Below are 144,179 nucleotides of genomic sequence, written 5' to 3' on the forward strand. Positions count from 1 at the left end.
GTAATTGCATATCCATATATAGCTATGCTAGTATGAATGAGAATCTGGGCTCTGTACTGTTTGTTACGTGATGTGTGTGTGAAATCAAATCTTGTTACGTGATGACGGTCAGACGCTTCGTATGGTTCTCTAGCACGTAAAATGATACTGCTGACTAGACCGTCGGCACTGAGCCTTCGTCCAAGTATGTTGTTGTTGTTGCTGTGGTCTTCAGTCCTGAGACTGGTTTGATGCAGCTCTCCATGCTACTCTATCCTGTCCAAGCTTCTTCATCTCCCAGTACCTACTGCGTCCTACATCCTTCTGAATCTGCTTAGTGTATTCATCTCTTGGTCTCCCTCTACGATTTTTACCCTCCACGCTGCCCTCCAGTACTAAAATGGTGATCCCTTGATGCCTCAGAACATGTGCTACCAACCGATCCGCTCTTGTAGTCAAGTTGTGCCACAAACTCCTCTTCTCCCCAATTCTATCCAATACCTCCTCATTAGTTATGTGATCTACCCATCAAATCTTCAGCATTCTTCTGTAGCACCACATTTCGAAAGCTTCTATTCTCTTCTTGTCCAAACTATTTACCGTCCATGTTTCACTTCCATACATGGCTACACTCCACACAAATGCTTTTAGAAACGACTTCCTGACACTTAAATCTATACTCGATGTTAACAAATTCGTCTTCTACAGAAACGCTTTCCTTGCCATAACAGTTTAAATTTTATATCCTCTCTACTTCAACCATCATCAGTTATTTTGCTCCCAAATAGCAAAACTCCTTCACTTCTTTAAGTGCCTCATTTCCTAATCTAATTCCCTCAGCATCACCCGACTTAATTCAACTAAATTCCATTATCATCGTTTTGCTTTTGTTGATGTTCATCTTAAAAAAGGGGTTCAAAGGGCTCTGAGCACTATGGGACTCAACTGCTGTGGTCATCAGTCCCCTAGAACTACTTAAACCTAACTAACCTAAGGACATCACACACATCCATGCCCGAGGCAGGATTCGAACCTGCGACCGTAGCAGTAGCACGGTTCCGGACTGCGCGCCTAGAACCGCGAGACCACCGCGGCCGGCGATGTTCATCTTATATCCTCCTTTCAAGACACTGTCCATTCCATTCAACTGCTCTTTCAAGTCCTTTGCTGTCTCTGACAGAATTACAACGTCATCGGCGAATCTTAAAGTTTTTATTTCTTCTCCGTGGATTTTAATACCTACTCCGAATTTTTCTTTTGTTTCCTTTACTGCTTGCTCAATATACAGATTGAATAACATCGGGGAGAGGCTACAACCCTGTCTCACTCCCTTCCCAACCACTGCTTCCCTTTCATGCCCCTCGACTCTTATAACTGCCATCTGGTTTCTGTACTAATTGTAAATAGCCTTTCACTCCCTGTATTTTCGTCCAAGTATAGCGCTTTAAAAACTGGTGATTTTCGGCTTGGCACCACTGAGCCGCCTTTCCATTCCTCTTTTGTATCTTGGGAGGGAGGAAACGCATTTTCCTCGAAGTTCTTGTACCTGATAGTGTAGGTAACGCAAAAACTGGACTACACATTACAGGGCAAAACATTTTGATCTACAAGATGACGATTTCGGTGTATCGTCCAATGAGGTTGGCAGTGTGGAAGGTATGAGAGAATTGCCGGACAGGTACAGTCATCACGTTAGCACCACAAGAAGTAGACACATAAATGGAGATTCTCCTGTCCAGCCAGCATCCGCGCATGCACACAGGCAAGGATACAAGGATACAGGCAAGGATACATCTGTATTATCATATCGTGTGGTCTGAATGAGGAAAATAATGCCTGTGAGGTTGCTTAGGGATAGGAACTGCTCTCATGAAACCGTAAAGACGCTGTTTTGGAGGAATTCATTTTATTACAGTGTAATATTGTTGCACATGGAAGGAACGTACAAGTGTAACAGCAGAGAATAGTAAAGTGGGTGCAGGAGTGCAGACGCGGCCGCGTCCCGGGCTGAGCAGCAGGTGTGCCCCCGCCGCTCAGCGCCCTCCGCCGGCTGTGACGTCAGCGGCCGTCGTGGCCGTGCCCGTCGCCGTCGCTGTGGCCCTTGCCGTGGTCGTGGCCGCCCCCGCCGCCCCCGCTCTTCTCGTGGTTGCCGTACGCCATTTGAGTGAGGCAGGCCGCCATCACCAGGGCCACGAGCAGAAACACCTGCAACACGCGCGGCGTCGCTGTAGCCACCTGATGATGTGCCTGCGACGGCACAAACGCGCGGTGACGCGCTGACATTCGAACAGAGCAGCGCGAAGAGCATTATATAAGGCTGACAAGTACGTAGCGGCAAAAGGAATCTGGGAATTACACACTGCTGTCCTAGACAGCACTGTGATGGAGATGTTTCATCATTTCTCCAAGTAGTTATAAAGTTCCCGGTGTGTACCTGCATCGTCTGGTTGATGGTGATGGGTACTTATGTAGTATAGCATTCTCTTAATAATGTTAAGGATGAGACACGATAGTGATGCCTAGTGCTGAGTCATAGCAGCTTGCACGAGGAGGCCTCTGGGCTGCCGTCCATCCCCATTCGATCCATCTTCATCTGTAGTGCACATGGCTTCTCCTGTGGCCTTCTCCGCCAGTCATCACGGCGCCTAGAGTATCAGCAACCAATGACAGCCTGCAGCCGCGGGTTGCCCGCTTCGCAGGCACACCGAAGCACTACACAACCGACAGGCAATATTGATGAATGGCCACAACAACAACAACAACAACAACAACACAGCAAAGACACCAGCGGCCACCAGGGACCACTACCGGCCCATATAAACATAAGTAAGAGGTCGCTGCAGATTCCGGAACTCTTTTCACACGTCAAACCACATGATGGAAAATCCGCCGAAGCGCTATAAAGGCAGTTCATCGACCACCAGCAGACGTGGATAGCTGCCAGCCTGGCTTGGATCTTCTCGCTGATCTCTGGATTAGGCTTGGTATATCGGAGAAGTCTCTGGCGGAGACTAGTAGGAAATTGTTTCAGTTGTTTTCTATATTATTCTTGCATGTAGTGTAAATCGAAGACGGATCACCGTTTTGTGTTGGTGTTATACTTGGAGAATTTGTTTTGAATAATCGAACAGTCCAATAAATTGTTTTCGGACTTTGATCGTTAGTTTCTTCTCCTTACGCAGACTTATCAGCTTCGATCCGTGAGGCACTGTGGCAATGTTTGAATGTTTGGGACATTAATCCGGAACTTCACGTCAGTACACCTCCCCTCATCGTAGGCTAGACTCTCGTGACAATTCTCTCACTGCCAGAACTGAAATAAACTCTGAGGCAAACATCATCAGTCTGTACCGCGCTGGCAGCCTCAGCAGTGGAGGTGGGTTTACTGTAAATGGCCGATCTAACAGGTAGTGGCGGATTCTACACGTGAAGAAATGACACCGACTGCAATCGAGATGGAACTCGATTAGCAATTAGACGAGGATCTCGAAGAAGTCTGTCACGGTCATTTCAGCCTATCCGAACAGTAGCATTGGCAACCCTCTCCCTCCCTCCTCGTAAATCAAAAGTAATGGAAGCTGATTCTCCTCTGTACGACCGTAAGACAACTTAGGGCGAATTTGAATTTTGATGCCAGAGGATTGAGCACGTGACTGTACTCAAGAAGGACATGTTGCCAGCCATTCTCTCCTTTCAAGTGGTCGTAACGGGATCAAAAGTACCATCACCCTCCTTCGAATACACTACCACCCCATTTCAGTAGTAAGATTCAGCCCGTTTTATCGAGGTGGTAAATCTGACAAGAAACAACAGAAAAAGAAGACTGCTAACGAGGAGAACACGGGAAGTGCCGTAACTTGATTTCCCAGAAATCTCGAACAGTGTAAGAGGAGCTAAAATAAGGGGACACGTGTCTCGGCTTATCCCTAGATACTCGATCGTTTCTGAAAAAAAGACGGCCAACGTTATCGAGGTAATTTGCAGGTAGTGTACATGCCTTTTACCGCGTGTTATTGCTAGGCGAAATGGTGATAGAGTAGCTAGCGTCGCGGATTGTCAATTTTGCGTCCCCTTTTTAAAACCCGGTTATTACTTTTATTTTTGTTTTTCATTTATATACCCATGAATGTTTTACAGTGTATATTAATATGACGTTGTCCTTATACGTCTACCAATTGTATGTAACGTGAATGAATTTAAAAACTAGAGAACATTATTTGAAATTATTTTGGGCCAAATTATTGTAGAGCACCTTCATTCAAAATCAATCCAGGCGCTAGTTTTCGGAAAAGCGAATTTACTGCCAACGCACGAAATCTTCAGCAATGTTAACGACGTTTCTTTCCCGAGCGAAGAAATGTCACTGTGGCAGACCTGCTTTCGCGCAATGCTCGTCGAGTTCGAAATAACCGTGTTTCGGCTGAAAATCCCTGGCAGATTAAAATTGTGTGACGGACCGAGACTCGAACTCGAGACCTTTGCCTTTCGCGGGCAAGTGCTCTAAATTTTTTTAAAAATTATTTTTTTGAGGGGTACCTAACAAAGAGAAATAAAACAAGATCGTAGCCATCCCTACGGGGCACCGCCACTTGTGTCCCTGTCAAACAAAAATGAAGTCTTACCTCTTCAGGCGTTGCCATCCTTACTACGGGACTAACGTGTGTGCGCCAACCCATAAAACACGATGAAAGGAAGTGGGGGAAGGGTTTTTCTAGTAGGGTGCGGGAAGGTTTTTTCTATCGTTATGTACAGTATGGACATATAAATAACAATGTGCGAACAGTCATGGATAGTCAACCCCGGAAAACTAAAACGAAATGAAGACACCATCGAAGACAGTAAACCTAAATAACAGGAATATAAAGCTACCACTTCGTAGTCAGGCTTCCCAGCAACTGCGCCAACTGATAAACATTGTATGATCGTCTGCACTTCGTTCTGACCTCATCTACCACTGCCTGGAACGTTCCATCTACACGGCGGGCTGTGAAAAGCGCACTGCTTGAGGGTAAGGTGACTCACCGTGGTCAGCCTCATGTCGTCACTTTGATCTGCTCCTGCGTTGCCGGCTGCTGTCTGTCGTTGCTCCGCTCTTCGACTCTTCTGCTGCGGTAGCTCGGTGTCACCTGTCGCACTGCCACGTCGGCCGTCCCTTATATACTGTGCAGTGCGCCAGTCCTGCCTACTGTACGGACGCTGCGACCTTCTCCGCCCTGTCGAGATTATTCACGGCCAGCCGCCGGTGCGGCAGATCAGGGCCCACGGCGCGGGCGAGAAAACACCGTCATTGTCACACCGACAGCCTTGGCAAGCAGAGCGGAACAGTTCCTGGAGCACACTCCGCGGACGTGTAATCAATTGCCTCCACTCAAGGCGACCGTCGAACGTTTTGTGCCTCATCCCGTGTTGACCTCATTCAACAAACTTACAAGGGGACCGCTCCTACTTCGTCTTGATTCGTGATATATGCAGGGCTTGGCGAGAAATGAAACTGACAGAAAATGGGAGCTCCAGATAGCACAGCGTTTAGGTCACAATAATAATAATAATAACAACATTTTTGGCAAGGATCGGGCGAGGCACGACGAATTAACGTTAATATAACTTCCGGGCAGCGGGTTACGCAGCGGAAATAGTACTGAACTGTAATCCAACGGTCGTGCGACCGAGTCACTACGCGGACAATATTTTTTTTATTTTAAATTTTTACGGCACTTACGCTGCAGGAAAAGGAAATAGTGCTCAGTACATTCTATTTATCAATATTTTCATAAAAGGCGCGAAGAAGAAAAGCAAAAAGAAAATTTGTTTTCCAAGAAAGGATTTACTTGTAATGTCCACAAAGACTCTGTGAATAGCTTTCCAAGAAGGGGTTGCAATGACAGCGTAAACTACTTCGTATCGCCTTAGTTGCATTTTACCTTCCATCAGCCCGTGGCAGTCGCACGTGAACAGTAGGATCCCGGTGCTCTCTTGGACCGAGAATTCAAAAAACGACTTACGACTTATCGGCACGCAGAAAAACGTAAAAATATCTTCATTACTTCATCAAAATCTGAGAAACTTACAACAATATATAGGGTGGTCCATTGATCGCGACCGGTCCATATATCTCACGAAATAAACGTCAAACGAAAAAACTACAAAGAACGACTCGTGTAGCCCGAAGAGGGAAACCAGATGGCGCTATGGTTAGCCCCCTAGATGGCGCACCCATAGGTCAAACGAATGCCAACTGCGTTTTTTAAAATAGAAACCCCGATTTTTATTACATATTCGTGTAGTACGTAGAGAAATATGAATGTTTTAGTTGGACCACTTTTTTCGCTTTGTGATATATGGCGTTGTAATAGTCACAAACGTATAAGTACGTGGTATCACGTAACATTCCGCCAGTGCAGACGGTATTTGCTTCGTGATACATTACCCATGTTAAAATGGACCGTTTACCATTTGCGGAAAAGGTCGATATCGTGTTGATGTACGGCTACTGTGATCAAAATGCCCAAGGGCGTGTGCTATGTATGCTGCTCGGCATCCTGGGCGACATCATCCAAGTGTCCGGACCGTTCGCCGGATAGTTACGTTATTTAAGGAAACAGGAAGTGTTCAGCCACATGTGAAACGTCAGCTACGACCTGCAACAAATGATGATGCCCAAGTAGGTGTTTTAGCTGCTGTCGCGGTTAATTCGCACATCAGTATGCGCGAGAATCGAATCTCAAAACCGTCGGTGTTGAGAATGCTACATCAACAGCGATTGCATCCGTACCATATTTCTATGCACCAGGAATTGCACGGCGACGACTTTGAACGTATTGTACATTTCTGCCACTGGGCATAAGAGAAATTACGGGACGATGACAGATTTTTTGCACGCGTTCTATTTAGCGATGAAGCCTCATTCACCAACAGCGGTAACGTAAACAGGCATAATATGCACTATTGGGCAACGGAAAATCCACGATGGCTGCGACAAGTGGAACATCAGCGACCTTGGCGGGTTAAAGTAGGGTGCGGCATTATGGGAGGAAGGATAATTGGCCCCCATTTTATCGATGTCAATCTAAATGGTGCAATGTATGCTGATTTCCTACGTAATGTTCTACCGATGTTAATACAAGATGTTTCACTGCATGACAGAATGATACTTGCTATCGCGATCCACCAACAACGTCTGACAACATGCGTCAGCGCATTGTCAATGCATGTGCGAACATTACGGAAGGCGAACTACTTGCTGTTGAGAGGAATGTCGTTACACGTGTTGCCAAATGCATTGAGGTTGATGGACATCATATTGAGCATTAATGTGGTATTTACAGGTAATCACGCTGTAACAGGATGCGTTCTCAGAAATAATAAGTTCACAAAGTTACATGTATCACATTGGAACAACCGAAATAAAATGTTCAAACGTACCTACGATCTGTATTTTAATTTGAAAAACCTACCTGTTACCAAATGTTCGTCTAAAATTGTGAGCCATAGGTTTGTGACTATTACAGCGCCATCTATCACAAAGCGAAAAAAGTGGTCCAACTAAAACATTCATATTTCTTTACGTACTACACGAATATGTAATAAAAATGGGAGTTTCTATTTTAGAAAAACGCAGATGATATCCGTTTGACCTATGGCAGGGCCATCTAGCGGCAAACCATAGCGCCATCTGGCTTCCCCCTTAAAGTATATGATGAATCTCCTCGCGCAGCAACACAAATTTCTCGTGGGCATGACAAAAAAAGTCCAAACTTACACTACGAGATTTTTCAAGATGAAGAAGAATCACCATAGTCCAGTATTAATGTAATTCTTCCAAAACTCACTCCGTTATTGCAATCTTGTGATGTCTACATTTAACTGATTTGATGGGAAAGCTTCAAAACTACTCTTATCTCATCGAGAGGCAAAAAGAAATAACATTTCGAGAAAACTACATCAAAATACAATGCACTATACATCACAAGCTACCTCGCCAATATTTGGCGAAATGGTAGGTTACATGTGATTTGCTGCCAAACTGTGGGATGAAGGGAGAACCTTCTATTACTGAAAACCAAGATTTTTTTCAATGTAAACTTTAAAACTGCCACGTGATTCCAAAAACGAGGCGTTTAAAATCTGAGCAAGAAGCTCAGGAAACTGTTGCCTCCCTTTCTTCCCTTTTCATACCTTCCTCGAAAAAATTAATAAACAGAATGCGCTGACCACTATTTCGGTTTAATTTCGGTGTAAGTAACGTAAGAACTGAAAACAAAAACAAAGACCCTCTGATTACGATTCTGTACTCATTCCACTATACGAAACGCTGCCTGCCTCTGCCGACCCCGCCAAAAATGCTATTTTTTTTCAAACGCTTAGCCATCTGGAGGACCCACTTCCGTCCTTTTCATTTCTGGCCAGGCCCTGCATACACCGTAAATCTGGACGAAATCGGTGATATGGAGTAGGCGCGGTCCCACTGATAGTCACATGAAGAAATTCCGTTGTTTAAAAATGCCATTTACTTTTCATAAAGGCAAGAAAGTACGTACGTTTGTTGATATTGCCTACCTACTGCTTAATTCGACTCCCTCACTGCACAACAAAGTGTAAAAACGTCTGAATTTCAGAATTTTACTGACACCTGTGCAGTCTGCCATGTGGAGTCTGGTCACCTCTTCGTTGCAACATCTTTCGTCCAACACGACAGAGAATGATCAGACCAAACGTAAGTACCCAGGAAAGACTCCTGTTGGACGCGCTTGATTAACAATGGGGTTTTTGTCGGGCGTCTAAACTTGTGCATTGACGATATAGAAACTTCAATTACTAATTTGCCAACTGACTACGTGAAACCACTAAGTACGTCTCATCTTATTTTAGGAGCTTGTAATGGTTCGCCAGCCGCTGGTGGCAGAGCGGTTATAGGCGCTTCAGTCTGGAACCGCGCGACTGCTGCGGTCGCAGGTTCGAATCCTGCCTCGGGCATGGATGTGTGTGATGTCCTTAGGTTAGTTAGGTTTAAGTAGTTCTAAGTTCTAGGGGACTGATGACCTCAGATGTTAAGTCCCATAGTGCTCAGAGCCATTTGAACCATTTTTTGTAATGGTTCTTTATTTACGTGATCATTACGGCACTCCAACCACAGTTCTCTATACCAGTAAGATCATACTACTTTTCTGCGAAGTAACAGACATATTTTTGTGACAATATTCACATTTGGTTTTATTAATGTATAGGTATTCCGATGTATCGATATATTACAGTGATATGGTTCTTGTGTGTATTCATTTCTGTGAGACTGTCATAATCTTTGACTTACTTGTAACCGTTTTGGCGCGAATGCGCACAGAGCAGTCTTTGTCTGACTTTGCAGAAGTTAAGTTGTTATTTCGCTTTGTAAAAGAACAGTCAAGTCTTCTGTTTGGTTAAAGTGGAAATTAAATATATGAAGATTGATACAAAACTGTTTTCTTGATGATGTGACAATTAAGAAGAAGTATATGTGAATTCACAAGAAGTTTAATAAAAATGTGGATCGTGAACACCAAGTCAAAATTTATTTCTACCGTACCATCGTTCTGATCTGGGATGTTTGATTATTAAGAATTTCCTGAAAAACGCATTTGTTAAGTCTTCAAATATTGCTAAAATACAGATCTGGACCTTCTAGCAGTCAAAGTGGAATCACCCTAGAATCAACAAAATGAGCTATAACAACTTCGACAGAATCTACGTGGGAATCCATTCAAGATAAGTGCCAAAATTAATGACTTTTTTACAATGACTTCATTATTTCCATTCTGACGATACCATCCACAGTCAATAACTTTGTTGTTGCCCGATAAAGCGAACATATGCTGCGTGAGCAACATTATTTATCTGATTTCTAACCTACTTTGCAAGTGGTGGTATTGTTAGAAGCTGAGAACACGGTTACTCCTCGTCAGTAAACTAAGCCGTCGCTGCTGACGAATGTGCTCCAGTGTCTTCATTTTGGCAAAGGGAAATGACGTCTCATACTTTGTTCGTCTTCCTAAGCCCCTGATGGTAATTTTCGATCCAAGTTGTCGTCAGAAGTCGAGTCTGGCAAGAAAGCTGTCACAGTTTGTCTGGAGAGGTGGCAAAGCTGCCGCCCATACGTCGCTGCACGCTCTGACAGACGGGGGGCGGCTTCCGATCGTGTGGACCTGAAGCACGTCACGAGGTCGGAGGGAAATACGGACCCCACAACGGACCTGAGACGTCAGACATGTCGCCTTGCCCGACACTCATCGCGAACGCTCGACAACGTCCGGGGCTGGGAGGGAAATCAGTATGTCAGTGAACAGGTATGCAGAGTCCTTAATTTTCTCATACATTATCGAGACCGCCAGTGTATCGAAACACACAGGCACTAAGTGTAGTATTAAATTGTTCTTAACTAGATACTCGCTCCCCATTGGAGACGGTCGCTGCAACTCATAAGACCTGCAATGTCACGTGCTGTTACGCAACACTACGTGGCCCGCATAACTCGTTGGCACTGGTACGCCATTTGTGACGTCATGGATTGACGGCAGTATCGGCGCAACGCATCACATCTACACGCAGATAAGAAGACTGTTGTTATTAGTATTAGATTCATGCACTTTTTTATTAATATTTTATTTAATGGTGCAGGCAAGCGACGTTAGTACTGCAGAGCCAAATATGTATGTTTTACATATGTACAATGAATATACTTTGGGCTTTACTGTGCACTTCTCTGTAGTCGTCATTCATTTTCCTTGTTTCATAGCTATGAAATTGGTTGTTTAATGTCAGAAATGAGTTGCGATATTACATTCATCTTTCTTAGCTCGCTCTCAAATCTTGGTTGAAATAAATCACATTTGCTTCAGGAGAGAGAACTAGTCTGTGTTGCTCCGGTTTCTCTTTGCTGGTCTGGTAGTGTTTTCTCCCAAGCTGATATATGACTTTTGATAAAGCTAAGAAGTGCTGAGATCCACAATTGGCTCCCCACGTGATACTTCAGTCTTGATCTTCTGCTTTTTATCTTGGCTGAGTAATGATCCAATTAATTAAATATTGTTGCTACAATGAGTATCTTTCTCGTGTATATAAGTGAATATATCTATGTGAATAATGTGTGTTCGGAATTCTCAATTTATACTGCTTAAAGAATCCTAAAGGATTTTCTCCAGAGCCATTACGAACAGTTTCTGCGTATTTAACTACTACTGTATAGTTTACTTATGAGACCACTCTTGCGTTAAAGGGTGCTGCTATAATTACCTCTTGGTAGTTTTTAATTTTGTTGAGTGGGTGACTAATGTCTGATAGATATTATCTTCCGTTTGCTGTGGCATATCATCATTCAGTGCATATATTCCAATTACAACCGTTGAAATTTCATACAACTTGATAGTAACAGTACCAACTGTTTCGCATAAAAATACATAATCCTTGATGTAAGTACTCAAGACTTTGTTAACTAGAATGGAAACACCTGTTTTGTCCGTTTATGCCTAAACATTTCCAGATATGAGAATATTAAACAAATCATCAGGAGATTTGCTCTCGGAATGACAGTAAGAGTGTAACGAACAGGATCGTCCGTGGATGTGACTTTGAGAACTTGATTTGTGAAAAGAAGAATGCATACAAAAAGATTTTATTAACTAAATCATCTCAAGATAGACAAAATTACCAGGCATTAAATCAGGAACTAAGGAATAGAAATACGTCATAAAAGAACAAGATGGAGCATAAGTGCACTCAGATTGAGAGTTCAATAAGTGAGTCACAAACTACAGAACTGTTGAGGGTAATTATTGGTAGGACAAAAACACGAACATCTGTATCTATATCTACATGGCCGCGCAGCAAATAAAACTTAAGTGCCTGGCAGAAGGTTCATCGAACGATCTTCACACTAATTCTCTGTTGTTTCACTCTCGAACACCGAGCGGAAAAAATAAACACCTGTACCTTTCTGTGCGAGCTATGATTTCCCTTATTTTATTACGATGATCTTTTCTCCCTATATAGTTCGGTGTTAACAAAATATTTTCGTATTCGGATGAGAAAGTTGGGTATTGAAATTTCGTGAGAAGATCCCACTGCAACGAGAAACGCCTTTGTTTTAATGATTGCCATCCCGACTCCTGTGTCATGTCGTGACACTCTCTCCTCTATTTCTCAATACCACAAAATGTGCTGCCCTTCTTTGAACGTTCTCGATGTACTCCGCTAATCCTATCTGGTAAGGATTCCACACCGCGCAGCAGTACTCCATTAGAGGCGTAGGCAGTCTCTTTAGCAGATCTGAAGCATTTTCTAAGTGTTTTGCCAATAACACGCTGTCTTCGGTTCGCCTTCCCCACAACATTTTATGTGTTCTTTCCAATTTAAAATGTTCGTAACTGTTTTCAGTTGAATTTACGGCGTTTGGATTTGATTGATTTATCCTGCAACCGAATTTTAACGCATTCCTTTTAGCACTCATGTGGATGACCTCACACTTTTCATTATTTAGGGCTAACTGCTAATTTTCGCATCAGAAGACATCTTACCTAAATTGCCTTGCAATTATTTACGATCTTCTGATAACTTTACTAGACTATGTACGACAGCATTGTCTGCAAACAACTTAAGACGGCTGCTCAGATTGTCTCCTAAATCGTATGTATAAACAAGGAACAGCAGAGGGCCTATAATACCTTGGGGAAGGCCAGAGATCACTTCCGTTTTATTGGATGACTCTCGTGAATTACTACGCACTGTGACCTCTCTGACAGGAAATCACGAATGCAGTCGCATAACTCAGACGGTATTCCATAAGCACGCAGTTTGATTACAACCCGATTCTGCGGTGCGTTGTGAAAAGCCTTCTGGAAATCTACTGCCCATTAAAATTGCTACACCACGAAGATGACGTGCTACAGACGCGAAATTTAACCGACAGGAAGAAGACGCTTTTCGGAGCATTCACATAAAGTTGGCGCTGGTGGCGACACCTACAACATGCTGACATGAGGAAAGTTTCCAACCGATTTATCATACACAAACAGCAGTTGACTGGCGTTGCCTGGTGAAACGTTATTGTGATGCCTCGTGTAAGGAGGATAAATGCGTACCATCACGTTTCCGACTTTGATAAAGGTCGGATTGTAGCCTATCGTGATTGAGGTTTATCGTATCACGACATTGCTGCTCGCGTTGGTCGAGATCCAATGACTGTTAGCAGAATATGGAATCGGTGGGTTCAGGAGGGTAATACGGAACTCCGTGCTGAATCCCAACGGCCTCGTATCACTAGCAGTCGAGATGACAGGCATCTTATCCGCATGGCTGTAACGGATCGTGCAGCCACGTCTCGATCCCTGAGTCAACAGATGGGGACAGCAACCATCTGCACGAACAGTTTGACGACGTTTGCAGCAGGATGGACTATCAGCCCGGACACCATGGCTGCGGTTATCCTTGATGCTGCATCACAGACAGGAGCGCCCGCGAGGGTGTACTCAACGACGAACCTGGGTGCGCGAATGGCACAACGTCGTTTTTTCGGATGAATCCAGGTTCTGTTTACAGCATCAATATGGTCGCATCCGTGTTTGGCGACATCGCGGTGAACGCACATTGGAAGCGTGTATTCGTCATCGCCATGATGGCGTGTCAAGGGGAGTGATGGTACTGGGTTACATTAGTTACACGTCTCGGTCACCTCTTGTATGCATTGACGGCGCTTTGAACAGTGGACGTTACATTTCAGATGTGTTACGACCCGTGGCTCTACGCTTCATTCGATCCCTGCGAAACCCTATATTTCAGCAGGATAATGCACGACCTCATGTTGCAAGTCCTGTACGGGCCTTTCTGGATACAGAAAATGTTCGACTGCTGCCCTGGCCAGTACATTCTCCAGATCTCCCACCAATTGAAAACATCTGCTCAATGGTGGCCGAGCAACTGGCTCGTCACAATACGGCAGTCACTACTCTTGATGAACTGTGGTATTGTGTTGAAGCTGCATGGGCAGCTGTACCTGTACACGCCATCCAAGCTCTGTTTGACTCAATGCCAAGGCCGTTATTACAGCCTGGGTACTGATTTCTCAGGATTTATGCACCCAAATTGCGTGAAAATGTAATCTCATCTCAGTTATAGTATAATATATTTGTCCAATGAATACCCATTTATCATCTCCATTTCTTCTTGGTGTGTAGCAATTTTAATGGCCAGTAGTGTATTTTAAAACAAATTTGGCTGTTTCTCATATATTACATGTCTATGAGAGATTTTTGCACGTGGGAATGCACTGTTAATTGAATTTTTTTTACTGTTCCATGATGACACCAAACAGAGATGGAAAACATTTGTGAGAAGAATATTGACTGAAATACAAATGCATTTTTGTGGTAAAATGAGTATTTCAATTAACAATGTACTACCAATCCATAACGATTTCTTCCCTTTTTTAACATTTTTAGCACTTATAAATTAATTTTCTTGCCATGGATTAGGCTAATGCTGTGAAAAGTATATAATTTTGTTGTACTTTATGACTATCGCTTAATATAGCTATTGTCTTATGTGAATTTTTGTATTACGTAATTATTAGTGCACCAACATCCCTTTTGCCACTGACTTCTTATTGACATTTTATGATGACACTGGCATCTTCCATTTTTGTGATGGCATACTTTACTTTAGTTGCTGCAATGTTTTTATGATGGATCTTTTTGTGTATGATTCGTCCTAGCTTAAGAATGTGTACTTCATTTTGTTTACTGGTTTACCAAAACGACTGTTTGCTGCATATGCATAAGACAAGATACTTTGCTGCACTGCCTTTCTGATAAAATGTTTTGAATATGTATATGTCGTGGCGCCTATAGTTTTATGAAAGCTCACTTAGGATAAACATTTACTAATAGTGGTTTTAAACATGTTAAGTGACATGGCTAATAAGAGAAATATGGAGGATGGGTACAGGAAGACAGTAAATCAAGAATGTAGCAGCGAGGAACTGAAGTTGTAAAATGTGTGAGCAGTCAGATCGAATAAATTTGCATATATGCTTTGGTTGAGGAATGACATGGTTAGCAATACGGAAATGTAAATGAGTATAGGGAGCTGATATTATGTGGTTATACTGATGTGATTACGTAATATGATATTTTTGGCAGGTAAACTTAAACAATGTCTTTGGCAGGCAAATTGAGGTAAAGGATATTATGAGAAAAGTATGAGGGTTTAGCAGAAAACTAATCAGTACATTAGAGTAGTATAATACACTAGGATAAGATATCACAAAGACTGACTAAGACTTTCACTTTGAAGTGCACTCAATTCCTTTTCCTTTTCCTTTACGTGAACCACGTTACATTTGTTTGTTATTTCTTTATTTCTTGTCTATACGCCTTCTTGCTCTTATGTTCTGTGTATGTTTATCGTGTATGTATTTTTATTACCACTGTTCCTATGTTTTACATGTTAGTCGTTAGTTCTGTTCAACCAGACATTTTCTGAGAGATTAGGTAACGTAAGATCGTTTATCTTATGCACACTATATTTTTTTGTACATTTTCATGGCAGTTTGTCACAATTAGAAGATATTAATGTTTTGTCAGTTGCTCCATTCGTTATACTTTACTTTTGTATCTTTCACAGAATATTCAATTCTTATTTGTCTATACAGATGTTTTCTGAGCACATTGATTGTTGAAATCTACAAATATTCAAGCTTTGTGTATAAGGTTCATCTTATATTTTCATCCAGTGCTCTTGCCAGGAATAAGGTCATATTTTCACTTTATATGAAAGCTTCATGTCACATAGATATTCATTGGTCATTTCTTAGAGAGATAATACTGCATCTGCAGTTCAAACTTCTGTAATATACTGTTAGAAAAAAAGCAGCTGAGTGAAGTTGCCAGGAATGTAATTTTTGCTCACACTTAAAGGATATAGGAGTACTGAGTGCGAAAATACCTACCTACAAGACTTCAAATGGAAAATTACTTCCCTGAGTCTGCTTATATTTGGTTCTACATTTACTACCAACCTCCAGAGTGTTCTTAGTGATGGACATCAGTTGCCTTACTGAGTCTGCCTCTGACATAACTTCGTCAGTGCTTCAAGAAATGTGTCAATATTGTGCTAGGTGCATGCCATTTCTTAGCCGCAGGATTCGTGACAAGAGGCGTTAAACGCTATCATCGTTGGTGCTAAGTGTTGCTACTTTTTTCCGTCAGTTGTATTCCCATACTAGCGTCAGCATTAATGATATGAGACATTAAAACAAGTGATTCAATATTTACCTTCAATATACAAAACTCAGCCAGTAGTGTGTGTGCACCTTCCCTGTGCAAAGACAATCTTCATATGTAAAACACAAATCAGAGCCTTTTCTTGTACCTTTTGTAACGTAAAGTCCTAACACATAATGTTATTTATAAGAAATCGTTCTTCTTGCCTTACCGCAGCTACGACAGCTCGTGGGGAATCTTTTTATTTGATTTTATTTTTGGGGAGGGGGGGGGGGGGAGGGTAAGCAAATGTAAGGTTTTCATATGTTTTCTGCCATTGTAAATATTTCACCTGTAGTGTACTGCGACAAAAATGCATGAGCGCAGTGCACTAGTTGTGGATAAGATCCTTGACTCTGTTGAATGTGATCTGTGGTGCACCTGATCGCCAGTCAGTTGTGCAGCGCCGGGGCATTCTTTTTTGAGGCACAGTGCCGAGCAGTTGAGTTTTTAGAGGAGGTTTGGTACTTGTGACTCTGAGAGAAATCGTCTAGAGTACTTCATTATGAACGTGAAAACCTGTTTGTAAACCTATGTTATTGATTCCATTGATGGAGAAAATTTTTTTGGAGGAATTTTTCAAGGTATCTGATGCATGTGCAATTATGAAATGTTTGTTTGTCAGAACTATTAAATGAAGGAAGTCTTTGTCCTTCAGGTACCTAATAACATTCACAGTTAGGGTTAATTTGATCACTTTGCTTTCATTATGTCACAAATAACGTACTTGTTTGAAATGTCTGTAACTTTTGTATTTCGTAACTGTTAGGGTCTTCTATGTTGTACAGTCTTTCTTGACTAAAATCAACTTTAATTTTTCAGGAACAACTTTCGTTAAGGTAAAACGCTTCTCCATCATTTTAATAACATTTTTAATGTTTTGTAGTTGTGATCTTTACCTTGCGCCACATGAAGACACAGGTTGTTTCTGACAAGCAAAAACAAATTTGGTAGTGAGTAGCTTATTTTTTCTTTAGTTGTTGCATGTGCTGATTTCTTTTTTGCTTTCGAGAACGCTAGTACACTAGACACGAAAAAACGTGCTGAGCATGAGGTTAGTTACTTTTATTTCATGATAGGTCTCACTTTGCATTCTTATGAGGAAAGAGTTCGCAGTCAGAATTTCGGCTCTTGTGCTAAACAAGCAGATTAATTTACAGTGAACGATGTAGGTAATTTCAAATCGTTTTTTTTTCTTTTGACTAGAGTAGTATTTTATATTTGTCGACATTTCAAGTCAGGAACTACACTTCATATCACGTAACTTCCATATGAACCTCTGTATAGAGTTTCAGTTAAATAGTTTTCACTGAGTACACAATTAGTTACATTTTTCATTTAATTAGATTAGTTCTCATTACTACCAATTCAGTATTTCACGAAGTTTAAATTTTTTTTTCAAGGCACTGTTCATATGGGCAACACAGGGGAGACCAACAGTCAGCGTTGCTCAGCGGATGAGTACGGTATCTAAAGCACACGTTATACGAGGAGAAAGTTTTCGATAAAAGGAATATTCTGCATCTTCATTTATAGATAAATTTTTGTAGAAAGCTTACGGCCTCGGATACAACAGTAATCAAGGGATGAACAAAAGCCAAGGACGTGGAAAAACTAACGAGAAATTATCGAGAACGATCTACGCTTCGATTCAAAAAGAGGAGATCCGGATAAACAGATAGATAAAAGAACTGTACGAACAGACAAGGACGATTACAAACAACACCAGGAAAAGAAGGACAAAGTTCTACGGACACCTACACAGGATGAACGAAAATAGACTGAGGAAGAAGATTTTTAACATAGTGACAATTAATGCAGTGAGAACTAACTAGGAAAAAGAAAGGTCTCAAGAAACTGAACATCTCTACAGAAGACATGACAGTTGTAAAACTTCGAAATAAAGTTCAGAAAACAGAAATCTCAGCAAACATCCAAGGAGAAGAGAACGGGAAAGAAGTGGACAGAATAGAGAAAGAAGAAACAAGTGAATTAATGAAAAGTTTTTGTGAAGGAAAAAGCGACGAAACAAAATTTCATGAAAGTGGATTGTGTTTTAGCGGTCTCCTTAAGGCAGTATGAACGATGATAACAATAATGATGATACGGTTTTAATAATGATAACGATACTAATAATAACAATAACAACAATAATAAGAGAGTCATACCGAAAATAGAGTGAACTAACTGTGGAAACCAGTCAGTATTATACGTACGAGTCGAAAAGTGACCAAGAAAAGACGAATGTATGAAGTAGGAGTCCAAAGACACTTACTTCTATAATCCTCCGCAGAAAGTGTAGTTAGTAATGGTTAACACAAAATGCAGTCTGGAGCACAAAAGACCTAATTTTAAACAAGCATACAGAGATTTAACCAAAGAAGGATGGAATATTAACTTTTCGTTGGGACAAAAACTGAACTTCTTTTATGACGAGTATTTGTCGGTAGCAGCAGTTTCGTACGGTGACTATGACGAAGGAAATTGTCACCTTGACTCCACTTTGTTTCAGAAGTTAGGGGCATGAACAAATAATCTGTGTCGACGTTGTACTGTCAAAGTGATGCGTTACGTCATCTGGACTGGATGTACTTAGGTTAACGGCTAAGTGCAACTTGGACAAAATGTAGGCAACGGAAGTAGTGTTAGAGATTTCCGACATCCATAAGTATGTATTAATTAAGGGTTTGGCCTTCATGGTACTGAATAGTGTTGGACGATTCGTCATCCGTTCTGTGGAGTCATTACTTTACACACTAGATTAACTTTCAAAGAACTCGTTCGTTTTCACTACGCCCTATACGCTGTATTTCTTTGTCCAACGTTTCCTTTTATTCTTCACCGCCAGGCTGTACCAAACCTATTTTGTTTCCTTATGGTGCATCTTTTCTAAATTCATTAAAATTACCAATATGTGCCAATACATTGTAAATTATTGTAGGAACAAATAAAACGAAAAGCGTACCAAGAGCGTAGTTGAAGCAAGGAACTTAATAGCATAAATATATAAAGAAAGAATCTGGTTAAAATTCCACAGGGGCAGAACATAGAGGCTGTGATATAAAAACGGTAGTGCAGGTGCCACTGTCACGGAAATGAAATTACTCGTCATGGAAGCCAGCTCCGACACAAAGTTAGGCGTGATTTTTTTAACAAGTGCGGAAATATGCTTTAGGTCTAATTAATATTAAGATACACAAAACTACGACAGTCCATGGTATTTACCAAGGATAGTAGAATGCAACACATGCAGGAGGTCGGTAGGTGTGCGCCCAGTAGGAAACTACGACGTCGCCATCGCCACAGCCGAGCCGGGAACCGCTCAGTACCTCACGAGTGCCGCGTAAGGTATTGTGTTATCACTGTGTTTCTGAGTGAGTACGGAGTTGTGTAATCGATCATACTGCTAGATATGGCTCTTTGCAATTGTGCGATTACGCAATAATGTGTCTTTATGCTCTTTATAAGCGATGTACACTGAAGAGCCAAAGAAATTGATGTACCTGCCTAATATCGTGTAGGGCCCCCGAGAGCACGCAGAGGTGCCGCCGCACGACGTGGCATGGCCCCGACTAAGGTCTGAAGCAGTGCTGGAGGGAACTGACACTATGAATCCTGCAGGGCTGTCAATAAATCCGTAAGGGTACGAGAGCATACATGTCTCTTCTGAATAGCACGTTGAAGGCATCCCAGATATGCTCAGTAATGTTCATGTCTGGGGAGTTTGGTGGCCAGCGGAAGCGTTTAAACTCAGAAGAGTGGGTTTGGAGCCACTCTGTAGCAATTCTGGACGTGTGGGGTGTCGCATTCTCCTGTTGGAATTGCCCAAGTCCGTCAGAATGCACAACGGATATGAATGGATTCAGGTGATCAATAGGATGCTTACGTACGTGTCACCTGCCAGAGTCGTACCTAAAGGTATTAGGGGTCGCATATCACTCCAACTGCACACGCCCCACACCATTACAAAGCCCCCATCACCTTGAACAGTCCCCTGCCGACGTGCAGGCTCCATGGATTCATGAGGTTGTCTCCATACCAGTACACGTCCATTCGCTCGATACAATTTGAAAGGAGACTAGTCCGACCAGGCAACATTTTTCCAGTCGTCAACAGTCGAATGTCGGTGTTGACGGGCCTAGTGGAGGCATAAAGCTTTGTGTCGTGAAGCTATCAACGGTACACGAGTGGGCCTTATCTCCGAAAGTCCATATCGATGATGTTTCGTTGAATGGTTCGCACGCTGATACTTGGTCATGCCCCAGCATTGAAATCAGCAGAAATATGCGGAAGGGTTGCACTTCTCTCACGTTGAACGATTCTCTTCAGTCGTCGTTGGTCCAGTTGTTGTAGGATCTTTTTTCCGGCCTCAGCGATGCCGGAGATTTGATGTTTTACCGGGTTCCTTGTGAAATGGTCGTACGGGAAAAACCCCACTTCATCGCTACCTCGGACATGCTATTGCGGCTTCTATAGCCCCTGTTCAGACTCACTTAAATCTTGATAACCTGCCATTGTAGCAGCAATAACCGATCTAACAACCGCGACAGACACTTGTCTTTCAGAGACGTTGTTGACTGCAGCGCCGTATTCTGCCTGTTTACATGTATCTGTATTTGAATTCGCATGCCTTTCTTTGGCGCTTCAGTGTATTACATTTCCTTATGTTGAAAGTCAATTGCACAAAGCGCCATTCCTCCACAGTTCTTCCTACATTTGTCTGAAATTTTATAGGCTTGTTACTTCATACATCACTGACGATTAAGTGCAGAGTTACGGTTCACCTATCAGTGTATTGACGGATTCTGAGAGTGTATCTTGAGTTGTTTTCAGTGAAAAATAATGGTTTGTTTTGCAATTGCAAATTGTTCTAACCACTTCATACAGCTAAAATAGTTGAGAATTATATTTCATAAATTTCCTAAAAATAATGAGACGAAACACGAATGGGTAAAATATTGTAAACAAGACGATTCGTTTCAATTGTTAATGCTTCTAAGTGCACAATACATTTTGCTGTTCGGATTATGAAAAGGATTTGAAACAAGACCTTTGAATCTTCCTTTAAAATGTGAGTTGAAGCCTGATGCTATTCCAACTCTACAACTCCTATTCTCCATAGCTGATTAAGGGGCTAGTTATCAGGATGAAATGAGAGAAAAATTCGGTCAGAAATACTAAGTTACTGTATAGAAGCAGAAAGGGTTTTACAGGTAAGAAACCAACTACTGAAGAAACTACCAGCAGAATAAACGTCAACTATGAAAATAAACACCGCTGTTAATGCTACAATGCAGATTTGTGCTAACAGTAAGAACAGTAAAGGATCGTCAGTGCAATTGTAATGCTGACATACTTACAATAAAACATTTTTTTTAAATGGTCGATGTTTTTTTTTCAATGTCAGTAAAAGCTAGTTAAATGTGAGATTAAGCATTATTTTGAAGATCATTGTGTAACCTGATACCGAGCCCATGCATCACGGGAAATTGTGTGGTATATTGAAGGTCACTATGTAAAATGATACTTGTCACATGTCAAGATGACCTTCTGCTCACGCTTCTGAGGCAATTGTCCTACTAAAAATTGAAAGTCATCCATCCACTATGTGCATTCAAGCGCCAAATTCAATGTCGCCCACCCACTGTGCCGGTTGTGTCTCACATAAACGTCCAAGACGAGTTCACGCTCTCACCATTCATTTAGGTCAATTGAATGACTTAACAATGGCTCCCCTACATTGATGAAAGCTAATAGAGTGACATAAAATGGCGAGGCGTAAGAAAGCCCCTCTTCCCATAAGAATATGCAGAAATTTATCCAAGACGGGACAAATTTCTAAAATTGCCATATAAATGATTTGATGAGTTTCAGACCGCGATGTATGCTAAGAACTAAATGTGGCAGGACTTTCACAACATTTATTTTATCTCAGTTTCTCAAGGTGGTTTACTGTGGTACATAAATTGTATCCACATTTCATTGATTCAGTTATCTGTGGTTATATCCTCACGACGAATCCCTATAATGTTATGTTAACATTGAAAATTAGCAGTCTGAAACACGGGAGAGGAGGACATGCAGCACTCACGCTCTGAGCGCTGTGTACGAACTTACTTGTGTGTAGACAGTTCATCTGTCCTGGGAGTCGAGGCTCTAGACGATTTTTGCCTGTTCGATACGGGCAAGATATCAGTCCTGGGGATTCCAACACTTCCGAGAATGTTCTAATATCCAGTCTTAAGTTTAGATGTTTCGTATAATTTTGCATGATATTGTAATTCCAGAGACAAAGGGGTTTTTACAGACGTACAGACTGACAGTCGGATAAAAAAATTACAAACAAATATTTTTTCAGTGATACAATTACAAATTAATAATTTTATGACTTTTCCCTTAGTTGAACTGTGAAACGTGGCTTCTTACCACATTTCGCAATTCTAAGTTGACGGGAAGCACCCTATAGGTTTTGACGAGTGAATTTGCGAATATCAAAGCACACGAAGTAATTGGGAGTATTTCTTCATTCCATTGACATAGAACCTTAACTGTTTTACGCCGCTAAGGGACCTCAGACCTTAGTATGGGATGTAAATTTCGACTGGGTGCATCTGCGTGTTCCCGAGAAAAAAGAGGCTTAACCGTCGAATAGACAGCACAGACGGACAGGGCAGAGGGGCGACAGAGCGATACTGTAGGGGTCCCGGTTTTATCGATTGTAAAAAAAAAAAAAAAATTAAGCATCAACTATCTTTAAAGCGGATAAACAGGAAAAAACTACAAAAACCACTTACGGTATTCGACTTTTATGTCATCCATAACAATTCTGCGTTTACTGAACTCCACGTGTGGTCGTCTAAAAGGCTTTATTACATTATTTTCGTGCTTTCTGCTATTTAATGTTTGCTAGCACGATTCAAGGTAAACAATATGTGTTTGTCAAAGCTACATTTTATTGATTACTCTACTAGATAATTGTTGAAAACTTTCCAAACCTGCCGTGAAATTGGCCGCTGCAATCGACTTTACTGAAGATATCTGTCTGGAGTGAAGTCCGCCTTATACAAGAGTGAAAAGGGGACGTTTAGCAGTGCAGACGAATAGCGAGTAGAAGCTTTTGAAACGTGGTGTTACAGAGAAATACTGTAGATTCGATGGGTAGATCGAATAATTAGTGAGTAGGTACTGAACAGAACTGAGGAAAACGGTAAGTTATGGCACAGTTTGCCTAAAACAAGGGGTCAGCTGATAGGACACATGCTGAGGCATCAAGGAATAGTGAATTTAGTACTGGAGGGAAGCACGGAAGGTAAAAATTTCAGGTGGCCAAACGATGAACACAGTAAGCAGGTTCAAATGGATGTTTGGTGCAGCAGTTGAAGAAGCTCGCACAGAATAGACTAGCGTGCGGAGCTGGCTCGCAACAGTCTTCGGACTGACGACCTCAACAATCGACCTTTAACGGCTTAGGACTGAACGAAAGCTACCCTAGACTCCACGGTCTATCGTACAGCCACGCCAACCGTATTGCATCTCACAGAGTTCGAGAGTCCTAGTTCCTGGACAGAACATCTTTTCTGCCTTGCAATTTCATAACTTTTTCTTCTCTTCCCGATCTATCCATTCGAATGCATACTTGGACACACCTACAATATAGCATGGTGACGTTCTTAGTGGTCTGCTTCAAGATCTACACCACATGACAGAGCGAACTTAGGAGCGGTCACGGGCCTGTCAACAGACGAATGGTAAACTATTGTCGTGAACACGATGTGCAGGAAGAGAAGGGTTCGTCTTTGTGGAAGTTGCGCAGGTTGTCGCCAGGGTATACTGCAGTCATGTTTCAGATGTCTGGGAATTAGCGCCGAATCCATGCGCCAATGTGTTGAACCGTTCCCTTTCTACAAACTGATCGGGGCTGTGCGTGGAAGCGACAGAGAAAAGATTCGGAACTTTATTTCGGCTCGCTTCTCTAATGGTTCGCATTCAGCTTAACTGTAGCACAGCACCGAAACCACCGCTGCAGCAAGGAAACATCTTAATATGCCGTGAACTGCGTGACAATCAGACAAATCTAAATTGCATAGCAACCGCTAGTCACATTATTTCCCATTGCTCCCAGCAGTTCAGAATCTCCACTTCAGTAACGCTCCAGAAAATCATTGCTAGAATTGCACGAGAATTTTTTGATGAAGGAAAGGTCTATTACTCAGATGCCATGAGGGATGGAGTGCCCCCTCTCTCCCTCCCTGTGCCACCTCACCCCTTTCCTCCCCAGACCAATTGCATGTCGGGATAGCAAGTTCCCCATCCCGCGTTTCACTACTACTACAATGTGTGACTTTCGTCATGCAAGGTCTGTACACCGTAGTGCGAGGATCATCACCAAGCGCCAGCAGCAGTTTTATCATACTTAAAAAATGGTATTGATCTATCACGTAAGACAGTTTGACATCACAGGATGCGACTAAAAAGTGCGGGAAATCTGAAGAGGTGTGCTGCCCTATTGACTAAATTACTATAATTTAATTACATCATTGCATTTTCCGCAAGCACGGCCATTGCTATTTTCAATTTTAGGGAAGTTTGTTGCAATATCACAGATTTTCTCCCTCTCTCCAAGATCGGCAAACAGAGATGCAAATAATTCTGAGACTTTAAATGTTCAGCAATTACCACAGTGCATTATTTAAACAAATAAACTGCAAGCATGTACCAAACCAACAAGGATCTTGTCCCTGCATTATTAACGTGTGATGTCATAGAGTGTTCAAAACAATGACATATTCTGTAAGCTCAAACGTATGACGACCTTGGATTGCTATTTACATTTTTGGGGTAATTTTTGCAATGAAACAGATTTTTTTCCTTTCTTCAAGATCGTCATCCCAAGAGATGCGTAAATATGAGACTTTACACGTGAAACAATTCGCACGGTGATATTTTAAGCAACTACTCTCATATGCCATATTGAACAATTAGCACAGCGTCATATTTTAACAAATACACAGATCTTCCATGTTAAGAAAATTACACACTGCAAAAAATACCCTCTTGTTTCTTTCCAAGTCCATGAGGAACTTATACCTGCATTTTTGGTGGGGTACAAACGATCATATCACTAATAAGGCGTCGAACACTATAAGATCAAAGTAGACTTGTAAATAACGAAACGGAATCCGAATGAGTACCTTTCCACAGACAAGTATTTTACATTAAAAAACACTAAATTGCACTGTAAACAATTAATACATCTGGGCTGTTACCGCCACAACTGGCGTTCGGTAGGCAAGATAAAGACAATGCACTTTATTTAAAAGGAACAAAAAGTATCTTCCATTATTTGCATCGTACAGCGCCACTGGGATCGCGAATCCTTCCGCTACAGTGCTAGTTACGTGTGAACTAGCGGGGGAGTGTCCACTGGCAGAGGCGTCCCACGCGCCTGGCAGACGAGAATGAGTGAGACATAGAATGGATTGTGGGGTGATCTCTGTCACACAATGGCAACAGTCATAAAGCACCCCACAGTCTTGAAATAAGACTGGCAGGTTGCAGTTCGCAGTTAGCTGAAGTCACGCGTGTTCCTTGTCAGTATCAGGTGCTACTGCTGCCTGACCACACACACCACACTGCAGCGCCGCTGTCGGGGCGCCAGACGCTTCTGAGGCTCCCGTCAGCAGTGTCTGCGTGCCTCAGAGCGCAACACACCTCTGTGGGTAGACGTACAGATAATAGAGTCATTGTGCTACTTTATTATGCAGTAAGCACTCCTCAGAGTGTACCTTGGCTATTAGTCGTTGAGGATATTTCCTAAAAAGTGAAGTGTTATTAATATTCAGTAACTGGAGCCCCATGCACTCTCTGATCTAAAGCGACTGAACACCCGCCAATATCTTACTGATCACAGGTACAGCGTGTCCGTCATAAAACGTGTTTCGGTATATATTCTGAATTCGTAACTGGAATAAACCGAAACAAGTGCTTCTGATCAAGCCTGTAATGCAACAAAAAGTGTTGCGCTCTTTCATGGAATGAGGAAAATTATTTTGTAATATGCAACGTTTATCTGGTCTTTCGATAACTGGTCCCAAACTGGCCTAGTTTGCTATTCGTTTAGCCAGTATATATTAAGAGGGACGTTAATTAACGTGAACATTAGCCAGTACTTCTTTACACAGCACCCTCCTACATGCATTCCTCGTTTACAAACTTCGAATTTCTTATTACAAGACCTCACAATGCTCCACTTTTATAAATACATCACTTGCTTGCAATTACAAGGATGTTATGGTTGATGGCATGCTGTGTGGGGATCTGAGGTATAAGGTACCCTCCACTATCTAAAAAATGGGTGCACTGTTCGGCGATCGCCAGTTCGTGATGTAAGTGCTATACAAATACTAGCACTGTATGTTTCGAAGCTCATAGTTTTTTGTTGTTGCTGTTGATGCCAAGAATATATGGGGATACAGATTAAGAGTTCAGCATATCGAATATCAAATAGGCTCAGCGAAGCACCTTTAATTATACATTGCTTAGTTCCTTCTTACTGTCGTATGTTGTCCTTCCCATGCAGGAGAAATACTATTTTTACCGACAACTGCTTCATAGAGACGAGTAAAACAATTGTACTAAACTCTAAGAACTGATGCTCTACAACAGGGGTGCCACGTCGTCATCTGAAAGACACATATTGACTTGCGCATATAGGCTTTTCTCTTTCGGAGTATGTTCGCTGTCCTTATGTTTACTTAGTATAGGTTTAATAATATCCAACTTAATTTTTCACTTATAATTTCATTCTACACCGAAATCATCTAATTCTCTTCTCCAATCACTAAGCTGACAAAGAGTTATGTTATTGGATTCTAATACTACCTAATTTTTTTCTTGTAAAATATCTCTTTTATGGCATTAACAGTTATTACTTTCTTCTTCGAATGCTTCAAGCTCAGAGCATTCTCGAATTTTAATTTTGCATTTTACTGCCTCCATTTCACTACTGTTATAACGTGTTATATCGTCTCACACCTTTCTGGGTGAATGATGGCAGTAGTTCCATGTTATTATGGAATTTCCATATAAAACTTTAAGTTTAGAACTTTTCCAAACGATTGTCCGTTAGAAGTAGTTATTCCATTTGTTATTAACTCTGCAAAAGACAGTTGTGTTGCACAACATTCACTCCTCAAGATTTACATACAACGTAACCATCCTTCTTAAGCTAATTGAAATGCAACTTGATTTTTATACAGAAACTATTCACTTATCCTTTAATACAATTACCGTCCGTTGATCCAAAGGTTTCTGCGAGCATCTCAAAGAATGATCGCTCTCCATTGGTATTGACAGTAAATGCATATATTTTGTTTATCCCACTCGTATTCAGATTTTTCTATCACTGTGTTTAAAGTATTTTGTGACCCTCGCCTGCAGATCTGCAAAAGATCCTTCTTTGTCCAGTAACAATATCAATTCGTCCTTCACAACAAGTCTTTTGCGTGTACACTCCAACTTACATTTTTTACTTAATTCGACCTCTTGCAAAACCTGTTTTCATTTTTAATACACATAATACTAACTATACTTAGGGGAGGAATTTTGGAATAACGTAATATGTAGGGATCAATCGTCACTCAGCAATGTCTATATCTGGCAGTTTTGCGGTGAACAGTGTCATGGACTGAGAAAAGTGTTTTTCTCCAGCTTCAGTATAACGCACATGTATCACATGTATATCATTTTCTTTAACTATGTTCTCCCAGTTGACTGGTAGAGCATAAAAAATTTAGGCAGAGAGAACATGGTTTATAACCTTTTCTCCGTCTTGATTGTCAGGAAAGTGCATTTCATTGGATGCATTTTCTCTCAATAGTGTTTTGAGAGAAATACGTCTTCTTTCCTCGAGCTTTTGCTGGTGTCAGAAGGCGCGGAAGTTGAATGCGTGCCCGAGGATGTGGACCTGGATACCCAACAGGGGTCTCCGTGCTCTGGCGCGCGCCTGCGCCGCGAGCCTCGCCGTGCGAGTTCGCCACTCTCCGTACCACGTGAAGTTCGCTGCCAGATATTTAGGTAACCCCGGCATTCGAGGGTTGGATCCCATCAGTTCCACGTCGAGAACTTAAATTGCCTGGGCTACACTCAGTGTCTCGCTTTGGAAGAGCCCCCTCTCATTTCCGTCTGCCAACCGCTGTCGTCCTTTCATCCATCTGCACGCTGTCGCTGCTGCCCGCCACCCAGTGCTCGACGCTGCCGCCTCCGCCGCCGCTGCCCCTTGTTTTAGTTCCTTTCGCACTTCCACTACTCCTGTCGCCAGTGGACGTCGCCTTCAATCATGTACACCCCGGCTACCAACATCATCTACACTTCCTCTTCACCCGCCCCCACTGTAACCTCGTGGAGTGCTTCCTCTGGGCTTAACCCATCTCATCCACCTCCACTACTTACAGTCTCCTCCCCTTCTGTCTCTTCATCCCTGTATCCCCAACTGTATGTTGCTCCTTCCCCTGCTCCTTCCCCTGCTCCTTCTGTTGCTCCTTCTCCTGCTCCTGTCATTGTCGCCCACCGAGACGACTTTCTCTCCCATCCTCACCCACCAAACTACAACTACTTCTGCTTCCCCGGCCTGGGTAACCGCCCGCCGCACCACAGTCGCCACCACCGAGCGCCCCATCCCCATACCCAGTGCCGCCACCTCACAAGAGGTGCCTGCCTCCCACCACATCCCCAGCCATCCAGTCCCTCATCCCTCCTCCCAGGCCACACCCACCAAAAAACCTTCCAAGCGCCCAAGCGGCGACCTCACATCCCCTCCTCTAAAAAACCACCGTCTGCCCCGCTTCCCTCTGATCCCACCATGGATACCATCGCTCCTCCCACCTCCCCAGCCCCCACCCCTAAAATCCGGAAATACATCCCCAGTGAACCCATTACCCAAATTAACCCTCTCAGAGACTCTGTTCTCATCATGTCCTCCTCTGCCTCTTTCCACACTGATCTCCTCTGGCGCCTTCCCTGCATCACTTTTGGCCCCTATCCATCACTTACCCCTTTCATTACTTCCTCCTTTCCTCATCAGTCCCAACCCCCTCATCATATGCCCTCACCACAGTGGTCACAAAACTCAGCCTTGTGGCCACGGATGCAGAGGTGTTGGCAGAACTGAACGCCCATCCCACCCTGGAGGTCTGCTCAGCCCATTGTATTTACAACTCCTCTGACCCTACCTTCCTCATGTGTATCTTTACTAAGTCCACCTCCTCCATCGATCACCTAATGCAGAAAGCCCTGATTTCCAATCATGGCCACCCCATTGACCTATCCCTTTCCCCTCCTCAATCCTACTGCTGCCAGTGCTGAATACTGTACAATGATCACCTGACTCCAAGAACCCCCTCACCTTCCCCCATTGTAAAGCCTCCCATTTCCTTAAACAGTGTCCTAACCTAGACTCTCACCCTTCCTGCGAACACCTCCAATGAACCCTACCCCACCTAATCCTCCAAATGCAAAACAAAACCCCCTCACACCAACGCTGAGATCAGTGTCCCCATTCGCTCCATCGACCCATTCATCCAGCCTCCCGCTACAGCAGAAGACATCATCCGGTTCCTACCCATCGTCCTGCAAAACATCCACCTGTCCCAGCGCCCCCACACACTCCAGCAGATTTCCCTCACCACCCACTCTATTTCCCTTTTAAGTACTTATGCCACCTACTCCCACAACCAGGCCCACTTTACCTTCACCCACCTAGACACCCTCGTTTAAGCCCTTCACTCCTCAACCCACTTCCTTCCCTCCTCCAGCCTCCTGGTGCATCACCAGTATCATCTCCTCTACCTCAACATTCGCTCCCTCCCTGCCAGCAAATACCTCTTCATGCATACCCTATCCCAGCTCCAGCTTGACTCCATCATCCTTAATGAAACCTTCCTCCAACCTCACCATGTTGTCCATACCTCTCCCTATCTCCTTCACTGCACTGATGACCTCCTTGCCCTCGCCCAAGGCAGGGTCGCTATTGAGCACCTCAAGCATCTCTGTCCGGCCATAACCGCTCCTCAGTGACCCAACTGAACAGCTTCACCTCAGCATCTTTTTTCCCTCCCTCACCATCACCTGTGATACTATCTATATCCACCTCGCAGCTCCTCTCCCCTATGGCTTCATTTCCCATGATGACTGTACCTTCTCCACCTATATGATATTGCCGGCCTGGGTGGCCGAGCGGTTCTAGCTGCTACAGTCTGGAACCACGCTACTGCTACGGTCGCAGGTTCGAATCCTGTCTCGGGCATGGATGTGTGTGATGTCCTTAGGTTAGTTAGGTTTAAGTAGTTCTAAGTTCTAGGGGACTGATGACCTCAGCAGTTAAGTCCCATAGTGCTCAGAGCCATTTGAACCTATAGGATTGCTGCTGACCTCAACATCCACAGCCACCCTTCGGCAGTGGCATCAGTTCCTTGCCACCCTTCATGGTGACCTTGTTCTTCTCCCATAACACACCCAATGTTATCCTATCTTCCCCCAGCCTCCTTGATCGTATTGCTGTGGACATCCTTGATCCTGGTGGTAATGACCACCTCCCCATCTCACCACCTCCTCTGCCTGTGGCCACCATGCAGCCCCCTGCCCAGCTGCCCCTGCAAAGTCTGTACACAACTACTGCCGTGACAACTGGGATGCCTACTGGGAATCCATTGCCTCACGAGCCACCCTCTCACCTTTCACCATCTCGCTGACATCACCCATGTCTTTTTCTTCCTGTGGAGGCCCATGTCCCTACCAAACTCATCCACTCTCACCACACTACACTTCCTCCATAGGCCATCCTTTGTGAATCGCGCAAGCTCTACCTCCCCTTCCTCTGCACCCATGACCAGGATACAATCATCCACCACTGGCAATTACAGCAACACATCCAGAACCTTCTTACAGCAAAGAAATGTCGGGACTAGCGCCAGACATGCACATGCCCCAACTCCACCCTCCCTGTCAACTCCTCCAAGTACAGGTCAGCATTCCAGTGCCTTACTGGTAGCCATCCCACCCCACATTACCCTATCCCCCATGACGATCACCCCTTCCCTGACAATCTCAGTAAGGCTAACCATTTTGCTTCCCACCTCTCCGAGGTCTTCTCCTTTCCTGATGGTCCCCATTTTGATTATTCCCTCTCCCCACCATCCATGGCTGCACTGATACCTCTGTCCCTCCACTTGCCCCTATCTTCCAGTACTTGGTTCAGTTACCCCCCTCAGACATCAGCACTTTCAGCACTACACATGGAATCACACTTGTCCTCCACTCCAAATGCAACACTGCCCCTGGTCATGATGGCATCGCCAACCGCCACCTCAAGGAATCCCCTCTGTCCTTCCTGGCTGTCCTTGCTACCCTGTACAATGTCCTCCTTCCAACTGGCTTTTACCACGACCTGTGGAAGACTTTCCCAAATCCAACAAACCCCCCTCTGACACCTCTTCCTATCGTCCCATCTGCCTCACCTCCATGTTCAGTAAGGTCTTTGAGAACATCCTCTCCTGACTTATTCACCTCCATCTTAACCAGCACCACCTCTTTCTGCTTACCCAGTGTGGCTTCCAGCATTCCTTCTCAGTCGATGACCAACTCCTTAACCTTATCAGTTTTCTTTTCTTCCAAATTAACTCCAATCACTCCACTATCTTTGTTTCCCTTGACCTCCAGAGCACTTACGACTGTGTCTGGCATCCAAGGCTCCTATTCAAGCTCCAGACCTATGCTCTCCCTATCAATTTCGCCCATCTCGTTGCTTCCTTCCTCTCCCGTTGGTCCCTCCTATGTCAATATCCACAATTCCAACTTCTGTACCTTCTATCCCTATGCTGTCATGCCCCAAGGCTCCGTCCTATCCCCTCTCCTCTATCTCCTGTACATTGCTGATATGCCCATACCTCTCCCGCCTGTTCATCTCCTCAAATTTGCTGATGAAACCTCCTTCCTGGCCCTTTATCCTACCCCTGAACGGCCCCAAAGTACTCTCCAAACCCACCTTGACCAGTTCACCACTTGGTGCAACCAGTGTTTCCTTCCTGTCAACCCCCCAAGACCCAGGCAATCATCATAGGCCGCATCACCTACTCCTGCTGTCTTCATGATTTCTACCTAACCATTTATGGCCATCCTATCCACCTACCCTCAAATATCTTGGCCTCACCTTCGACCGCCACCTCACCTGGACTCCTCATCTCCTTACAATCCAACACAAAGCCCACAACAGGCTCCTTGAAACTCCTGTCTGACCGGACATGGGGACTGCATCCTTCCACCATGATTCACACCTACAAATCCTTGATTCGCCCCATCCTTTGTTATGCCAGCATTGCTTGGATTTCCGCCCCTCCCAGGTTATAAACGCCCTCTAAATCCTCAAGTGCCAAGCACTTCGCCTCACCTTCTGTATCTGCCTTCCATGCCCCATGCACATCCTCTATGATCTCATCCCCTTCCCCCACCTTCTCCTTGTCTTTGAACACATCCATACCCTACATATTGCCCACTAACTCGACCCCACCAACCCAATGGTGTCCCCTTTTCTCTTCACCCCCAGCCTGTTGCCGCACCTTGACCGTTGTATCCCCCCCTCTCCATCTCCACACTCTCCACATCCTTTCCCAACGCAATTTCCAGCACCTACCGCTCCTGTATGATGAACTTCGCCCTGACACCTACCCATCCTATGAATTCTAATCGCACCTTCCTCCTGCCTCTGGCCTCCTCCTCAGGTCTCCCTCTCCTCCCCCTCTCATCTCCTGAGTGGCTTTCCCCCTCCTACCCCTCTCCTGTGCTCCCCTTCAATGTCTCTGCACTCCCTTGTCTTTCCTCTTCATCTCCCACCTCACCATTGTCCTGTCTTTTGGTACACCCCCTAACTACCCTATTCCTTTCATCCCACCTCCTCCCCCACTGAACCTTGCTCTCTCCTCTTTTTCCATCCCCTCAAGCCTCTTCCTTGGCAGGTCCCCCTGAGCCATGCGTGGCTCATGTTCATGTCATCTATTATGTTTTTTGTTTTTACTGTACAGCCATCCCGTCATTACATTTCAATTACTGGTGATACTGAATTACTGTCTTGCCTGCCTGTGAGTGGCAGCAGCAGCACACATTGATATTTGCCCTGCCATATTATCTTTGCTGGTCAGCTATTACTTCCTGGTCTTTGTGTGTCGTAGGAAGAGACCGGACCTGGAGAGGCTGGATTTGGAATGCAGCAGAAGTGCAGTCGGGACGTAGCAACAGCTGGGGATGGAGCACTAGGGAGGTGTGGACAGCTAGTACTCGCCGACCGCTCGCGACCCGTGATGAACTGTCCGACGGATGGAGATGGCAGTGGGATCGACCATTGGTCGTTTGGTCAGTTGGTCGCCTCTTTGGGCGACGTGTGTTTGGTCTTTTGACAGCTTCTGGGCCTCATCACTGGGTCATCTTGCTGGACGTGGCTCGGTTCCTTCTTGTGCGGAGACGTCATGGCCAATGGGCGTGCCTGATTGGGTCTGAGCCAGTGTGCCCAGATCGCCATGTCTCCCAGTTCCCGACGGTCAGAGGACGCTCATGGTTTGAGTGCCAACGACTTTGGTTGGTCAGTTGTCTGGTCAGACGACGTGTGTTTCATCACCGACCATCCTTCGAGATTGTGTGTGTGTATGCCAGTGATTTGTCCTAGTTGTTCATCAGTGATTCATTTTACGGGTGTTCGAGTTTCTTGTGGCAGTGTTTCGTGCAGCACTGTGTGCCCTGTGTCAGTTCTACTGAGCAATGCTTTAAATGCTGTGATGCTGTCTGCGTACTGCAGTAGGCAGTTGGTCAGCTGCCACAGAGCAGCGAGTGCGTGTTTTCTTACCGTGTTGATGCTGTCCTTCACGGCGTGTAGTTCCACAGCCGTTGCGATGTTCATGTATGTCAGTAGTTATTGTGCCCTGGCTTATTAAAAAGCCAATATTTGAAGACGAGTGTTACTGGTCTCTTCGCCTCGCTGGCATTTTGGTTGTAGTGTTTTTGGTCTGGTGACCAAAATCAGGTAGTTGGTTGGTTTGTCGGCTGTCTGTTGGTTGGGTTGCCTTCCGATTTAGAGATTATTGATCAGGCTGCCTGTCTCGCCTAAACGGGCGTTAGTGTTACAATTCCAGGCCGACCATTGGAAACTTCTGAGCGCCGTTCCGTGTCTGTTACAGTCTTAGTTATTTGGTTGATGCGTGGCCTTCAGTCGAGTTTTTATATATCCTGAATTAATGTTCCTGTCTTGCGCTTTTGACATAAGATTCTTATTACTTATATGGGGGTTTCAGCCGAATTTTACATCAAATCTTTTAAGACCTTTAGCCGTTAAATTATTGCATTGATGTGTGACCTTAAGCCAAGTATTAATATCTCTTAAATTGATGTCCTTCTCTTGCATGAGATTGTTATTCTTTATTTTATATGGTATGTTTTAAGGTAAGGCCTTATGCCTTTTGATTGAAACTCCTCTTGTTGCTTAATATGCGACCTCCAGTCTAGTTCCATTAAAATTAAATTGCCAAGGCCTTCAGCCAATTAGATTGAAAATTTAGAAAATATTCTTGGGTGAAACCTCCAGAAGAATGTTGTATTTCTATTTTGCTTAGGCCTTGTGTCTTGGATTTTGAATGTGGCCTTCAGCCGATCTAAAGTTAATCAAAGGAGGTCGATTAAAGTTTTTGAGTGCAACTGACAGGAACTCATTTTGGCCCATTTCCACAATCTAATCCGCACTGTCCTGCTAGCTCAGGCATTTCGCCCCCCTGGCAGGTTTTATTTTTTTGTTGTGTGTGCTTCATCTCTTAAAATGATTTTAAGGTGTCTTTCTTGTGGAGTGTCTTAATACTATGGCGAATTTTAACCTTTTCGTGTGGCTTCAGTGTCTTTTTTTGTGCTCTACGAACCGCCAACTGTGTTTTTTGACTTCATGTAGAATTTTTTTGACTGTCGACCCATGACCGTATCTGTGTCAGTGTATATTTTCCCTCCATTGTCTCCCCTTACTCTGTTTTCATGTCCCCCTTTATATGTATAATTTTCTCCTTTTATTAGCTGTCATGTCACTTGGCTGAAGAGCGGCGGATTGTGCCGCTGCCAGCCCTCCCCTGCCCATATGGGGCAGGGGAATGAAATCACTATAAAGGGAAAAAGAAGCTACCCCGGCAGTTTGGTACTCACCACAGTTCGTGTGTGCGTTCCAGTTCCATGTGCCGAAATACATACTGTTGTTGTTGTCTCACAGTGGTTATCACCTCAGTTCTTGCTCGTTTGCCTCGTGTTGTGTCCTGGTCTGTCGTAGTGTCTGTTGTCACCCACTTGTTCGTCTCTCCTGTCTGTTCATTGCTAGTGATAACTCCAGCAGCTTCCCTGCCCAGTGGCGTCGCGTCTCCATTCTCTGCCATGCACTGCTCGGTGGTCGCACGTAGCTATAGTGATGAGGTAAAAGGTTCAGTAGCATGGAGGCTAAGTTTGTCTTCTGGAGCAAGAGCAGCAGCTCATGCAGCAGCAGTAGCAGCAGCGCCACTTACATGTCTTGCAGCAATCCTTGCAGTTGTTGACAGACAAAGTCACAGCACGGGACGGCCTTCTGCACCAGCTCATGGGTGTCCCTGATTCCGACGCTTCCCCACGTCCACCGTCGTTTCCCCCCTTCGACGGCGCTAAGGAAAACTGGGAAACATACTGGAATCATCTGAAACAATATTTCACAGTGTTTCAGGTCACGGATAACTCCCTACAGTGATCGTCATTCTTGTACTGGGCGTCACCAGACAACATTCTTTCTGCTCCGAAAGTTGGCACCATTGTCAGACCCCATGGCTCTGTTCTTTAACGAGATATGTGTGCTGCTGACTAACTACTATTCCCAGCATTACCATGTCATGCCGTCTTGGCTTGAGTTCCACCAGTACCATCAACAGCCCAGTCAGTCATACCGATTTTGCGTCACAGTCTCGCAGGGTGTCAGCTGCAAATGTAAAACTTCACTTGCACTAATTAGCATTACAAGTCATCGTATTCAAACTCCTTGATTCGTGATGTCGTTCATCTGGCACCTAATACAGAGGTCTGCACGGCTGCGTTGGAACTCGATAACCCCTCGCTGGAATACATTCTGCACATAGCCCACTCTTTTGAAATTGCACAAGCAGCGAAAGAGGGTCTCATAGCGAGGCAGACCACAGGTGGCTGCAGTAGAGTCCTCCCTGCACGCGCCTCCCTCGCACCGTCTGCGTGGTACAGCTCACAAGGAGCAATGTCTCCTCCATGACTGACGTCTCTATAGCTTTGGATCTGACGGTCGCCCCTTGGTGATGGTCATGTGGGTTACTTCCGTCTTGCCACCTGTGCTTTTCGGCCCACACTCAAGCAGACTGTCCCCTTGGCAGGAAGACGTGCACACTGTCAGAAAGATGGCCATCTCCGATCTATCTGTCGCAGTCGCTCAACCTGCTCCCTCTCCCTCACCCATGGGGCATCAGGATACTGTGCATAAGCTGCAATCAGTCGTCCCACTGGATGCCCCATTAACATGGAAGTTGTTCCTCACGCTCAGCATTTTTAACGTGGACGTTCGTTTCTAGCTCAATATGGAGCCACTGTCTCCTTGATCAATCTGGCGACGTATACACACCTGGGTTCCTCAGAGCTGTCTTCCGCCTCTCAGCGCCTGGTGGTGTACAGTGGCCATTCTATCTCCCTCTGTGGGCAGTTTTGGGTTCTGGCCACCTATAAACGTCTTCCCCAGCTCCTGACACTACTGCTGGTTGACCATCCCCCAGCTTGAAACATTTTTGGACTCAATGCTTTCTCATTGTTTGGATTTTTGATTTCTTAAGATTTTAAGGCCGTTTCCACTGCTGTTTCATTCCAGGGCCTGAACGATCTGTGCTCGGCTTATGACTATCTGTTTCAGTCTGACTTAGAGTGTGCTTCGGACTTAAGACGCACACTGCTCTCCAGCCAGATGCTCAGCTGCAGTTGCTCCGGGCTCGACCCATTCTGGTGACCTTATGTCCTGTAGTCAAGCAAGAGCTCGATCGACTGCAGACTGCTGGCGTCATCGATCCCATGAAAGCGAGGGCTTGGGCGACCCTATTAGTGGTGATCTGGAAACCCAATGGCTCCCTTCGCCTATATGGGGATTTCGGAGTTACAATCAATGCACAGTCCCTGATTGAAATAGATCCCATTTCCCATCAGGAAGACCTTTTCACCAAACTGGCACATGGCGAGTACTTCTCCAAGATCGACCTGGTGGAGGTATACCACCAATTACCGCTAGATGAGGAATCACAGAACCTCACTGTCATCAACACGCCTTTCAGATTATATAAATACAAGAACCTACCATTTGGTATTTCCTTGGAGCCAGCCATTTTCCATAGGTACCTGGAGCAGCTCACACAGCCCATTCCAGCTTGTGTCAATTATCTCGATGACATCTTGGTCAACAGCCGTACACGCCACGAGCATTTGCAAAACCACAGTATCTTATTTCAAGCCATGCAGCTCGCAGGCTTAGCTCTAGGCTGGAAAAGCGTAGTTTACTTGGACCAAATGTCGAATACCTGGGGCACTGGCTCGGTAAAGACGGCATTTGTCTGTCAGATCGCAACATTGTGGCAATCAATTCCCTTCCCACCCCGAAGGATTTATTTGACCGCAAGGTTTTTTGAACACTTAAAGATTTTCACCAGGCCACTGATGTTTCACAGACCCTCAATCGCATTTGTCGCATAGGGATGCCTTTCAACTGGACTCCTGCCTGTGATCAAGCCTTTTCTCTACTTGAAAACTATGCTCAAAACCGCCCCTTGGCTGACTTCCTTATCTCTGGACCACCCCTTGATTGTGGCAACCGATGCTTTGGCATATGGTATTAGGGCAGTCCTGGCTCACAGGAATGAGGATGGCTCATTGCGTATGTGTCCAAGACACTATCTCAAGCACAGACGAACTATTCTCAGATCGAGAAAGAGGCTCTGGCGATTGTGTTTCCCATTCAAAAGTTTTACGTCTACCTGTTTGGGACGAAGTTCTCTCTCCTCAGTAATCTCATGGCCTTTGTTACCCTATTCAGACCACCCATACACTTCCCAGAGGAAACTGCTCAGTGTCAATTACATTTAGGTTATCTGATATAAGCCCACCTCTCAACACTCCAACGCAGATGCCTTGTCATGTCTCCCCTCAGATCCTGATCCCTAGTTCGACCATCAGGAAGTCCTCTAGTTTCACATTGATATGGCCCACCAAAATTCACTGGGCTGATTTCTGATCATGGCTGTACAGATCGCCTCTGCCACTCGATGGGATCCCATTCTGCAGCAGGTTCTCTGCTACATGACCCATGGTTGGCCCAAAGATCTGACTCGCCTGTTTGAATTCAGCCCCTGGTGGCACCTCTCACACAGGCTCTTGGTTGTGGTAGGTATCCTTCTGTTGGTTGCAGAGGCTATCACCCATTGGGTGATCATCCCATCTAATTTGTGCCACCATATCCTATGCTTGCTACATCAGGGACACAATGGGATGTCCTGTATGAAGGTGTTGGCTGTGTGTTGGCCCAGCATCGATAGTGATATCAAACGCTTGGTCTGTGGATGCACAGTATCTGCCCATCACAATCATTTGCGCCCTGGCACATGGCTTACCCGCCCTGGGACCGTATTCATCTCTATTTTGTGGGCCCATACTTGGGATCAATGTGGTTAATCATTGTGCATGTATACTTCAAATACCTGTACGTGGTGTGCATTGCGTCCACCACGACTGATGCCACACTCATGGCCTTGGCTCAGGTTCTCACCATCGAAGGCCTGCCTGGTACCTTGGTCCCCAATAATGGCTCCCAATTCATGGCATCGTCCTTCCATGCATTCTGTGAGGCCAACGGTATCAAATACATCGAATGGCACAGCAGAACGACTAGTCAGGACGTTTAAACAACAGCTGACAAAAGCGGTGGAATCCTCTGCCACCACAAGCGCTTATCCCACCACGCCAATTGATGGTCATAGTCCAGCTGAACTCCGCCATGGGCGGCAACCACGGATCCTGCTCCATCTGCTGACGCCATCGCCTTCTGAGCCCTGCTCAGCGCTACACCCTGGGCATGACCGTATGCGGTCGCTCCTATGGGGGCAAGGATGCTTGGACTCCACGACAGCAGTCACAACCCATGAGCAGCGTGTGACGTCAGTAAAGACACAGAAGGGGTTCGAGCCTCTGCGCCGCCACCATAACCATCTCCGCCCTTGTACCCCTTAGTGACACCTCATGTTACCCAACCCCCTGCCTCCTGTAGAGTCGGCCCCACTACTGATGGCCGCTGGTTCCCTGCAAGCACGCCGGTACTCATTGCTATATACATAAGGATTGGAGGCAATGTGCAATGCCCTGCTCTCAGGTGACGTTTTGATGGATTCCATGGACTGCCCTCTCAACCCACTGCTGGCGGTCCACGACACAGGGTCTCCTTCCATCCACCCACCACGGCGCCGTATGGGGCGTTTCCGCCCCTCTGCACAGGTTTCGGGTGGCAGTAATTTGCTGTCGGAAGGTGCAGAAGTCGAATGTGCGTCAAAGGGTATAGGCCTGTATACCCACAAGGAGTCTCCGTGCTGTGGCGTGCGCCTCCGCTGAGAGCCTCGCTGTGCGAGTGCGCCGCTCTCCATACCTCGTGAAGTCCGCAGCCAATCGCATTGCGCGCGGTCATGAATTTAGGCGGCCCCGCAGTTCTACACCGGCAGTCTGGTACCCGCCGTAGTTCGTGTGTGCATCTCGGCCGTACCGCGTTCAAGTTCGATGTGTTGAGATACATACTGTTGCTGTTTGGAGTGTGCTGCATTGTTCTTGTCTCGCTGTGTTTATCGTCTCAGTTCTTACTTCCCTGACTTGTGTTGTGTCCTCGCCGGTCGTAGTGTCTGTCTGTTCTTTGCTAGAGATAATTCCAGCGAGTCTCACGCCTGGCGGCTTGTCGTCTCCTTTCTCCGCCGTGCACCGTTCGTCGGTCGCTAGTGGATATAATACTTTTCTGTTACGTATTCGTGTGCTACAGTAACATTTATATTAAATCCTTCAACAGTATAGCGATGCCTCCAGCCAAGCTCCATGTATCTAACATTTTTTGATGATTGTGATTCCCATTGTCATATGGTATCTCTTCCAAACGCATTGGGGGCGTGTTAAGACCCAAAGAAATTGGTACACCTGCCTAATATCGTGCCGCGGATGGACTCGACTAATGTCCGAAGTGGTGTTGGAGGGAATTGACACCATGAATCTTGCAGGGCTCTCTACAAATGCGTAAGAGTACGAGGGGGTGGAGATCTCTTCGAACAGCGCGTTGCAAACGATCCCAGAGTTTGGTGTACTGCGGAAGTGATTAAACTCAGAAGAGTGTTCCTGGAGCCACTCTGTACCAATTCTGAACGTGTGGGGTGTCGCATTGTCCTGCTGGAATTGCGCAAGTCCGTCGGAATGCACAATAGACATGAATGGATGCAGGTGATCAGACAGGATGCTTACGTACGTGTCACCTGTCAGAGTCGTACCTAGACGTATCACTCCAACTACACACGCCACACACCATTACACTGCCTCCACCAGCTTGAACAGTCCCCTGTTCGCATGCAGGATCCATGGATTCATGAGGTTGTCTCTATACTCGTAAACGTCCATTCGCTCGATAAAATTTCAAAAGAGACTCGTCTGACTAGGCAACATGTTTCCAGTTATCAACAGCTCAATATCAGTCATGACGAAACCAGACAAGTGTAAATGGTTGTGTCGTGCAATCATCAAGGGTACACGAGTGGGCCTTCGGCTCCGAAAGCCCATATCAATTATGTTTCGTTGAATGGTTCACGCGCTGACACTTGTTAATGGTCCAGTATTAAAGTCTGCAGCAGTTTGCGGAAGGTTTCCACTTCTGTCACGTTGAACGATTCTCATCAGTCGTCGTTGGTCTCGTTCTTGCAGTATCTTTTTCCGGCGGCATTGATGTCGGACGTTTGATGTTTTACCGAATTCCTGATATTCACGGTACACTCGTGATATGATCGTACGGGAAAATCCCCACTTCATCGCTACTTCGGAGAGGCTGTGTACCATCACTCGTGCGCCGACTATAACACCAAGTTCAAACTCACTTAAATCTTGTTAAACTGCCATCATAACAGCAGTAACCGATCTAACAACTACGACAGACACTTGTTGTCTTATACATGCGTTGCCGATCGCAGCGCTGTATTCTGCCTGTTTACATATGTCTGCACTTGAATACGCTACTACCTCCGATGCCACAATGCCTAAGTGATCAGGAAGAGGAAACGAAAAACTCCAAAATACCAGTATTATTGCCTGCACTTATGTAGGGTATTGCTATGTGGTATGGGATCGTTACCATATATGTTGCTTAGAGAAGGGCTCATTGATAACATGTGTTTATGCTTTCTCTGTATTAAACATTCCAGACTGCATTATTGTGTTCGAGTAGACCAACTGTGTAGATACTAGTTGATACTATGTAGAGATAAAAAACATATCTTCTTGGGTGCATGACAATACTCTCAACTTAAGTGTGGAGTGGCTTAAGTCTACTCAACACATTAGCTATTTTATGTATTATCCATCTGGATACAGAATTTCATTGCCTGTTCCAGATCACATAAGAAACAGATCGCCTTTCCTTATGGCGAAACGGGCAACAGCGTAAATATTTTTTCGTATCGGACGACAGGTATCACAGCGACGGTACAATGCTCGTTGATGTCCTACACATTGCACGGAAGTGGCAATGCTGTTTCTTCGGTGAGGTGTCGTTGCCCGGGGGACGGGACGTTTGTTGCGTTTCAGATCAGCGGTTTCCAATTTTTCTGATACTGTGTGGGGCCAGATATTAACCATTCCATTCCCCAACATCATAAACATTAGCGCCTAACGTAACTTTACAACGAGAAAGTGTTTTCCTTGAACACTTGTATTTTTAAAATGACGAAGGATATATGATACTTAGTTAATGTTGCTGTTTTGTTACAACATCAGTGGTTCAAATGGCTATGAGCACTATGGGACTTAACTTCTGAGATCATCAGTCCCCTAGAAAGTAGAACTACTTAAACCTAACTAACCTAAGTACATCACACATCCATGCCTGAGGCAGGATTCGAACCTGCGACCGTAGCGGTCACGCGGTTCCAGACTGAAGCGCCTTTAACACATGTGAACGCGATTCCTCTGTGGTGTAAACGGTGAGAAAGAGAGAGCGAAAGCGAGAGAACATTCGGCTCTGTTCTCTCGTGTTCAGCTGGTTGTCGATCTCTTCAGATCGTTCGAATCGTAAAAAACAGCGGTGAACACGCATTGAAAGACGTCGTCATTAACTGTAGTCAGGCAATGAAATGCGTTCATATTGCGGGCCAACAGTACCACCACCACTTACCAGTTGCAATCAATGACTTAATGCTTTTGTTGGACTCTTGATGTGAACACAACAACATCTCAGCTTTAAGGTGACAACGAAAATACTTATCAGAATGAAGTTAAAAAGTTAATCATGAGTGACCTATTTTGTGAACCATAGTCTCAGAAGATAATGATAATAAAGAAGGAAAATTGCCAATTCCATTAGTATAACTTTAATCATACCACCCTGGTTTTCAATTGTACAGCACTATGACAGTATCTGCTGTAAAACTGCAAATCACAGGCATCTGGCAATTTTTCTTCTTTATTACCGTCATCTTGCGAGGTTATGGGTTACAACCTGGCTCTCTCATGAAGTTTTTAATTTCGTTCTGTCAGTCTTGTTGGTCCACAATAGAAACGCATTTCGTTGCCTGACTACAGTTAATGGTGATGTTTACAATTCTAATTCTCTTTCCTTTCATGCCCCTCAACTCCTGTAACTGCTATTTGGTTTCTATACGAATGGTAAATAGCCTTTCGCTCCCTGTATTTTACACCTGCCACCTTCAGAATTTGAAAGAGTATTCCAGTCATCATTGTCAAAAGCTTTATCTAAGTCTACAAATGCTAGAAACGTAGGTTTGCCTTTCCTTAATCTAGCTTCTAAGATAAGCCGTAGGGTCAATATTGCCTCACGTGTTCCAATATTTCTACGGAATCCAAACTGATCTTCCCCCAGGTCGGCTTCTACCAGTTTTTCCATTCGTCTCTAAAGATTTCGCGTTAGTATTTTCCAGCCGTGACTTACGAAACTGATAGTTCGGTAATTTTCCCATCTGACAACACCTACTTTCGTTGGTATTGGAATTATTACATTCTTCTTGAAGTCTGAGGGTATTGCGCCTGTCTCATACATCTTGCTCACCAGATGGTAGAGTTTTGTCAGGACTGGCTCTCCCAAGGCCGTCAGTAATTCTAATGGAATGTTGTCTACTCCCGGGGCCTTGTTTCGACTCAGGTCTTTCAGTGCTCTGTCAAACTCTTCACGCAGTATCATATCTCCCATTTCATCTTCATCTACATCCTCTTCCATTTCCCTAATATTGTCCTCAAGTACATCGCCCTTGTATAGCCCCTCTATATACTCCTTCCACCTTTCTGCTTTCCATTCTTTGCTTAGAACTGGGTTTCCATCTGAGCTCTTGATATTCATACAAGTGGTTCTCTTTTCTCCAAAGGTCTCTTTAATTTTCCTGTAGGCAGTATCTATCTTACCCCTAGTGAGATAAGCCTCTACATCCTTACATTTATCCTCTAGCCATCCCTGCTTAGCCATTTTGCATTTACTGTCGATCTCATTTTTGAGACGTTTGTATTCCTTTTTGCCTGCTTCATTTCCTGCTTTTTTTTATATTTTCTCTTTTCATCAGTTAAATTCAATATTTCTTCTGTTACCCAAGGATTTCTACCAGCCCTCGTCTTTTTACCTACTTGATCCTCTGCTCCCTTCACTACTTCATCCCTCAAAGCTACCCATTCTTCTTCTACTGTATTTCGTTCCCCCATTCCGCCATTTGTTCCTTTACTCTCTCCCTGAAACTCTGTGCAACCTCTGGTTTAGTCAGTTTATCCAGGTCCCATCTCCTTGAATTCCCACCTTTTTGCAGTTTCTTCAGTTTTAATCTACAGTTCATAACCAATAGATTGTGGTCAGAGTCCACATCTGCCCCTGGAAATGTCTTGCAGTTTTAAACCTCGTTCCTAAATCTCTGTCTTACCATTATATAATCTATCTGAAACCTGTCAGTATCTCCAGGCTTCTTGCATGTATACAACCTTCTTTTATGATTCTTGAACCAAGTGTGCTCTGTGCAAAATTCTACCAGACGGCTTCCTCTTTCATTTCTCTCCCCCAATCCATATTCAGCTACTATGTTTCCTTCTCTCCCTTTTCCTACTCTCGAATTTCAGTCACCCATGACTATTAAATTTTCGTCTCCCTTCACTACCTGAATAATTTCTTTTATCTCATCATACATTTCTTCAATTTCATCATCATCTGCAGAGCTAGTTGGCATATAAACTTGTACTACTGTAGTAGGCGTGGGCTTCATGCGTTCGCTATGCTGTTTATAGTAGCTTACCCGCACTCCTATTTTTTTATTCATTATTAAACCTACTCCTGCATTACCCCTATTTGACTTTGTATTTATAACCCTGTATTCCCCCTGACCAAAAGTCTTGTTCCTCCTGCCACCGAACTTCACTAATTCTCACTAAATCTAACTTTAACCCATCCATTTCCCTTTTTAAATTTTCTAACCTACCTGCCCGATTAAGGGATCTGACATTCCACGCTCCGATACGTAGAACGTCAGTTTTCTTTCTCCTGATAACGACGTCCTCTTGAGTAGTCCCCGCCCGGAGGTCCGAATGGGGGACTATTTTACTTCCGGAATATTTTACCCAAGAGGACGCCGTCATCATTAACCATACAGTAAAGCTGCATGCCCTCGGGAAAAATTACGGCTGTAGTTTCCCCTTGCTTTCAACCGTTCGCAGTACCAGCACAGCAAGGCCGTTTTGGTTAATGTTACAAGGCCAGATCAGTCAATCATCCAGACTGTTGCCCCTGCAACTGCTGAAAAGGCTGCTGCCCCTCTTCAGGACACCACATATGTATGCTTTAATAGTGGAAATATGGGAGTTTCTAGAGACATGGTGTCAAAACAAACTGCCATATCCTCCTCACATTTGCAATACTATCTTACCAACAGGCACAGTGGAAAAAGAAATTAGCTGAGAATCACTGGAAACAATTTCGAAGAAAGTACATCTTTTCTTTACCACAGCTACGACTAGAGTAGAAAGAAGACACAGCTTTGGCACCTCCAAAACTTGCAAAGCTTACCCAACTCTGCGCGCCTGTGCACCTCAGTGTCTTTAAGCCGCTCACACCGAAAAAGCTTCTGCAGATACGCTACCGTAGCTGGTTCCGTGGTGGAAGTGGAACAGTGCGTTCAGAGATCAGAAAAAAAGATGCTCACGGATAATGGGCATGGAACGAACAGAAACTATGGAAATTGGCAAATATGCAGATATAACACACAACTTTCACACTTGCCAATATCTCCTTCCAACAATACTTGATTTATAGTGGGTTTTCTTTGCGCTTCCATGGTTCCTACAATTTTAATTCACCAACTAGTGATTCAGGAGTATACAGAGTGAGGCAGAAAAAGACATCCAGAAAGAATAAACATACTGAGGTGCGGTTTTTGCCAAGTTATAGCTGAGAGTATGGCGAATTTCTTGACGTTCGCCGCATTACGGCACCGACTTTGTTTATTCTAATGGAACTGTACACTTTTACTGTGCCGTTTGAAAGAAGCTTCTAGAAGGACTTCAACGATCTAACATGTATGGGACGCTATGAGATTGTATCATGAAAATAGCATCACAAAATACTGTCTCGATGTCAGGAGATGTTCCACTAGCGTCTGCCGTATTATGCCACATGTAAGCAAACACTTAATCCAAGTATGGTTTTCTTGTTTACCTGTCCGCTTGAAGCCCATCAATATGTGGTCTGCTATTATAGCAGCAGTCAAATAAGATGCTCGTAAAGCTGCTAAGACATTCACACCATAGGCTTGTTAGACAGTCGAAAAAGCGATTATCGTTTATCGCGAATGTCACCAAACACAGATATTTTAAGATGTGCTTAATTTTAATTGATTTTGGTGTTTTTAACAGCTTACATTAGTGGCAGAAGGGTAAATAACATAGCTGCTATTGGTTTAGAGGCTGTGAGAGGAGTAATGTTTCCTTGTCTCTCTTCCAGTACTGTCAAATCAGGGGCGTGCTCACCCCATACCGGTCAGATGCTACGGTATAAGTTTTGACACAGAAGTAACATGGATTTGTGAACAAACACGCATCACAGAGACGGCGATCTTCAAATGTATTTATTTTTAGCAAGGAACATTAAAATAATTAAGTCTGTTCAAATACAATGCAGTGAATAGATGGAAAAATTCATTTAAATCCTTATGAAACTTTTGTAATGGTGTGTTATATCGATTAGCGCCACAAAAATATATGCAAATACTATTATTAATCAAAGCATTTTGCACACCTAGCAGAACCAACAACTTTTCATCAAGCAACTATAATGTCAAGTGTTAGATCACTGAAGTTGGCAGCAATGTGTAACAGGGAACAGCTGACACGAAGTGTTACAATTGATGCCGATTTTTAACGATGACTACTTGAGGGCTGGCTGCCAACTTCTCGCAGACTTACTATAGCTAGTCCACTGGGGGATTACCGATTAATAGTAACGACGGTGCATATGTGGTCCCAGACGTCGCCCCACAGTGTCATTATTGCCTCTTGAGCAAAAATGCTCCAGGAATACTAGGTCAAACTATGAAGTGAAATTAATGAGGTAGACGTAGAGGAATCATTGGTATGAATGGATGACGTGACTGTTTGTAGTCCGTAACGCGGCCATTTTGGTCAAAACTGCCGTATACCATAATTCCAACAAATTAATAAGTCGAACCAATCTAAATTTACCCTAATTTAGAAACAAAGTACAAGTGCAAGTAAGGTTAACGTCAGTGAGTACCGCATGCAGTTAATATATTTGATAATAAATTCTTCTGGAGTCCTTATTGAGTACAGGTTAAGCAGAGGCCAGCTGAGCAGGGGAGATAGGTAGTGTCCAATCATTAAGAGGGGCTGCTGGGCTTTTCATCAGGTAGACACTGCTAATAGAAGGAGGAAAGACAGGTAAAAAATTTGGGATTGTCTACTGCATGTGGAATGAACTCTGCCAAGGAGGCACAATCTGTGCTTTGTTCTAAATGACAGAAAGCCATTGTATGATGTTTTTAATGAAGGCAGTCTGCTGGTTCTGAGAGACGTGCCACAAGCAGATGATGGGAGAGCACAGTTCTGCGGTGCTCTGCCCTGAACGGGAAGTCAGTATTCTGGGAAACACTTGACCCAAAGTAAATCAAATCTCTGAAGTGGAGTGAGGCGGAGGGCACCAGGTCCCTTTGTGTCTAGGAACACGGGACCAACAGCAACCAGGCTGGCACCACGTTAGCCGCCTCATTGTTATGAAACAATAAGAGCTGGACAAGAGTAGGAGAAGTGTAACAGCCACCGCTGGAGAAGAGCTGGTTGGCTAAGATGTGAAACAGGACAGATGGTGTGAGTCTGGAGCTGCTTGTTTCTGAACTCGAGTACTAAATGCTCACACGATTAGTTAATTATGTTTAAATTGAGTATGGCAGAGAGACTGTTGCAATAGTAGAACTGACCTGACTGGACACCACTCGGTATAAACGTTATTGGCATTGCTAAACAAAATGATGAACAACTTCTGCTCCATGCTAGAAGTGCTCTGTGCATCTTACTTATATCTGATACTCGTTAGGCCACACTTCAGCCGAGAGAGGGAATTCGGTTCTGGCCTCTGAGGGAGAGCATCCTTTGGTGAATACCGAATGACTTAGAATTTTAAGCCATCATAGCAGCCATTCAGGGGCACTGGCTATGTCACGCATGGTGAACTTGTGTAGCATTTCTGAACCACGTGATAAAGTGTACTCGGAATTTTCAAACTGACACTACGCCTTTTTCGTTTCTGATTTGTTATGTCCGCACTATAACACAACAAATATTCCGTGATAACCAAATTTGTTTGACCTTCTGTCACTCAAAACAAAACTTAAGTTCGACTACACAACACTTCGCTGGCTGTAGCGCCAAGGAGAAATCAGAGTCACTAGTAAAGAATACAAGTCCAAACCACTGCCAACCAGTCGATACCGACGCGTCGCAAGTTTCCAGCCAGGGAGGCCACAGTACGGTTGGGTCGTCGTGAATCCAGCAGCCGGATAGTAACACAATCATCGGCGAAGATCGAACTGGTTAAAGGGGCTCAGGGAGTTCGCTTAAATCCGCAGGTCCGGCCAATCAGAGTGCTGGCAGATGGCGCCCTTATACGGTTGCTCAGTCTGGTGGCAAGGGCAGCGCCGCCAAGGTAATCCGTATCGATAGTGGTGTGTACGCTGCTGCTAACCCCGCGGCGACGCGTTCACTTGCGCCAGTTGTGGACATTGTGTGCGGCGCCAGCGGTACTCGCTGTGTGCCGCGCGTGTTGTAGCACGCCGCGCCGAGTTGACGGCTCCTGTGCGGCAGCCGATACGACATGATTCATATAGATTTCTTATCAATCACGAACTCAACAAGGTCTCAATCAAGACAGTGGGTTCGTTCATGATAGTTTCTATTGTTCTTTAGTTCCTCCCTAATTAACATTTGAACCGCTGTGCCGTTTCTGTGACGACCTAAGGTTAAAACTTATTTATTTAGCAAAACATTGTAAAATAAAAGATTAAAACTTACCTTTCATTATGACATACACTGAAGAGCCAAACAAACTGGTACATCTGCCTAATATCATGCAGGGCTCCCGAGAGCAATCAGGAGTGCCACAACACGACATGGCATGGACTTGACTAATGTCTGAAGCACTGCTGGAGAGAACTGACACTATGAATCCTGCAGAGCTGTCCAGGAATCCGTGAGAGCGCGAGGCGGTGCAGATCACTTCTGAAATGCACGTTGCAAGGCATCCCAGATATGCTCACTAATGTTCATGTCTGGGGAGGTTGGTGGCCAGCAGAAGTTTTTAAACTCAGAAGGGTGTTCCTGGAGCTACTCTGCAGAAATTCTGAACGTGTGGGATGTCGCATTGTCCTGATGGAATTGTCCAAGTCCGTCGGAATGCACAATGGACATGAATGGATGCTGGTGATCAGACAGGACGCTTACATACGCGTCACCTGTCAGAGTCGTACCTAGACGTATCAGGGGTCCAATATCACTCCAACTGCAGACGCCCCACACCATTACAGAGCCTCCACCAGCTTGAACAGTCCCATACAGGATCCATGGATTCATGAGGTTGTCTCCATACCCGTAAACGTCCATTCGCTCGATAAAATTTCAAACGAGACTCATCCGACTAGGCGACATGTTTCCAGTCATCAACAGCCCAATAACAGTAATGACGAGACCAGGCAAGTGTAAAGGGTTGTGTCGTGGAATCATCAAGGGTACACCAGTGGGCCTTCGGCTCCGAAAGCCCATATCAGTTATGTTTTGTTGAATGGTTCACGCGCTGACACTTGTTAACGGTCCAGCATTAAAGTCTGCAGCAATTTGAGGAAGGATTCCACTTCTGTCACGTTGAACGATTCTCTTCAGTTGTCGTTGGTCCCGTTCTTGCAGTATCTTTTTCTGGCCGTAATGGTGTCGGACATTTGATGTTTCACCGAATCCCTGATATTCGCGGTACACCTGTGATATGATCGTACGGGAAAATCCTCACTTCATCGCTACTTCGGAGAGGCTGTGTCCCATCGCTCGTGCGCCGACTATAACACCACTTTCAAACACATCTAAATCTTGATAACCTGCCATTGTAGCAGCAGTAACCGATCTAACAACTGCGCCAGACACTTGTTGTCTTATAAATGCGTTGCCGGTCGCAGCGCCATATTCTGCCTGTTTACATATCTACGAATTTGAATACGTATACCTATAACACAAACCAACAGGATTACTGAGGTGTTTAAAAACAATATCTGTGAGGTATAGAAAACGCAATTCGTTACTTTAGACATTCTTGGAATGGCGAAGATAGTGATTTAATCTGATCTTCATGAAACAGTCGCACTATAAACACACACTACTCGATTTGGTCGCTCATAGTTTTCTGTATATCCACACCATGGTCTGTAGTATTTTCCTCAATGTTCCGAAAGCATCTCGCTAAGTGATAGCTCCCTCAGGGGCCCAGCATTGGTTTGTTGTTTACAGTCTTGACGACCCTGGGGTTCCTTAGCTGGGAACTGGCAAGCGCCTCCACTCCTGTGTCACTGTAAGCTCTGGACACGCTTCAGAGACCATTGTGGGGTGTGGCAGTGGAGCGTTGTGTGTCACAGGGAACAGGAATCTTGAGTTGACTCCCTGGTTCGCAGGGATGGTAAAAACCTCAATAGAAGAAGTCTCAAGGTGTGTTGCGTGATGATAAGATGCATGGCTGTTGAGGTGGAACAGTCGCTAGCGAGCAACCTCCGGGTTATTTGCCGCATCTCAGTTGTGTAAGGCTTACCTAGGCAAGTGGGCTCTGTCTAGGTGGACATCTATTTCCCTAGCTGTTTCTGGGAAGAGACTGGATCGTTCGAAATTGTCTCTTTCTGCTCCCAGCCGAAAGGGTGCGCCACTGGTAGGTAGCAGCACCCAATCAAACAAGAGGACTGGTGTCGGCAGTCCTCCAGACTTGGGGACTACGCAGAGCCTTTCAGTCTCTAGGAAAAGAAAACGTGCTGGCGGACAGGATACTGTTTGTATAAAGGAGTAATTTCCAACAAGTGAAGAACATGCAGAAAGCTGAATGCCTCAGGTAGCGTGCAATTGAAAGCGAACTGCATTGCACCTTGAACTACAACAAAGGCTTTGTGAGTTGCATTGATCTGGTTGACATTCCCCAAGAAGAATTGAAAGCTGAGTGGTCCCAGTAAGGAACTTTTGATGTGCAAAACTTAATGTAAAGGGTGGATGGTGATTTTGTGAAATAGATTCGTTTAGATTGACTTTCAGCAGCACAAAGCTTCCAGGGCATGTAAAGGCAGGTTTTCTTTGCCTCAGTGTGCAGACTTATTTTCCCAGACATGTATTGTCTTCAGTGCTAGCACTTTCGGCTCACCGCCTGAGGATGTAAGGGAAAAGCCGCCTGTAGCAAATGTGGTAAGACCCCCCCTTGAAGGAATTGGTTGTTCATCTCCTCCAAAGCGCGTAGGCTGTTTTGAGGAGCACCCTGTCTGGAGTAGGGGCCGCAGTGTCTTCCTTGAAGAAAGGAAGATCAAAACAACTACGTGTGTCTCATATGGTGAGGCCAAAATGATCTATGAGGCTATACAGCCCATGTAGTTAGCTATCTGCTTTATGTACGTTCTCAAAAAGCCAGTTCAGAAGACCTATGCTGCTACACAAACGGAGGCTGCTGATGTTAGCTTTAGTACCTGCGTTTGTCAACGCACTTGTGCCGCTGAAGTTCCTTCAATGCCTGTAGTTCCTTCCAGAACATCAGACAACTGCTCCTCCACCGGTTGACACTGGCCCACCATCCAGTGCTACCACTACCACCTCCGCAGCTGTGGCTCTGAAACTTCCCCATGCAAAACGCCAAAGGCTAAAGCAAAGAATCAGCTCCCAATGAAGATGGGAAGCAAGCAGACTGATGATGCCATCTATCTATGACATCTCTCATGACACATCTACAGAGCTGTGGACTTTTATGTCGTCCTGAGCCACACATCTCGCCCCAACAACGACCCTCCACCCACTATGGGCTCACCTCCACAACGGAAAGACGGGGTCAATGTGCAACTCCCATGATAGATGCGTTATACATTACAGTGGAGCATTAATGTGTTCAGGACACATGTGGAGGAACTGAAAGTGTTAGCATAGGGACGCTCCCTGTGCTTTTGTTTTCAGAAAACGCCTTTTAAAGCATCTGATGCACCTGTACTACACAGCTATACACAGTATTGCAAGGATGACCTCACTGGGGAAGAGCGAAGGGAGAGGTCACTTTGTACATCAATAAGTGCACCGCTCCTCTGCTCTTCCAACAGCTATGGAGTTGCAAGCAGTTGCAATTGAACTTCATGTACGTCAGAGGATCACCGTTTGCTCTTTATATTCATCTCCATATGATGTGATTGCCTCTGCGGCTCTAACAGAGCTTGCAGAACTCCTCCGACCATTGCTCCTACTGGGAGATATACTTGCTCTTGGTTGGAGCCTTGTAGAACCACATGACGTCTCAGAAGCTATGCATCTTGAATATGGTCAGTCCCACTCACTACATGGCTGCTACTGGTTCATCCTCGGCCATCAACCTCTGTTTCTGCTCTCCTGTCCTTGTAGGCTCAGCCCAGTGGGAAGCAACTGACGACCTTTATTCCAGTGACCACTTCCCATTATGGCTCCACCTATTAGATGTGAATGGAGATTTGCTCGAACAGAAGCCACCGACATGGATGGTCAGCAGGGCTAACTGGATGCTGCTCAGCCAGCTGACTGTGTTTGTACACAGTGACAGCATCCAGGAATGGGTGGACCACATCACATGTGTAATCCATCATGCCTCTGAATTATCCATCCCAAAGCCTTCAGGTCATATGAAATGGCAACCTGTACCTTGGTGGACTGATGAGTGCCGTTCAGCAATAAGGGACAGGTGGGTGGCTCTTTGACAGTTTAAATGCCGCCCAGCAGCCGATAATGTCTCAGCCTCTAGAGCTGCAAGAGTCAAGGCGGGACGTGTAATTAAGGAGAGCAAGAAAAGGTCATGGGAGACGTTTCTGGACTCCACCAACTATTCCACTTCTATGAAAGTATGGGAAGCCATCCAGAGCATTTCCAGTAACCACAGCAAGCTGAAACAGGAGCGTCTCCAGACAATGCCCAGAGGCTTTTCTCAGACAATGGCAGAGCATTTTGCAAACACTACTACCAATGGCAGGCAGGACCTGACGTTTCGCCGCTACTGTGCGACTGTAGAGAGGGGCAGGTGGTCTTCAGATCGAAAAGTCCTATAACTCCTCTTTCTCCATGTGGGAGCTCGAATTATTACTGTCTGAGACTCTGATACTGCACCTGGTCACGACCAAATCCGGTACAGCATTCGCGGCATTAGCCACCAGTGTCAGAGGAAATCCTCCTAGAATGTTTTAACCTTGCATGGCATACAGGAAACTTCCCCATCTCGTGGAAAGAAACAATTCTCCTCAAAATCAGTAGTTATCAGAGCATCACCGTAAAGATCTATGTAGGAACGAGCCGGTAGTGCATGGTTAACCGTCGCTTGGACTGGTTGTTAGAGACCGGTGAACCGTGGATTTACTTTCAAAATCTTTTCTTAAGGAATTTACTTTATTTACTTGCGATTCATCAAGAACATTAACACATTTAATCACACTATGTGAGCGTGGAAGTAGTTGCCAGAGGGTAACTGATGAAAACAAATTTCTTTCAACAAATGGAAATTTTATTCCTAAAAACCCTTTCTCTTTTTTTTAACAGATTTTTTTAACGCTCTAAATATCATGTTACAATTTATTCAGAGGTAGAAATAACAATTTTTTTTTTGACAGTATGAGCTTTCGGGCTGAGAACCTTGCCGCTCCCTTTTAACACGGCCGTAGTTACGAGCGCTCACAACAACCTATGAAAGACTACACTGGTGCAAATCTGCAACACACCAGATTACCTTAAACTAAAAATTTCAATAACTCACACAAGGACATAAACTATGCACCCCTTAGGAGGGATGGAAATGGTACAAAACACTCACATTAAAAAAATTACTTGCCACCGAAAGTGGAACTTGTTTTTAAAAGAAAACTCTTACGGTGGAAGGGTGGTAACTTTATATACTAAAATGACCATTTAAATAAAAAACCGTGAAATGCAGTCTTACATAAAATATACAAACATGTTCTACATTACACATATACCGCCTCTCAAGATGATAGGCAAGATAAAAACATATTTCAGGAATTCGGCCTTTACACCTTAAGCAATAAATTCGTTAACACCGAATCCGACAAACATGACAGAGGCAGCCATTAACGTACGGCAGACCGACAGACAGACAGGCAGACACTAACTGTGTAACAAATGCGGACGGGAGACAGACGAGCAAGCTGGGGACGAGAGATTGACCAAGAAAACAAGTAGAATTTAACTAGTAAATGAAATAACATATCACGAATGACTTAACTTGTAGTAAACTGCGATGTCTGGCGAAGATCTGGCACAGCACCCCCAAAACGGTCTCCCGGACCGTCCGCTGCCAGCCGCTTCAACGGACGCAGGAAGGCGCGCCTATCTCTCGTCTCACGGCGTCGGCTTAGCCACAAGTCTTGGGGAGCAGACAGGGCTTGTCTGCTCCACTTTTATACAGCTTTTGTGCATTAACGGGTAGACGATGGATGCACAGTGTATGGGATAGCAAGGCCTTCTTACCTGACGGTTACTGGCGCTATACTCCATGGGGGTATTGGGCTCGCCACGGGTGCTTAGTCATGTCCGGCCCATACCAGTCTCTGTGCTGAGGCTGGGGAACCGCCACTCACTGTCTGGCGGCAGTTCCTCATGGTGTGTCAGGCCTGTAAGTTCCTCGCAGCTCCGACTTCACCTGCGTACCACACTGTTCTTCGTCTGCCTCTGGAAAATTTTTTCTCTAATCGTACCTGAGCAATAGTGTTATTCGGGATCTGTGTCGGCGTCTGCTGGAGCCACTTGACGTGGACCACGTACAACTCCTGATTGAAGATCTTAAGTATCTGCCACCGTGGTTATTGCAGAGGCCTAGAGTAACTTTAATTTTGGTGCAGTGTAGTAGAGATTACATCCTTCTTCTGTTTTTATTCCGATACTTTTCTTTATTTTGTTTTACGTGAGCATCACAACTACGTAGCTGTCTTTATGAATGCGTCTAAACAGGGGGACTCTGGTGGTTGCTCTGTTGTTTTCCCAGATAGTTGCAAGGGGCTGGGGATAGCAGTGTATTTAACACTAAATTCTTCTAGAATCTTCATATGCAAATAATGATGCTGTAAGCTCCCCCCCCCCCTTTGCAACTGACTTTTTTTTCTGTTGCGCATGGATTAAGAAGAAACGCGAACTGACTGTAATCGAACCGGCAGGTGGAGTAGAGAAATGTTTGGCATCCACAATAATTTAATTTGACAGAACTTAATTTGATAAAGGAGAGTTTAGTAACGTAGTGAGAAATGAAAGGGTTGCTCTGTCGATCTACAGAATGAAAGTTTTGTTCAAAATAAAAATTTGATTTATTATGACTAAACTCAAAATAATAAACAAAACACATGAAACATTTACAATATGTCAAATTGGATACTCAGATAAATGCTGTAAAGATGAAGTTGTCCATAAACTAGGTTGTGACATTTATGACCAAGTGGCATGTGGAGCCAATTCCTTGCAACTTAAATCTTAAGAGAAACACCCAGCCAACCCAACATTAATTGCTGTTACAATAGTGAGAACTCAGACAATGAACACCCAAGACAGAACCACGATACAAAAGACAGGAACAGGCGAGCTCTGCAGAGCTCTGATTATCACATAACAAAATTCCCTAATCTGGCTATGCTGCGGACATACATTACCAAGCTATCTTCTTAACTACAAGGACACGATCTGGCGTACCAGAGGCGATGTCTGGTTGCTTCGACGTCCCGTCATGGTAATGATAATGTCGCGAGTATAGCCGAAAACAAACTATCCTGGTCTGGTTGTTCCAGACTGAAGACTTCCTAGGAATTCAAACGCTCCTCTGAGGCAGACGAAGAAGGCTCGCCACACAATCACTGACGGTACAGTGATTGATTTTAACAAGCGAAGTCATACAGTAACTCCAATAAACTTTAGCCAAAACTGCTCAAGACGGACAACGCAGGCCGCTTGCACGCAGAACGCTCAATTGCCAACTGTACTCTGAAAGTTACGATGAAGTCGAAACTTCAGCAACTTCGTCAAACAGGTACAATTAAATGAAAGTATATTAGACAGCCAACGGAAGGCAGGTTGTCGAGAGCAGCGAGAGCTCAGTCTTGTAACCTATTCCGACCGAAACGCGAGACTCAACTCTCTCAAGAACACCCATACAAGCCAAACACAGAACATTACCGCCCCCACGACAGTGACCGTGGTTAAATGTGCCAATCAGCAACTCGAAAACCGGCGAAAAATTCCACTCTATTGCCGAAGCACTACCATTCCACCAATTTCTGCGCCGATTTTGCTACATCACGGAGCTATCCCCCGAGCAAGGCAATCACAGTTATGATTTTGCATAAAACGCGGAATTTGCCCGCCAAGACTGCCTGGGAACACAAGTCATTCCCACACCTCGCTCGTAGCCAGTCAGAAAGTTTTTTCATTAGGTTTCTGTGAAGTAACGGAATCTCTGACCCCAGCTGCTTCTTCAGGCCCCTGTGGGCGTGTCGCCCCCGCTCTTATGACAATGTCGGCGTCTGGACAGCATCCACTCGACTCCCTCACACCCGTCGGCATAATCCTTTCGTCCCCAGCAGAACACTCATGTCTTTCTGTACCACACAGGAGACGAGAGACACAGCATGGAAAGAAATAGAAACTCTTCACCGCATGCAATTAGAGAGGAAAATATTCAGATCTTCTGGGTTCTCAATACTAGCCTTGTAATAACCATACTAGGCTATACTTCGCAAAATCGAATTACTCAGAGTAAGATATAAATATGAGAGGGGACAAGTCACTGTGTGCATCGTAAAGGCATGCCATCTCTCATAGTGTCCTCGAGGACCGGCTGCCTCAAGACTTAACTGTCTTCGATTCAGAATTATACGTGATCTTGTGGGCACTGGAGCACACGAGACGTTCTTCAGGTGCTAAATTCCTTGTCTGATACTACAACGGCTGTGGGGTGCTCCAATGTGAGCACAGACAACTTGCCACCACATTTTATTGGACTATATTTTATTTTCCGACCAGCCGTCCGCCACTGATTCGCTGACGGATTGGCACTCTATCTTAGGCAACGTTCAAACGAATGTAGTTAGAGTTTTACAGTTTTGTGAACTGTCCAACATTTTTCCCGAGATTTTAGGGATGTGGTTTTAATATGTTAACAGGGTGACAGGCATACCCATGCTTTTACTGAATGGTGAGCGGTGACATTTCTCTGTGCCTCTCTTTTAGCTCCTCTGTCGGTTTACATCTTTTTTAATCTCCTGTATAGCACCTTTTACGCTTTCTCCATTCTCTTAGCTCTTATGACTACACTTTCGTAATTTATCCACGTTCGTTTCTTTCAATGTGTGGAGGGCGCTGATAACATCACCACTGAGCGCCTGTAAGTTCTAATCACACACTGCATGCTAGCACTAGGTAGATATGAGATGCAGACATCAACGATCAGAACAGGATATTACTTTTTTGGGACATACGTATCCTATCAACCACAGAAGGGTTAACTGTCCCCCCGATATTGTATAGACATTAATGCATTCATCTCCACCTCATTACCTGACCTTAGTCAAGGTACTGTTACTTTAATTCCATTGTTAACTTGTATTAATACCCCATGAATGTATTGATTTCATGTACTTGTGTTCCTGTATTAACATGACTCAATAGCAAGTTGTAATATATAGGTCTTATAGTGATTAATGTTTCTTTCAGTAGTTTGATGAAACACCCTATTTTATCATTTTGTGAGTTGTTACACCCATCTCCCACATATGCTAGGGCATCCCCTATTCAATAAATGAAAGTCGTTATCCGCCTCGAAATACCTGTAATTGAACTGACACAATTTTACAGGGAGCCAGCTGATTATCGGCAATGCAACCCGGTACAGCTGTTTCTGACATATGCAAGGGTCTGTCGATGACTTGCCACTAACCTCACAAACCTGGCGATTCTGTTCCCCTTCACGTACTTCACACTAGTTCTCACCTTGCTGGAAAGCGAGTCATCGCTGTACAGAATTTAAGGGGGATATCGGATTTTGGTCCAAAGAAACGATTTTTCAAAAATATTATTTTCGTGATCTATACAGTTAATTCCATGTTGTGTGTGAATTTTAACGTGATAGCAGCTTTAGAAATGCCTTAAAATTGTTAAACTGATTGACTCTGCACTGGCGGGCACTCCACCTTTTCTGACATTTGGGAAACTGCTTGCTTCAGCGGAATTTTTGTCAGTGTGAAGGCTATTTTCTTTCGATATCTCTGGCTGACATCTATATCCCTGGCTGACATCTATATCTTTGTCTGAAAACTTTCTTGCCTAAAGGAGAAGCTTGAAATCGCAAACCTTTACGCGGAACTGAAGATTTATGCATAATGAGTCGTGGAAAAACAGTGCTTAGGAAACGGACGTGTCATGGAAATCGGTTTACCAACAAAAAAACTGATGCAGCTCGAAATGCTAAAAAGTTTTCATGTTCATGTGTTTGCTGTATAATTCGGAATGCGTGATTGTTGTTAAAGAAAGAAGCTTGGGAATAGCTTGTAAATTAATTTGTAATTCGTGTGGCTATGAATTTTTATTTTCCTGCTCCAAAAAAAATTGACACTGGTACCTATGAAAGCAATTTTAGGTAGCATATGATCTGAGATGCCTTGGACAGGGCAGGGAAGGATGTAATTTATTGTCTGGTTTTCTGAACATGCCTCCATCTTGTGCTAGGTTTGAAAAAATAAATAAAAAATGTCTGATGCTGTATGCGATACTGCCAAAGTTTCTATGAAGAACACAATGGAGGAATTGCTGGAAATAAGCCAAAAAGAAATAGATCCTGGGGTAGATATTCATGACAGTGAATCTCCTACAAATGTGAGTCTGTAGATGGGACTTGGACGAAAAGGGGTCACACATCTCTGTATGGAGTTGCATCTCTTATTGGTAAAGTTTTAGATGTATGTCTAAATACTGCCACCAGTGTGCAACAAGGAAAATGTTCAACAATGAAGACAGTGAGAAACTTGGCAAGAAAAGCATGCAGTAGCATGCTCTAAAACTTATAGTGGGTCAAGTGGGGCCATAGAGGCTGCTGCAGTTATGAGGATGTTCTCCAGATCTGAGGACCAGTATGGTGTTTGATACACTAAATACCTTGGTGATGGAAATCGATTTACCAACAAAAAAACTGATGCAGCTCGAAATGCTATAAAGTTTTCATGTTCATGTGTTTGCTGTATAATTCGGAATGCGTGATTGTTGTTAAAGAAAGAAGCTTGGGAATAGCTTGTAAATTAATTTGTAATTCTTCGTTCAAAGCTGTAACAGATAAAAATCCGTACAATGCAACAAAAAAAGTAGCAATGTGTTGGCCACATCCAAAAGCGGCTTGATGGTAGGCTTCGTCGCTTGCTGAAAGAGAAGAAAGGTGAAGTACTTGAGGACGGAAAACCGTTCGGAGGGAAAGGCAGGCTTACTCTGAAAGAAATTGATTCTCTTAAGATATTTTATGGGAGAGCTATCAGGAAAAACACACGTAATTTAGAGCCAATGGGGTGTGCATGATGTGTGGGCAATTTTTTTTCACAAACTATCCAATGACAAGTACTCAAAATTGGTGTCTATGATGCCGTTTTATGTTAAAAAAAACGGGAATAATGGAAGAATTGAAGTGCTGAAGAGAGTTGATAGGATCCCGGTGTGTTTACAACAAAAGGACTTTACACTATCGAAGACAGCAGGGTCAAGAAAGCAAACAGATAAGTGTCTTACCTGCAAATACAGGCTAGGCAGATTCGAAGAGGAGAGAAGAGAAACCTGGTGGATAAGGAATTTGAGTATGGAGAATTTTAAAATTGAGGTAAGCTTATTACATGTAAGAAGAAAATTTTTGAACCTCATTTTCTCTGTTTTACATCTTTTAGGTTATTAGAAGCCTTTTCTCAAAAAGTATATGCGCTAATCCCATGAAATTTTCAGGAACTGTTCGCAACGTGTTTCTGTCTCCCTGGATCTAAAAAATATGAGATTCTGTGATTACATTCTGATTTTTAGATGATTGTATGTAGAAAAAAAGTTAATTTTGGATGTGCAAAATTAAAAACTCTGTTTTGTTTGTTGTGATCTTCAGTCCTGAGACTGGTTTGATGCAGCTTTCCATGCTACCCTATCCTGTGCAAGCTTCTTCATCTCCCAGTACTTACTGCAACCTACATCCTTCTGAATCTGCTTAGTGTATTCATATCTTGGTCTCCTTCTACGATTTTTACCCTCCACGCTGCCCTCCAATGCTAAATTTGTGATCCCTTGGTGCCTGAGAACATGTCCTACTAACCAGTCCCTTCTTTTTGTCAAGCTTTGCCACAAACTTCTCTTCTACCCAATTCTATTCAGTACTTCATCATTAGTTATGTGATCCACCCATCTAATCTTCAGCATTCTTCTGTAGCACCACATTTAGAAAGCTTCTATTCTCTTCTTGTCCAAACTATTTATCGTCCATGTTTCACTTCCGTACATGGCTACACTCCATACAAATACTTTCAGAAACGACTTCCAGACACTTAAATCTATAATCGATTTTAACAAATTTTTCTTCTTCAGAAACGCTTTCCTTGCCATTTCCAGTCTACATTTTATATCCTCTCTACTTCGACCATAATCAGTTATTTTGCTCCCCAAATAGCAAAACTCCTTTACTACTTTAAGTGTCTCATTTCCTAATCTAATTCCCGCAGCATCACCCGACGTAATTTGACTACATTCCATTATCCTCGTTTTGCTTGTGTTGATGTTCATCTTATATCCTCCTTTCAAGACACTGTCCATTCCGTTCAACTGCTCTTCCAAGTCCTTTGCTGTCTCTGATAGAATTTCAATGTCATCGGCGAACCTCAAAGTTTTTATTTCTTCTCCATGGATTTTAATACCCACTCAGAATTTGTCTTTTGTTTCCTTTACTGCTTGCTCAATATACAAGTTGAACAACATCGGGGAGAGGCTACAACCCTGTCTCACTCCCTTCCCAACCACTGCTTCCCTTTCATGCCCCTCGACTGTTATAACTGCCATCTGGTTTCTGTACAAATTGTAAATTGCCTTTCGCTCCCTGTATTTTACCCATGCCACCTTTAGAATTTGAAAGAAAGTATTCCAGTCAACATTGTCAAAAGCTTTCTCTAAGTCTACAAATGCTAGAAACGTAGGTTTGTCTTTCCTTAATCTTTCTTCTAAGACAAGTCGTAAGGTCAGTATTGCCTCACGTGTTCCAATATTTCTACGGAATCTAAACTGATCTTCCCCGAGGTGGGCTTCTACCAGTTTTACCATTCGCCTGTAAAGAATTCGTGTTAGTATTTTGCAGCTGTGACTTATTAAACTGATAGTTCGGTAATTTTCACATCTGTCAACACCTGCTTTCTTTGGGATTGGAATTATTATATTCTTCTTGAAGTCTGAGGGTATTTCTCCTGTCTTGTAGATCTTGCTCACCAGATGGTAGAGTTTTGTCAGGACTGGCTCTCCCAAGGCCGTCAGTAGCTCTAATGGAATGTTGTCTACTCCCGGGGCCTTGTTTCGACTCAGGTCTTCAGTGCTCTGTCAAACTCTTTTAATGATAGAATTTGTACCATAAATTAATAACGGTAGTTCAGTGGTCTTATAACCTACTTAGGACACTACAATAAAGTTTTCAGATTAATTGCAAGATTAGAATTTGACTTAAGGCTTTTCATAAAAATGACAATAAAAAATAAAAAATTCAAATTTCTGACAAAATATTAACCCTGCATATTTTATTATATTATTCCATTAAAACACAGCTCTTTTTCTTTACACATGCAAAATTGTAGATTTGTACATTAATAAATATGGCTGTAATGGTTTTTTAAGTAAATGTTTATATTTTCCGTTATATACCCCTTCAGTATACTTCTAATTAGTTACACCAAACTGAATAAAATAATGTGGAAACGATCTCTAATGGTTTAAAGTGGAATTACAGATCAGCTTTTGTTTCATAAAGCGTACGTACATATAATTAAGGTAATTTTAATGTAATTTACTACCGTCAGGTGACAGGCCTTGCGTATTCGTGCATTTATTTGTTTCACTCGTTTGATAAATATGGCAGCCACTTCCATTTAAATGCAGATTGGAAGGCACTTCCCAGCACTGGAAACTGTTTTCCAGAACGAGGTGGCGGCGCCATCTACGGAGACACGAGACCAGGCAGGGAGGCTCCCGCGTGGACCACTGACAAGGCCCGAACGAAGCTCCACTGAAATGTCCTACCAGAACCTCGCTGCAATGAAACCGTCGAGATTAGTTTCCTTTCACTGCTCGTCACTGAGATCTGAACTTAAAAGGCGAAAGTGACAGCTACTGGGTGACCAGTCAATCTATGGATATTGGGAGGTACTAAAAAACTGATAACCAGAGAAACGAAGTAAGGAAAGGACTGCAGTCCAACTGAAATGGAGCAGAGTGATACAGGTGTGCAGCGGAGTGGATGAGGGAGGACTTGGGAAGTGACCTGCAAAGGCAGGGCTGCCGGCAGCCGTGGGACAGACTGAGCACGTTGCTGGGCGTGCGCGCAGCTGTCTCTCCAGGCATCAAGTGGCTTTACACATCTCGTCTGTAATTGCTCTGGATCGTCCTTGTTTACGTTATTAAATATCTGTGTTTCTGATTCATCTCTTGAACTATACAAATATTTAAATAATTGTTCATATGCTGGTAAATTTTCTGTCCATTGGTTTTTACCGTTAGTATCTGCCATCTTAACTGATATAATGTGATACCTACTTAACAACAAATTTCGATTTACTAATTCAGCGTATTCCGTCGCACTACAGTTATCATTACCTTAAAACTCTTGCCTTCTATTTAATAGATTCCGCTTGAGGTTGTTTAATTTTTTCTTATTTTGCTCTGTTCGGACCTGGAAATCATCTTGCTTTTTGCCCAAGTATTTTTGTTACACAATTATTCCTTTCCTCTGTGTCTGCACAGCATTCACTTGGATAGTATAATATACATGAAGTTTTTCATTGTGTTTACATCTTTCACATTCAACAAAGATGCTTTAATGAATGGTCTTCCAACTTGGAATGCTTAGGGAAACTCTTAGTTATCAGAAAGTTGGCCTTAATAGTTTTCGGAGACTGTATTCCTTGTCCATTCAACGGGTGCACTTTCGCATTTCATCTTTCTATACTCACCCTGCAATTATTAGATATGAAACTGCAGCACCTGTGTTGCTTATAAGTACGATGCAATGTTCCTTTCCTTCTTACGTGCATGCATATCCGTAGGATCACTTCGTCGTACTTACGAGCAACACAGGCAGCTCAAATATTATATTTATCCGCCGACACTGGGCAAACGACTTTCAATTAAAATGTGTCCCATGTACGGGGATACACATAATGTAAGTAGTAGTGCAGGTAGTAGACACATGGCTGACGACGGTTTAGATCTGGCTCTGAGGCGTGCCCGGATAGCCTGACGATGAGGTGGTCGCTTGCTGTAAGCGGAAAATCCGGATTGGAATCCCAGTCGGCCACAAACTTTCGTTTCGTCTTTCCATTACCCAGCCGACGGTTGTTCATATTTTCAGCTGCGAATGTATTTCACGTACATTAATTATTCGTTGATCTACGCCTCTTGAAGCCGACTTCGCCTTCAGTTTCACATAATCCCTGAAATTATTGAAAATTTCAAGGTTTATTTAGAAGTGAATCAAAGACGTTTAAGGAAATACAATTCCAATGAAGGCACTGGACATGTTACAAGACCTCTACCAAAATGTCATTTACTGATAAGGATAAAACCCCATCTTCAGCAATTTTATCGTGGGAAGTTACAGGTACATGGAAAAGACTAAGCTTTCTTCTGAAACGCTTCTAATAAAAGACATTTTCGCAGGGACGGAAGTATATTTACTGCTATAACTTCAGAACTGAAAGGTTCTGTTTTTCACTGTCCGGTAGCTGAAGGCGGAACGGCGGCACTTAGGTAGGAGAAAACACGATGTGGTGCCTGCAGGTGGTAGGAGGCGAGCAGCCGGTGATCCTTGTTTGCTGCTATAGCGGACTCTCGCCTACAGAGTCGGTGATCGACTGGCGGGTGGTGGACCGCGTCTACAAGAAAGGGTCAGCCCTGAAGAGGGCGTCCGCCGCGCCGCTGAAACGCACCCCGCTGGCGGAAGGGCTGGCTGGCTGCGGGTGGGTGGGGCTGTGGAAAAGGATTCTCCTCCGTAGTTCAAATGGCGGCCTTCACACACGCCGTCAACGGCACGTCGTCGACGCGTCACGTCAAGGTTTCTCGCAATGAATGGTTCGACGGGCCATAGTCTGGTCTACTTGGCGAGCACAGTGTGAATAGACGAGAAAGTAGTCTCCACTGACTGCTGCTACTGCTGAGGGGATCTGCATATGTACTGGAAGACAATACTAAGTTAAAGTAATATATTTTATACACTGAAGGATTACGTTGAAAAATAAACGATACATATTTTGTCCAATGTGCTATACTCATGGTTTTCCTAGTGAAATAGCGAAAAGAAAATCCGGAAGTAAAGCTGCTGCGGCACGCAGACGTCTAAAACAAGATTTTTAATAAATTAACGATGAACAGCAGGAATATATGTAACCAGAGTTGAAGTACACTTAACAGCCTATCTAGACACACCGAAGCAAACCATCAGCTTCTGTCGAGGTGATATTGGACGCCTAAATCTTGAAATTCTCTTCCTAATTTTTATTCATATCTTGTTCAATAGGAAAAAAAGTGTTGCTTAGAAATTGTGAAATGTTAGAGAAGGATGACTCCTTCTCTTCGAGCTCCTTGTGAAGAGTGTGGAACTCTCCTCCACAGTATCGATTTATTTTAACTTTTTGGAACCCAGAGTCTTTTTTGCTCTCTGTTTCTCGTCATCAGCTTCAACAGCAATCATTGCAAGCTGGTTTAAACTAGATTTCGGCACTTTATAGCAATCAACCATGGACTACGAAATAGAGCCTCTGGTGAGTATTTCATGAACTATCTGAACGCCACGACGTTCTTTCGACGTTAACGCGGCGTGCAGCGTAAATGCTCCGGAATTCCTCTGCCCCTCAACGTTCAAAAACGTGACGGTAAGGTGACGGTGGCGTTCCGGAAGTGTGAATCCACCTTAACCCAGCACAGAAACTTGCTCATCCACTTATCGTGGGTTGCCATAAAACTGCTACACGTGATTCAAACACCGACTCAGTATCTGCTCGAAACCTTAGCCGACATCAGTGCTCAACAGCTATTTCTTCCTTTAAAGTGTTTTGCATCCTTTGGAACGTACAGTTAGATAAGTATAGCCTTGCACGTCGCGAGTTCCTGGTCGTTTCAAAGTCATTACTTCAGAGATGCGAGAGGTTTCACAATATCTGAGGCTTCAGTGCGAAGGCAAAACCAAGTCTTTCGTAACAGAAATGCACGTTTCTTAAGAAAGTATGCAGTTGAAATTAGCCTCAGAGATGGGTACGGGAAAGGTGGAGTAGTGAGGGCGGGGGGAGCGGTTACAGAGGAGGGGGTGGGAGGGGGGAGGGGAGGGTGCCGCTGGTGTCGACACCAGAGCTGAGCGCTGCTGCGCTGCAAACGAGGAGGCAGGGCAGGCTTCCGAGAGAGTCAGTCGAAAAGCCATGCAAGAAATGAGTAACCCTACTCCATTCTGCAACCGAGTATGCAGTCACCATGAAAGCTGTATGACTGAGGACTGCTCTTGTTCAGTAAATGTTGCATATGTCGGCTGCTTACTAAGGGCACTCCAATCGGGCTGAATCCTTCAGTCTACAGAAGTGCGTGCATTATGTGGATACCCGGTGTCAGGTTAAAGCAGAGTGCCAGAGCCAGTGTCGAACCCGGGACCTCGCTCCTGGCTGGAATACTCTTACCGATTAACCAGTCCAGACACTGCTCACAGGCTTACTTTCACCAGCACCTTTCTTCCACTATACAAACTTTCAAACATGTTGTGCGGGATACCTTGTAGAATTAGCACTTCTGGTAAAATATGTGGGAGAGAAGGCTGAGCTACAACCCAAGGGATTTTTCCTGAATCAATTTTTCAGTCGACAGTGAAGTGTGCGTCATTTTGAAACTTCCTGGCAGATTAATACCGGGGCTTTGACCCTTTGACTCCTTGGCAGGCAAATGCCGCCACCGACGGGGCCGCTCAGGCGCGGCTAATAGGGCACCCCATAGCTTAGGCTGCGCCACTCACTGTACTTCTGCTGTCTCCCTGCGTCAATCTTGCATGCCTCGTTAGATTAAAGGTACTGAAAGAAAAAGAATTTTGTCGAAGTTGGAAAGCAGGAGTCTACCTCGACGGCGCAGGCGGTTACAACACTGCCCTCGAAAGGTCGTTTGATGGATTTAAATGACTTTCATCTGCCAGGGACTTGGTTAAACTTCTCAGATCACTAACGTACTGGAACTACAAAACCTAGGGCGATGCGCCTACCTTGAAAATGGTTCAATTGGCTCTGAGCACTATGCGACTGTCTGACCTTCTGAGGTCATCAGACGCCTAGAACTTGGAACTAATTAAACCTAACTAATCTAAGGATATCACACACATCCATGCCCGAGGCAGGATTCGAACCTGCGACCGTAGCGGTCGCTCGCCTCCAGACTGTAGCGCCCAGAACCGCCGGCCACTCCGGCCAGCTGCGCCTAAGTGACATGGAACTTATACCGCAGACTATGCACGAGACATTGCACAAACGATTATGTTACAGCACTGAACATTCTAAGTTGGGTAGTTCTTGCTCCTAGACATTTCACACACTTACTATTGACGTCTTCTTATGGGGTCAGGATGATCCAGATAAGTTCCTCCACAAGATTCAATTGCGAGTCGGCATAGCACCTGCGGAGTCAATAGCTGGACAAACAGGACTAACAAAAGGCTAAACTGGAGAGAGTGAGACTAACAAATGCATCTGGTCGCCATATCAAATGGTTAAAATGGCTCTGAACACTGTGGGACTTAACTTCTGAGGTCATCAGTCCCCTAGAACTTAGAACTATTTGAACCTAACTAAGCTAAGGACATCACACACATCCATGCCCGAGGCAGGATTCGAACCTGCGACCGTAGCGGTCGCGCGGTTGCGGCCATATCGGGACTGACCAGAGCAAGACTAGCAAAGTAAGCAGCTAACTAGGGAGATCATAAAACGTCTTCTATTTGATTCTGGTATCTAATGACATTAGAATATTGTCTACAGTTACATGTACCATTTTGCAAACAAAAATAGCCTGCGCTTTTTTCCTGTCGCTTGGTACCGAGTGTACAACGATTAGCTGTCGCTACAACCCTTGCAAGGTCTTCTGAATAATCTGTATAGAATCATACAGGAGTTCCATCAAGTCCTGTTGTCTTCTCTTACCCAAGTGTCTATCATTTCGGCGTTCTTGTGGTGACTGCAACGGAGACCCGTATTAACAGCTCAGCCAGGGAGGAGGAATGCCATTTTACTTTATCTGCACGTAGCACCAAATCGTGGAGCAAATCTCCAAGTCATGGAAATTACAATGTAATATCAGATAAAAATAAAATGTTTATGAACCCAAAAAGTCAAGCACTAAGTTTAAGTAAACGCAATCAACAATAGAACATAAGATTCAGCTTAATTTTTCAAGGAACTCCTCAACAGAATAGAGGGACTGACACATGAGGAAACACTTCAGTTTCGTTTTGAAGGCGCGTGGATTAGTGCTAAGATTTTTGGAGTCTTGTGGTAGCTTATTGAAAATGGATGTATACTGCACACCTTTGTGCACAAGAGTTAAGGAAGTCCGATCCAAATGTAGGTTTGATTTATGCATAGTATTAACTGAGCAAAAGCTGCTTATTCGCGGGAATAAGCTCATACTGTTAGCAAGAAACGACAGTAAAGAGCATATATATTGAGAGGCCAGTGTCAAAGTACCCAGACTTGAGAACAAGGGTCGACAAGAGGTTCGCGAACTTACACCACTTATTGTCCGAACCGCCCGTTTCTGAGTCAAAAATATCCTTTTGGAATGGGAACAGTTACCCAAAAATATAATACATTACGACATAATCGAATGAAAATAAGCAAACTAAACTAATTTCTGTGTGAAACGATCACTTACTTCAGATACCGTTGGAATAGTGAAAATGGATGCATATGAACCAGATCCTGAACGTGGGCTTTCCACGACAGTTTAGCATCTATCTGAACACCTAGAAATTTGAACTGTTCAGTTTCACTAATCATATGCCAGTTTTGTGAAATTAAAACGTTGGATTTTGTTGAATTGTATATTAGAACCTCCAAAAACTAAGTGTTACTGTGATTTAGCGTTAGTTTATTTTCTACAAGCCATGAACGTATGTCGTGAACTGCACCATTTGAAACCGAGCCTATGTTGCGCACTGCATTCTTTAGTACCAAGCTAGTGTCATCAGCAAACAGAAATATTTTAGAATTATCCGTAATATTAGACGGCTTATCATTTATAAAAATAAGGAACAGGTGTGGCCCCAACGCTGATCCTTGGGGCATCCCCCCCCCCCCCCCCCCACTCACCCCTTTGACCGCATTCCACTCAGATCCCATGTCGCAATCATTCTCAACACTGCTGTCTGTTGTTAAAGTAAGAGGTGAATCAATTGTGAGTTACTCCCCGCGTTCCGTAATGGTCCAACTTCTGGAGCAATATTTTGTGATCAACACAATCAAATGCCTTAGTTAAATCAAAAAATATGCCTGGCGTTCGAAAGCTTTTGTTTAACCCATCCAGTTCCTAACAGGAAGAAGTGAATATAGCATTTTCAGTTGTTAAACGGTTTCTTAAGCCGAACTGTACATTTGATTGCAAATTATGTGATATAAAATGATCAATTATCCTTACATACACAGCCTTTTCAGTAACTTTAGCAAACACTGATGGTATAGAAATAGGTCTAAAATCGTCTACATTATCCCTTTCTCCTTTCGGAACGCCGAATTCATTACTTTGACCCTTTGTCTTTCGTTTTCCATTTCACTAACGGCAAGCGTGAAGAACATCGACGACGGAGCTTTCTCTCCGGTGTAACAGGTAGGCGAACATGGGCGTACAGCATTCGGTCGTGTCCGGTCCACACTCGCAGGTGCTCACTCGCTTTCCTCTCGTGGCCGATTTTTAAGCGAATCGTCGAAGAGAGCTGGCAGCGCAGAGACCACTCATTTTGCCGGTCAGCTGGGAACACAATGGTGGTAACACGAGAATACATACAGTAGGTCATAATTTTAACCAGCATGGTCAGGACGTAACAGCGATCTGTTACGGTTCATAATGAATTAGGGAAAAAAATACCATTCAACATCGCAGAATCTCTCATTTATTAAAATTACCACTTTCGGTTCGTTTAAACGGCCATTCTTTCAGATTATGACTGCTATAAAGACATGAAAATACTTGTTGATTAGGGAAGTCAGCCTTTACGTAAGATATACGAAGATGAGAAATAATGTAGCGTGATGTTTGGCTGGACCTTTACATAACGTGTACAAAAGATGAGAAATACAATAGTGCGACCCACTCGTCGGACCAAAACACATTGTGTTATTTTCCTTCAGTTCACTAATTAAGATTTTTTAGTTAATCTGTATACTTTCAAGCAGGTAAACCTTTTTTACAAAACTAGGAGGTACCACATTTGTCTGTTTCTTACTTTTCGTTTGCCGGCCGAAGTGGCCGTGCGGTTACAGGCGCTGCAGTCTGGAACCGCGAGACCGCTACGGTCGCAGGTTCGAATCCTGCCTCGGGCATGGATGTTTGTGATATCCTTAGGTTAGTTAGGTTTAACTATTTTTAAGTTCTAGGGGACTAATGACCTCAGCAGTTGAGTCCCATAGTGCTCAGAGCCATTTGAACCATTTTTACTTTTCGTGTAAGTTTCAACATTTGGATAACAGTTCGTTGCGTAATTTCTAGGAAGTCTTGGTTCTGCTCCGCTAAAATTTGTCAACAAAGAACAGCACAATACATTTCCTTAAAAGTAAATAAAACGAATATGTGTGTATGATTTCGAATAACGTAAAATTAAAATGATACGAAAGACGTGATTATCCAGATAACTTTCTCTCAATATAGTTGTAACTACATCACAAGTGTATCAGTCTTATTTTAGGAACGTTTGACATAAAGTCAGATAACATTAGTTTTTCTTCGATTAGGCTACCTCCTACAACAAAGTATACTGTATATACACACTCTGTGTAACATAATTAAAGAACTTCTTTGAAATCGCGTCATTTTCCCCCATTGCGATGTAGGAGTGTGACTTTGTGCCCAAAAGTGCCTGCAGCACTCTTCTGTTTTGGTGGAAAGGCGTGGCGCCCTGTCACGTCACCACCTGGCGGAGGAAAGGGCCTAAGCTCGGAAGTTAATTTGAAATGTGAGGTGGCTTAATCATGTTAAAGTGGTATCAAATTTCACCAAAATTCTGGCCAGCGCACCCATGGAAGTTTCACGGTGTGGAGGTCGTGACACCTCCACTGACATCTAAAGCCTTTCCTTGTAGCCTCTGCGACGGAATTCATAATCGCGACGCCCACATCACGCGGTTTCCTTATACATGGCCGCAAAAGCGTTTCAGACACACCGCCACTCGGAATCTGCAATGGAAAAGCCTCAGGAGGTGAATGAAACCATCTCTTCCCTTGTGGCGTCGTTTAACACACGTTCCGCGGTCCAAAACGACAGTCTACACTGCAGCATGCGGCAGATGCACGTTCTTGAAAATCTATGATACTGCTGACAACACCTGGACAATTTAATCCTTCTCTAAGGACATCGTATGACTGCAAACCCAGATAACGTCATCTGATGAATTTGGAGTATGCTGCAGCAGTTCTTGCTTTCGCATAAAAAGTGGAACGACTAGGGACCGTTCAAAACCATTTGACCAAATCTAAATGTGATCTGAAGCAGCGAAATGTGTTCGTGCTTTCTCGGTACTCCTGTTCCCTGCCTTCCAGTGGCATGATGACAGAGGAGGGGGAGGGGTAACATTGACACAAGCGTGAATGAAACAGGAAAGAAATCCCATTTCGGCAACCCCTCGGAGCCACTTGAAAGGTCTCTGTTGGATTCCTTTCATGTTAATTTCTTAAATCTGTTGTCATTTACCGCATATATTCCACCTCTAAATTTACTGTGTGTTCTGACTCTATCTGGGAGGAGACTGAGCAGTGGAACGTGTTACTTTTACACATAAACAAGAACGATCTGTCACACTACTACACTTTAAAACACGATTTTATGTAATTCATGTCGCACAGTCTCATATGGAATCTACATCCGCTTTCTTTTATATACTGTATATAATAAGATACTGTCATCCCTCTTCCCTTCTGTGTGAAGGGATGAATGAGCAAATGTATTTCTAGTTGCACGCTTGAGGGTAGCAGACAAGCCTCTCTGCTAGAGAGCAGTAGGACCAACGTCGGAACAGGTAGCTACGCTTTCTAAAAGCAAAGAGGTTTCTATCCTTTGTATGTTCCTGTCCATCCCTTCTCATGTTGGTATGGGAAGCTGCCTCTCTGGCCACTTCCGTTTGTATTTGTGAGCCACCCTCAGGAAGGGACCACGGCAGTCTGTCCGCGGCGAGCGTCTGAAGTGGTAAGATCTCCGGCTAAGCGCGTGTCTGCTAAATCCGTAGGACAATGGATTTCTTAAGTTCAGCCTAACTGAAAATTTAATAACCTTTGTTTCAGGTTTAGATCTAAAATATCTTCTGTTATCTTAAATTGCTACGCAGTGTAATTCGAGTCTGAAGTTCAGAATATCTTCCAGTAGTTGCTTTGTCACTACTTTGTGAGCAAATTGGAACCACGTATTGATGATCCGCAAGTCTAACTAAGATCATCAATCTTAAATGCTAATGTGTGTGAGATTATAACGTCTCGTCTTGACAATATTTTTCAATGTAGCAACTTTTCTTTATGTTCAACCCACGTGGGGGGTACTTTGTGAGACCAGTACCACGTGCTTATACAATCGTTTGACCCATCAGGTTAATAGTAAGACGATAGTAACCAGTTGGAGGTTTTTCTTTTGTTAATTACGTTTCGATGTAATTTATTTTAATTATCAAAGTTATTGTGGAGTTACACTCTTTGTGTAAACCAAGGTGACTACGTGAAGCATATGGTGTAACCATCAAAGTTGCCCTCAGCTCTTCTTTTCGAGAAGATTTCACACACAATTAGTATCAATTTAGTATACCAGTGTGTGGTAATTTCATGACGGACAGGATTGCGCTACGACCGTAACTTCTTTGGGTGAAAATTGAATCGGTTGGTAGTGGTTAATTTCCTCTTGCATATGATTCAACGTTCTTCGTGTATTATTTTATGACTGCAGTGTTGTACGCAGTCTCCCAATCTTGGCTGCATATTTGATGTGTTCCGTAAGATTACAAACTCACATTTTCACAATCCTAAATAAGCCACCAGTTTCGTTATGAATCAAGTTTAATATGCTGAAATTTTAACGGAACGATGATCAATGTTAAAATAAATGTCCAAATATAAACTGATTTATTTATTTTTATTTAAATTCTCTTATATATATATATATATATATATATATATATATATATATACACCAATGGTTGTCGTAAGATGACTATTAAAAGATTATAATTAATGTCAGTCTGGTTGGCAATTTGGTAAACTAGACTGGATACCTGGTAAAAAAAAAAAAAAACAGTTGCGCAGTAATGCAAGGATAACATCCCCAGATAGCTCACAGCTTTTAACCCGCTTTTATGATCTGGAATATCGGCACCGCTGTCAGAACAACTTAATGCATAAACTTTACACACTCACCCACCGCTGTTGATTATTTTTTTTTTTTTTAAATGCGCCTGTACATTACAGCACAGTACAGAGGCGATCCCCAGCCGATTCCTAGGCGCCTGCAGGCATACAACCCCTACAGCTGACTGGCGCTGCACTGTTGCTCTATCGCCTGCCTGCGGGCGAGGACAACGTGTGGCGTGTCGAAGGGATACTGAGAATGTGACATGTGTAAAGGTTAGTATCGAGCCATGTGTAATTGTGGAAGACGTCTCCGAACGTGCAGTATGCATGTCAGCACGAGAAGTTTTGCGTGGCGCATGGTACGCATTTTGTTGTGCTTTACTCCACATATGGTAGAATACTAGGACCTCCATCTATGTTGATTATTTGAACAATTTGATAGGCTTTAGCGCCTGCGTAAGCTAGTAGAAAAGCACTCTTGCGAGTGTCACCCTGAATAGTGGAGGCCATGAAGTGGTGCTCCAACTCTCTGATGAAAGCTGCCCACAGGTCCATCGCCACTTCTGTTGCTTGAAATGAGGGATGTAGCGTCGTCATCGCCTGGGGGACAGCAGCGTCCAGGTGCAACAAGTCCTTCAGAAGAATTTACTGTTTTTGCTGAAGTTGCTACACGGAAAACAACAGCTGTGGTAATAAGGTCGACTGCAGGACACAGGAACAAGAAAATTTGAGCATACTTGTAATTTGTGCAGTGAAATGGCGCTAAAGAGTGAAAAATTTAATGCACTGACTACACTGAGAACCGTCACGAATTCAGACTCTATTATGTTTCAAACCTCGTCGCCATGACTGAAAGGACGAAGACTTTTACATTTTTTTTTAACATTTTACCTTGTTTTTATTGATAAGTCAGCGGTTGTAACAAACGTTAATTTTTTTGCATTTTAGAATAGTCCAAACCACATAAACATGTTTATTTAATATACTGGTGACCGGGTAAGTGGTTATAAGCCTCCTAAGAGTGGTGCCTGCTCCTCGCCAGTTTCAGCGGACTCCCAAGCAGTAAGCGATCTGATAATGACCAGAGACGTGGTCGAAACCAGTCACCAATAAATAAATAAACATCTTCATGTGGTTGGGACTGTTTTATATATATATATATATATATATATATATATATATATATATATATATATATATATATAAAGAAAACTTGTAAACTTTTACCCTTATCACCAAAACTCTAGTGACCTTACATGCGTTGACAACACAAGAGTCCTAGGTAGAGATAAAACCATAAATTCTTTCATTTAATTAGCATTAAAGTAGTGATTCACAACTAATCTCAACGGATGCTGGAAATTAGCAATATAAGCTGAATTGATACTGAATAATTGTTTGCTGTAGTTAGTGTAAAATACACTAACATTTGAATTAAGTATGTGTTGGTCAGACTTCAACCATTGTTGAATGTTTAATGGTAAAAGTCTAAGTCCATATCGGTCCAATATTTCACGGCAGTCACTGAACACAATCGCAGAAGTCACTAACACGTGGCAATAGCAATTCCTGATACCCAGAGTCTACGGGACGCCACTGTCAGAGGCGAAGGCTCTAACGTGACGGCTGGCTGTTCATATTGACTGCTGAGGCATAACTTCCAGGTTCACGCGGCGCCTAGAACGGTGTCATTGTGAGGTGTTGATCCAGATGTACTTCTGCGAAGGGGCTACTTGCTTCGGTAAACTGAAATGCCTGCTAGCCGCTGGGCACAGTCTTATTAAATACACACCGATAGAGTTATATGGACACATGATTGGCAGATATGAATTCTCTATTATTTCAACCTGGAACAGCGCGCGGGAAAAAACGAACACATATATCTTTTCGTGCTAGCTCTCATTTCCGTTATTTCATTATGGTGATCGTTCCTCCCTAATATAGGTTGTCCTCAACAAAATATTATCGCACTTGGAGGAGAAATTTGGTGACTGTAATTTCGTGAGAAGATGTCACCGCAGCGAGAAACGCCTTTGTGTTAATTATGTCCACCCTAAATCCCAACGCATAACGTCTCTACACGTTATGCAATTCCTTATCTATTTCTAAGAGAGAATGTTTAAAGTGGTAACCGAACACCTTTGTTTTATCTCCCGTCGTATTTTTCCTTTTAAGTGAAGACAGTTAAACGTTTTGAATATAGCTCTATATTCAGAATCTTACATATTATTTAGGTAATAACTTCTGCATAGTAAGGAATCACTGTAAGAAAAGTCCTTACTTACCTTAACACCATCGACAGGTTTACAGCAATGAATAGAGAAAGAATTTAATGTAAACAGTATTAATTAAAATGCCCAGCCGCTTTGAAGAAACATACAAAATACAATAAAAAACTAACTGTCAATGTAATGTTATGTTAAAAGGATATACATGCTCTTAAGATCACAAGTCTCAAATAATATTAGTCTATGCCGATATACAATTAAACTTCTCAATTTCGGATTGCAAATCCACCCGTGAACTCCATATTGTAAATTAAAAAAGTGAGGTAGGGGAGAAGTCGTATGTTCCTCTGAAACATCTCATGCTCTTCCAGATTAAATGATATGGATTCATGAACAGTGTCTCTGGAATTAGTCAGAATATTTGAAAAAATATTGACGATATATTCCTTGTAGTAATAGAGGCAGATCGGGCACGAAATGTTCTTTATTCTGGTTAGTTAATCGTAGCAACGATTTATTATTCCCAAAGACAAGGAAGCAAAAGCTGTAGGCTGAATACAGATATTGGATTTCCCATTGAACCTGTGATGTTACAAAATAGAAGTGATGTTGCTATTCAATGGAAAGTTGGAAATTGAGATTTAACTAACTGTTTTATCAATCACAATTGGCGTAAGAATCATGGATTGACCATTGTCATAAAATATTGCATTATGAGATGTGAATAGTTTTTACTTGCGGTTTCGCGTGGCTTGAGGCAGTCACAACTAGCGTGCTATTGATTAAGAAGTTGCGTTATCGTCTTTCTAATTACTTCATGATCGTAGATACGATCATACCCGGTTGTGAAGTTATTGTTACGACAAAAAAAAATTTCCTAAGGGACCAGAAAGTTCTTAAGGGCACAAAAACAACTGTAACATCACACAAAAGAGAAATTCAATATTAAAGCTGATGCAAGAAGACGATAAAACAGTTTTTTTATCAATGTAGCACGCACATTGGACTGCTGATCTTGGAGTCTGTAATATTAGCAAAATGCATAATTAAAATGAAAATAATACTGAGGAGATAATAGAAATGAGCACTGCTAAATGATTCAGTATTCCCAGAACAAATATTTATTATAACTAAAACATATATCGTACCTTAAGCTTAATACTACAATGACGGTAGATTTTTATGTCCGTATCATGTCCACTGAGCGCTCTTTTATATAGCCATTGTCTTCTTTGAGTCGCTCGTGCGTCGTCACGGTAAGTTATAACAGTTCTTTACACTTCACTCAAACTTAAACATAACACGTTTTTATACATTTAGTAAAAAATTAGATCAGACCGCCACAAATCTGCGTCCGTCTTACTCGAGAAAAACAGTAAAAATCTTCTTAGCGCTCAAGGCTTCATTTGTTCTCCAGCGAACAAAATAGTGAAGGATCGCATATCCATCCGTATTTCTGTTTATATTGCCGCCCAAAGACGACGAATTACATTATTTAGAAAATTCCACCTTCGCTATGCGACGCCTCATTATATATTAATCATTCTTTATAAACAAGTATTTGCCTTCTGGCTGAATTTGCTGTTTTAATTAAGCCAAAAATAGCGAATATCACATTGCCTCCCATGAGGAAAGAGGGAATGCCGAAGGATTACCTCGATCCTCATGTCCTCATGAGATATTCGTGATTTTTGGTGTGACATTTACATAACGTTACTGGCGTACAAAGTACATAAATTGAAATCACATTTATAAACATATATCAGATATTTATCATTTTTCAAAATAAAGTTTTTCATTCTTTGTTCATCAGTCACTTCATTCCATAATACCAAGATTAACATTTATGTGCATATTTAAGTTTGGTCCATATTTGCTTATAACAATAAGTGAACGTTCATTTCGCACTTCAGGGGATAGAATTCAGGAATTACTTTCTCTTGAGCTTAACAACTAATACATGAGTACTGTGAGTGCTTATTTTCACTAAACTAGAGTGGACAATGTTCGAGCATCTGTTGACTCCTTGTGGTTCAATTACAGTTTAATAACGTAGCACTACACTTCGTAATGCTTTCACTTTCTGTGTTAGCTGTCTACGGCGTTCATCATGCAGTACATCTGTCCTTTCCACTGTGGTGCCAGGAATTCAAGTGGCTTCCCGAGTTTTTATTTACAATATGAAACAGAAGAAGTGGAAAATTATTAGTATGACTTACAAGCTACTGGATACATTTGTTAAGGATCGGGACTGGTCTGGAGTTTAGGGTCTTCCTATAGTGCACATTCATTTTCTTTGTCCATCAAGAGACAGGATTATAATTCATTTTAGCAGTGTTCAGGAGTGCCGGTATTAATGGCTTTAAGGCCTGAGTAATCTAACAATCTACTTCTCACTCATCTTAACTTCAACTCAAGAAAATTGCTTAATTTACATATGAAAATGTAGTCACAAGTGTACAAATGTCTTTCCTCCAGTATGTACGATTGAAGTCATGGCGGTTAGCAGTTTAAAGTTTGGATTGTTTCGTCACCCACACGTCAGCCACTCACAGCGGCTGCACAGTGTTGCGTGAGCTCCAATACTTAGTATCCGTTCGCGCTCAGGCTGTAACAGAGCTGCTGGTCGTCGATTGCTCCCTTTTTTTTTTGTGAACTTCGTATCACACGAGTGCATCGATACAAACACCTCGCGCGCGTTTCCCATCGGAGGAGCCGGACACTGAAGTTGCCTCCATACTTCTGTCAACTGCCTCCCATGAGGCTCACAGGTAAGTGACGACGAATGTTTTAGCTGTCGCTGCACTTAGAACAACACTGAACTTTGCGTTGCACCTGTTGTCGTAGCCTTGACTTCTTTTTACACTTGCAGTACAACACTACCACTAATATACAGTGAACAGTTATTTTTATTATGCACGTCGCACTTTAGTGTGCATCTTCACACAGCATTCGTGCTTAGTTCCTTCGCCGATAGAGTTCATTTACAAAACAATCAATTTTGCACGTTTCCTCCACTGGTATAGAAAGACTTATATTCTACTATTTACAAAATATCACTTACGAGCTAATATTTACAATTAATGGTCACTCCTTTTGTTAAGTCCAGTGAACAACTGCTTTATGAATGGACTCTTTATATCTCAAGATTTGCATTCACTAGTGAACCTAAAAATATTCTTTCAAACTTTCTTTTAAGTGCTCATCTCCTCATTATGAAAACTACAGGTTTCGCAACACTCGTTGCATTTATTCTTTAGTGCACCCAAGATCATTTTCTACTGCCACGCAGCATATCTACTACTTAACGAGTACACATTTAACGCTGAATCTTTTTTTTTTCTTTTTGTGCTTTCCTTTGTGCTTGCCAAAATTTTTTTTATATTTGAGGGCAGACTGGATAACAATAGTTCTCCCTCTTCGCTTCATGTACTCAGCAATCGTTCTCTGTTAAAAAAAAATAGGGTAACGCGTGTCTACTTTTTTTTTCGCATGAATGGAATTACCGACAGTTCACTGGGTTTACGCAACCGGTCCATAACAAACATTACCAAAGCTAGCGAAGTTCATCACGCTACGTGTCTCATTTCTCATAAGCACTGCTTTGCCTCGAAGCACACGTGCCTTTTACAAGTCGACCCTTGGTCTGGGTTAATGAACCAGGATCAAAAGGAACGGGCACAAGGAAAATGGATTTCATAAGAGGAGTGTCTTAGGAGACATTTTTGCAATAAAATCTGCATGTAAATAAAATTATCATAATAAACATAGGCACATATATAAACTTCAACCTCCTTCCTTACAGCATGCTTTGCTACTTCTACGTCTTACTCAGGTTATAGTCAATATTAAGTTTAAATATCACTGCATTGCTTGTTCTTTAGATTAGCCTTCAATTAGGGTATTGAATGGTCGCTAGATTACACTACAGATCTTCTGAAGATCTTTACTTGGACTTATTTATGATACAGGGGGCTTGCTGTGTGGTTATTTAGTACCTCGATTCTACTGAAATCAATTCGTCAGCTAACATTCCTCATATACTCTTTACATTGGGCTCAGATCACAGGGAAATAGTTTACTTTCATAGCAGTTAGTGGCCTCGTGGAGTACTTACGCTACATTATTGATGCTTCATGGTTTGCCTCTATTTGTACTGTATTTCACCTAACTTAGTTTACTACAGCTTATTGTCTCCTTGCGTGAACACATGTGGGTTACCACTTGTTTTTCCATTTAACAGCACGCTTTAACTGAACTTTAAGCTATTTCTTCTACTCCTGTCCACTGTCTGGATTGTTTGAACATGTACCTTTTTTTTTTTAAGCGGGTAATTTGGGCTTTTACAACAGAACTTCAAGTACTTACATTACTAAAAATAAGTCTATAAATCTTCTTGTACCTTGAGAGAAGTGCTTATTTACGCATCCTTCTCCATTTCTCACCTTTACATATTTATATAGCTCCGGGCAATCGCCTCGCAAGCACTTTTTTTTCTTAATACTAACTTAAAATTAAATTGAAATTCTTGGTGCAACCTCAATTTCCTGCTTCAGCTTGTTGAAGAAATATCAGTTCATGTCCATCACTATAAACAATTTTTCCATACATAGCATTTAATACTTAAAGATGACATGTAGTAGCCGTTACCATGTAGTCAGTGCGCTGTTCAACACAATGCTTATCATTAACAGTTCACACAAGGGAATTTCCAGTACGCAAGAGGTAAGAAACCAAAACAGATGCTATCTGCAGTTGAGGCTGTGTCTGTAAACTAACTCTCTGTTTCAATGGACCAATCGCTCCCGATATGGAGCAACCCTGAATCGGCAATGATAAAACTTTTGAAACAGAAGACACCTGTCTGAAAAGACATGATGACATCACATTGATGTTTGCTCCTGTATCAACAATGGCTGTGACAGGAATGTTAGTAATAGAAATCTTAATCGAAGCCTGGACCTGTTCATCATAAATGTCATTAAGGTCTTGAGCTTCTAGGTCAGGTGCAAGGTCATCTCGTAAGTCGGTCTCATGGTCGTACCGTATCGCATTAACATACTCAGAATCAGAGTATTCGTTAGTACCCCCACTGGAACCGGCAGCGACCTCTAGGAGGCTGAAAGGCGCTGCCTCTAATTTTCCGCAGGATGTTTAACCTGTTTGTCATTCATGGCCTTAAGTGTTTGTTCCGTTTCATATTGGTGCTGGTTATGTGGTACAAATGCCGGTGTAAAGGGGTCAAATCCACTGGGTGCATTCACTTGTGAATAAAATACTTGAGACGGCGGCTGTCGCCCGATCTTTTGGTTGCCGGCAGAACCATTTCCTTGTGAAGGAAAGTTCGCATTTGGTGCCATTTGAAAATTGTTCCGCGGTCCTCTATCCTGTGAATAGTTGTTCTTATGTTGTGCTGGGTGGCCTCCGCCTTGCCCATGCCACTTGCTATATTTCGACCTATAACTTTGATTGTACACTGGCCCATTTGAAAAATTACCACTAGTTTGTGGAAAATTTCCATACTGCTCAGGCGCAGAATTAAAGGGTGGGTTTCCGTACTGATGTTGTACCTGGTGGTTGTAAATTGGGTGGTATCTCTGCTGATTACTGTAATTGGTTTTCTGCTTCCATTTAAAGTTATTGCCGTTTGCGTTTTGATAACCGCTGGCAGGTTGGTAACAGCGGTCACAGTAGCTCGCTCTCTCCTTGGGCGTATTGTTGTCCGCGTGCGATGCATTCTGCTGGCTGCCAGGGAAGAATTTGCCGCTGCCAACCTTGGAGCGCACATCCTCGCTAATTAAATCTAAGGAATCCAGCACAGAAAGGAATACATCCGTGTCTTCTTCGGACACATTTACTAGTTTCTCTCTAATAGACACAGGGAGTTTGCTTTTGAGAATCATAATTACGTCCTTGGAAGAAATCGGAGAATCCCAGAATTTAATTTTTGCTAGATACTTCTCAAAGTATCGCCGGAGACTTCCATGCCTCTCATTGAAAATTTCCGCACCATACACCTCCTTCCTTAAACTTTGCTGTACCCCATTACTCCAAAATTTTGCCAAGAACATTTTCTCAAACTCTTCATAATTCCTACACGTGTCTACCATTTCCGTTCCCCATAATGCTGCATCACCAGAAATAAAGCCAGTGACGAACTGAATACGCTGTCTGTCTGTCCAGCTCCTGGGAAATATGCCGGAAAAATTCTTTAGGAACACGATGGGGTGTATTTCTCGCTTCTGCGGATGAAAAACACGAAAAGTGCGATGCTTAATCACACTTTCCTCTTGCATTAAACTCACAATTGTGGGCGGATCATTTAGTTTCCCTACTCGGGACTCAACAGGACTGTTGTTTTGCATGTAATCAGGCGGTGAACGATAAGGAGTTGACTGACATTCGTCACCGGCTAAATAGTTGTTCCCTATAGTTTGCGTATGCGTGTGCGGATTTTCTACCCAGTTTCTCAGCATTCTGACTTCGTCCACTACTTGCTGCTTCCACTCGGGAAGATCCCGTGTGAGTGTCCTCCGAATCTGTCCCAATTCAGAAACTACTGTGTCTCCCGACTTACCAGGAGCAGCTAAGATTTCGTAAGTTACATCCTTGACAGTCTCCCTAAGCTCCTCCCTGACCTTTTCGATAAAAATATCTTTACCCTTTATCCATTCACTGTAGTGTTCCGACAATGCCTCCGCGTGTGCTTTCACGGTGCTCTTAACCTGTTCTTCAATATTGATTGAGTCTATCTGCCTCGACAGATCCTCCACTACACCTTCAATGTCAGATACTGCATTTCTAACTGAGTTTATTTCTTTGGTAGCTGCCTGAATTTTTGTGTTTAATGTTCCAGATACTTCAGCTATTTCACTTTTCACCTGTTTCTGCATTTTCTGAATTTGATCACTGATCTTAGTTTGCACCTCACCCAAATGGGTATTTAATTCAGCCGTAATTTCTTTATGCAGATCTGTTTTGATTGTGCCTAGCTCTGTTTTTAATGATTCGCTTACAGCATCTAGTCGGGCGTTAACAGTCTCATTTTGTGTTTTTATAGTCTCATTTTGTGTTTTTATATTCTCATTTACTGCGTCAAACTGTTGTTTCAGCATTTCCATTAACGCACCGAGGTCATTTGTAGCTGCAGCGGGAAGAATTTGGACTTTAGGGTCACTTTCCCCTGTTACAGATATGGTTAGTTCAGTTTCCACACGGGAACCTACCGTTCGCGATCGTAAAGGGTATGGGATACTATTAACGTCTTCACTCCCGTCTCCTGTTGTCACCTGTCTGTTTACTATCTGCCATTTTCGTCAGTAAATCACGTGCTACGCAAGGCTTTCGTCATTTGTCAGTGACGTGGTAAGTCCGCTAAGAGCACCGCTCTCGCGTGAGCAACAAATGAAATTCTATCTGGCAAGAAGACAAGATGGAACCTAACCGTTTCAGACAAATGAATGAAGATGCTCTTCACTGCAAATTGCGCACACTATCCACCATGTTGAAAATGCAATACAGGTATACTAACAATGGGGAGAAATAATTTCTATTATCAGACTACGAAGAATTTTACTTTGAAAGATAAAATAAAGCAGATTTTCTATAGCGGGAAGGAGATAGAAAGGATGTGGATCGACTTGGAAAAGCAACGTTGCTACTGAAGCACTACACTGCGTATGCAAAATTCTGACTTACTTTTTGATGGCTTGAATACCGCTATGTTGTCTCAGCAAATTCACGTCTCTTTTCTTTTCTTTTCTCTCGGTAATTAAACTGCATTATTGACCGTTATTCTCACAGAGAGACGATGTGTACATGAAACGACAGAACATTTATTAACACAAGCACATAGAAATTTTCCAAGAATTTGAACTAATTTTTGGTCAAGTCCCTGTTCGGGCGCCAAGTGTGATGTTACAAAATAGAAGTGATGTTGCTATTCAATGGAAAGTTGGAAATTGAGATTTAACTAACTGTTTTATCAATCACAATTGGCGTAAGAATCATGGATTGACCATTGTCATAAAATATTGCATTATGAGATGTGAATAGTTTTTACTTGCGGTTTCGCGTGGCTTGAGGCAGTCACAACTAGCGTGCTATTGATTAAGAAGTTGCGTTATCGTCTTTCTAATTACTTCATGATCGTAGATACGATCATACCCGGTTGTGAAGTTATTGTTACGACAAAAAAAATTTTCCTAAGGGACCAGAAAGTTCTTAAGGGCACAAAAACAACTGTAACATCACACAAAAGAGAAATTCAATATTAAAGCTGATGCAAGAAGACGATAAAACAGTTTTCTTTTTATCAATGTAGCACGCACATTGGACTGCTGATCTTGGAGTCTGTAATATTAGCAAAATGCATAATTAAAATGAAAATAATACTGAGGAGATAATAGAAATGAGCACTGCTAAATGATTCAGTATTCCCAAAACAAATATTTATTATAACTAAAACATATATCGTACCTTAAGCTTAATACTACAATGACGGTAGATTTTTATGTCCGTATCATGTCCACTGAGCGCTCTTTTATATAGCCATTGTCTTCTTTGAGTCGCTCGTGCGTCGTCACGGTAAGTTATAACAGTTCTTTACACTTCACTCAAACTTAAACATAACACGTTTTTATACATTTAGTAAAAAATTAGATCAGACCGCCACAAATCTGCGTCCGTCTTACTCGAGAAAAACAGTAAAAATCTTCTTAGCGCTCAAGGCTTCATTTGTTCTCCAGCGAACAAAATAGTGAAGGATCGCATATCCATACGTATTTCTGTTTATATTGCCGCCCAAAGACGACGAATTACATTATTTAGAAAATTCCACCTTCGCTATGCGACGCCTCATTATATATTAATCATTCTTTATAAACAAGTATTTGCCTTCTGGCTGAATTTGCTGTTTTAATTAAGCCAAAAATAGCGAATATCACAAACCGTATCGAGATAACCAAATGATCACATAGGACCCATTTCTCTTTCTTTCTTTTTTTCCTTTTTTTCTTCCGCTGAGACAACTGATGCGGTTGCGGGCTTTCTTTCGCTTTCAAGATGTCCCATTATTATGGAATGTGGGAACTACCTGCTATTAATTTCTGCAACCAAATGACCTGGGACACAAAACCTTAAGATACGCTACTAAAATCTGTGCATTAAGCTCTATCTGAACATGTATTAATACTGTGCTGCCCTAGTAATATACCCCAAGTTGGCAGCATATGATAAAACAATGAATGACATGAAATACGTCACAAATTAAACCAGAATTCCTAAATGAACAAGGAATCCTCTCTATTGAAATGAGAAAGGTTATTCACTGAAACAACCGATTTATTGCAATAGAGACGTCTATGGAGTATGATGTTCCAAGATAATTTGAAAAAGATCGCAGATTCAGTAAAACACCTGTAAATCGCATTTATGTCAGTAGAAGTGGTTGATTGACAATGTTGAAATGAAGGATTGGAATCCTCTATTCGATGCCTCCCTCTGTGACTATGAACATTAACACTATCTGAGTGACTTTGTCTTATATGAGAGTGAGTGTGAATTGGCAAAGTGCTAGGCCGTGCTCCGCGTCTTATGGGAGAACCTGCTGCCACAAGTGGAAAGAACACGCTGCTGAGAGTGTAAGGTGACGCGTAAACACACCTCTCTGTGGCAGAGCCGCAAGCACAGGTGCCATCGCTGCGAGTTCACGACCAGGCCTAACACCGTCACACTTGAAGGCTGGACTCCGCCTCAATCTTTACTCCTGGGCCACTCTGTGAAAGAAACTCCTCAAGACAGATGTCCCCACACAAAATACAAAAAAAACATTCCACGTGGACACCTCGAAGAAGCGCAATCTGCCAGCTGCATACGGCAGTATTATCCCCACGCCAGCTGCGTAATCAAAAATTCGTGCATTGTCCCCCTCCAGGAGGCAGGCAAAAGTCCATCCCCCAATGAATTGGACACCCGTCAAAATATACTGACGCCCAAGGTACATCTTTCACGTTGCCGTCTGATTTCTAATCGCGGAGCTTAGTTTGAGTGCACACGGGAAATGACTTGGCCTGGGATCCAAAACACGTCAGAAAATACAGCGGGTGCACTGACGGCAAACTGCTGGGCACTGAACAGTGAGGGACTGCATTTGACTCTGGGGATTAACGTTGTCGCCAGCCATCGGGCGGCTGGTCACCCGGTGCACTCGCTGCCCCCTTAGCGCTGTCGCCGGCCCCCGCACGCCGGCTGCCCCCGCCTTCCTGCAGTTCTGGGCCATTCAGCCAGCCCTGCGGTAACACTCAGCGGTGTGTCTCTCCTCGCATACCGGCGCTACAAATAGATCGTAACAACAGAAGGAGAGACCCATCACCTCTAATCACTGAGTGCAACTAGATGCCGAGGCACACATTACGCAATCACTGTCAATCTATGTCATTGAACGTCATAACATAAATAAAAATGAAAGGGAGGCACATCTTCAGAATTAACAGTTTTTTGTTACCCTCCACTCACAAAAAATTCTTCGATAGGGGATGCCGCAATTCTCCACATGTTATTGAAAATTTCGCGTAAAAAGGCACAAAATGTACGTTTATTAATAATAAAAGCGTACTAGCTGAAATGTGGTAATCGTAATGACACACCAAAATCACGACAGTAATCCGTTGTAGTTGCTACATATTTTATTACAAACAAAAGCATTATAAAATCACAATCACAATAATACAGGAGACTGCCTTACAAGGCCAGATCACTTGGACAAATAACAAATAAATTTCTTTGACCGTAACACGACCCGTAAAACTTGAAATTTGAATGTGACTAAGTAAATATACTCAGGTAAAGCTTTACTTAAATAGTAAAAATGTCCATACAATTCCCACCAGAACTCTCATTACTTCCAATTAGCTGAGGAACAGATTAAGTGCAAGAACACAGATCATTTAAGGTTTGCCTAGCCAACTTTCCTAAACAAAACTATATACAAATGACTAAAACAATTAAGGAGGTGCTTTAATTTTGAACTTACCAATCTTCAAATTTACCTAGGTGATTACACAACAACATTCTTAGAATGATTATAACTAGAACCTGAGCATATGACAATACCCCTAAAATGAGGTCGCTTCAATATTGCGTGTGAATTAGCGATAGATGCCAGCAGACCAAGGATTCAAATCAATACGAGAGATCCACGAGACTGGAAATGACATAGAAATGTACTCAACTTTTCACTGCAATTGAACTCCGGATGCTATAATTCTCCACCGGAAAGATGGAATCACACAAAAGTGACAACATAACCCAAGATGTAAAGGAGAGTACAGGGCCTTAAATATCTCCCTGCCCCCGCGGTGCTCTGCTCCCAGTAGGCTCGCATAGACCGCTGACAAATATCTGCAACACAACACACATCAACGGCAGATATAAAGTACACAATCTTATCTAGAGAACAGGTGATCAATACAACTGAATAGAAACAAATTAGCCCCCGTGAGTTACTTGGCCAGTGCCTGCCTTTAAACTTCGATTAATAAGTTGGCTAAAAATCATGCCCTAAAGTTAAGCACGCCAAACTACCAAATGAACTACAAGGTACAATAGAGGACGTATTTCGGCGTGTCTTGAAACACCAGTGCCGGACTTACTCACTACTCGGAGCACCTCTAGCTACGTCTTTAACCACACTTCATGTCGGTTGGTTGGGCGTAGCCACACTTCAACAGCCGTCAAGATCCAGAGGATTTTTAGTACACTGGCATATTCAATTAAGCCGCACGCATCCATCCCACCGAAGCAACTCGGCGACTCCACTTCAATCGGCCGGCGTAGCTTATCACATACTCGAAGGAGCTTTCCTTCCGACCTCTAGGAAAACCAAATCACCATGGGCCGTGGCTCTGCCCTCACTTCTCAACACGCCGTAGCAGCTGGCCCCGCTCCTTCGTTGTCCGACTCGTCCTCTTGCCGCCCTGCCTACGTACACAGTCCCACGTGACTCTCGCTCACCGCCGATCCCGACACACCTCCCCAGCAGAGCGCACGCGCTGCCGTTAAATCCGCTCCGCCAAAGATGAGCAAAAGACAAATAAGCATCGAAGTCGACTCAAAGAGCAAAATGCCGATCTATGGAAACTGGCGCCAGAAAACGGACCAGCTCATTATACTTTTTCAGGTTATTGGCTATAGGCGAATCTTACCCATCTTCCGAATCTCTACAGGTAGGTCAGAAGAAATGTGGAAGAAATACTGTTTTCATTTCTCTACAGAGATTCTCCTATTTATATGCCAGTAACAGAAAACTTTTAAAACGAACAAAAGAATTTTTGACCAAATTGCAGTATGCCAGTTCTGGAGGTGCTGAAACAGAATGCCCACGAACATGTGTTGCTTTCAGTCATACAGACACTGATGTTTAGAAAGTGTTACTTCATGCGAGTGTCTCATTGTAGTTTTTTTTTTTTTTTTCAGTCAGACGCAATGCGACAGCAACATGCAATGGGCCTGCATAGCACGGCTTCCGTCGCAGCACCAGTGACGCCAACCTCTGAAGTTCAAAGGTCCCAGCTAGGTACTCGAAACGTCCCTCTTCTGTATAAAGTGATAAAGTCTCCCACGGTAAAGAAAATCATGTCATACCCAGCAAAAAGAAAAGAGAGAGAGAGAGAAGAACGATCGAGGCATTTAAGTCGTAGTTGATGAATTCCCTTTTCACATTCCCTAAGGAGAGTTTGTAATAACTGATCACATTTAGGGCAAAGATACACTGTTTCTATTGCGAGATAATGGCATGGTTGAACTATATTAATCTTGTGCATTTCAGTGAGGACACCAGGGCTGAGAAAGTTGTGAGCAGTGTTTTGAAAAAGACGCGCAGAATCTCGTGAAAGCTTCTGAAATGATAATTCCCTCGATAGGAAAAGGGCTTTAAAACTGTTGAGCTAAACAAAAACATACTTTAGAAACAATATATAAGCTTTAGCATACGAATTTGCTAATTCGCGAAGAACCATTTCTGCAGACTTTATCTTCAGCAGTTGCTAACTGTAAACAGAGGAGAAATACATCGCAGTTTTCCAGCAAACAGACAGCAAATACATGTAAAACAAGTCATCATGTGCCCGACGAAAATTCTTGTAAAATAGCGCAGCGCTTTGCACTGCCAGATATGTAACTTGCTACGGACTACATTAACTCTTCACAGGATCCAGGAACCTTCTCACATGCCTTGTTGTTGTTGTTGTGGTCTTCAGTCATGAGACTGGTTTGATGCAGCTCTCCATGCTGCTCTATCCTGTGCAAGCTTCTTCATCTCCCAGTACCTACTGCAACCTACATTCTTCTGAATCTGCTTAGTGTATTCATTTCTTGGTCTCCCTCTACAATTTTTACCCTCCACGCTGCCCTCCAATGCTAAATTTGTGATCCCTTGATGCCTCAAAACATGTCCTACCAACCGATCCCTTCTTCTAGTCAAGTTGTGCCACAAACTTCTCTTCTCCCCAATCCTATTCAATACCTCCTCATTAGTTACGTGATCTACCCACCTTATCTTCAGCATTCTTCTGTAGCACCACATTTCGAAAGCTTCTATTCTCTTCTTGTCCAAACTAGTTATCGTCCATGTTTCACTTCCATACATGGCTACACTCCATACAAATACTTTCAGAAACGACTTCCTGAAACTTAAATCTATACTCGACGTTAACAAATTTCTCTTCTTCAGAAACGATTTCCTTGCCATTGCCAGTCTACATTTTATATCCTCTCTACTTCGACCATCATCAGTTATTTTACTCCCTAAATAGCAAAACTCCTTTACTACTTTAAGTGTCTCATTTCCTAATCTAATTCCCTCAGCATCACCCGATTTAATTTGACTACATTCCATTATCCTCGTTTTGCTTTTGTTGATGTTCATCTTATATCCTCCTTTCAAGACACTGTCCATTCCGTTCAACTGCTCTTCCAAGTCCTTTGCTGTCTCTGACAGAATTACAATGTCATCGGCGAACCTCAAAGTTTTTACTTCTTCTCCATGCATTTTAATACCTACTCCGAATTTTTCTTTTGTTTCCTTTACTGCTTGCTCAATATACAGATTGAATAACATCGGGGAGAGGCTACAACCCTGTCTCACTCCTTTCCCAACCACTGCTTCCCTTTCATGCCCCTCGACTCTTATAACTGCCATCTGGTTTTTGTACAAATTGTAAATAGCCTTTTGCTCCCTGTATTTTACCCCTGCCACCTTCAGAATTTGAAAGAGAGTATTCCAGTTAACATTGTCAAAAGCTTTCTCTAAGTCTACAAATGCTAGAAACGTAGGTTTGCCTTTTCTTAATCTTTCTTCTAAGATAAGTAGTAAGGTTAGTATTGCCTCACGTGTTCCAACAATTCTACGGAATCCAAACTGATCTTCCCCGAGGTCCGCTTCTACCAGTTTTTCCATTCGTCTGTAAAGAATTCGCGTTAGTATTTTGGAGCTGTGACTTATTAAACTGATAGTTCGGTAATTTTCACATCTGTCAACATCTGCTTTCTTTGGGATTGGGATTATTATATTCTTCATGAAGTCTGGGGGTATTTCGCCTGTCTCACACATCTTGCTCACCAGATGGTAGAGTATTGTCATGACTGGTTCTCCCAAGGCCATCAGTAGTTCTAATGGAATGTTGTCTACTCCCGGGGCCTTGTTTCGACTCAGGTCTCTCAGTGCTCTGTCAAACTCTTCACGCAGTATCTTATCTCCCATTTCGTCTTCATCTACATCCTCTTCCATTTCCATAATATTGTCCTCAAGCACATCGCCCTTGTATAAACCCTCTATATACTCCTTCCACTTTTCTGCCTTCCCTTCTTTGCTTAGAACTGGGTTGCCATCTGAGTTCTTGATATTCATACAAGTAGTTCTCTTTTCTCTAAAGGTCCCTTTAATTTTCCTGTAGGCAGTATCTATCTTACCCCTAGTGAGACAAAGCTCTACATCCTTACATTTGTCCTCTAGCCATCCCTGCTTAGCCATTTTGCACTTCCTGTCGATCTCATTTTTGAGACGTTTGTATTCCTTTTGGCCTGCTTCATTTACTGCATTTTTATATTTTCTCCTTTCATCAATTAAATTCAATATTTCTTCTGTTACCCAAGGATTTCTATTAGCCCTCATCTTTCTACCTACTTGATCGTCTGCTGCCTTCACTACTTCATCCCTCAGAGCTACCCATTTTCTACTGTATTTCTTTCCCCCATTCCTGTCAATTGTTCCCTTATGCTCTCCCTGAAACTCTGTACAACCTCTGGTTCTTTCAGTTTATCTAGATCCCATCTCCTTAAATTCCCACCTTTTTGCAGAGTCTTCAGTTTCAATCTGCAGTTCATAACCAATAGATTGTGGTCAGAATCCACATCTGCCACTGGAAATGTCTTACAATTTAAAACCTGGTTCCTAAATCTCTGTCTTACCGTTATATAATCTATCTGATACCTTTTAGTATCTCCAGGATTCTTCCATGTATGCAACCTTCTTTTATGATACTTGAACCAAGTGTTAGCTATGATTAAGTCATGCTCTGTGCAAAATTCTACAAGGCGGCTTCCTCTTTCATTTCTTCCCCTCAATCCATATTCACCTACTATGTTTCCTTCTCTCTCTTTTCCTACTGACGAATTCCAGTCACCCATGACTATTAAATTTTTATCTCCCTTCACTACCTGAATAATTTCTTTTATGTCGTCATACATTTCATCTATTTCTTCATCATCTGCAGAGCTAGTTGGCATATAAACTTGTACTACTGTAGTAGGCATGGGCTTTGTGTCTATTTTGGCCTCAGTAATGCGTTCACTATGCTGTTTGTAGTAGCTAACCCGTACTCCTATTTTTTTATTCATTATTAAACCTACTCCTGCATTACCCCTATTTGATTTTATATTTATAACCCCGTAATCACCTGACCAAAAGTCTTGTTCCTCCTGCCACCGAACTTCACTAATTCCCACTATATCTAACTTTAACCTATCCATTTTCCTTTTTAAATTTTCTAACCTACCTGCCCGATTAAGGGATCTGACATTCCACGCTCCGATCCGTAGAACGCCAGTTTTTTACGGCTGTAGTTTTCCCTTGCTTTCAGCCGTTCGCTGTACCAGCACAGCAAGGCCGTTTTGGTTAATGTTAGAAGGCCAGATCAGTCAATCATCCAGACTGTTGCCCCTGCAACTACTGAAAAGGCTGCTGCCCCTCTTCAGGAACCACATGTTTCTCTGGCCTCTCAACAGATACCTCTCCGTTGTGGTTGCACCTACGATACGGCCATCTGTATCGCTGAGGCACGCAAGCCTCCCCACCAACGGCAAGGTCCATGGTTCATGGGGGGGCCCACATGCCTTACTTGCAATTAAAGCAGATGAATGGCCCATACAGTTGCGAACAATCAGCAACATCCGCGAAAAAAATTTCTGATCTTATTTGAGCTGTTTTTCTTTTTCCGCATGTTTGCTTTTCATCACACATTTTTGAAAAGCAATCAGCAACAAACCTGTTAATTTGCACAGTTTTAACATTTTTAATTTGTTTAACTCGAGAAGCATGTGTTTCGAGTTCGCTTTTGCCACAAGTAACAATCACGTTACACGCTTTACACTGCGCCTTTCTGTTGTCGCCTTTAACGGCCGCGAGTCACCTTTTAAATCAATCATCTTGAAGCCAAGAGTCTTGGAACGTTTTAGCATGTTTCCCGGATCTAATTCAGTGCATCCGGATTTCGATTTCTTTGCTCTCCAAGGACGGCAGTCAGACATTCTTAAATGTGTACAAATCAAACCACTCAGAAACAATTATTATTTAACAAGATCAAGATTCGTACACAAGAATCCACGCGACAACCAACAGATAATAACCTCGAGTGGCTCTGAACTGAGCAAATTAAACCAAGTCAAACAATACCGCATAGCAATGTGCTACATAGCAGCTCAACACGCCTCTTTGACCTGACCTCCCGTCTGACTTGCACTGTGAGATGCATTGTTTATTCGGAAGAACTACGGTGTTCCACACGTGTCACTTATAAATAATGGTGGATTTAAGTAGTGCATACGAAAGGAAATTTGAATTAACAATAGCTAATACAATGGGAGTGCTGGCTGCTGGTTGAACAAATGACAGCCAGTGTGTGTCGTATCATTACTTCTGTGAACTGTTTTACCTGAGTTTCGCGGTATGTGACAATCGTACCTAAGGCTCCATGTATGTTTCATAAATATACGGGACACCTACAAAGATATTCCAGTATCACCCTCAGAGATCAAGGCGACCTGGACATCCACTAAAACTTATGGATCCTGTTTAGCTAGAACCGAAACGAATCGACAATGGCTTTTCTTCACTGGAATATTATGATGACAATGATGATCATAATGACTTTCATCATCATCATATAAGAAAATTGCTTTTCAAAGATAATAAAAGTCATTATTTTTCATAATAGGACTAGTACAAAGCTGTTAAATGACAGAACATTATCACATTTAAAACAATTTAACATTTTCCCCAAATTTCTCATTCTTAGAACCAACCTCATGCACTCACTCATGTTTGCTTATTAACATATTTTGCACTGTAGTGAATATTTTCACAGATTTTCCTGAGACTCAACAATCTGACCAATGGAAGTCGGTGTCACGTGGAAATTTCTGACGCCATGAAACTGGATCGTCATATTTTATACTGTAGAACATATTTACAAATAAATGAAATCTATATTGAGCTATCGTCTGTCACACTTATACAGTTTCAGTGGCATGAATTTAAACCGGAGAATCAAAAAATTATTGTATCCCCAAAGTTTTACCTTTATTTTTAGTAGCTCATAACAACCTCATGGTTCTGCAGCACAAATACTTTGCCTTTCAGTTTCTACAGTGCTTGTTTGAAAGATATTTAGCTGACTGTGCACAAACCATAACCATGATACTGATTCCTAGTTATTGAAACATCAATACAAAGCAACAGGGAACCCTGATTCTGACAGAAAAAAATGATTTGAAGCAGGATACAATATAAAAATCCATTCAAGTGCAGGTAATAATGCTAACTATCTTGTGCTGCTCTAATCTAGTATCTGTTGATATTCAATATTCACGGATTCACAGAATTCCTGTAGTCGTTCCACCCTAACGCTGTTTATATAGAAATATTTACAAACTTTACACACAGTGTTTTCCACATCGATTGGTAACTTGCCTACTGCTGTTTCTTCGCTTTGTGAGTTATATGTGCCATGCAAGCAATCCCTTCAAGAGAATTTTTCAGACTTACTTCTAATGTGACGAAAAAGTTTTCTTTATCTCGTCTCTTAACACTACCAAAAATACTATTCGAATTATCAGGTGAGTGACACAAAAATTTTTGCTCCAAATTATGGGCCTGTAGAACATATTTTACAATCTGTGATAAGACAGCTGATGTTCCAATTTTGAAAGAACAAATATCTAACAACTTTACATGTGCCCCACTTTCAGGTTTGAAATCTCTGACAAAGAGAGGAAGCAATTTTGTAGATTTATGTTAGCTGGAATCAATAGAAGTGTTTACAAAATTCACTTCATTAAGGTTTTCAGTAAGTAGCTCTTTCCAATGTGTAACCAAAACATTACTAACAGTACATTCTGATTCTGGCCTTGCACAACTAAACTTAATGTCATACAGCTTCTTAATCATTTTCGATATTCAGTCCATGGAACTATAGCTGTGACTGCGACACACAGTGAGGTAGGCAAATGTTCCTTCTGCCACAGCCAATTTTAATTCTTCATTGCCTGAGACAGAAGGAGTTTGTAAAAGTTACTAGCGAAATAAAAGAAATTATAGGAGTTAATTATAAAAGTGTAAGATTTCAGTATTACAAGATTCTGTTAACATACCTATTGTTGTACTGGGAAAGAAGGTGCTAATTTTCAATGATGCTGCAAGCAACTATTGAACCCAATTTGCGTTTCTCAGTTTTTCCATGCTGTCAGATGTCTGAACTTTCACCATGTGTAATGGAAAATGTATTGCGACAAGTTGTTCAATAAACGTCACAATTTATTTTGACACTTTTCTTTGAGTTCAGATGGAAACAAGCACTCGTGTTTAGGCATAATTTAAAGAAATATTGTATCGCAATAGGGAAGGGAAAGATTCTCTGAGTACACGCACTGCTTAAAGATTCTACACTCAATAGTAACCACTGAGTTGAGGTCGGCACAAGAATGCACAGAAAATAAATAACAACTGTCGATATTTAAATAAAGAAGTGAAACATGTGGTTAAATTTAAATCTTCGATAAACAATAGTTTTACTTCTCAGATAAGTCATGCATTGTTACTGTTTGAAAATAAATATTAACATGGTTTAGTGTAATCAGGAGATAGGAGGCACGTAAGGGGTGGAAGTAGGGGACGCAATGTTTGACCATTGTAGTGAACCTAAAAAAAAAAAAAAAAAAAAAAAAAAGGCGGTAACATGAAAAGTAGGGCAATTTCAGCATGTATTTTCAAACTTACAGATACAAACATTTCAAGCAATTACGCGTAACTGAAATATAAATCAGCATTATTAATTTATATCATTGCGAAATTTTAATATACGGGACATTTGTGCCTCCAGAGATAAATTACGGGAAAGTCGCACTCCTGAGTCAGAAAAGCGGACTACGTCGTTTTTTTTACGGGGCGTATGATAGGCTTATTCGTACCTACAGGATGACAGTGCCTGTGTGTTACAGCTGTACAAGCGAACCTATTGTACCCATGGTGAGAATGCTGGCACCTGGTTGTATAAATGACACGTGGCGGGTGTCATCTCTTTAACCTCCTCGAAATGTTTATCTTCGCTGGTTCAAATGGTTCAAATGGCTCTGAGCACCATGGGACTTAACATCTGAGGTCATCAGTCCCCTAGAACGTAGAACCTAGAACTACTTAAACCTAACGAACCTAAGGACATCACGCACATCCATGCCCGAGGCAGGATTCGAACCTGCGACCGTAGCGGTTCAAAAAAATGGTTCAAATGGCTCTGAGCACTATGGGACTTAACATCTGTGGTCATCAGTCCCCTAGAACTTAGAACTACTTAAACCTAACTAACCTAAGAACATCACACACATCCATGCCCGAGGCATGCGACCGTAGCAGTCGCGCGGTTCCGGACTGAGCGCCTAGAACCGCTAGACCACCGCGGCCGGCGACCGTAGCGGTCGCGCGGTTCCAGACTGAATTATCTTCGCTGTTGCATGTACCATAACCATGATAGAGGCAGTAATTAAATGTCCCACACTCATCTCAATTTTTTACACATAAAAAATCTTTGTACCTTCCTCAAAAATATTTGTCAAAACGTCCCACAATATGGAACAAATCCCACGCAGGGCTGACAACACTGCTGCTCATTGGTGATTCGGCATTAAATCCAGAGCTTTCTGTGGTCGCGTCTCGTCACGTCTACCACCAAGTACCTTGCGCTGCCACTAGATGTCACTGCACGAACCGTCTAACTGTGACAGCAACCACGAACGGAAGAAAACCGAGTGTAAAATCCGTTATTTTACCTCTGGCAGTGAGGCCAAAACGCGAGATCAAATTGCGGAAAATACAATAGTAAACGTGTTTTGAAACATTGTACATTTACTGGACCAATCAATACATCTTTCTAGCGTTATTTACACTTAACAGTATATGGAGTTCAATATAGAGAATGTAAAAGATGTTCATACGGGTACACCTACATATTTCTCGTTAAACATTATTGACGAGACAAATAACTGAACTAATAACGATATGAACTATAAATTTAGATATTTTAAGATTTGTTTTCGGCATCAAGTAAATGTCGTGCCGTATAAACCGTTCGCTGAGTGCAAGTCTGTCGATTTGACGCCACTTCGGCGACTTGCGCGTCGATGGGGATGAAATAGTGATGATTAGGGCAACATAACACCCAGTCCCTGAGTGGTGAAAATCTCGGACCCAGCCGGGAGTCGAACCCGGGGGCTTAGGATACACATTCTGTCGCGCGGACCACTCAGCAACCGGGGACGGACGACAGCAAGTGCAAGAAGTTAAACACGAAACACACATTTGGGGAGATTAGCTAAAAGCGCACATTAAATATTGTACTAGCATTTATGCTATGTCATGACTCTACAAACTTCATAGTCTAAAGTGTTGTTTAGAAGATTTGTTCAGCAACATTTCTTCAAGCGAACCCTTATTTACAATAAACCGTGCTTCAGCAGCCAAGTACAAAAGAGAGTACGTCCTCAACAGCGAAACTGAAGCAAAGCTTGGTAGTCTGGATCATGAAAAAACTGAGACTGTAACTTTTCGTCATCGGCAGTGACGGAGATACAGCCTTCACAAAGTCTGGAAGTGGTATGGACGAAATTTTAAAGAGCTGCACCCTTCAAAAAATCAGTACGTTCCCATAGGGCATGGAATAAATGACGTTTACACAAAAAGCCTAATGTAGTCGCGTAAAACTTTGAGGAACACTGTCAGCACAGTGTTAAAGCAAACAAACATCATGTCAGGCTTTCCTCACGTAATCCATCTAGCAGGATCTAGTACGGTACGCAAAAATTCAAAAGGCTGGACTCTACCCAGAGAAAGGGCTGCCGAGCGACTGCAAAAGCATTTTTTCGTGAGTATTCTATATCTTCACTATTTACTGCTAATAGTCACTAATTTCTTCGTTGCATGGAGAAAGGAGGATACGAAATGCACCAGTATTATTGATGAAAGGTCCTGGTAGATCAATTTGGTTTTAATCTGCGAGGAAGTTTCATTTCAGAGCACACTCGCTGCAGAGTGAAAATTCATTCTGGGTTATTATTCACGCATATAAGTCATTTCACATTTGTTTCATGTGAATCATAACTGAAAATAAAGTGGTGTTATTTCCATTAGAAAATTATGATTTAATATTTCTTTATTATAATTTCACACGACAAAAAAAAAAAAAGAATTTAAATAGAAGTAAAAAAAGTGGTGTGAAGGGAGATTTGAACCGAAAACCAGTATAATATGAAGTTTTAACGCTATTCACTTTTACCACTTTTTTCTTTTTGTTTTTTCATCTTTATTCATTTATTTTTGCTGGACCTCTTCCATTTCAGGTGTTGGCCCCCATCATCTACACAATCCCCGAAAACCAATCTAACTTAAAAACAAAAATAAAGCTAGTGCCACCGCCACTTTCACCCTAAAAGCTACCTATGACGATTGTTTGCTACCACTTCAGTCTCCGCCCTCGAACAAAAATTAAATAAGCCTCTGGTCGTTTTGTTAAAAAAATAAAAGGATGAAGGAAAGGGTACAACAATTTTATTATATTTTATTTGCGTAATTTTTGGTTGTTATGTTTCTATTTGTCATTTTCTTTATTTTTTTTTCTCTTTTCCGGGTACGCCCACGGCAGCCAGACTGTGGGACATCCAAGTCCTCAACTCGTTAAGCGAGGGTGAAACATCCTATAATTACCGTTGATTTCTCTCATCAGTCCATCATGTGCTTTATCGCCTTTCTCTTCTCAGACCAGGTACAGCCCAATGCTCTGGAGGACGCGTCAAGAACGATCAGAAGTAATTTGCAAAGAGCGAGCCATACGACGCCTTGCGCCGTAAAACCGTGTAGTTGCTCGCTAAGTAGTGCCAAAAGTCTGACAAATCTGCAACGGCCTCACTAAAAAAAAGTATAGCAATGCCCCCCCGACAACCCACACCGTGGCGTTATGACGGGTAGGAGAGAAGTAAGTGACATCGGGATGGATCCGTTCGGTGGGCTCTACGCACTGAGGCGTCCGTCGCAGCGGCAATGCCAACACGCGCCGTCTGAGGAGTCAGCAGTCAACCGCCGTACCACAAACGGAACGGTGCAGGTCGGTGCAGACAGGTGCGCAGCTGGGGCACAGAGGATCCTCGGCAAGATGTATAGTGTATAAACGTTGTCGGGCCGGGAATGTTTCAGTCATTACCACATACCACAACGCCCTCACCGCGGTGGGAAGGAAGGGCGAGTGAGTTTATGTTACTCCACACCCGCCTCCAGGATGTCGGCGTTCAACCACATTAGCAGGCAGTGTCCGTTGAAAGGAGTGGTAGAAGACCTCTGTTCTATGAGCCCGTGAGATCTGTGGGACATGCAACAGATAACCCACGTCTACCAGATGGGAGTGACTGTGACACAGTGCTGGTGCGATGTGTCCGACAGGAATTGGCCATTGGGGGGAGTGCGGCGCCACCTCCTCGGTCAGTATACCAGAGAGGGTGTCGTTGACCGCAGGAAGAGAACGCGCGCCTGTCAGTTCAATGCCGCCTGCTTGTGTGGGCAACATTAGCGTCTCGTAACGGGTTTTGATCGCCCTACCATCGCTAACGAAATGACCAATGGCCGCCTGGCAGCTACCGTAGCGGCCATTGGAAGAACATATGTGTAATGATTAAGTTTCGGAGCGAGGTAGACGTTGACAAAATGTACCCGCATGAGCAAGTCAAGTGTTCGAAAGGTATGGAGACAAACTTGCATGCGGATCTCAATAAGCAGTCTGTAATACATAACTGCTGCTGCACGCTGCAGGTCACTCGATGTGACCTCGTCAATGGGCACTGGCGAACTCATATTCAGTCCTCTGCCCACATCCGTGCAGTGTGACTTCCGCAGTTTGAAACGGCTCCCAGCCATCTCGCCGTATCGCGGAAGCCACGCGATCGCCGTACATACATCTTTTACCGACCTCGCCAAGAAAGCTACATTGTCCGCATAGGCGTAACATTAAAATGTACACTGCAGAGGCGAATGCCAACAAATGCTGTCATAGACCACGAAATGCAAGCTCGAGGGCGACGGCGAAGAGAAACGCTGACAGAGGGCATCCTTGTCACTTTGAGAGCTCAACAGTAAACGATGGCGAGCTGTAACCATTGACCAGAACTGTGGAAGGGGCACCGTGGACGAGGATGAAAACCACACCTGCCGATATTGGGAACAGGCCCATGTTCTCTTAAGACAGCTTGCAAGAAATGGTGCTCAGATCGGTGAAATGCGTAACCTAAGTCAACTTGCCACGAGGGCCTTCTAAGCGCAATGCCGACATGAGCGCCACCACATCTCTGTAACAGCTTAACGCCGTGTGCACCAGGTGTAGGAGTATGAAACCGGAATTTCCCTATAGATGGTGCTAGGCGTCAGTGTAGGGTAGAGAGCCTGTATACAGAGACAGTGGCCATAGGTGAAGTTGCCCGTGATTTGTTGATTAGCTTTGGCGCCATTTTTCTGCCAAACGTCTCTCGCGCTTCCTATGTTCGCCGTGGTTTTGAGTTGAATTGAAGTTCAGAGGACTTCTGGAAACGATTAACAGGTATTTGAATTATTGAGAGACTTGTTATGCGTTGTGCATGCATGTTCGATTTAGTTGTATGTCGTTTTTTAAGCTCTTATTTCTTTAACAGTTCGTGCATACTGGTAGCATAACAAGCTTCTTCTTACTGTGGAGTAGAAGGGATACGGTAGTTTTCTTGTTATATTTGGTCGTTGTTACAGTAGCCTTCATTTAACATTACCTGATTTTTGTAATATTTTTCGTTTGTTATCTACGTGAGGTATTCAGTATATATATGAATGAAAGTCGTAAGCAGTTGTTTACTTGTGACACGCAAAAAGTTTGAAGACGTGACAAGAAGTACTAACACGTCTCACACTTTTTGCATGTCACAACTAAACAACTGCTTACGACTTTCATTCATCTGACGTAATACAGGTACGTTAAATCTTTAGCGTTATGCACTTCCGCTACAAAATAAATGGTATACACTATATTTTTTTATTTACGTTACTTTCATTGCAATATGTCTAGTAAACGAACTTTAAAGGAGATAAATGCAAGTAACAAATAATTTTTACAGCCACTGTATCAAATTTTCCTGTGCTTTATTTTGTGGTGGTGTTCGTAGCGACAAACAATTCGCTGTAGAAACGGCTTACGAAGTCACCGCCACACTTTTAATAGCGGGCCGACCGGTCCGCTGGAACAGTGAACAGAAAGATGAAAACCCAAACACACTGGTTAAATAAAAGTCGGTACTTATCTTTATTACGAAGATACAGAAACACAGTAGTGAACTCCGTGTCTACAGAAATCTGTCTAGTTCGAGTCGGAGCGGCTGGGTCAGCGTCGGCTGACCACAAACAACAACTCTGCTGCGATGAACACACAACTGACTAGCAAGTACACAATTCGGTGGCGAGTATACAACTGCGCGGCGAATCCAGAACTGTCCTAGCGCTCGCGACTCCAGCGCTTAAGAAGCCAGAAGCCAGCGGTGGCGCGCGCAGACTTGCGGCGTTTTGCTGTCTCGCTGGCGCTGCTTATGCGGACGGCGTCCGGACTTTGATGCTGCCAACCTTTTGGCAGCGGGCTCGGGTGGCATTACTGGCTAGGATATAACACTTTACGTAATAGGCTACTACGAGTATATTATAGCTGTAAACAAAGGCATTTAACGAATGATTTCGCCATCTTGTCTTGTGCTTTTGATTCGGTGAGTGTGTACTCCACTACTCCACTACTGGCCATTCAAAAGTCCCGCCCGCAGTTTGGCAGAAAAACGGTCGCCGTATCGTCCGGTTGGCCACTCTCTCCCTATACAGGCTCTCTCGTGTAGGGGCCAGTGAGACCGCGTCTGCATCGCCATCTGCCTCCTGTAACGGCTGACGGCGAATGTCAGCACACGGTAATCCAAGTTCCATACGTCGTATCTGTTGCAAAATCGTAAGCATGTCGACTTTCGTGCCTGCGAACAACGATTTGCTGACAGCATTGTTTTTCTGTTATCACTTGAAGAAAACTGCTGCAGAATCGCATCGAATGGTTGTTGAAGCTTTCGGCGAACGTGCTCTTGGGAAAACACAGCGTTTCGAGTGGTTCAAAAAACTCAAAAGTGCTAGACTTCACGTGGGAGACGAGGAGCGCGGGGAACACGGAAGAAGTTCGACGTCAACGAATTGCAGGCCTTATTGAATGAAGATGATACTCAAACTTAACAGGAACTCGCGGAACTATCGAATTTGACGCAGAAAGCCGTTTCTCTTCGTCTGAAAGCAACGGGAAAGGTGCAGAAAATGGGAAAATGGGTTCGGCATGAACTGAATGAAAGACAGCAAGCAAATCGAAAGAAGACTTGTGAAATGCTGTTCACCAGATATAGAAGAATGTCGTTTCTCCATCCAATAGTGGCAGGTGATGAAAAATGGATACATTTTGACAATCCTAAGTGTCACAAATCATGAGTGAATCAAGGCAAACAATCGACATCCACTCCAAGTCGAATTCGCTTTGGAAATAAGACAGTGTTCTGTGTTTGGTGGGATCAAAAGGGTGTCATCTATTATGAGCTGCTAAAAGCTGGTGAAACCGTTGACACTGATGGCTACCAACAGCAAATAATCGATTTAAATCAAGCATTACGTGAAAAACGACCGGAATACGGAAAACGGCAACACAAAATCATATTGCTCCATGACAACGCCCCATCACATACAGCACAAGAAAACGATCGAGGCGTTCATTTGGGAAATAGTAGGGCATGCGGCTTATTCTCCGTCCGATTACCGTCTATTTGCATCAGTGGGACGCGCTCTCGCTGAGCAACGCTTCAGTTTGTATGAGAATGTACGAAAATCCCTCGTTGATTAGTTCGCTTCAAAAGAAGAGCTGTTCATTTTTGGCGTGGCATTTCATAGCCTGCCGGAGAGGTGGGAGAAATGCATAAATAACAATGGAGATTATTTTGAATTAAATATTGTTTATGAGTTCCAACAACGGACGTGTAATTATGGCAATAAAATTCCGGTTCATACTGCTACACTCTGGTATATTACTGCCACCTCCCAGACATGTTTGGTCGGCATGAATGGCGTCTTTGAGCCGTTTTGCTGTGTGTGTGTGTGTGTGTGTGTGTGTGTGTGTGTGTGATGGGTCGTGGAGCGATGTGACTTTGTGTTGCCTTTTTCCATATTTCGATCGTAGCAAGGAGGCGAGTACGAAGTGTCCAGGTGAACAGCTAGCAATCCGAATTCACTATTGTCAACGGCCTGAAGTCACATGTTCTGCACCCCCCCCCCCTTACCCCGTTTAGTTTCGGGATGATAATGCCCTCCAAAAATACTGGGGGGGGGGGGTGGGAGGGGGGAAGACGCGAAAGTATGGATCCAGGGGTTCGCAGCACATCTGCCACCAAACTTCCGCCATCAGGTCAGAAAAGGAGCCATAAAATTCAGGCGTCGGACCATCAGGTCGAGGGGATTTGTTTCTCGCGCCCCGCGACAGGGCCATGCGCATTTCTTCCTGCATAACGGCCTCCAAGAATGTGGCGCCAACTTGCGCCCCACCCGAACGTGACATCTCGTCCAGGACGTCCTCATCGTCATTGTCAGGCCGTTGAATTGCCAAATAGAGAGTGCGGTAATACTCGTAATCTGTGAGGACGCTGGAGATGGCGGTGTGTGTCTCTGCACGTTGCCCATCCTCCGAAGTAACTGCCGTGTTGAGTCTCCTCTTACGACGCGATAAAGTGAAGCACGTTCCTCTGAGATGGAATCTTGCAGTCTCACTCGAACCCGCGTGCAATCCAATCTGTCAGCCGTGATCTGCAGAAGCCGTGCCTGTGTGTCGTGGACGGCGATTTGCCGCTCTGGCGAATGTTGTTGCGGCGCTAGTTCTATCAAGACCGTGTAGTAACACTCAGAAGTAGATTGTAGCAAAAGCGCTCTGTCTCGTCCGTACCCCACGAGCGTGCGGCGAATAGTGGTTTGGCGTAGTATGTCCACCATCGTGTCATGGAATCATAAGAAGGGACGTCGTCGTTCACATTTTTGCCAGGTATCAGTGACAGCATCTTCCCCATGAAGCATGGACCTTGCCGTTGGTGGGGAGGCTTGCGTGCCTCAGCGATACAGATGGCCTTACCGTAGGTGCAACCACAACGGAGGGGTATCTGTTGAGAGGCCAGACAAACGTGTGGTTCCTGAAGAGGGGCAGCAGCCTTTTCAGTAGTTGCAGGGGCAACAGTCTGGATGATTGATTGATCTGGCCTTCTAACATTAACCAAAACGGCCTTGCTGTGCTGGTACTGCGAACGGCTGAAAGCAAGGGAAAACTACAGCCGTAAAAAACTCGCGTTCTACGGATCGGAGCGTGGAATGTCAGATCTCTTAATCGGGCAGGTAGGTTAGAAAATTTAAAAAGCGAAATGGATAGGTTAAAGTTTGATATAATGGGAATTAGTGAAGTTAGGTGGCAGGAGGAACAAGACTTTTGGTCAGGTGAATACAGGGTTATAAAGACAAAATCAAATAGGGGTAATGCAGGACTAGGTTTAATAGTGAATAAAAAAATAGGAGTGCGGGTTAGCTACTATAAACAGCATAGTGAACGCACGAAGCCCACGCCTACTACAGTAATACAAGTTTATATGCCAACTAGCTCTGCAGATGAAGAAATTCAAGAAATGTATGATGAGATAAAAGAAATTATTCAGCTAGTGAAGGGAGACGAAAATTTAATAGTCATGGGTGATTGAAATTCGAGAGTAGGAAAAGGGAGAGAAGGAAACATAGTAGCTGAATATGGATTGGGGGAGAGAAATGAAAGAGGAAGCCGTCTGGTAGAGTTTTGCACAGAGCATAATTTAATCATAGCTAAGACTTGGTTCAAGAATCATGAAAGAAGGTTGTATACATAGAAGAATCCTGAAGATTCTAGAAGGTATCAGATAGATTATATGATGGCAAGACAGAGATTTAGGAACCAGGTTTTAAATTGTAAGACATTTCCAGGGGCAGATGTGGACTCCGACCACAATCTATTGGTTATGAACTGTAGATTAAAACTGGAGAAACTGCTAAAAGGTGGGAATTTAAGGAGATGGGACCTGGATAAACTGACTAAACCAGAGGTTGTACAGAGTCTCAGGGAGAGCGTAAGGGAACAATTGACAGGAATGAGGGAAAGAAGTACAGTAGAAGAAGAATGGGTAGCTCCGAGGGATGAAGTAGTGAAGGCAGCAGAGAATCAAGTAGGTAAAAAGACGAGGGCTAGTAGAACTCCTTAGGTAACAGAAGAAATATTGAACTTAATTGACGAAAGGATAAAATATAAAAATGCGTTAAATGAAGCAGGCAAACGGGAATACAGACGTATCAAAAATCAGATCGACAGGAAGTGCAAAATGGCTAAGCGGGGATGGCTAAAGGACAAATGTAAGGATGTAGAGGCTTGTCTCACTAGGGGTAAGATAGATACTGCCTACAGGAAAATTAAAGAGACCTTTGGAGAAAAGAGAACCATTTGTATGAATATCGAGAGCTCAGATGCAACCCCAGTTCTAAGCAAAGAAGGGAAAGCAGAAAGGTGGAAGGAGTATATAGAGGGTCTATACAAGGGCGATGTACTTGAGGACAATATTATGGAAAGAGAAGAGGATGTAGATGAAGACGAAATGGGAGATATGATACTGCGTGAAGAGTTTGACAGAGCACTGAAAGACCTAAGTCGAAACAAGGCCCCGGGAGTAGACAACATTCCATTAGAACTACTGACAGCCTTGGGAGAGCCAGTCCTGACAAAACTCTACCATCAGGTGAGCAAGATGTATGATACAGGCGAAATTCCCTCAGACTTCAAGAAGAATATAATAATTCCAATCCCAAAGAAAGCAGATGTTGACAGATGGGAAAATTACCGAACTATCAGTTTAATAAGTCACAGCTGCAAAATACTAACTCGAATTCTTTAGATACGAATGGAAAAACTTTTAGAAGCCGACCTTGGGGAAGATCAGTTTCGATTCCGTAGAAATGTTGGAACACGTGAGGCAATACTGACCTTATCTTAGAATGTAAGTTAAGGAAAGGCAAACCTACGTTTCTAGCATTTGTAGACTTAGAGAAAGCTTTTGACAATGTTGACTGGAATACTCTCTTTCAAATTCTATAGATGGCAGGGGTAAAATAGAGGGAGCGAAAGGCTATTTACAATTTGTACAGAAACCAGATGGCAGTTATAAGAGTCGAGGGGCATGAAAGGGAAGCAGTGGTTGGGAAGGGAGTGAGACAGGGTTGTAGCCTCTCCCGATGTTATTCAATCTGTATACTGAGCAAGCAGTAAAGGAAACAAAAGAAAAATTCGGAGTAGGTATTAAAATCCATGGAGAAGAAATAAAAACTTTGAGGTTCGCCGATGACATTGTAATTCTGTCAGAGACAGCAAAGGACTTGGAAGAGCAGTTGAACGGAATGGACAGTGTCTTGAAAGGAGGATATAAGATGAACATCAACAAAAGCAAAACGAGGATAATGGAATGTAGTCAAATTAAATCGGGTGATGCTGAGGGAATTAGATTAGGAAATGAGACACTTAAAGTAGTAAAGGAGTTTTGCTATTTAGGGAGTAAAATAACTGATGATGGTCGAAGTAGAGAGGATATAAAATGTAGACTGGCTGTGGCAAGGAAATCGTTTCTGAAGAAGAGAAATTTGTTAACGTCGAGTATAGATTTAAGTGTGAGGAAGTCGTTTCTGAAAGTATTTGTATGGAGTGTAGCCATGCATGGAAGTGAAACATGGATGATAAATAGCTTGGACAAGAAGAGAATAGAAGCTTTCGAAATGTGGTGCTACAGAAGAATGCTGAAGATCGGATGGGTAGATCACATAACTAATGATGAAGTATTGAATAGAATTGGGGAGGAAAGGTGTATGTGGTACAATTTGACAAAAAGGAGGGACCGGTTAGTAGGACATGTTCTGAGGCATCAAAGGATCACAAATTTAGCATTGGAGGGCAGCGTGGAGGGTAAAAATCGTAGAGGGAGACCAAGAGATGAATACACTAAGCAGATTGAGAAGGATGTGGGTTGCAGTAAGTACTGGGAGATGAAGAAGCTTGCACAGGATAGTATGGCATGGAGAGCTGCATTCAACGAGTCTCAGGACTGAAGACCACAACAACAACATCATCAGTGACAGCTACAGGGCAATCCTCTTCCTGGAGAAAGTTGACGTTAAGAATCCAGTTCCTCTACTAAGGATCGTCTGTTGTCGTAGCAGAGTGACGGCGCAGATGAAGGCCTGATTGTCAATGAATGCAGTGGGCCACAGCTTGGCATCGACAGTCCCTGCGAGAAGACCTCAGGAAACGTAAATCCTGTCCATGTATCATGCAATGTGAGGTCCCTGACCATAGCATGAAGGGCTGAACATGGGACATGGTGAGGGATCTCATCCTCAGGGTGTCAGATGCTGTTAAAGTCTCCACCCGCCACGAAGTGCTCTGTAGCGGCTTGAAACAATGGAGATACCTCAGTAGAGTAATAGAGCGTTTCTCTCGACATTTCGCACTACCAGACGGCGCATACAGATTCACAAGGTGGACTGCGCAAATGGTGAGCGCAGCTCCTCGCTCTGACGGTAAATACTAAATATTCGTTGGTTCTCCATCGCGTAGTAGTATGGCCATACCACCACGACCGTAGATAGTTGGGTTGACATAAGACGTGTATCCATAAACAGCCAGGCGCAGATAGGGCTGTACCTCTTGAAGAAACACGATATCAATGTCCGCTGCCGAATCATGCCCTTTAACAGCTGGTTTTTCATCGTGGAACTATTGCCGTCGACATTGCCTGTACCTATCCGTATCACGTGAGTCACTGAATAATACGATGACGTATCCTGCAGTCGTTTAAACCAGTAAGCCCCACGTCGCCCGTCTGACCAGTTGCATCACCCGCACCATATATATAACTGATCGGCAGTGACAAGATACTCGTCCGACGGTCCGCCGGCTGCGGGCATCGGATTGTCGGTCCAGTCTGAGATAATTTTTTCCATCCCCATCTCGGACGACCAATCACCAAGCTGGAAGTGATACGTTAGGCGACAGATGACGTTCATTGGTGTCTTAGCCGCAAAATCGCCAGGGGACTCGTCTGTGGGTTGGGCATCGTCAACTTGTATTTGTCATTGGGCGGTCATTGCAGGCAGCGAACCGGGAACCGTCGGAGTCCACAGCCCGGGCTGCAGGTGGATTTTCCTCTTGCTCCTACATACAACAAGTCACCATCTCGCGAATCATTTCCTGCGAACAGCTTCCTGTTCTTTCGTCGTCTGGCGACTTCTGCTTGATGGGACGCGTGTCCGCGTCCTGCGCGTCACGACGAACAGTAGGCACCTCCAGCATCTCCATGTGCGAGCTCGGATCGATCTACCGGTGCTCTCTTCCCTCACACGGCTGGAGTGCAGACGCGGTCGCTGCTGTAGAGATCGTCGTCTCTTCCGAAGAAGACCGCGTCGTCATGGGTTCGGAAACCCGCAGGGGTCGGTAACTGCAACGGTACAACGTCCGCGTCCGTCAAGTTCCTCGCTGTCTCGACGTACGTAATAGGCAGCGTCGTCGGCTGCGATGTAGGCGTCGTGTCTGCACGTGGTATCTGGACGAGGCGTCTCTGCAGGCATTCAGAGCGTAGATCATGGAACACCTAGATAAGCTCAAGTACTGTGGTATGAATGGGACAGCACTCAAATGGTTTACATCATACTTAACTGGAAGAGCGCAGAAAGTTGAAATAAGCAGTTCACATAATATGCAAAAAGCTGGTAATTTCTCAAACTGGGGAACAATCAAGATGGGTGCCGCAAGGTTCGGTATTGGGTCCTCTGCTGTTGTTAATATATATCAATGACTTGCCATTCTAAATTCACGAAGATGCAAAGCTGGTACTTTTTGCCGATGATACAAGTGTAGCTATCACACCCAACAGACAAGAATTAACTGGTGAAACTGTAAACGATGTTTTTCAGAATATCATTAAGTAGTTCTCTGCAAATGGACTCTCATTAAACTTTGACAAAACACAGGGGTATACAGTTCCACACAGTAAATGGAATGACACCATTAGTAAATATAGACTTCGATAAAGAAATCGATAGCTAAGGTAGAATATTCAAAATTTCTAGGTGTAAAAAGCATTGATGAGGCGTTGAACTAGAAAAAAACATTGAAGATTTGCAGAAACGTTTGAGTTCAGCTACTTTGCTATTAGGGTCATTGCAAATTTCGGTGATATACATCTCAGTAAATTAGCTTACCATGCCTATTTTCATTCTCTGCTTTCGTATGGCATCATATTCTGGAGTAACTCATCATTGAGTAAAAGATTGTTCATTGCACAAAAGCGTGTAATCAGAATAATTGCTGGAGGTCATCCAAGATCATACTGCAGACACTTATTTAGAGAGCTAGAGATCTTCACTGTAGCTTCACAATATATATATATATATATATATATATATATATATATATATATATATATATATATATAAACACTTATGAAATTTGTTATTAACAATCCGAACGAATTTAGAAGTAATAGCAGTGTACATAGCTACAACACTAGGAGAAAGGATGATCTTCACTACTCAAGATTGGCTCAGAAGGGGGTAAATTATGCTGCCAAAAAAGTCTTTGGTCACTTACCTAATAGCATCAAAAGTCTGACAGATAACCATATAGCATTTAAAAGGAAATTAAAAGAATTTCTTAATGGCAAATCCTTCTACTTATTAGATGAATTACAAAAAGTAATAAGTGTCATGTAATATTTTGTGTAATCTAGGATCTTGTATAGACAGCTTTTATTGATCTGAAACGTTCGCCATCATTACGAAGTCTCGTATTCATGATCTATGGAACAAGTACTAATCTAATCTAATCTAATCTTCCCTTCCTGCCCGCACACCTAACAAGTCCCCACTTAACCATCATGAATGATGATCGCTCGACAGCCACGAAGGGTCACATATGATGCGATGTATTGGCGCAGTTCGATTTACACCTGACGCACTCCGTTCAGAACAGGATACGTCTCGAAAGTGTGCTATTTTTCTTCCACGTAACTTAGTATTTCCCCATACGGCCGCAGCGCGTCCACAACTGTGGCCGGAACTTCAAACGACAGCTCGAAGATTCGTACGGTCCGAACGCCGAGTCCTACACGGTGGACTGCCACTATAGCCAAGTTGCCGTCCGAGTGGTGGAAACAATACATAGGCCGTCTGCCCGCTCCTTCATCGATGTATTTCAGGTAAACTGTACTCGATGTGATCGAAAGACGTATACCGAGAAGTTCCTGACTTGCATTACGTAACGGAGGAAACGCTCTACTTCCAATGCCTTGGGTTGTGCGTACTGGACATGGAACGTTAAATTTAATCGTGGCCTTTCTATAAGAAAGCGCCATCGTCAATCGAGGTGCCTTTTTTTTCATCTGCTTTCTGTCTGGTTTGATGCGGCCAGCCATGAATTCCTCTCCTGTGCCAACCTCTTCATATCAGACGTTCTCTATTATTTGCTGGATGTATTCCAATCTCTGTCTTCCTCTACAGTTTTTGCCTTCTACAGCTCCCTCTAGTACCATGGAAGCTATTCCCTCATGTCTTAAAAGATGTCCTATCATACTGTCCCTTCTGCTTATCAGTGTTTTCCACATATTCCTTTCCTCTCCGATTCTGCACAGAATCTCCTCATTCCTTATTTTCAAGTCCACATAATTTTCAGCATTCGTCTGTAGCAACACATCTCAAATGATTCGATTCTCTTCTGTTACGGTTTTCCCACAGTCCATGTTTCACTACCATACAATGCTGTACTCCAGATGTACATTCTCGAAATTTCTTCCTCAATTTAAGGTCGATATTTGATATTAGTAGACTTCTTTTGCTCAGGAATGGCCTTCTTGCCATTGCTAGTCTGCTTTTGATGTCCTCCTTGCTCCGTCCGTCACTTGTTATTTTACCGCCTAGGTAGCAAAATTCCTTAACTTCATCTACTTCGTCAACATTGATCCTGATATTAAGTTTCTCGTTGTTCTCATTTCTACTACTTCTCATTACCTTCGTCTTTCTCCGATTTACTCTCAAACCATACTGTGTACTCATTAGACTGTTCATTCCGTTCAGCAGATCATTCAATTCTTCTTCACTTTCACTCAGGATAGCAATGCCATTAGCGAATCGTATCACTGATATCCTTTTACCTTGAATTTTAATTCCACTCCCGAAACTTTCTTATATTTGCATCATTGCTTCCTCTATGTACAGATTGAACAGTAGGGGCGAAAGACTACATCCTTGTCCTACACCCTTTTTAATACGAGCTGTTCCTTCTTGCTCGTCCACTCTTATTATTCCCTCTTGGCTGTTGTACATATACGACCGGTCTCTCCCTATATGCCTACCCCTATTTTTCTCAGAATTTCGAACATCTTGCACCATTTTACATTATCGAACGCTTTCTCTAAGTCGACAAATCCGATGAATGTGTGTTGATTTTTCTTTAGTCTTGCTTCCATTATTAACCGCAACGTCAGAATTGCCTCTCTCCTGCCTTTACCTTTCCGAAAGCCAAACTGATCTACATTTAGCACATCCTCAAATTTCTTTTCCATTCTTCTGTATATTATTCTTGTCAGCAACTTGGATACATGAACTGGTAAGCTGACTGTGCGATAATTCTCGCACTTGTCAGCTGTTGCTGTCTTCGGAATTGTGTGGATGATGTTTCCCCGAAAGTCAGATGGTATATCGCCAGACTCATACATTCTACACACCAACGTGAATAGTCGTTTTGTTGTCACTTCCCCCAACGATTTTAGAAATTCTGATGGAATGTTATCTATGCCTTCTGCCTTTATATCACATCAGACATATCTTCCCCCTCATAGAGGCTTACAACGCATTCTTTCCACCTATACACTCTCTTGTCTGCATTTAACAGTGGAATTCCTGTTGCACTCTTAATGCTATCACCCTTGCTTTTAATGTCACCAAAGGTTGTTTTGACTCTCTTGTATGCTGAGTCTGTCCTTCCGACAATCATCTCTTTTTCGATTTCTTCACATTTTTCATGCAGTCATTAGCCTTAGCTTCCCTGCACTTCCTATTTATTTCATTCCTCAGCGACTTGTATTTTTATATTCCTGAGTCTCCCGGAACATTTTTGTACTTCCTCCTTTCATCGATGAATTGAAATATTTCTTCTGTTACCCATGATTTCTTCGCAGGTACCTTCTTTGTACCTATGGTTTCCTTCCAAACTTCTGTTATCGCCCTTTTTAGGGATGTCGATTTCTCTTCAACTGTACTGTCTATTGAGATATTACCTATTGTTGTGTCTATAGACTTATAGAACTTCAAGCGTATCTCGTCGTCCCATAATACTTCCGTATCCCCCTTCTTTGCATATTGATTCTTCCTCACTAATGTCTTGAACTTCAGCCTACTCTTCATCACTACTATATTGTGATCTGAGTCTATATCTGCTCCTGGGTACGCCTTACAATCCAGTATCTGATTTCAGAATCTCTGTCTGACCATAATGTAATCTAATTGAAATCTTCCCGTATCTCCCGGCCTTTTCCAAGTATACCTCCTCCTCTTGTGATTCTTGAACAGGGTATTCGCTATTACTAGCTGAAACTTGTTACAGAACTCAATTAGTCTTTCTCCTCTTTCATTCCTTGTCCCAAGTCCATATTATCCTGTAACCTTTTCTTCTACTCCTTCCCCTACAACTGCATTCCAGTCGCCCATGACTATTAGATTTTCGTCCCCCTTTACATACTGCATTACCCTTTCAATATCCTCATACACTTTCTCTATCCGTTCATCTTCAGCTTGCGACGTCGGCATGTATACCTGAGCTATCGTTGTCGGTGTTGATCTGCTGTCGATTCTGATTAGAACAACCCGGTCACTGAACTGTTCACAGTGACACACCCTCTGCCCTACCTTCCTATTCATAACGAATCCTACTCCTGTTATACCATTTTCTGCTGCTGTTGATATTACCCTATACTCATCTGGCCAGAAATCCTTGTCTTCTTTCCACTTCACTTCACTGACCCCTACTATATCTAGATTGAGCATTTGCATTTCCCTTTTCAGATTTTCTAGTTTCCCTACCACGTTCAAGCTTCTGACATTCCACGTCCCGACTCGTAGAATGTTATTTCCTTGATTTTTCAATCTTTTTCTCGTGGTAACCTCCCTTTTTGCAGTCCCCTCCCGGAAATCCGATTGGGGTACAATTTCGGAATTTCTTGCTAAAGGAGAGATCGTCATGACACTTCTTCAATTACAGGCCACATGTTCTGTGGATACAAGTTACATGTCTTTAATGTAGTGGTTTCCGTTGCCTTCTGCATCCTCATGCCGTTGATCTTTGGTGATTCTTCCGTCTTTAGGGGCAGTTTGCCACCCCTAGGACAAGAGAGTGCCCTGAACCTCTCTGTCCGCTCCTCTACCCTCTTTGACAAGGCCGTTGGCAGAATGAGGGTGACTTCTTATGCCACCAATGGTCATTGTTAATCAAAATTTAAGCAGCTGGGGGATTCGAACCCGGAACCGAACATGTTTTGATAGTCAAAGATGCTACCCCAAGACCTGTTTGCACTAGAGTAAAGGCACCAGCACACATCCGCTTCGCGACGCGGCTGCGAGCACACTGGGCACACCTGCTGCGCAGTGAAAATTCAAATGGTTCAAATGGTTCAAATGGCTCTGAGCACTATGGGACTTAACTACTGTGGTCATCAGTCCCCTAGTGAAAATTCATCCTGGATTGTTATTGATGTATGTAATTCATCTGAGACATCTGTATCAAATTTTAATTTGCTCCATGTGACTCATAATTGATAATAAAATGGTGTGGTTTCATTACAGAATCATGATTTAATACTTATTTGTTGTAATGTCATGTGAAAACTTATAGAATTTAAATAGGAGTGCAAATAAATGGAGTTAAGAGAGATTTGAGCCCAAGACCAGTATAATATGAAATTTCGAGGCTGTTCACTCAGCTAAGACCATTCATTTAATTTTTATGTATTGTTTTGCACTAAACAGGGCTGGGAAAGAGGTAAATCCTACGAGGTTTTTCTTTTTTTTAAACTTGTGTCGCACAGTTTTCAGTACACTGATGTCTGTGCACAGACTTTCAGATCGTATAAATATACATAAAGGAAATCGTTCAGGGCCAGAGCACGAGGTCCCCGTGTCAGATAAAAGTTCCATCATATGCTCACAGTCGTAAAGTCCATACAAGCTGCTGTTTGACCAAGTGCAGACACATGTAGAGCGCACAAGAAATCCGACAATAGCTCAAATACATTTCAGTCTTACTGTTATTAATCCTAGAATGATCGGAAGTCCATAGGCCTACATGCAATATGTTACGCGTGTAATGGGGAATAATTAAATTAAAATCATGCCAAAACTATTATCGGTTGCATAGGGCACCACTTCTTGTATGAAATGAGGACTGTTAAGGAGAAGAGACTAAATGCTACACACATCAAAAAAGTTTTGCATCACCTCGGTTCCGAGAGTTCCGGAACCTGTACTGAAAATTAGAATAGAGATCAACATAAACATCATTTCCGCCCCTTTTATTGCTCATGAAGACAACACATTGCATATTGCACCACCTTCACAGGTGGTGCCCCAGATTGCTGTACACACCGCTACCTCTAATACCCAGTAGAACGTCTTGTTGCATTGATGCATGACTGTATTCGTCGTGGCATACTATCCACAAGTTCATCAGGGCACTGTTGGTCCAGATTGTCCCACTCCTCAACGGCGATTCAGCGTAGACCCCTCAGAGTGTTTGGTGGGTCACGTCGTCCATAAACAGCCCTTTTCAGTCTATCCCAGGCACATTCGACAGGGTTCATGTCTAGAGAACATTTCACTCTATTCGTCTGACATCGTTATCCTGAAGGAATTCATTCACAATATGTGCACGATGGGGGCGCGAATTGTCGTCCATGAAGACGAATGCCTCGCCAATATGCTGGCAATATGGTTGCACTATCGGTCGGAGGATGGCATTCACGTATCATACAGCCGTTACGGCACCTTCCATGACCATCAGCAGCCCCTCATAATGGGACCCCAAAACAGTAGGGAACCTCCACCTTGCTGCACTCGCTGGACAGTGTGTCTAAGGCGTTCAGCCTCACCGGGTTGCCTCTGAACGCGTCTCCGACGATTGTCTGGTTGAAGGCATATGCGACACTCATCAGTGAAGAGAACGTGATGCCAATCCTGAGCGGTCCACTCGGCATGTTGTTGGGCCCATGTGTACAGCGCTGCATGGTGTCGTGGTTGCAAAGATGAACCTCGCCATGGGCGTCGGCAATGAAGTCGCGCATCATGCAGCCCATTGAGCACAGTTTGAGTCGTAACACGACGCCCTTTGGCTGCATGAGAAGCATTATTGAACATGCTGGCTTTGCTGTCAGTGTTCCTCCGAGCCATAATCCGTAGCTAGTGGTAATCCACTGCAGTAGTAGCCCTTGGGTGGCCTGAGCAAGGCATGTCGTTGACAGTTCCTGTCTCTCTGGATCTCCTCCATATCCGAACAACATCGCTTCGGTTCGCTCCGAGACACCTGGACACTTCCTTTGTTGAGAGCCCTTCCTGGTACAAAGTAACAATTGGGACGCGTTTGAATCGCAGTATTGACGATCTAGGTACGGTTGTATGTCCTTGCTGGTGGAATGACAGGAACTGATTGGCTGTCGGACCCTCTCAGTCTAATAGGGACTGCCTCTTGCATGGTTGTTTACATCTATGGGTGGGTTCAGTGGTATGTCTGAACAGTCAAAGGGACTGTGTCTATGATACAATGTCCACAGTTAACGTCCTTTTTCAGGAGTTCTGGGAACCAGGATGATGCAAAACCTTTTTTGATGTGTGTATTAACAAGCCGTTATACCATTTAATCGAGTATTCGTCTTAAATAAAATTTTGTTGTAGTACTGTTAATCAGTAAGACTTCATACTAGCAGATTCCAGTAGGAGATGCAATTCTCAGTAGTAAGTACACTCCCAGCTGCGAGTTAACAGGTTTAGAAACGCATTTTGCCTGCTGAGCTGAACGAGCGAGCGAGATCAGGCCTGCCTTCGGGAGGTTCGCACCGCAGTCGGTCTCCCCCGTGGGCCCCGCCGCCATCCCAGGAGGCTCCGGGTTCAGAGCCGTCGGCACACGGACCGTTCATCCGAGCGCTGAGTGTCGAGCGTGCCGGGTTTCTGACGTCGTAACGTGCAACAGCACTTGCCGGAGTCTTTCCGAACGTGCAGAGAAATAACATCTAGCATGTCAGGTATTCTGAGTGTGTGTCTAAGCGTTGACCAATGAGTTGCCGCAACGCCACCTACGTCACATGGACGCCATCTCCCTTCGCTGCAGCGTTGTGAGGCGCCATATCGGAATTCATTTCAAGCCCATACCTACATATGTCGTTTCTGAGCACCAGCAGATTGAGAATCACTCGAAAACGGGTTGTTAACTGTGTCATTCGTTGCAGCAAAATAATGAGAAACATCGTATTCGCGGAAAAATAATTATTGAAACTTGCGTGTCATGAGAGTATGCCACCTGAAGGCAGCGACACACTGAGGGTCTACGCATTGTTGTTGGAAGAATTTGTTATAATTAAATTTCAGTTAGTAACATAGCTACGATTAAAGCTTTTAGCAAGTGGCAACATGCTAGGAATGGCTCGTAAAATCGTGTCATCGCTTTAGCGCTGTGAGTTGCGTTACTGTTTGTCTACGAGATGCGTGATATGGCTGGTGGTTTCGCGTCTGGCCACGTCTACATTTTATTTCCTAACATTCGCTTTTTTAATCGGTTCTGATGCTTTATTATTAGTTTAATATAAGTATGTATTATAGTATTTGATGTTATGTAAATATAAGTTCATCTTTTCTTGAGGAGTTAGTTTGTTCGATTGGCTTAATGTACAAGACAGCTTGCGCTACTTGTATAAAAATATTTTGCTCCTTTTTCTTCTTCGTTTCGTAATTCACGTGTTGCAAAGATTCTGCTACTGGGTAGGAGCAGTGATCAAGTAAGAATGATGGTGGGGTTTTACTAAAATGTGGGAATGATGAAACGTAACTGGGTTTTCCCTTTGTTTTCCCTTTTGATACTAGTCAGTTGTCAGGATGAGCATTACTAAAAAAAGCATTTGATTCTAAAGCACTATGTCAGGGTGAACACTAAATAAATTACTTTTTCTCTCTTAACAACATGTGGACAGGGTGGGTTCTTCCTTGGCTCGAGTATGAGGTAGAATGAAACAGCATTTTTACATAAGATAACTTTTATTGAAAGTTTTGTACAATGGTTCCCTTACTGGATTGATCTGGCTGGGAGAGCAGCAGCTGTGTCGTTTGCGAAGCCCTCTGCTGCGGCAGCGGCGGCGTCTGATTACGCCTGGCGGTGTGTATCTCGTGTCGCCGTCTTACCCAGTTGACTGGAGACGCGCATCGTGAGGTGGCCCGTTTAATTATTGAGAACGAAGTCTTGAATCGGATGGTGATACCTTGGATGTGGCATCCAAGTGTTTCTCTCTGTATGCGGCTGCGTGTGTCAGTGTTGTGCGTCGGCCAGAGGAGCGGCGCGGTGGGGGAAGGCCAGTGTCCCGGACTCGAACAACGGACTCCAGCTCGCCAGTCTTCGGCTGTCAGATCTTCATCACCAGCTCACAGGTGACTGCTGATGTGAGGCCGTCTCCTTCCCGACCTCACGAGTCACCCGGGTACGTAAAAATCAGTCTTCAAATACCTTCTAACTGTTGTCTTCTGGCGCCGAGGCTGCTGCTTGCTATTCCATTACAGCGGTGGACTTGGTGCTTCTGTATACGATGTAGTCTCTTCCTGCATGACGGTCTTCAGCTCCGAAACTGAACTTAAAACTACTCCTGTCGGGCCCACTGCGTCTCGCGTATTTATTCACTTCAGTTTACTGGAGGTAAACGACTTCACGGTCATTGCCTCTTCTGTCACGTTGAAAAGCTTCTCGAAGAATCTGCTTAACTTCGGTCATTGGCTCTTGGAATGTAGGCGAGGGCCTTTGATCACATGTGACAACTGAGAAACACGTGAGCCGGTCGGGCGACGCCCTGACGGCTAAATCGACAGCTTCCGCTAATGTTAGGAAGGCGATGGCTTCACCTGAACGTGCTGACTTGCAAGCGCCAGCCGTTGTAACTACTGCTCTGTCCGCTGTTTGCCAGTGTGTAATTCTTCTAAAGTAAACTAAGTTTTTCATTTATTTTCTAATTTCTACTTCACTTCACATTGATTTCACTAATTTATTTACCTATCTTAAGTACCTCTCAACAGAAATAATGTTTATCTTAAGTGGAGAACTATTGCCAATTTTTATGGCACCGTTTGTAGTGGAACTTTTATAAGCTAGTGTTCTTACTAATTGGATACCGTACTTTCCTTTTCGTCTTATAACATGTACACGGATATTGAAGTGTTTATTTCTATATACACTCCTGGAAATGGAAAAAAGAACACATTGACACCGGTGTGTCAGACCCACCATACTTGCTCCGGACACTGCGAGAGGGCTGTACAAGCAATGATCACACGCACGGCACAGCGGACACACCAGGAACCGCGGTGTTGGCCGTGGAATGGCGCTAGCTGCGCAGCATTTGTGCACCGCCGCCGTCAGTGTCAGCCAGTTTGCCGTAGCATACGGAGCTCCATCGCAGTCTTTAACACTGGTAGCATGCCGCGACAGCGTGGACGTGAACCGTATGTGCAGTTGACGGACTTTGAGCGAGGGCGTATAGTGGGCATGCGGGAGGCCAGGTGGACGTACCGCCGAATTGCTCAACACGTGGGGCGTGAGGTCTCCACAGTACATCGATGTTGTCGCCAGTGGTCGGCGGAAGGTGCACGTGCCCGTCGACCTGGGACCGGACCGCAGCGACGCACGGATGCACGCCAAGACCGTAGGATTCTACGCAGTGCCGTAGGGGACCGCACCGCCACTTCCCAGCAAATTAGGGACACTGTTGCTCCTGGGGTATCGGCGAGGACCATTCGCAACCGTCTCCATGAAGCTGGGCTACGGTCCCGCACACCGTTAGGCCGTCTTCCGCTCACGCCCCAACATCGTGCAGCCCGCCTCCAGTGGTGTCGCGACAGGCGTGAATGGAGGGACGAATGGAGACGTGTCGTCTTCAGCGATGAGAGTCGCTTCTGCCTTGGTGCCAATGATGGTCGTATGCGTGTTTGGCGCCGTGCAGGTGAGCGCCACAATCAGGACTGCATACGACCGAGGCACACAGGGCCGACACCCGGCATCATGGTGTGGGGAGCGATCTCCTACACTGGCCGTACACCACTGGTGATCGTCGAGGGGACACTGAATAGTGCACGGTACATCCAAACCGTCATCGAACCCATCGTTCTACCATTCCTAGACCGGCAAGGGAACTTGCTGTTCCAACAGGACAATGCACGTCCGCATGTATCCCGTGCCACCCAACGTGCTCTAGAAGGTGTAAGTCAACTACCCTGGCCATCAAGATCTCCGGATCTGTCCCCCATTGAGCATGTTTGGGACTGGATGAAGCGTCGTCTCACGCGGTCTGCACGTCCAGCACGAACGCTGGTCCAACTGAGGCGCCAGGTGGAAATGGCATGGCAAGCCGTTCCACAGGACTACATCCAGCATCTCTACGATCGTTTCCATGGGAGAATAGCAGCCTGCATTGCTGCGAAAGATGGATATACACTGTACTAGTGGCGACATTGTGCATGCTCTGTTGACTGTGTCTATGTGCCTGTGGTTCTGTCAGTGTGATCATGTGATGTATCTGACCCCAGGAATGTGTCAATAAAGTTTCCCCTTCCTGGGACAATGAATTCACGGTGTTCTTATTTCAATTTCCAGGAGTGTATTATAAAGGGTGTTACAAAAAGGTACGACCAAACTTTCAGGAAACATTCCTCACACACAAATAAAGAAAAGATGTTATGTGGACATGTGTCCGGAAACGCTTAATTTCCATGTTAGAGCTCATTGTAGTTTCGTCAGTATGTACTGTACTTCCTCGATTCACCGCCAGTTGGCCCAATTGAAGGAAGGTAATGTTGACTTCGGTGCTTGTGTTGACATGCGACTCATTGCTTTACAGTACTAGCGTCAAGCACATCAGTACGTAGCATCAACAGTTTAGTGTTCATCACGAACGTGGTTTTGCAGTCAGTGCAATGTTTACAAATGCAGATGCCCATTTGATGTATGGATTAGCACGGGGCAATAGCCGTGGCGCGGTACGTTTGTATTGAGACAGATTTCCAGAACGAAGGTGCCCGACAGGAAAACGTTCGAAGCAATTGATCGGCGTCTTAGGGAGCACGGAACATTCCAGGCTATGACTCGCTACTGGGGAAGTGGGGAAGACCTAGAACGACGAGCACACCTGCAATGGACGAGGCAATTCTTCGTGCAGTTGACGATAACCCTAATGTCAGCGTCAGAGAAGTTGCTGCTGTACAAGGTAACGTTGACCAGGTCAGTGTATGGAGATTGCTACGGGAGAACCAGTTGTTTCCGTACCATGTACAGCGTGTGCAGGCCCTATCAGCAGTTGATTGGCCTCCACGGGTACACTTCTGCGAATGGTTCATCCAACAATGTGTCAATCCTCATTTTTGTGCAAATGTTCTCTTTACGGATGAGGCTTCATTCCAACGTGATCAAATTGTAAATTTTCACAATCAACATGTGTGGGCTGACGAGAATCCGCACACAATTGTGCAATCACGTCATCAACATGGATTTTCTGTGAACTTTTGGGCAGGCATTGTTGGTGATGTCTCGATTGAACCGCATGTTCTTCCATCTACGCTCAATGGACCACGTTATCATGATTTCATACGGGATACTCTACCTGTACTGCTAGAACATGTGCCTTTACAAGTACGACACAACATGTGGTTCATGCACGATGAAGCTCCTGCACATTTCAGTCGAAGTGTTCGTACGCTTCTCAACAACAGATTCGGTGACCGATGGATTGGTTGAGGCGGACCAATTCCATGGCCTCCACGCTCTCCTGACCTCAACCCGCTTGACTTTCATTTATGGGGCATTTGAAAGCTCTTATGTACGCAACCCGTGCCAAATGTAGAGACTCTTCGTGCTCGTATTGTGGACGGCTGTGATACAATACGCCATTCTCCAGGGCTGCATCAGCGCATCAGGGATTCCATGCGACGGAGGGTGGATGCATGTATCCTCGCTAACGGAGGACATTTTGAACATTTCCTGTAACAAAGTGTTTGAAGTCACGCTGGTACGTTCTGTTGCTGTGTGTTTCCATTCCATGATTAATGTGATTTGAAAAGAAGTAATAAAATGAGCTCTAACATGGAAAGTAAGCGTTTCCAGACACATGTCCACGTAACATATTTTCTTTCTTTGTGTGTGAGGAATGTTTCCTGAAAGTTTGGCCGTACCTTTTTGTAACACCCTGTATATAGAACAAAGTGACTATCATATGGAGAGTGGGGGAAAAGTGCCTTGTAATAGAGCCAGCGTGGGAATTTTACACGCGCCCCTTTAGTAAACAGTGTGATTTTCGAACTAGAAACATCCCGCAACTGCCACTGGATTCCGTTGTGCTCGCGAATACCACGTTGGGGCCCACGCACCGTACGCACAAGTCGCCTCGTGCCTGAGCGTTCAGGAGCACGTTGAACTCGGCACGCTCAACGTTGACGTTCGTCAGCGCGGTCCGTGGGCCGACGGCTTGACGACGGGTGGCGGCGTAGCGCAGCGGCCGCGGCCACAGCCGGAGACACGGCGGAGGTCGGCGGCCGGCGGTGCGTCGCAGCGCAGGCAGGCACAGAGGGGCTGCCGCTGCAGGAGCTCGCCTCGCCTCCGGAGTGGCCTCTCTCACTGCGCCACAGGCCTGAGTAGTGTCTCCAGCTTCAGAAGGCAGCTAAAGACACGAAACAAACATAACGTCCATGAGCCGTGGTAAAAGTCGCTGTTTTGAAGAGCGCGCCGCAGCGCGTGGTCTGAAGCAGTCGCCCTCCGTTTCTGGCGGTGGCGCCGCTGTGGCAATCGCAGCTTTGGTGTCTCCCTCTGGTGGGAAAGCGGAAAGGTTGCCTGTTCACGTGCGTTTAAGGGGCGTTATGAGCTCGCCAGTGGGTCAGTCCGGGTCAGTCTCTCGTCCGCAGCTTGCTAGTCTGTCTCTCGTCCGCATTTGTTAGGCAGTTAGTGTCTCTCTGTCGTTCGGATCAACCTTTAAAGCCGGCAAAATGAGAGTCTTTCCAGTCTGCCAGTAAGAGAACTCAGCGAGTGGTCGCCCGGTGGGGCTTAGTTCCTGCATCTAAGTCTGCGCGTTAGGCCGCCAGTCTGCTCGACTTTACTCAGGCAATGGTCATTGGCGGTTGCATCGATCGGTTGGTCGGTCGCGCACTGAGACACGAGATGACTTGTCCGTCTTGAGCGTCGGCGCATGTGAGGTCACCACGTGAGTCCAGTGGGCCGCGCCATACAGCGAGGAGTAGAGACTTCGCGCTCGACACGAGAGCAGCAGGAGTCGACCCACGGCATCCGTCTGGCCGGTGCGAGCTGCGACGTCGTGAGACGGGAGATCGGCGCGCTTTCCTGCGTCCGTTGAAGCAGCTGGCAGTGGACGGTTCGGGGTTTGGGGGTGCTGCGCCAGGTCTTCTCGAGAAATCGCACTTTATTAGAAGTTAAGTGATTGGTGAGATGTTGTTTGATTTACTCTTGTTAAATTCTAGTTGTTTTCTTGGTAAGGTCACCAGCCGTTTTGCTTTGGGGTCGTCTCACCATCCTTCTCCGTTTGGTTGTTTATAAATTGGATGGTACGTTTCCCTTGTGGAGTTGGGGCGGGTTAGAGCAACCTGCGGTTCGGGTTGTTCGGTAATCTCCCTATCAATCTACCGTACGTTAGTAGCTGCCTCTGTCATGTTTGTCGGATTTATTGTGTTAACGAATTTATTACTTGGAGTGTAACGGCCTAATACCTGAAATGTGTTTTGATCTTCGAAAACTTTGATTTTATTGCCTATGATCTTGAGAGGCGATATCTGTGTACTGTAGAGCATCTTAACTATTGTTTGGCCAACCTTGTAGAATTTTAAATAAGATTGCATTTTATGGGCTTTTATTTAAATGATCATTTTAGTATATAAAGTTGCCACACTTTCATCGTAAAACTTTTCTTAGAAGTTAAAATCAAGTTGCACCTTCGGCGACAAGGGTAATATTTTGATTATTAGTGTTTTGTGCCATTTCTATCCCTCCTACAGGGGTGCATAGTTTGCGTGGTTGTGTCAATTGTTAAAACTCTTAGTTTAAAGTTATCTGGTGTGTTGCAGATTTGCACCAGAGTAGTCTTTCAGAGAATGTTGTGAGCGGTCGTAACTACGGCCGTGTCAAAGGGGAGCGGTAAGGTTCTCTCCCTGAAACCTCCTACAGTCAAAACTTGTTTGTTTCTGCCTCTGAATAAATTGTAACCTTGATATTTAGAGAGTGTTTTCTGATTATAATTTTAAATTTGTTTCTTTTAAAAAATGGTTTTAGGTACTATTAAAGTGAATGAAATTCCCATTTGATAAAAGGAATTTGGTTATGATTTCATCAATTACTCCCTGGCAACTACTTTCCATGCTTGCTAATAAATAAAATAAATTCTTAAGAATATTCTTTGAAAATAAATCACCATTCAGTTCAGCTTAGTTGTTTATGCAGCACTTATCGCGTCACAACTAAGTACGCTTCATCCACTGCCCAAAGCCGCAGATTATCGTAGCTTCTCCCCCTCAGACCTCGTTATGTCACAAAATCTTAGTTTTGTGTACGCATAACTGTATCACCGTCTGTAACTGTTATTGTTATTATTATTATTAGTAGTAGTTTTAGTGGTAGTAGTAGTACCGCTATCGCTACTGTTACTGCCAGTCGATCTTAGTCAATAATATTGTTTCAAAATGTGTCAACAGATTCTACATCAATTTTAATCTGTGCAAGACATCTTACAGTGTATGGTGGATTATTAAAGTACATTCTCCACCGTCGCCTGTTCCATTAGCGAATAGTGGACGGGGAGAATCATTGTGAGTAAATATCGACTTGCCCGCCCGGCTAGCCGCGCCGTGTAACGAGCTGCTTGCACAGTGGGAAGGCGTGCCTGTCCCCGGCGCGATTCCGCCCGGCGGATTAGTGTGGAGGTCCGGTGTGCCGGCCAGCCTGTAGAAATATTTTAAGGCGGTTTTTCCATCTGCCTCGGCGAATGCGGGTTGATTCCCCTTATTCCGCCTCAGTTACACTACACTGTTTCCACGTGCAGGTACACCATAATCACTCTACCACGCAAACATTTGGGGTTACATTCGTCTGGTATGAGACGTCCCCAGGGGGGGAGGGGAGTTGGTGGGGGGGGGGGGGGGGAAGGGGGGTCCATTGGGAGCCGAACCGGTTCGGTGGGGGGTGGCGGTGGCGGTGAGGTGGCTGTACTGATGTGGCGTGTTGTGGGGTTGTGAACCACTCAGAGCTACAGCAGGACGAAGCCTCTCGGTCATTTCTAGGTCCCCAGTTCAATAGACACTAATACGCATAAGAGCTCTAATTCTTGTTTTCATTTTCTTGTCGTACTGAGTCGTATGTCGGAGGAGAAGTTGCAGGGGGGACGGAATGTGCTGCCCAACACTTCTCGGAAGGTACTCTCACTAAATTTCAGAAGTTATTGCCCGCCTGCTACACTCTGCGTCACCCGTAACGGCTTCCACTCGTGTTTGTTGAATATCTCAATAACGTTCTTACACTGACTCCGTGAACGTATGACGAAAGACGTCACTCTCAATCGTCTTTCGAAACCATTCTTGATTCTGTTACTATCATTTCATTACTATTTATCATACTGAAAGTGTTGTTATTCTCCTAGCAACTGTGGTGAATAAGTACTATATGTGTGAAACTTTGGTGCGATGTAACAGAGGGAAAACATGTTATGATCTGACGAAGGGAAAAAAGGGTGCATAATGCAGGGATTCACGGACGGAGTCCTCTTCCTCTGCTGCTCCGTATCGACAAAGCAATTATAGAAGTAAGAGAAAGGTTCAGAAGTGGGATTAGAATACACCGAGAAAGAAAATCGATGAGGCATTTCATCGGCAACTTTGTATTCCTTTGTGAAAGTGAGGAGAAAGTACAAGTCCTGTCGAATGTGACGGACAGTTTATCGAGCGCAGAATACGGATTGAGAACAAATGTGAGAGAGTCGTGTGCTGTAATATAGCCGAACGGGAACATTGAAAGTCCCTACTGTGTCAGCAGTTGACGCCAGGGCTGGCGGTGTGTCGCCGCCACGGCAGAGCACTCTCCAAAATGTCCGAGCACAGCGTCACCGTGGGAGACAGCTGAATGGCGTGTAGCGTGTGACGTCAGAGCGGCGACAACTCGGAGCGTGCGCTACGGCCACGGCGTGACGGCGCTGGGGGAGCAGTGTTAGAGCGCGGGGGCCACGCAGTCTCCGTCGCGGAGTGCCGGGCGGCGCCGTCTGGGATTGTAGCTGGCGGTCAGCCAGCTGGAAGCGCGAGTGAGCGGCCCGGCCGCTGTCAGCTGGCAGCGGAGCCGCGGAGTCTGGCGAGGTGAGGGACGACAGGGGCAGCAGCGCGGCAGCCGGCGCGCCGTCCAGTAGCTGGCGGCGGCTCGTTACCGATACGCGGACGTCAGGCGAGTGGTTGCCGGTGCCGCGGCTGCCGTGAAGGCCGTGTCGGTTGTACACGAGTGTCGCCGAGCCCGGCGGTGACGTCGCAGGGCGCCACGCTGCTGCTTCACTGCCAGAGGAAGCTTACTCATCGCAATGTGATACAGTTACGAAGTCTCGAAGAAGCGATACTTAAATTTTGCTGCGCAGTTTACCTGAAGGGTTGTTGCTTTAGACGGTTCTCTCTTTTTGCTGTGGAAGCCAGATTTAACTATGTTTTTTTTTTTTTTTTATCGAGTTGATGTCAGTGCAAGATGCACTCGTTGGTGTTTGTTTGTTGCCGGCCGGTGTGGCCGTGCGGTTCTAGGCGCTTCAGTCTGGAACCGCGTGACCGCTACGGTCGCAGGTTCGAGTCTTGCCTCCGGCATGGATGTGTGTGATGTCCTTATGTTAGTTAGGTTTAAGTAGTTCTAAGTTCTAGGGGACTGATGACCACAGGTGTTAAGTCCCATAGTGTTCAGAGCCATTTCTTTGTTGCAGCTGGGTGTAAGTAATATTTACTTATTTTGCTATTTCAGATGATTAGCTGGGATGTATCAAAAATAAATATATTGAAGTTGATAAGTATTTACACCCCCACAGCCTTCAGTCAGTTAACGCTCCGAGTGTGTCAAGTGCTACAGAAAAAAGTGTTGAGGAGAAGTGGAAATTAGATTAGAGATATCTTTCACCTCAAAATTTGCGACCACGTATTAGATGAAAGTAATGGCTGACGAACGAAAGAAAAATCGTATCAGGCTGGAACTTGTGAAAGGAGGGTTCCTCGTGAAAAAATCTAGCAGTATTAAGCAAACACCGTAACTTGAGGAAGGAATTTGTGAGGGTGCATATCTCGAACATAGCACAGCATGGGAGTGAATCGCGAAGCCTTGCGGAGTGGCTGAATAGGCGAAACGAACACGCGTTTGAACGTCAGGGAACAATTTATTTGGTACAAGATGTAATGGTAAGGGGTGAAAATTTCAGGTGAAGCCAGATGTTGGAATATATATAAGGAGTAACAGTGTTAGTGCCATTTAGAGATGCTCAGGAGATGCAGCGCTGATGGACCGTACGAAACGATCCAGAAGAGGGATATCTAATAAGGCATCGTTAGCAGTGGAGTAATGGCAAAGTTTAGCGGATGTGGACGTTTCAGACAGCACATACAGTCCCCTTAGCGCCTGAGGCGACGTTAGCCACGTGTCGGCAGACTTGGCGCTCCTATGTGAGTGCTGGCAAACAGCGCGTTGTGGCGTAGAAAGCGCGGCCCCGGAGATAGCACGGGTGAAAGCGGGCCGGCTCTGTCTGATACGGGGATGCAGGAAGGCGAGGCCAGGCGAGGGCAAGGCAGGGGCGGCGCCCTATCTACCTGCGCCCTACCTGCGCCCTATCTGCCTGCCTGGAGGCGCGGCCGAGTCGCGTGCCCAGCATACGAGGCAGCCCGGGGCGCCACCGCCGCGACCGCGTGGGGCCCGCACTGGCCATCTCCGTAGGGTCTCCGACTGAAGTTCTGCATCGGCACCAGTAAAAAAAAAAAAAAAAAAAAAAAAAATTAAAGTGCTTACGCAATGTAGAAACTGGTCTGGTTTCGGAAACGTCCTTCTCGGTTGGGGGACATCGCCATGTTCGTGTGTGTGCGTGCAGATGATCTAGTAGAAGTTGTTTTCAAGTGTCTGGGGCTGTTCGCAGATGACGTACATGTGTACCCGGAGGCCGTTAATGCATAAATTCTACACGTGAATGGTCAACGCAAAGTGCAGCGACTCTTAAGCCATCGGCACGCGAACCGTGCTGCCGAACGTCAACGTTCAGCGTGCCAAGTTCAACTTGCTGCTGAATGTCTGGAACGACGCGACTTGTGCGTTCGGTACGTGGGCCTCAACGTGGTATACGCGATCGCGACGCACTCCAGCGGCAGTTGTGGGATCTTAGTACTTCGTAAATCACACTGTTTACTCAACGGGCGCGCATAAAATTCCCATGTTAGCCATATTAAAAAGCACGTTTCCTCCATTTTCCATATCCTAGTCGCGTTGTTCCATATGTAATATACACAAAAACTTCGATATCGATGTACATGTTTTAAGACAAAAAAGAAAGTACCATGTACAATCAACAAGGACACAGGCTTATAAAGGTTCTATTACAAACAGTATGAAACAAATTTGCAGTAGTTCTCCACATAAGATAAACGTTATTTTATCTTTCCCACATTTTGGTAAAACCATAAGGTCATTCTTACTTGATCACTGTTCCTATCTAGTAACAGAATCTTTAAAAGACGTGAATTACGAAACTCAAAGGAAAAAGGAACAAAATATCTTTATACAAGTAGCGCAAGCTGTCCTGTAGATTAAGAAAATCGAACAAACTCACTCCTCATAAAAAGGTGAACTTATAAATACGTAACATCAAATATGTAGTATATACTTACATTAAACTAATAATAAAGCATCAGAACCTATTAAATACTTCAATGTTGCGAAAAAAATTTTGAGACTTCGCGAGACGCGAACCACAGTTTTACTGCCCAGCTGGTCGTGGATAATTGACACTACTCGCTACACATTTTTTTTGTTAAAGTTATAACAGTTCATGAATGGCCAAATCTAACCCGTTACCACATGCTAAATGCTTTAATCGTAGCTATGTTACTATCTGAAATTTAATTATAACAAATTGCACCGAGAACAATGGATTTTTGGTGGATCCTCAGTGTGTCGCTACCTTCAAGTGACATACTCTCATAATACGCAAGTTACAATAATTCTTTTGCCACGAATATGACATCTCATTATTCATTGCAATGAATCATATAGCTAACAGCTGATTTTCTAGTCATTCTTAATTTGCTGATGCTCAGAAACGCCATATATATGTATAGGCTTGAACTGAACGCCAATATGGCACCTCACAGCTCTGTGTTGGAGGGAGAAGGCGTGCGTGTGACGTAGGTGGCGTTGTACCCTCTCATTGGTCAACGCTCAGACGCACGCTGAGAATATCTGACATGCTAGATGTTGCTTTGCACGTTCAGAAAGACTCCTGAACGTGCTGTTCCACACTATGACGTCAGAAACTCGGCACGCTCAACGCACGGTCCGTGTGCCGACGGCTTTAGCCGCCTCTAAGCTTTTTGTTATTACGACTGTTATTAGTATTAATTTTTTTTTTACTGCGAATAGGGCATCTGAGGACCACATAAAAAATTTCAATTCTTCCTTCTTTGTTCTTTTATTTCCTTCAAGTATGCTTTCATCTGTTTGCTACATTTCTTCCAAAATGGTTCAAATGGCTCTGAGCACTATGGGACTTAACATCTGAGGTCATCAGTCCCTTAGAACTTAGAACAACTTAAACCTAACAACCAACCTAAGGACATCACACGCATCCATGCCCGAGGCAAGACTCGAACCTGCGACCGTAGCGGTCACGCAGTTCCAGACTGAAGCGCCTGGAACCGCTCGGCCACAGCTGACGGCTCCATTTCTTCTTTCTGTCTTCATATCATTCTCAACCAGTCTTTTTGCCTACCCTCCCTTGGAATCCTTCCATTTTCAATACTTTTTTCCGCTCTTGTTTATATCATCTATTCTTTATTGTTTCTTTCTAAATCCTTTTTTACTTCATGACCCAACTTGTTGTGGACTTCTTCCTCCACAAATATTTTCAAATATTTCAAGGTGTTATTAGCTAATCCAGTGTCGTGCATTCGAATTAGATGTCAAAAAAAAATCGAGTCTTCTTTCTCTCATTACGTTTGGAATATTTTGTACATTTTTGTATATTTCAGCATTACTTCGTAATTTCCAACCTTCTGCTGTGTATTTTGGACCTAATATTTTCCTTATATTCGCCTTTCTAGTACTTCTAATTCATCTAAATTATATTTAAATACTAGGCATTCGCTTGCATATAGGTATTCTGGCTTCACTACTGTGTTGTAATGCCTTATTTTTGTGTTTTTAGCCGACCAGGGTGGCCGAGCGGTTCTAGGCACTGCAGTCTGGCACAGCGCGACTGCTACGGTCGCAGGTTCGAATCCTGCCTCGGGCATGAATGTGTGTGATGTCCTTAGGTTAGTTAGGTTTACGTAGTTCTAAGTTCTCAGGAGTTAAGTCCCATAGTGCTCAGAGCCATTTGAACCTTTTTTTTTTGCGTTTTTGCATAGGCACTTTTAATTGTAGAGATCTTTGGTTATATCATATGCTCTTCCCATTTTACGCAACGTTTCCTCTACCGCAGATTTTTCCAAAGCATTTTCTTCGGTTATCTCCCCTACAAATTTGAATTTTCTTAACTTCTCATTTGGCCAATATCTGTTTTCGGACGTTTTGGAGCATCCTTAACGATTGTTACAAACTTTTTTTTTTTTTGCAGAAATTCTTAAGCCAGTTCTGCTGGCTAGTTCTTCCAGGAGATTTATTTGTGTTGTCGCAGATGCCACATTTTCGGGAAGTATAGCACAGCAAAATCATCTGCAAATGCAAGACAGTTGATCTCGATCTTTTTCCTCCCTCTTCCTAACATTATAGGTGAGACGTTGAGTTCAACAAGTTTTTCATTCTAAATTTTTGCTGTGTTCTCTAACACACTATTAAAAAGAATTAGGAATAGGTCGTAATCTTGTCGTGCACCTGGTTTTATTTTAAAAAGCTGTGAAATTTCTCCCATAAATTTTACTTTACAGACTCTATCTATACGTGTCCATTATAATTATCCGGACTGTTATGCCGTGGTCGGTTGATGAATTCTGTGTCGATTCCCAACGTTTCGTCTCCGACTGCGGGAGACATCTTCAAGGGGGTCCGTAGCTCGATGGAAGGTCCAACACACCCACTGGCTCGCTACTGACTGCCGCTAAATTCCGTGTCCGCGCGCTCCCACGCCGCGGCGTGACGTCACGTGTTACGAAAACGTCAGTGCAATTGGCCGCTGTACGTCGCCGTCGATCGCGTTGCCATCACCCAGTAGTGGACGGGTGGTACACATCTTCTTTAACACCGGCATCCATATACCGTTTAATTTCACGCCCTCCTCCTTTCGGTTGAAATTATTTGGGTGTTTAGCGATTTCGATTGCCTCCCTGTAGAGCCTTTTGTAATATCCGCTTGTGGCCGCTAGTACTTGCGTCTCCTCGAAACGAATATTGTGGTTCCCTGGCTGGAAAGCATGCTCCGCAACAGCTGATCGTTCCGTTTCTCCTCTTCTACAATTTCCCTTGTGCTCTTCCAAACGTTTAGAAACCGTTCTTTTAGTGGTACCCACATAAACATCACCACAGCTGCATGAGATCCTATACACTCCAGCTTTCTCCAATGGTTTGCGAGCGTCCTTGACAGGCTTAATTTATTCCTGTATCTTCCTGGTGGGCTTGTAAATTACGGTAATATTCCGCTTCGTCAAGATCCTCCCTATTCTTTCCGTTACATTTTTAGCAAACGGCAGGAAAATCTTATTTTGCAGTAGCCTGTACGTCAGTATGATTTCTGCGTGGCTGCCTCAACGCCCGTTTTATTTCGGCGGACGAATATCCGTTCTTCATTAGTGCATTGTGGAGATGTTCCATCTCAGCGTCGAGCAACTCAGGTTCACAAATGTTTCTAGTTCTGTCCGCTAACGTCTTGATAAAACCACGCTTCTGTTGTGGGTGGTGGTTCGAATCCCGGTGCAAATAACTGTCCGCGTGCGTGGGTTTGCGGTATACTGAGTGGCCCAAAGTACTATTTTCGTTTCTAAAAACAAGCACATTGAGGAAATGTAATTTGCCGTCTTCCTCCTCCTCCAGTGTAAACTGAATTCTGGTGTTTATACTGTTCAGATGTTCGTGGAACCGGCTTAGTTCCTCCCTACCATGTCTCCACAGCACAAACGTGTCATCCACGTATCGGAACCATACATTTGGTTTTTTGCTGGCAGTAGCTAAGGCCTGTTCTTCGAATTTCTCCATAAATAAGTTTGCAATTACGGGACTTAGGGGGCTTCCCATAGCCACGCCATCCGTTTGCTCATAAAGCTGTTCATTCCACTTGAAATATGTGGTCGTCAAACAACACTTAAACAGTTCTGAAATGTCGGCAGGAAAAATTCGATCCAGCTGTTCCAATACATCATTAAGTGGAACCATGGTAAACAGCGATACCACATCGAAGCTGACCAATAAGTCCTCCGGCTGGACCACTATGCCATTCAATCTGCTGATGAAATGAGTCGAATTCTTTATATACGAGTCCGAACTGCCCACATGTGGCTTTAACAGTGTAGTCAAAATCTTGGCTAACGAGTAGGTGGGCGAACCAATGGCACTTAGTATCGGTGTTAACACATTTTCTTTATGAATTTTGGGCGATCCATAAAGCCTCGGTGGTAGCGGAACCGAACTGCAGAGACCTTTCTGAACACTCTCTTCAATGGAGGACTTTTTTATTAACCGCGACACAGTTCTGAGAACGTTGTTAGTGGGGTGCTTATTCAGCTTCCTATATGCTTGCGGATCCAGTAGTTCAGTAATTTTACTCTGATAATCGGCCACATCCATAACCACCGTTGCGCTTTCTTTGTCAGCTGGGAGAACCAAAATTCTATCGTCGTCATTCAGGAGTTTTAAAGCTCTTCTCTCACCCACAGTTATATTACTTTTCGGCGGTTTTGCATTGGCTAATATTCTCACTGTTTCTATACGGATTTCTTCAGCTGTTACAGAATCCACACTCCGAATTCCTGCTTCTACACTGGCTATAATTTCTTCCGCATGGTATCATGCAGTAGTCTATCAACTTTATCCCAGTCACCGCTGCACAGTTTATTACTGATCGTAATATGGAGAGACATTGACTTACAGTTTGTGCTTGCCAAGTCCCGTCGGGTCTGCTGAATGCGCTCTCGTAGTAAGGCCTCCTCAGTCCGTTTGAAAATGCGTTGTGCCTTTCCCGAATAGAACAGCCGCTTTATCTTCAGAAACTTCGGTATAACGCCGACGGCTCTGCAACGAGACAGGAATGTGAGGGAACACAAAAGCTGCACTCTCTTCTTATGGAGTGCTTCCAGGCGTCGCACTTCTCTTGACATCTCCTCTCCGTAGAGGCGTCTGACACTAAAATGTAGACTTTCACGGCCGGAAATATCATGTCCATTATAATTATCCGGGCTGTTATGCCGTGGTCGGTTGACGAATTCTGTGTCGATTCCCAACGGTTCGTCTCCGACTGCAGGAGACATCTTCAAGGGGGTCCGTAGCTCGATGGAAGGTCCAACACACCCACTGGCTCGCTACTGACTGCCGCTAAATTCCGTGTCCGCGCGCTCCACGCCGTTTGTTAAAAATGTAACGGAAAGAATAGGGAGGATCTTGACGAAGCGGAATATTACCCTAATTTACAAGCCCACCAGCAAGATACAGGAATAAATTAAGCCTGTCAAGGACGCTCGCAAACCATTGGAGAAAGCTGGAGTGTATAGGATCTCATGCAGCTGTGGTGATGTTTACGTGGGTACCACTAAAAGAACTGTTTCTAAACGTTTGGAGGAGCACAAGGGAAATTGTAGAAGAGGAGAAACGGAACGATCAGCTGTTGCGGAGCATGCTTTCCAGCCAGGGAACCACAATATTCGTTTCGAGGAGACGCAAGTACTAGCGGCCACAAGCGGATATTACGAAAGGCTCTACAGGGAGGCAATCTAAATCGCTAAACACCCAAATAATTTCAACCGAAAGGAGGAGGGGGTGAAATTAAACGGTATATGGATGCCGGTGTTAAAGAAGATGTGTACCACCCGTCCACTACTGGGTGATGGCAACGGCGATCGACGGCGACGGACAGCGGCCAATTGCACTGACGTTTTCAAAACACGTGACGTCACGCCGCGGCGTTGGAGCGCGCGGACACGGAATTTAGCGGCAGTCAGTAGCGAGACAGTGGGTGTGTTGGACCTTCCATCGAGCTACGGACCCCCTTGAAGATGTCATCCGTAGGCGGGGACGAAACGTTGGGAATCGACACAGAATTCATCAACCGACCACGGCATAACAGCCCGGATAATTATAATGGACATTATATTTCCGGCCGTGAATGTCTACATTTTTGTATCTATGCGTGTTTCACGGATTAGCTTTCCCAGTTTAGACTTTACGCCAAATTCTTGAATTATTTGATCTATTGTTTCTCTATAAATAAAATCAAAAACCGTTTTAAAATCCAAAGGTACAATATCCTTTGAATTAAGTAATCTGTGCTGAATTACTGACTTGAGGTTAAACATTTGTCCTGAGCATAACCTTCCTTTCCTAAAACTACCTTGATATTTACCCTATGGGAACGTGATAGTAGCCAGTGATGCCTGCTTCGTTTGCTCCATACAAGCGCAGTGGATGTTAGATATAAATTTTTACTCTTTGACTGTTAGCTCAGTTAGTTTTCTTTTCCGATTTGGAAAAATAAAGTATTTTGTGCAAAGCTGTGTGCAGGTTTAATTTGTTGCCTACATAATTGGTGACCCCGGGAAAAATAATAGCAGATCTCGCAACTTAATATTGTACAGCAGTTTCGCCAAAGATGGAAGACGCTAACAAAATTCTGCAACCTACTAACGATGAGATACGACGGCTAAAGCAAGAGATTGGACTTTTGGAGCTTACAACGCCGAAGAATGATAGCAAAACGGAATCCATGAATTTGCAAACTCCAGTAGGTGCAGCCACACCACATGCCGAAGATTTTTTCAGGCACGAACCCGCCGTTATCAACCGCGCCACGGCTGCAGTTACGAGCGCCTCCATTCACGCCTACGTATACAAATGTATTGTTTGCGATAATAGTGAATATCTTCGAGTAACAACGCATAACTGCGAAAAGTTCAGTCTCGCAATCAGCAACCTGGATCAGAGGGCAACAGCGATAGTCTCTGATATGATCATACACCCGCCGCTCCAACAATCATACACCACACTTAAAACGGCGTTGATCGCTCGCTGCGTGGAATTACCTTAACAGCGACTTGATCAGGTGATGTATCAGGAGAAACGCGGGGACAGAAGTCCATAAGAATTTTGGAGGTATTTACGCACTATAGTCGACGTAAGCATGATGTCCTGAGAGCTGTTACTGCACATCTGGCGACAGCAACTTCCTCATCAAGTTCCGTTGACGATAATTGCGTACGAAAGGACAGTCTCTCGACAAGCAACTGCAAATACCTGACAGCGCTTTCGCTACTATACAGTCGACGCTCGTAGCGTCTGTAGCAACGTCATCTGCCATCTCTGCAACGGGAGCCAAGAGAATCTAAGTTAAGCTGTGCAGCCAGAGGTTACAGACAAAAACCAGACATCGCTGTAGGCGTCAGGAAACTGCAAGACGTGATGAAAAATATGACTACTCAGCTACATAACTTGGAGCTGGAGCTGCAAACGTCCACCAAGTCCACCAGTAACAAGAAGAGGTCAAACTCAAGCTCAAACCTACAATTTTTGCAGGTATCAAAGACGATTCAGGTCATAAGATACGAGATGCACAAAACGTTGTGGATACCCAAATGGCGAGAGCAGCCCGATAGTAGTGGGACAAAGAGAGAACAAACACATTTGTTACTGTAGGTTGCCTACATCAGGGGCGAGTATGCACTCACGGGCAAACCTATTGTTCTCCTTTGATTGACTTGTCATTAACCTGTTGATCTCCTTTGATAGACAGGTCCCTAACCTATTGTTCTGCTGAAAGAATCCTTTCTTTTGATTTACAGGTCCTTAACCTATTCTTCCCCAGCATCCTCCCCCTCCCCTCAACAATTAGGAAACCTCCCTCCTCGCTGCTACAGATATGTTTTCAGGTCTGAATTATTATAATAGCCTTTCTCACTCTTATAATTTTATTGACTGCTTAATTAAATTGATAAATTAATTAACCTTCCCAAATCTGGTAAACCCCCTCTCCTCCCACCCTCCCTCCTGGAAATAGGTAGGAAAAAGACTCACTTGATCGGTCGTATGGAGGGAATTCGATTGTGGTGTATGAAATATTGCTTAAAAAATTTAGACAATGCATGGAATATTGTTTATTTAAACAATTTAAGGAATTCAACGCACTGCATGGAATATAGTTTATTTATTTATTTGCAGAATTTTTCAGGAAATCGATCACCACCCCCACCACCCCATCTTCACTCCCTCGCTCCCACCCCTCTCCCCCTCCCTTCCTTTACCTGAAAATTGGCGGAAGGACCCCATGAAGGGAAATTCAAGGGCAAATTGTATTTTTATATAAAAAAAAAGGATCAGTGTGTGGGGCTTGGATTTCTATTGCACTTCATCTCTGTTGTTTGGAAAGATGCAGATCCTGTGAGAAGTAATTACATCGATTGCATTTCTTTTTTTTATTCGGATTGCACAAGGAACACTCTCATGAGACACACATCACGCAGTTAAAAACCTTTTGATCGCGAAGCACGCACCACTTGCCACCCCCTGTCCACTGGGTGGATCACACAGGACACTACTGCACATGCTCCCATTAGATAGGGTGCATCGGTGGGCCATGCTAAGTGACGACACGACCTTCAGCTGCCAAACCATGTGCAGGTGTTAGTTCAGGTCCCGCAAGGATGAGGCAGTGGCATCCCTTTGATACATGACATCTGAGAAATACCTGTCGAAATACGTGTTCACCAAGGCACCACTGCTGGCGTGATACCTCTCTATCTGTGGATGCTGACGTCACAGGTTGTGCTATAGAAATCTGTTCCAATGCTTCCCAGAATAGCACAGGGTGCATTGTTCCTAAGGATCCTAACAGGACAGCCATTTCATTACAAATCAGTCCCTTCCCAGAAATCGTAAAGTGTCGTAGAAACAGTTAACGTTCTCTTTTGTAGGAGATTTCATGACGTCTCAGTTTGTCTGAATGAAAATTCTTGTTCTAACAGGACCTGTTTTCGAAAACACCCACAAATGAAACTGACTGCTCTCATCCTGATGCTCCTAATGGGACAGCCAGTCACTGAATTTACCCGTGAAACTGCTGCTGCTGCCGGTATGGGAGCACTGTCCGCCATTGTTTTCTGCAGACGTGACTTTTAGCTACTAAACTATTTTGTATGGATCGTCATATTGCACTGACAGTTAAACCCTGCAAAAATGGTCAACAGATCATCAGATACATCCCTCATACTCACCGTGCCGCAGTTCAGAGCCGACGGAGGAAATTGCCACCATAAATGCAGCCCATAGCCGCAGCTGAGGAAGCGTGTGTTAGCCAGAGAGAGGCCAGCCGGCTGTGGACGACCCCTCACCTCATGATGACTTGAGTAGTAAGAATTCGAACGCTATCAATATGAATCTTCTCAAATTTCTGCAGAGTATACACGTGACACACGCAGTCGCGAAGGCAACTCAATGCAAACTGGTATTAGTTCACTATTTACCTATCCAGGAGGAGCTGCGAGCCAAATTGTCATAAGTTGGTAGCTTTCTCGGACTCTCTGAACTGGTGTAACAAAGGTGTAACAAAGGTGGAACAAAGGTGTCTGCTTAGATGCTGTTTCCAGCTTCGACCTGCTTGCTTGCTGCTACGTTTTCCACGACTACCTCCAGACTCACAAGGATATTGGGAACGATGATCATATTTATCAGTGTAACTACAATTAAATAGGTTTGCTGCTGCACTCTGACACTGAGGGATTTACTGGAAATGTCTCCCCTTGCTGGCCATTGTTCTGGGACGAAAATCAATCTCTATAGTGCACGTAATTTTCTATGTAAAAAAAAAAAAAAAAAATGTTTTCCCCTTACGGCTATTGATGTGCTGAATCTACACCTCCGTCACGATAGGACACATAGTCATTTACTCTGGACATGCTGGAACATAATGCAGAGTAACTTTCCACCGCGACATATATACATTTCAGATAAACAGTGCAGTTATCACTTATATGTGTACAGCGCTACATGTCTCAATTCTCTTCAGTCCTAGGAAAGTATCTGACATTTAAGTTTTCCAGCCAGTGCTTCCGGCAGGCGCTTCATCGGGCTCTCTCTCAAATAAGTGTTACAAAGCACAGGCGTCCGCAACTATGTGATAATCAACAACGCTCCCACGGACGAAAGGGTTGGAAAGACATCACCGATACAGGTTGGTGTACTGCAATCAACGTCACTGTCGACATTACAACAAGGAAAACGCGAGGATACCCTTAGGGCTGCTGACGAGGAGCCGTACTGCGTGTCCTGTATGTACACTACAGCAGGTCCAGTTGAGCCCCTGCATTATTATATTATGGAGTTGTTTACGAAATGAATCTATCAGAACTTACGTAACCATGTCAAATCTATTATTCGCTTATGACTAGACATACGTAATTTTTTTACGTGGTCAATAGTTTGATTAGTTCTCACAACCGTCTGGTGATATGTCACAACATAAGCCAAAGTACCTTCACACTCAAGTAGCGGCATAACACTTCTGACTATCAGTTTTAGGTATATAAAAAAATTATGATACGTCCATACTCGCACCAGCTGGGTGTCGTTCTCACATAGAAAAAAAAAAGTAACATGTGCGAGAAACGGTGACTTATTGATACAGACCTGTTTGGATCTAATATTTCCACTCGCAAATACCTTTGTCATGAGTATGTAACAGATTCGAAATCATCCCTATAATGTACAAACTTAACTAAGGTGTTCCTCATGCCTAGAGAATGTGCAATTGTGTCTTTTGCCTGTCTTTCACCTGCTAGATGCACACACTACAATCGATGTTCCCTCAAATAAATAAAAGCGTGAAATGTGCAGAAGCAGTCACATGGACAATTTACATGGAAGGGAAGAATGGTCTAGGGCAAACACACGTCCATTTTAAATCTTCTCAAATTTCCGCGCTATCTTGAGAACTATCCAACACATTCGGCCGTCTAGAGAACGACACGGTGAAGTCCGCTACATTCCTGCATCCCAACTGGCCTCTCCATTTGGACAGCTCCTACAGTCAGCCAGAAACGTGAATCGATCCCACCACAGGCCACCGCCGGCGCGCCTCGGACCCCTAGACAGAAGTATCCTAGAAAACCAGTCACAAACATATTTGCTCGCTATACTTACAAGCAAATGTTACGATGGCGGTCTCAATTGGATGACATTCGACAATGAGCGAAGTATCAGAAATACACCCCACTGACGGCTGTGACTTTAGAATTAGAAATGTCTATTCCATTCTTATTACTTGACATACTTCCCCGTTTGCTATCACAGTATTCCACGTCAAATCCATACCTTCCTTACGACTGGATATAGTCATTTCCTTTGCACATGTCTGAACACACACAGATACTTTATAAGCCTGATGCTCAAGGCGAACCTATCACGCACCACCGACTACTAAGTATAATACTTTGCCAGGAACTGATTGCTGGCAATACGAAATAATACTGAGAGAAAATCAGCGATGGGTCGACATGTCTCATAAGTTTTTCCAGTGAGTGTGGTGTCTCGAAACGAGTTACCTTTTCGAACCTATTAGCTACAGTAAAATTTTAGATAGTCCCTATGCCTCCTAGAACTGCTGCCATTTCTGCAGCTTTGCGCATGTCATCGTTCCAATTTAAGTCGGAACTGAGCAGAAGTCGGAGAGAGCTATATCCACCACCTTCTGTAACCTGTGTAGAAACAGAGTGACCTGAGTTAGGGTGACAGGACCATGTTTTGTCCATTTGGTGGAAATGGGAACAAGTTGTCGTCGCTCTGCCAACATATATGATGTGTCAGGTCAGCGCGAAATGAAGGCTGCTCCTGCATCACGAGATAGTATAAAAGATAATACAGGAACTGGGGGAAGGACGAGGATTTTGCTACTACATTGTTGTGCGACCCCAAACTACATACCAGTACTGTTATCCGAAGCAGATAGGCAAGCCTCAAGGGTCATTCACGTCTGTCAGCTCAACATACTATCTTCGTTATTCCATACAATGAAACAGAGAAAAATTACGAAGCTCCACTGATTTCATCCAATAGAGAACTCGATAAGATTTTTACTGCATCTCTTTCCTCCCATGTATCGAAAACAAATACTGTCTGCATGCCAGCATTGAGCACATTTAACGATCCTATTAAATATACAGCTACTGATCCATTGCATGGTCCAGTGTAAAGTTGCATCCCCTGTACTGTAGGCCGGCCCTGTTGACCGAGCGGTTCTAGGCGCTACAGTCTGAAACCGCGCGACTGCTACGGTCGCGGGTTCGAATCCTTCCTCGGTCATGGCTGTGTGTGATGTCCTTAGGTTAGTTAGGTTTAAGTAGTTCTAAGTTCTAGGGGACTGATGACCGCAGAAGTTAAGTCCCATAGTGCTCAGAGCCATTTGAACCATTTGTTCTGTAGGAGGATAGCCGTATCCCACAAACTACACTATAAGTCAAAGAGACCTTCCCTGTGACCCTATGTTGTTTCAAACATTGTTTCTTTTCAGCTGTAACATGCTTTGTACACTGCATACATTTTCCTTTTTCCACCACGACTTCAAGGTCTGTGTCAGGTTTTATACTGACAGTAACACATTCTGACCCATTGCTTTTCATAGAAAACCAGATGCCATATGGTATAAGTCATGTTGTTACTACTGCTACCATAACACACCACATACACTAGATGATTTTAAATAAAAGACTGTTACAACGTAAGGAAACTGTAAGGGTTGGCGGTGTTGTGGAGAGTTTCCGAACTGCTGTCTGAAGGTGATTGACGACCTCTACACTTAAACTCAACTGTCATAGTGATGGAATAGCTGATGGCTCTGCATTCCTAGGACAGAAGAGAATTGAAACATGTAGCTGGTGTGTGTTGGCATACCATAATTCTTTATGGGCGCTGTACACATATAAACGATAACTGCAGTGTTTGTCTGACATGAGTATATGTCGCAGTGCAAAGTTACTGTGGCTTATGTTCCGGCATGTCCAGAGAAAATGACTGTGTGTCCTATCGTGAGGGGGGTATAGATGCAGCACATCGATTGCCGTAAGGGGAAAGAAATATTTTTTTATGTAGAAAATTATATGCGATGTAGATATTGAGATTAGTTCCAGAATCACGGCCGTCAAGATGAGACATTTCCAGTACATCGCTCGGTGTCAGACTGCAACAGCAATCCTATTTAATTGTAGTTACACTGATAAATATGACCCTGGTTCCAAATATTCTTGTGAGTCTGGAGGTAGTTGTTGAATGTGTAGCAGCAAGCAAGTAGGCCAGGGCCGGGAACAGAATCTCAGCAGACACCTTTGTTCCGAGCTGGGTTTTAAACCAATTCAGAGAGTTTGAGAAAGCTTCTAACTTATGATGATTTGGCTCGCAGCTCCTCCTGGACAGGTAAATAGTGAACTAACACCCAGTTTACGTTGAGTCGCCTTTGGGACCGCATGTGTTACGTGTATACTCTGCAGAAATGTGAGAAGATTGAGTATGACGTTTGTCTGCGTATTGATAGCATTCTGCGTTATTTGGGACTAGTTTCGTAAACATGTCCTGTTAGAACAAGAATTTCCATTCAGACAAGCTGAGACATCAGGAAAGCTACTACAAAAGCGTCCATCAACTATTTCTATGACACTGTACTATTTCCAGGAAGGGACTGGTGTATAATTGACCGGCTGTCTCGTTAGGATAGCTAGGAACAATGCACCCTGTGTTATTCTGGGAAGCACTGGAACATATTTCAACAGCCCAACCTGTGACGTCAGTATCCACAGGTAGAGAGGTATCACGCCAGCAGTGGTGCCTAGGTGAACACGTATTTCGACAGGTATTTCTCAGGTGTCATGTATCAAAGGGATGCTGCTGCCTCATCCTTGCAGGACCCAAACTGACACCTGCACGGAATTTCAGCTGACGGCTGCGTCGTTACTTCGTGCGGCCCGCTTACGCATCCTGGGAGTGTGTGCGGTAGCGTCCTGTGCGGTGCAGTGGACAGTGGACGGCGGGTGGTGCGTGCTTCGCAATCGAAAGGTTTTTAACTTTGTGATGTATTCCTTGTGCAAGCGGAATTAAAAAAGAAATGCGATCGATGTAATTACTACTCACGGGACTTGCATCTTTCCAAGCAACAGAGATGATGAGCAAGAGAAATCCAAGCTTCGCACACTGATTTTATTTATAAAAAAAACAATTTGCCCTTCAATTTCCCTTTGTGAGGTCCTTCCCTTCCACTGCAGAGCCGCCAATTTCCAGGTAGAGGAGGGGCGAGGGAGAGGGGAGGGGGCGAGGGGGGCGAGGATGGGGTGGTCGATTTCCTGAAAAACTCTTTAAATAAATAAATAACCTGTTTTCCTTGTACAGCCTTGAATCCCCTAAATCTCTTAAATAAACAATATTCCACACATTGTTTAAGCAATCTTCCCTCCAAATGAACGATGAACTGAGTCTTTTTCCCACCAATTTCTGAGAGGAAGGGTGGGAGTGGAGGGGGTTTCCCAGAAGGGGAGAGGTTAATTAATTGATCAATTTCATTAAGTAGTCAATCAAATTAATGAGAGTAAGGGGGGCTATTCTAATAACTTAGGCCTGAAAGTGTACCTGCCTGGAGCAGGAGGGGCTGGGGGTTTCTGAGGTTTGGGGCAAGGGGTAGGGGTTGGGGAGCAATAGATTAAGGACCTGTCAATCAAAAGGAAGCATCCTTTTAGCAGAAGAATAGGTTAGAGACCTGTCAATCAAAGGAGAACAATAGGTTTGCCCCTGAGTGTGTACCTACACCTGATGCAGGCAACCTGCACTAACAAAATTTGTTCACTCTCTACTTGTCCCACTACTCCTGCTCTAGGCGCCACGTGCTGCGGCACTCACGAATGGCACTGTATACGAACGAGGAACCAGGTGACAGTTGCAGGCTGCAACACACACAGTCAAGGTAAGGCACTTGAAGGCTTCTCGTATGCTGTACCTTTATTCTACTCTGCGTCACCCTATGAGTAGACTACCGCCGATTGAACATGAGAACAATCCTGAACAAGTACCCCAGACCAAACATTCAAGAGTTTACGTACGCTCTAGCGGATGCCAGAGTATTCCCAGTACTGGATTGTCATAAGGCATACAACCAGATTCCTGTGACAAAGACCCTTTGGGCTATTCGAATTTCTGTTTATGCCATTTCGACTCAAAAAAATTTAGCTCAGTCCTTGGAAAGATTCATTGATGAAGTGCTCTAGGGATTATCTTTCTGTTATGCATAACTGGACGATATTTTAGTATTTTCAGAGGATATGCACTCACATGATAGACATATTAAGGAGGTACAACAAAGGCTCGATACATATGGAGTTGCGTTCAATGAACGCAAATGCGTCATGGGCGAGAGTCAAGTAACTTTTCTCGGCTATGTAGTCTCAGCCGACGGTATGCAGCCTTTACAGGAGAAGATCGACACGAAGCGCAACCTACCCAAACCTACAGACTACAATCAGGCGTTTTCTCGGTATGGTAAAATTTTACCGGCGTCATTTGCCAATTACCGCCGAAACACAGGCACCGCTTACGAATGCACTGGCTCGCAAGAATACCGCAGGGTAGCGAAAGCTGCAATGGACACCAGAATTGTCCAAAGCTTTTGGCGACTTACAAAGAAGCTTAGAGGAGGCAGTGTTACTCGCGCACCCCATACCTGCAGCACCGTTGCATGTTGTAGTAGATGCCAGCCAGGTCGCAACTGGTGCAGCCTTGCAAAACAGGTCAATAGACCTTGGCAACTTCTTAGTTTCTTCTCAAAGAAGCTGCAACTCCGACAGACAAAATGGAGTGCATATGACAGAGAGCTGTTGGCAATATATGAACCGTCAAACATTTCCGCCCATATATTGAAGCCAGGCCAGTAACAATTTTCACTGATCATAAACCTATAGTGTCAGCTTTCAGCAACATCAGCGATAAGTGCCAAGGCAGTTCCGGCACATAGAGTTTGTCGTTCAATTCACCATGGATATAAGGCACATCAAAGGTGCGGAGAATCTGGTTGCAGATTACTTTTCTCGTGTTTGCTGTGACCAGCACAATAAACTATGAAAAACTCGCGACATCGCTGGATCTGCAGATGTTATTGGCAGACCACACAACAGCGTTACACTTACAGCCGTACTCATGCCAGGTAGAAGGCTTAAGTGATACTGCGGTATATCACGGCAGAAGCCGCGCGCATACATTCCACAACAATTTCGTATGGTGGCATTTGACAGTGTTCATGGCCTGGCACACCCAGGAGCAAAGCCACGGTCGAGTTACTGACAGCAAGTTTTGTTTGGCCATCAATTAAAAGGGACGCAAGGGAATGGAATCGTACATGCCTACAATGTCAGCGCTGCACAGTAGGACGACACGTTCACGCGGAAATTGGTAATTTCACAGGGTCACCAGCAAGATTTGCCCATTAGAGTCCTGCATGACCGAGTAAGCGAGCACAAAATACGAGATGAGGCGAGCACACCCTAACTGGATGGGCTGCCCGCACTGGTTCTAGTGACCGAGCGTAGAAGCCGTGACCGAATAAGTACCACGTAACTTCAAACACATTACACGTGTTATTATACGTGTGAGAGTCCACCCAGTACAGGCTTCTCATTTGTGGTGTTTCTCTCTCTGTAATCATGCAGCGCGAGGAAGGCAGTGCAGTAAGACATAAGATTGAAACCGATGCTTACACATTGAAGAGACGGGAAGGTCTAAAGAGCCAAGTATGGAGTACATTTCTGTTGGTTGTAGCCCAGTGCGTCTACTGGGTACGTATCGTGCATAAACTGTTCCACATTATTGTGTTTCCAGTCGGGAACCACTCATTTAAAGAAACACAGTTGCAAGAAACCTCACAAAGATACAGCTGCTTCAAGGATACCGGCAGTAATAAAAAATAGTATTACAGCAAAGTGTATGCTGAAGACATGAGATCTTTTAATGCTGTTTCCTGTGAAGGATTCAGAGAACTAGGCCAAGAAGTAATACATCTAAGAGCGGATTATGGAGGAGTTAACGTGGCAGATGTCACGCCACATCTCTCTACTATAAGCAAACATGTCAAAAAAACAAGCTGATGCAATACGAA

General features: G+C 43.8%; 1 protein-coding gene across 1 annotated transcript; it reads right to left on the reverse strand.

Annotated features, from left to right (window-relative positions):
* Positions 1 to 1,868: 1,868 nt before the first annotated feature.
* LOC124798111 lies at positions 1,869 to 107,687 on the reverse strand. The gene is made up of 3 exons (XM_047261368.1): positions 107,552 to 107,687; positions 5,002 to 5,192; positions 1,869 to 2,184 (listed from the first exon to the last, which is right to left on the reverse strand). The coding sequence occupies exons 1-3, from the start codon at positions 107,685 to 107,687 to the stop codon at positions 2,038 to 2,040; spliced, it is 474 nt and encodes a 157-aa protein (XP_047117324.1). The 3' UTR covers positions 1,869 to 2,037.
* Between the last annotated feature and the right edge of the window lie 36,492 nt (positions 107,688 to 144,179).

This window comes from Schistocerca piceifrons, chromosome 5, assembly GCF_021461385.2.
Source record: "Schistocerca piceifrons isolate TAMUIC-IGC-003096 chromosome 5, iqSchPice1.1, whole genome shotgun sequence".
NCBI classification, from domain to species: Eukaryota; Metazoa; Arthropoda; class Insecta; order Orthoptera; family Acrididae; genus Schistocerca; species Schistocerca piceifrons.

Bases quoted from the DNA above. Each gene is read 5' to 3' on its own strand.
- LOC124798111 (XM_047261368.1), bottom strand. From the start codon at position 107,687: ATGGAGATGCTGGAGGTGCCTACTGTTCGTCGTGACGCGCAGGACGCG. The intron at 5,193-107,551 runs GTATGTAGGAGC...TAATCTCGACAG, and splicing joins TCGCGAGATGGTGACTTGTT to GGCGGAGAAGGTCGCAGCGT. The intron at 2,185-5,001 runs GTGAGTCACCTT...CGCGTGTTGCAG, and splicing joins ACGACATGAGGCTGACCACG to GTGTTTCTGCTCGTGGCCCT.